The 144179-nt window shown below is 39.1% G+C and overlaps 1 protein-coding gene and 1 long non-coding RNA gene across 3 annotated transcripts in view; both read left to right on the forward strand.

The window, feature by feature from the left end:
* The first annotated feature begins 1908 nt into the window (after positions 1–1908).
* Positions 1909–100041, forward strand: LOC120532167. Of its 2 annotated transcripts, none has more exons than XR_005634231.1 (3): positions 1909–1982; positions 99122–99285; positions 99707–100041. It is a non-coding gene; the product is annotated as an uncharacterized LOC120532167 (long non-coding RNA). The 2 variants fall into 2 exon arrangements; XR_005634232.1 differs by lacking the exon at positions 1909–1982 and adding an exon at positions 56195–56294.
* A 40843-nt stretch (positions 100042–140884) lies between these two features.
* The window catches only part of dcaf12 (DDB1 and CUL4 associated factor 12), a 146224-nt gene continuing 142929 nt past the window's right edge, over positions 140885–144179 (forward strand). The window contains exon 1 of the mRNA XM_039759044.1: positions 140885–141228. Coding sequence (XP_039614978.1) covers positions 141172–141228 — 57 coding nt within the window. The 5' untranslated portion in view covers positions 140885–141171. The remainder of the gene's footprint in view (positions 141229–144179) is intronic.

The raw sequence follows: 144179 nt of genomic DNA on the forward strand, positions 1-144179 counted from the left end.
CAACAATAACTTGTCTTCTTCTTTTGGCAGTTCCCGTTAGGGGTTTCCACAGCGGATCATCCAAAATTGTTGTCTGCATATTGATTTGAGAAAATTTTACATTGTAAGCCCTTCCTGACTCAACCCTCTCCATTCATCCGGGCTTGGGACCAGCACAAAGAAACATACAGGTTTGTGCATCCCCTGTGGCTGGTAACAGTGGTTATTCATGAAATTTGCCTCTTCACTTATTATTCCAGTCTCTAACATTGCCTCTCCACCTATTGGGTTTTTCATTTGCTATTTACATGTTTGTTTGTTTGTTTTTTCCTAAAAACAACATGCAAAAATAACCCTTGTTTTTAAACACCGATTTTAGTTCATTACACAGACACAAAGAATCTCAAAAACAAGTGGTGCAAGAAGTGAGCATAGAGCTCAGGGAAATCAGGGTGTGTACTAATAAAAATTCTGGAGTCATTTAAAGATCTTGTTAGAAAATATACACGTGCAGTTGTTTGTTCATTTCACAAACGATCCATCACATCCTCATATTGCCTCACAGCAGGAAGGGCAACCATCTCAGTAAGTGGATAGGGAGTGGAGTAATCTGGCTACATGCCCATCTCAGTAAGTGGATAGGGAGTGGAGTAATCTGGCTGCATATCAACAAGATCAGGGAGTGGAAGGTCTGCAGTATCCAATCACAATGCTGCAGACTTCATTGGCCGTTAGAGCAGCCTACCACCAGCACCCTATGGTGTAAGTAGCTAGCATCTGAGAGGGTAGGCACTATCACCTGGCACATGACATGATTTGTGTTACAATGAATAGTATAACCATATACTGTGTTCCGGTGAGTAGGTGTGGATGAGAGCATAAGAGTGTTCTGCAATGAGCAGGCATCTATTCCATGACTGGTTCCATGCATCTTATGCAGCTTGTATATATAAATATATATATGCTCAAGTTCCATTCCTCTTTCCATACATTCATACCAATAACCTTCTACTCTGGACATTACAATTAAAACTTGATGAGAACAGTTACAGGCAACTTCCTATTGTGCAGAATAATCTTTCCTGAAATTGGTACTGTGCAATAGGAGCAGTGAAAGAGGAGCGATCAAGCAGAGGAGAGCTCTATTTAAATAAGAAGCTAGAATGATTGAAAGAGCTCTGTCAACCTCCAGATGTTACTGCAAATTGCAGACTGCTGTTGAGTGCAAAACCTCCTGGCTAACATCTTTTTTTTTTCATTTCGATGTTCAGTGATCCATCATTTTAAATCAAAGTTCCGCACTGAAAAAATAAGGTAAGAACTAAAAGTACAGCTGAGATGAAACCAATTCCACCCATGCTGGCTTTCCTAGATACATTTGTCATAAAATGAAAAAACTCAGCCACATGATGTGTGAAAGGAAAAAACTTGGCAGCCAAAGAGAAAGAGATAACATTACAAAATGTGTTCTGCGCATAACTGCCCTATCATGATAAAGGCATTTAATGTGTTTGCTGCATAATACATCAAAAACTGAGAGAGGGAGCATGTACATTTACATATACTTACTATTTTAATATAGACAGTGCTTTCTGATTTGTGCCTACATGGTGTGTAAATTTCAGTTTTTCTTATGTAAGTTCGCTAACGATGCAATCATTTTTTTAATTATTCAATTGTACAAAGACAATAAGTGACATTGTTTCTGTGCCAGTAACATGTGACTGGAAATTCAAGTGGTGTAGTAAAAAAACACAAATCTCAGAAAATATTGGTTTAATTGGTAGAGTACAAAGGCTAGCCACAGAGTGCATATGTAACATCTTAGCTTTTATAGCAGTGTGCTGTTAAAAATAGCTTAAGGTGATTTATGGAGGCAATAAACGTGTTAGCTTTCCAGATTGGAGATTATTTCTGGGACCTGTCTCTGTCTGCTTTATTTCCAAATGACAAGAACAAATAGTGGCATAGACACTCCTACAACAGTTTTATCTGAAATCAAAGTAAGTTTACTGCATGCTGAATATTTTAGTTAAAAAATCTCTAATTTCTATTAAAAATCAATTGCTAAGATTGTTGTTAAAGTGTTTCAAGATAAGCAATGTGTACACAGCTGAAAATGCGACATTAAAACAATGTGCTTGCTTCAGGATATTGCAAATCACTAATATTGCTGATCGTATTTGAACAAAGCATTTTATTGTCTTTCTTGAAGCCAGCATGTCTTTTAACAATATCTAGGATACAGTGGAGTGCCATAGTGAATTTTGTGCCTGCCTCACAGTTTTAGGAGCCTTACGTTCACATGTTAGGCCAGTCATTGATAAGTGTGAGTTTTGGTGGTGTTCAGTGTATCTTTGCAAGCATCCTCCAGATCTTCCTAGATGTGAATTTTAGGTTGCCTGCTGTAAACCAATAAACAGACGAGCACAGGTTTGAAGGTTGGGGTGTGCAAGGAATAGCCCTGTTTACTTGGAATTATGAGCCAAAACTTTAATAAAAAGCAATTGGCAATTACCATATACAATAACAAACTGAGTACAAACTGAGAAAATATTTTTCACTCTCTAAAGCTCGGATGTCAAATAAAATCTTTTCTGACATGAGTGTCGTTCCTATAGCACCTTTCCAAGAAGAGAAGGGGCTTGTAAAATGGGTTGAGCCTTACTAAGGCATCTTCCATTTGGAGATGCAGGGGAAATGAGAAGTTGGTTAGCGAGAGCGTTTCCGTTTGCGCTGGTGTGGAGGTGCTTACATTAACATAGTCTTGAAGGTTACTACTATGCACGCCTGTGTGACACTGGGTAGAATCTATTTGACTTATAGCACTAAGTGTGCCCTGCAGTAGCATAGTTCTTACCTTGCACTCATACTAGCACAATAGGCTCTACTGGCTCAAAATCTAGTAAAGGGTAAAAGGTACAGAAAATAACTTGATGAGTGATTTACAGCGAAATCTTATTATGAACAGTTTACTTTAACTTTGGTAAAAAAAACCAGGACAGCATCACTTTATAAAAATCTTCCTTGATGTTACACCTTTTATAAAGCTGCTTGCTATTGAACACACCTTCATGGTGTGGTTACTTAGCAACCTTAGTCGTCAAGCAGTCACATGATGGAAATAATTTCATAAAGGCAGCCCAGGGTCCAGTCATATTTTGCTTGTGTTGAAACTTTTTTTTTGTTTTTACTTCTCTTTTCAGCCTTTCTGATGCTTTGCCTTTATGGATTTTAAACTTGTGCTTTTTCATTCTGTAAGACTCATCTCTGCCTTATGAGTTAAAATACTGTTTTACCATTTAATTTGATTGCCAGGATTTCAAACCTTTTACTGACCATGGCTACCACACAGAGTGGCAACCTTATTTCTAGGTCCCTTTCTATGGAAGATATGACCAGAAGTGTTATGGTGTGAAATTTTGCATATATGTTGCTAAATATTTTGAATGTCTTTATTTGTAACTTATAACACTAATGCCTATCATTGATAAGAACAGCAATGGTTTGATGGCTAAGAACCTCCCATGACTCACTTTTAGGACTGAGTCTCTTTATAATTTTACAACAGTGTTGGGGGAAGTGCCTGAAACCAGTTTGGCAAATGATTCTCTGCAGGATTCTCTCAGTCAACCCCCAAAGGAAAGCCAGACTACCTAGCTGGCAAGTATCAGCTGAGCAAATGGTTGTGGGGGCAGGTGTGAAAGGTATCGTGTGCCCCATTGGTCTGAAGTATGGCTATTTGGGATTGGCCTGAATCAGAGGTCTAAGGGCTTGGACCAAGAATGCATACATTCGGTTACTTTACACCTCCCTATCTCTTTCTTACACCATACTGATAAAGGAGCATCTCACACACCATGAACTGAAAAGGACAACACAATGAACAGCACATCTCAGCAGCCATATTGAGACAGGCATGTGGCCTGTTCTGAAGAAAGCTGACCAAAAATGCTACCTTAACTAGAGAAATTTTAAGTAACAAACAAGTCTGTGTGCCGACTGAAACTACACATCAGCATTTATCAGGTTGTATGGTGGCCAGATTTCACTTGTTCTTTGCTTATTGTTATTATTTATGAATATTATCAATAATACATTATTTAAAGTTTGTTAACTTAACTTCTGCTTGACTTTTACTACACCTAATTGCCTGAGGTTATAAATGTAGAAGGGCAGGTGGGGAGAAGTTATTTACTACAATACCTTATAAATAGTTGTAAGTCTGTGAGCTTTGAGGCATTCTGACAAAGGCTACACATTAATAATACAAAAGGGCAAAGTAGAGTAATATATTACTCCACCAAGACAAAACAAGAAGTCAAAACTGATGTTCAATATTACTGTACATATTTACAAAAGGCTAATATTTACATACAAAGTAAAATCCTTTTATTTAATACACTATAGGCAACACTTACCTAACAAATAAAAAGAAGTATCAGATTGGTACTGATGATATTCTGCAGAAGATTAAAGTTTCACAACTTACATGAAAGAACTCAGTGTGGATCATGAAACACAATGCAGACCTTTACACCACCATAACCAGTCTGTACTGTTGACACATGACCATAATGGATCTTTTAACACACTGGTTTTTAACCATATCCTGGTCTTCTCTTCTACATGAATCCTAAAGAACTGGGATTCAATAGACCATTATTTTGTTGTTTATGTTCCATAAATCAATGCAAACTGTACTTATTTGTTTTTCACCTACAAGAGTGGTTGGATCATCAGCAGTCGTACATTATACATTGCAAGATACAATGGACTGTACATTCTGATATTATATTACATTACATTAGTTTATTTGGCTGATGCCTTTATCCAAGGCCTGATAATTCTCTTTTTGTACTAACTTAGGACCCCACTGTGAATTGACTGACTGGAACTTTGCACTAATCCTGCCAGTCTTCCAAAAATGGGATTACTGTTGGCTGGATGTTTTTTGGGTATTAGCCCAATCTTGATTGGTTTTTACCTGCCCATGGGAAAGTCATCTCATATAAAGGAGCACTGCTACAAGCCAGTGTCTTTCTTCGTGTCAGTCCCAAACCCGGATAAATGGGGAGTGTTACGTCAGGAAGGGTATCTGGTGTAAAATTTTGCCACATCAATATGCAGACAACAATACAGATTCCCATACTGGATCCATACCAGGAGAGTAGGAGAGTGAAAGTGAGGGTAGGAACTTTGAATTTTGGCAATATGACTGGTAAAGGGTGAAAGTTAGCCGATATGATGGAGAGAAGGAAGGTTGATATATTGTGGATGTAAGAGACGAGATGGAAAGGAACTAAGGTCAGGTGTATCAGAGTCGATTAGATTTTATGCCTTTATTAAATTATCACAACAGATTTACCATAAAACAGACTAATATGTGAACATTCAGTGTTGTTGCATCACAAATATAGTTTGGTAAATTTACACCATGCACTTGACTCATAATGTAAATAAGGAGAAAGTCATGTGCTGTCAATATCAGACATTTATTGTTTTGTGATTTCAAAGCAAAAACAACTGAAAATATTTAGAAGAACACGTTGGCCTGCTAAAAACTAAATTGCTGCCACAGGGATATTTCATTGAAAAAAAATGGTGCTATTCTTGAATAAAACTGGTTTCTTGTGACTAATTGTCTTCCATAAACTGGGAATTTGTACATTTTGATCAAATAAGATGTGTGTTTTTCAGTAGAGTAGGGCTCCAAGACATTTCCATGAACAAACTGTTTTGTCTATGTCTAAATAATACTATGCATTATTTAAAATGGTTATGAAACATACAGTATGGTAATCCTGTTTTATATATTTTTATTTTAACATGAAAATGAATATGCTATGGTGATTTTCTTTTTACTAGTGGATACAATAAAACCTAGAGGCTAAGGCAGTGGTCTGTAAACTTCTTCCATTGATTTACTGTTTAATTTTACATATTACAAGCAAATCAGTTTTACAGTTCATGCAGCTGAATTTATATGTCAGTTCTGAGATTAGTGTTAGCCAAGTAAATAAATAAATGTAAACTCAGTAAATTAATTTTTGACTGACCTTTGAACTCAACAATATATTGTTATTCTACCAGATATGCTAAAGTGTTCATCCTCTGTCTACCTGCGATGTTATTTATAAATTACAGTATATGTGTTGCTTGTACCAGATTCAGGATTTTTTTTTTCATGTTTGATTTAGGATATTTATCTCAAATTTTCTACAGGCTAATGTACATTAAGAAGTTCTCCATCAGTTCCTATATTGATAACATAGCATTATATAACATTCTTAAATCTCCTTCATTTAATTCAGGGTTACAGTGGGCTGCAGTCTGTCTCTGCCATGCTGGGCACAAGGCAGAAATAACAGCTGTGGAAGGGACACCGATCCATCATGGGGTTTCACATGGGGACAATTAAGATTCTGTAATTAACCTAATCTGCACATCTAGCTCAACAGATAGACTAAGTTCAATGGAGGCTAGTGCACTATGGAAGAGTAATTTCATTTATACTAACCATTTCTGACTATCTTCATGCTGTCTCTTATAATGAACAAGATACTTAGAAGCTGGATGTCCCTTTAAAGGGAGGGAAAAGGATGGTGGGGATGGCTGGGGTCATTAGGAGGAGTGCTGGGAATTCCAGAGGCTACTCTCGATCTTGGAGATGTTCTAGATTGTTAAGAATCGGTAAACCTTGGACATCTTGCTGAAAATATTTTATGTCTTGGATACATTTTTTTCTGTTCATTTGTTGTTGTTCTTAAAGCTTTACTTTCAAGGAACATGGCCATATGTGTTTTGGATTAATTCTTTAATTCTAAGTAATATTTTTGTTATTTTTATGTAATTTAAAGTTTGTCGCCCCAAAACTTTAGACTCTCAGCATTTTGATGGTGTGTTGCTAGGACGCACAGCACTGGTACAAACTAATGCCTCCCAAGAGGCACTGCATGTCGCGTCTCGAAGGCTTCACTGTAAAACAGCACAACGCTTCAGCTCTCAGCTCTAATACAGATTTAAACCTTGAACAGTGTTAGCTGTGAGTTTGCAGAGTTGGGTACCCTAGGTACCAAATCATAGCTTTCTGCTTCTCAATTCACTAAATAGCCTTAGTGTTTTGGTTCTGATAATATTCATGTAACAAATCCTGAATATTCTTGTTTTGCCTTGGCTTATATTTTAGCCCTTTGGATTTTATTTTTGATAACAATACTTTGGTATACTAGAAAACTATTTTTTTCAGTTTCTCAAACATCTTTGTTCACAATGGACCGTGTGCCAGCACACTAACTGAAGAGGATGGCTGGAATTTAAAAAGCAGGTAGAGCAGCTATGTGATGCAGACAAGTTACTTACAGTATTTGCAACTGCATTACATCAGAGGCTGGGACTTAAAACTTTGTTCTGTCAATCAATGGGTGAGCTTGGAATCTGGACGATTGCAGGACAAAAGTTCATTTGGCAGGAAGAAGAGAAGCCAGGTGTGTCAGAGAAATACATGGGAGGTGTTGGAAAGGAGTGGGTTGGGTTTAGTGCAGTAATGGAAGTTGAATAAGCCCCCAGGAGCACAGAATTTGTTTTCTCCTTGTGTTTGTATTTTGTGTTACAATTTCTGTTATATATCCTCACCATGTATTTATTTTTGTTTAAATAAATCTCTTTTTTTGCATATATAATGTATATTTTACTTGATACATGCATTGCTTTCTGAACTTTTTAATACTTTAATATATGTTTTGCTCAATTTTTAGCTTGCTTGATGTTCATAAAAAGCAGTGCCTACAGCAAATGTTAATATCCCATCACTTCTTTCACATTTTGTAATGTTGTAGTTTATGCTAAAATCATTCAAATTAAACCCAAGAAAAAACATTCAGTTCCACTGTTCCTTTTTTGTTTTTTACTTTTAAGCAGAAGTTAATAATACATGAACTGGTGCATACATTTATGACCGATTTTTCAATCAACGGGTGGGTAATTGCACCGTCACACTAATGGCAAGTGGAAATCACACTAATGACAAGTGGGGAAGGGGGTCCCCCATGAAGCTTCAAGCAGCGTGAATCACCAACATGAGAATGCAGGTCCCATGTGAAGTTCTGAGTGCCGCGAAACACCAACAGATGAATTACAAGTTCCCCCATGAAGCTTCCACTGCTGCAAGCCACAATCACACTAGCATTACCAATTGTGGAGGAGGATGCATGGCACAATAACAGCTTAAAGGCAGTTCAAAAGGGCTGTGCAGCACTCTGAGAAAACTGGCGTGAATGTGCACCTGTGCAGCTTAGAGGGAATACTGTATAGCTCAATACCCTAGAATGACAAAACACATAATTCTAGGATTTTTTGCAAATATATTACAAATACAAAATTGAAATACGACAATGACACAAGTATTCACAGTCTTCGCTTTAACACATTAAATTTGGCCAAGGTGCATCCCATTGTATTGTATTGAAACATCGTTGAGATGTTTCTGCAGCGTGTTTGAAGTCCACCTGTGGTCATTTTAGTTAATTGCACTTGATTAAGGACGGAAAGCACCTGTTTATAGAAGCTGACAATGTGTATCAGTGGTCGAAGAAATTGCCAGCAGAGATTAAAGACAGGATTATATTGAAGCACAAATCTGGTGAAGGCTACAAAAAAAGGGATTGAAAGTTCCCAAGAGAGCATTGTCCTCCATAATTCTTAAAAGGAGTAACTTTGGAATAACCTTTAACTCTAAGCAAAATAAGCAATCGGGAAAGAAAGGCGCTGGTAAGAGAAATGGCCGAGAACCCAATTTTGAGCTCCAGATGATGGGAAAAACTTCTAGAAGGGCAATCACCACAGCAACAAACTCCAGTAATCTGGGATTAATGGCAACGTGAACAGTTGAAGCACGTGCAAGCCCTCTTGCAGTTTGCAAAAATGAACCTAAAGAGCTTGTAGACTATGAAAAACAAGATTCTCTTCTCTGATTAAACCAAGGTTGAATTGTTTGGCATCAATTCAAAGCATCAAGTCTGGAGAAACCCAGGCACTGCTCATAACCTGTGCAATACCATTCCAAAGGTGAAGCATGTTGGTGGCAGCATCAGTTGTTTTTCAGCATCAGGATTGTTTTTCTGAGAGACTAGACATGGTTCAGGGAAATCTAAATAGAGATATCCTCAATGAAAACTAACTCCTGAGTGCTGTGGACCTCAGACCTGGCTGAAGGTTCACCTTTTTTAACTGGACAATGACCCTAAGCACAACGCAAAGACAACAAAGGAGTGGCTTAGGTTCAAAATGTTCTTGAGTGGCTCAGCCATAACCCAGACTTGAACCCAACAAAACATTACTAGACAGCCCAAAAAATAGCTGTCCTCTGATGGTAACAGAGCTTGAGATAATCTGCAGAGAAGAATGGGTGAAAATCTGCAAATCTGGATGTGTGAAGATTGTCATGCCATACCTAAGAAGACTCCAGGGTTGCAATTACTTAAAAATGGTCTGAGTAAAGGGTTTGAATATTTGTGTCAATGTGATATTTCAGTTTCTTATTTTCAATAAATTTGCAAAATTTATTTTGTTTTAATTTTTTCATTCTAGGGTATTGAGTGTTGCTTGATGAGGTAAAAATAAATGTAAACAGTTTTAGTGTACAGCTGCAACATAATAAAAATGTGAAAAGAGAAGAAGTCTGAACATTTTCTGAAGACACTGTACCTTGTTGTAGCAGCAGAATTTTCAAAGACGAAAATATCAGCTATCAGATCTACATTCCATCCATCTATCTCTTTCCTAACCTGCAATACCAGTTCAGGGCAAGAGCCCATAGCTACATAGAAAGAGCTGCATAGAAAGTCATTGCAGTCAATGATTTTTAAAAGCGTTCATGTCTGTGAACACACTTATGGTTAGTCTAATAGTTGGAGCATTGCTGTGGTCTGTGAACATAGCTGCTTTTTGTGGCAATTGATGCATTGTTTTATTGCTAATGTCAGTATTACAAACTTGTATGGCAGTGAATGCATTGTTGTTACAATCAGGGATACAATAGTAATGTTTAGAAATATCACTGAAGTTCAAAGATGCCAACATAATAATTATGTGTTTGCTGGGGCAATATCATGTGTAACAGATGTGTTGTGTATCTAAGCAAAAAGTAACACATATATCTACTTAATTGGTTAAGTATGTTGAAGGATGCTAAAAAATAAAGTGAACCTCTTAGGTAAGAATGAGCCTACCAACCTGTGAAGATAATCTTTACCATCTTAAAATAAAGAAGATGACTTTACTTCACTGCACTCAGTCCTATTCTCTGCTAATAAAATCTACTCCATCATAATCCATTTAAAGAAAAAAAACATTGAAATAATGATCTTTTTTCAAAAGGGCTACTTTCACTTGATTGTAAGCGAACAATATTAAAAGATAATCTAGCTACAATATGTATAGTTTACAGTATGAGTAGTATGTGTAGTTTACAGTATGTGTAGGTTTATTTTATTTTAGTTTAATATAGGAGTGGTCTTTTTCTCATCTAGAGGTGAGGAAAAGAGATATTATGCTGTTTTATAATAGCATACTATTTAAAAGAATTTGAATGCAAGGGAGCTAGCACCCCCTGTTGGATACAGAAGTAATGTGCTGCATGAGGCACATGTTTATCACATGACATGTAGACTCATGCCAATACGCATTTCTACAAGACCAGTTTAGTGTTGTCAATTAAGCAAACATACTTTTTTAATACTCAGAAAAGCACACAGTTATGGAGAGAACATGCAAATGCCTCACTGATGGTGCCTGGGCCAAATTCAGACCTAGGAATGAAACATCACTATTTTGTGCATCATCATGCTAACTAGCTATGGATCATTGCTTACAATATCTTCCAAATGCAAGAATAAATAAATGTTAATTTAAGAAGTATCAGCTTATATTGTCTGGTTTTTGAAAGAACCAGTAAAAAATATGAACTTGTGCTGAAAAACATTCTGGCTTCCCAAGATTAATGGATGTACGGTATATTTCAAAAAGGAGACTCAAGAAAGTGAAAGTGTTGGTGACCCCATATAATTCGAAAGAATCCACAAAATGCAGCACACAATAATTTGTGGAGCCATCTTTCCAGACATGACTTCAGAACAGAACTACAATGGTGCAGGTCAGCTCCATGCTACTGGGTCCCACTGGGAGCCTCTGGAACCTGCCACCACCAATAATGTTTCTGAGGGATGAGCTGAGCAAATGAGGACACCGCATAAAGTGAGGAGAAGTGCTCAGTGCTTTTAAAAGAATACAGAGATCCTTCGCTATATCGCACTTCAACTTTCGCGGCTTCACTTGATCGCGGATTTTATATGTAAGCATATCTAAATATCACAGATTTTTCACTGGTTCACAGATTTCTGCGGACAATGGGTCTTTTTAATTTATGGTACATGCTTCCTCAGTTGGTTTGCCCAGTTCATTTCATACAAGGGATGCTATTAGCGGATGGTTGAGAAGCTACCCAATCAAAATACGTATTATGTATTAAATAAAACTCCTCAATGATATACAATATGCTTCCTGCGCGGTGTTTCGCATACTTAAAAGCCCGAACAGCACCTATTGATTTTTGATTGTTTGTTTTTCTCTCTCTCTCTCTGACATTCTCTGCTCCTGACGGAGGGGGTGTGAGCACAGGGGCTGTTCGCACACTGGCCTAGAGGATATGGAGGCTCCTCTAAAAAATGCTGAAAGACTACCTTCACATTGCTCGCTTTCTTGCAGCTGCTTCGCATACTTAAAAGTCTGAACAGCACCTATTGATTTTTGATTCTTTGCTTTTCTCTCTCTGTCTCTAATTCTCTCTCTCTCTCTGACATTCTCTGCTCCTGACACACACTCCTTTGAAGAGGAAGATATGTTTGGATTTTTTTAATTGTGAGACGGAACTGTCATCTCTGTCTTGTCATGGAGCACAGTTTAAACTTTTGGAAAAGAGACAAAAGTTTGTTTGCAGTGTTTTAAAATCCCTGTCTCTACAATCTCCTGTGTTTCTGTGCAAATGTGTGACCCAAGTGTGACAATATAAAAATAACAATACAAAACGTATGGTTTTTACTTCGTGGATTTTCACCTTTCTCAGGGGGTTCTGGAATGTAACCCCTGCGATCGAGGAGGGATCACTGTACAGTCAAACAAAACGTGTCCCAAAAATTGTGCAGTATGAAATGTTCAATAAATAAATAAATATTCCATAAAAAGTAGTTGTCTCTGTGGAGGTTAAAATCCAAGCAAATAAATCTTCCTTTAAAAGACCTAGGTTAAAATCAACAGTGCAGAAAACTGTCCCTTGAGACACGTCTCCTGGTGCAGTCTATTAAAATCACAGTCTCCCCAGCTTATCCTTATGAACCATACAGCTGAGTAGACATCTACCTGACAGACACAGCCATCTTTCTCCTGCAGTCTACAGGTCTGTGTCCCTGCTTCTTCCATGACCACACAGGAGGACTCCCAATCCAGACCTAGGCTCAGGTCCTTCCCTCCCACGGAAGGAAAGCTGCCCCATCAGAGCCTCTGTTGCTGACTCTAGCTGCCTTCCCGGACTTACGCAAAGCCATACTGCTCCTGGTCACTCCTGCTCCCTTAAGTCGCTCAGCAAACCCCGTGTCAACTACCGCATGCTTTCCTCTTATGGCTCTCCTCCTCTTGGCTGTCTGCCTCTTCACTCCTGCACAGGCTCTTCCCTGTTTCCTGTCTGCTCCACATTCTCTCCTTTAACCTCCATTCTTTTGTCTTTCTCTTCTCTTTTCTTTTCTTCCAATCCCTTGTGCTCTCCTTTTATATGCTGGGGATCAGTTGCAGGTGCAATCATCTAATTACCACCACAAGCTGATAATGAGACAGACTGTCTGCCCATGCCAGCTGACAAGGCAATGCACAATCAGCTGACTGCTTCACACCAACCTGGAGACGAGCTGTTTTCTCTGCATATCGCTCGCACCTGCTCCACTCCCCAGTACGAATGTGTCCATTATTTATTTAAAACTGGTCTTTTATTCTGAGACGCAGACTCGCTATATCATAAGACCTAAGTACAAGATGACCAGTTCCCTGGTTATACAGTCACTTGGGAGGGTCCAGGAGAGCAGACATGGAAATGACGTCAGTGGTGAAGTGGATGTCAGTCTTCCAGTCTTCTCTTCTACAGAGGGAGAAATAGAAAAAGCATTAGACCAAAGCACCAACCCCTGGTTGGGTGGGTAATTACCATCACCAGAGCCATTAAACAGTCATCTCCCATGTGCATGTGCATGATTATATTTATATATATACACCATAAATATAAAGAAATTTTGACTTCAAATGTCAACATTTTTTATCTTTTATTTAATTAGTGTTATTATTGTGCTTATTGTTGAGAGCATCTTGACCAGCTGCATCACCATGTGGTATGGCAACACTACTGCTATGGAGCGTAAACGCCTGCAAAGAGTGGTAAAGACTGCTGAAAAGATCGCCAGGACCCCATTGCCTTCTCTGCAGAGCATCTACAACTGCAGAGTATGCAGGAGAACTGCCTCGATCCTCAGGGACCCCACCGACCCCCAACACGAACTGTTCACACTTCTACCCTTAGGCAGGAGGTATAGAAGTATGAAATGCAGGACTTCCAGGCTAAAGGACTCTTTCTTTCCCAAGGCCATTAGACTCCTAAATAACTGACTAAAATTTATAACCATGGTTCACCTCAGTCTATCTACCTCACACAACTGTATTTGACTTGTGCATCACACACCTACCTGCACAATTGCACTTTATACATCTATTCTGTTTTTATACTTTATGCTGCCTCTGTTACTTATTATCTGTCTGCTACTTATTATTTATGTTTATCTTTATACATTGGTTTTGTCATTTGGTGTGGACAGCAAAGAAAGAATTTCATTGTACAGGGAAACGTGTTTCCTTACTGTGCACATGACAATAAACTTTGAACTTGAACTTAAATCTGTTTGCTGCAAACGTCAAGTGCAGTCACTATGTACTAATACTATGAATAATATTTAAAAGGATATTAATTAGCACTAAAAATTGTGCTTGTACAAAAAAAGAAAACAGTCTTGTCCAGCACTACTGGAGCTTACCGTATAAGGAAATATATCCTGTAACAATATAATGTTAAGTCCTAAGTGTTTTTTTAGAAAAAGATTCATTGGTTAATGTATGCTGAATTGCTTGACTTTCGATGACAGAGATTTAATACAATCTGAATAACGAAATATGATGTGTGTAGGCAAAGAAAGAACCATTTCCGGACAATGCAAAGCTTTTTAATCTTCCCTCTTTCTAAGTGCCCCCTTGTGGTTTCCGTATGTAACAGATATACTGTCCTGAACATATCTATGGTAAGTTTTCTTTTTCACTTTGCTGAGAGTTTAATTGCTAACAGCTATAAATTACTGAAAAATAGAAAGTCAAAGCATGTAATACTTCAATCCTTGGATTTTGATTTAACAAGTTAAGTTGGGAAAAAGTTTTGTTGACTGACAAGGCTGTCTCAAGATAGCCAACAAGACAGATGTTTTTCATTATTTTCAAACTCAGTGAACCAAATGTGTATAATTTATGCATGCTTCTGTTCTTTCAAATGAGTTAGTGGGATGGGAATTCTAAATTAAATTTGTTTTATAAATTCCAGTATGCCTATAACCAAGAATTACTGATCAGGGCATTGTGACTAAAGTGGAGGAAATATAAGCTATTTTTTTTGAACCAATTAGAAAATTTTGATGAAAAAGGAAACTGAAGGTATGTGCATTTAAAACGTTAAGCTTTTGGTGGAGCTGTGTATTTTTTAATTTTTCATTACCCAGAATTCCAAAGAGCTGAGGCTTCTTAAATAATTGTACATTTATCTACACAATTAAGCACAAAAAAGAAAGGATAATCAAAGGCAGTCAAAGTCCTTAAATAGGTTTCAATCCATGTTTGTCTGACGGGAGGGTGAGCTACCAAGCCCATCTCTCAATTATGCTCCTTTTACTCCTCCCCTCTTCTCTTTCTTATGATTCTGCTCTTTCTTCCCCTCATCACTGAACCTTCACCCAAAATGTACTTGTGACAACAAAATCAATAATCTCTGTAAAGAAGTAAGGATCACTTTCAGGCCAAGTGCTGATGTCTGGAATGGCCTCCTTTCATACAAAGACATCAGGATAAAAATCCCTCTAATGCCCTTTGGCTTCAAGAGCATGTTACTAATTTTTCAGAAAAGTTTTTTTAATGTTATGAAGCACTATTTTTTAATAACAATCTTTAATGTTTAAATTATTATTTTGACAATTGCCTTCCATTGTCATATGAAACCTCAGACACATGGGCATCCACAGAAAATGTTGTCCACTCCTTTAGCCACAAAATGAAAAAAATGTTCACTGAGACCAAAATAACTAATAATAAAAAGAAGAAAAAAAAAGTTTATTTGGTTAATATTAAACTGCAATACTTCATTAGAAAATAATCCCAAATAATATTGACTTTTTTTTTAAAATGGCATTCTTTATAAAAAAACATTTTAGTTAGTAAAATTATCAACCGTAATAAAAATATAGGTGTTTGCGGGTCTGTCTGTGTATCCGTCCAGGTATTATGATTCTGTCATTGCAACAGATACTGCATCACAGACTTTAACACTGCTTTTACAACTCCCATACCAAATGGCATAAACAGAGATATACATAATTCATGGTGTACTACAAACGTTAACGCTGAGGTCTGCATTGATTACTTAGATTTAAAATTGTCTTAGACGTACTGCTAGTAGTATTCCAATGCACTGGTAAAGTCTAAAATTATGAAGTTGATTAGAGAAGACTATTATTTGTATGTGTAATCAATGTTCCTTGCACCCACTGTAGAACTGTGCTCTGGCTTTGACTCTGATTAACATCCAAAGCTTTGGCGTTGTGCTTCTTGATGAGCTTTATTGTGCAACCTGCCACAAGAACACATTAAGGCATCAACACTCAGCTCTATGGTCTATCAACATTTATTACACTTAGACTGAAATGTTAACAAGCAGAACACAAGAACATGAATTGTCGTGTTCCTTTGAAACATTTCTGCCTTAGAGCTCCATTCAATGAATACAGGCTGCATGATGCAACTTTACAACTTAATGCTAGTTTTCATGCTGCATTAACAGCATACTCATGCACTGTTCAATGTTTAATGAAAAACTACAAAATGTTATCAGAAAAAAAATCATATCAAAAATGCTAAACAAAACGCAAGAACATGAATTGCTGGGTTCTGTTCAGAGATTTCCTGTTAACAAAATAACATGTGGAAAGGCTGTTAAAAGGTGCTGTCAATGAGTACAGACATGAGCTCAAACTGATGACATCACGTAACCCACAGAACAGATTAAAGAAATGTAATGAAAACAAAGCAAGAGAACATACAACATAACAAATATGTTCTAAATGACTACAATGTCTATTTTACACACCTATTACACATGGTTCGATCTACCATCAGGGTGACTAGAATGCACATCCTAGAGGACCTGCTTACAAAGGAGCCTGTGCAAATGTGAGAGAAAAATGCCCAATAGAAGGAAAAATGCAAGTTTTCACAGACAGCACTGGCACTCACAGCAATCTGCTATTTTTTGTCTGAACTTATTCATAATGTTGACAGTTCATTCTTACTCTCAAGAATATTAGTCAGGTAAACACATCATGCACAGCCAAATAAATGTGAATCTAATGTACTTGTCCTCAGCCAAGCTTTCAAGCTTGTCATTTTGCTAAATGGCTTTTCTGCTACCGCAAGCTGCTACATGTAACCTTGCATCAATACTAACAGGTTGTTGAGTATAAAGTAAAATCAGCAAGTCCAATGTCTGATGTTTACGTCTGAAAATGTGATTGAAAACAATTGAAGACTGTAGTTATGCTTTCATTATTACCCAAATTAACTTGAGAAAATTCAGTTCCATTGGAGTGGGGCTTTTAGTGTACTATACTGTGACGCGGGCCACTGGCCAACTCTGTGTTATGAATCTGGCTTCAAAAAAAAAAATGCAAAAACCCACAGAACAAAAATTGCCCAAGGTACGCCAGACCCTGGAAAATGGGAGGCTTAAAGCCTGTCTAGGATTCAAAATGAAGGACATGCTTTTAAAGTTCAAAAAGCAAAAGACAGTCTTACATTTCTTAAAATATGTCTTACAAGAGGAACAGATACAAGTCCCACCAGAATCTTTCTAAAAGAGGATTTATTAACAAAAATTGCAAAAATCACAAAATACTCAAATAATTGTCCAAAAAAAGGCAAAAAGGATTTGCTTTAAAGGCAATCCACAACAAAAAAGTTCTAAATCATAATCCAACAGAGTAACCCAATACACAGAAGCAAAAAGATCAGAATAACCAGCACAGCTAATAAAACTCACCTTCAAATCACATTCAATGAACCATAAGGGACTACATATTGCATGAACCTTTATAGGGAGCAGTCTCTAACCACCCACAAAACAAAGTGAACATAAAAATATTGTTAAAAATAACAAAAACAGCAATACAGTAAATATATCACCTAAATCATAAATGAGCATAACAACAATATTACAGAAATAAACAAACTAAATAATTCAAAATGAAAAATGAATGAAAAATACAAAGAAAAGGTGTATAAGCTAAAACATAACACTGTTCTCGAATTGATGTTGTGCCCTTGGAAGTCAATTAAAGTATCTATCTATCTATCTGTTGACTGGGTTAATAAAATGTCCACAACTGTATGTACAGTCCAACAGGGAGGTTTCTAAATAATATAAAAAATGTAACATACTGATAACCTACTTGTTTAACACTTTATAGGCTCAATAGTGTTTATGTTTAGCTGCATCACCACAGCAGTTAACACAGCAACTTTATTTGCTTTAAGAAACCAATTACATTTCCTTCTACACTGGAGTGGGCATTAATTCCAACAGAGTAACCAAATACACAGAAGCAAAAAGATCAGAATAACCAGCACAGCTAATAAAACTCACCTTCAAATCACATTCAATGAACCATAAGGGACTACATATCGCATGAACCTTTATAGGGAGCAGTCTCTAACCTGTTATAATTAGGTGGCCCTATTTCTTGGGGAACCACCCACAAAACAAAGTGAACATAAAAATATTGTTAAAAATAACAAAAACAGCAATACAGTAAATATATCACCTAAATCATAAATGAGCATAACAACAATATTACAGAAGTAAACAAACTAAATAATTCAAAATGAAAAATGAATGAAAAATACAAAGAAAGGGTGCATAAGCTAAAACATAACACTGTTCTCGAATTGATGTTGTGCCCTTGGAAGTCAATTAAAGTATCTATCTATCTATCTATCTATCTATCTATCTATCTATCTATCTATCTATCTATCTATCTATCTATCTATCTATCTATCTATCTATCTATCTATTGACTGGGTTAATAAAATGTCCACAACTGTATGTACAGTCCAACAGGGAGGTTTCTAAATAATATAAAAAATGTAACATACTGATAACCTACTTGTTTAACACTTTATAGGCTCAATAATGTTTATGTTTAGCTGCATCACCACAGAAGTTAACACAGCAACTTTATTTGCTTTAAGAAACCAATTACATTTCCTTCTACACTGGAGTGGGCATTTATTGTGATATAAGTAAACATCCATCCATTATCCAACACGCCATATCCTAATTACAGGGTCATTGCGGTCTGCTGGAGCCAATCCCAGCCAACACAGGACGCAAGGCAGGAAACAAACCCTGGGCAGGGAGCCAGCCCACCACAGTATAAGTAAACATTTAAAACAAATAATGGAAAGTATTACACTTAGTAAAATAAAATAAAGTCAAACAGTTACCCAACAACTGAAAACCTAAACTGGATTTGGGTGGTAACAGTAGGGGATGTTGGAGGAGTAGAAATTCTTCTTGTCCATTTGGTTTGTAAACATTTTTCATTTAATAAAGAGGCAAAAATACTAACAAAAATCAAAAGTACAACACTATTAAGAAGCACCAGCACCAAATGCAGCTTCATGACCAGACTGGATGTGACGGGCTTGCATCTTTTCTGGACAATTGGGCAGTGTAAAGTTTCCGCTAGCATGTGAACACTTTTTTATTTTTTATTGGATGCAGAGTCAAATAACATTTTTGAAGAAAATGATAACAAATACCAAAGGATTGGTGGTTAAATAGTTAAGGCCCACAATGCAAGGTAAAAGTAGAAAATACAGCATGTACAATGACATTTAATATGCAAATCCTCCTATAAAATGGTAAAATAACAACAACAACAATAATAATAATAATAATACGATTAAAAACAATGAAAAATATACAATATGAAAGCATAAGTGGCTCAGGTTGTGAAATATTACAACTGTAATGCAAGTTTACAGTGAGATAATTGTACTTATAAGTACAAACAGTTCTACCAGGAGCACTTCGTTTAGAGTCCTTGGGATGAAAGTGTTTCTGAATGGTGAGGTCCCTACAGGAAGGGCTCTGAAGCGTTTGCCGAATGGGAGAAGTTCAAATAGATTGTGTGCATGGCTGAGGCAGCGTGCGCTATAAATGTTCTCCAGGGTAGATACTGTATCCCGATAATTCTATCTGCTCTTGACATAATCTGCTGTAGAACTTTCTGATCAGCTGCTGTACAGCTGTGATTCCACATTCAGATACAATGGGTTAAATAGTCTGAGTGGTGCACTGAGAGTAACAACATTAAAGCAGGTTTGGTATTTGGAATAGTTTGGCCATTCCGTGCACCATTATATTGGTACAGATTGATTACAATCAGATGCCTTAAACTAAAAAACGAAAGGCATTTAATTTCTGTGCATTTGATAAAGCCGTGTCAGGGATGTGAATCAAAAAATAAAGGGAAACTTTGTAGTCTTAAATAGAAGTAGTGCATTATTACATAAAATAGCTTTAACCTTAATTTCCAATTTGGCCAGGAGTTATTGCAATGAAGCCTATTGTTGTGTTGGCATTCAGTTGTGGGGGTGAAAAGGATGGATTAGAAATACCTTGTTCTCTTTCTCTCCTGGCCCACCCTCCAGCTTTGTCTTCCTACAGGAGGCTAGAGCACACTTAACGATGTCCCAGTCCTCTGACATACCTAGAGATAAAGCACATTCAAAAGAAAACAAGCCCCCCAGCAGCGGTGTAGAAGGATTAAAGTAGAGATATTTATTGACAATACAGTCCACTATATACTATAAACCTATAATATAATCTTAAACAGTCTTGAAAGAATAAACTCAGGGAATGATGTTAAACAGTACCCATGGAGAAGCAGTTAATGGATGATAGTCAAAAAGATATGTACTGTATAATAACAAAATCCATATGGACAAATTTACAAAAAACATCTAAATAACATTCAAAGGGGACTGTTTAACATCATACCCTTGGTTAATTGTATTAGGATTGTACTATCTGCCTAATTTGAGACCTTCCTTTTGAGTAAAGGATTTGTATAATAAAACATTTGCTTTACTGGACACAACAATGTGTATATAACACTGCCAGCCACAGGATTGCATGCTGCCCTACAGTTCATTAATTCTGTGTTTTTAATAGGAAAGCTCATGCTGAGAGTCTGTGCTCTGAATGCTGTCATTTCTGTTGGTGCATTTGGTCAGCATTCATCCAAGGGATGTTTCTTACATGTAGTCTCACAGGTCCCAGCTCTTTTTTTAACATGCAACATGGTCCTCTCAGTCATAAGTAACATGTTTCCACCTAAGAGTCTAGAGGTCTTGAGTCACCTTTCCTGTTTTCCATGGCATCACTGTTACAAGGTCAAATTGATTCTGTGGTACCTGTATTCGCTATTAGGATCTACATTATCCTACTCTGAGACATTCTTTCATTCACTTTCCAATCAAACTTATTTTGATACAAAAAGTCTCAGGGGCTGAAATCTATCCAGCAGAAGCACACAGAAGACAAGTGGACCCAGTCAAAATTCTAGTATATCAGACCATAAATTCATTTAAACACCCAAAGCCATAAAAGGCAGATTTTGAGCCACCAATCAACCTAACATGCTTATCTTTGATATATGGGAGGAACCTGGAGTATTTAGAGAAAATCCACACACTAAAGTTGAGAAAACATGCAGAGTCTGCACAAAGACTGACCTGAGGCTGACATTGAACTCAGGACTATGGAACTATTAGATAGTAATTGATATTCACTGTACCAGGTTGTCATTATTTCTAATTTTCCATGCATTTTTGAACCATAACAGAAATGAATAGTCATTTTTCTCCTAGGATGAAATTTGATTTGGAGCAAAGCTTCCAGTTCTTTTTGTATTCTTCTACTTACAAAGTGTGTAACATTTCTTTGAAATACATACATGTACATATAGAAAAATACATGCTGTCTATCGAAAGTGTGAAAATCACTAAAAACTAGAATGGACTAATGAACATAGATTTCATTTGATCAATGGGCACATTTGATAAATTCTTCTGCTCCATTTTCTCAAAGTGAGCAATTGTTTTATAGCCATTCTTTACTCAGTGTAATTTCTTTAGCAATGTGTAACAAATTACCACTTGAATAAACCACCAAGGATTACTTCCATCAGGCATACCCCATAAGACCTGATAAACTTAAGCTTCCTCATCTGAGAAATTGGCATCAAGAGAATTGTAATTATCTACTCCTAAACCACTCAACAGTCTCTGCAGGGAGAGAGAAAAAAAACGATTTCCAAAATAGACTGTTGGGGATTTGTGATTGCCTATATGAATTTGACTTTGGCTAGAACTGACTCAAATCAGAAAGATCCATTTATTTTTAATACACAAACCACAACTTTTAAAGTTAATGAAAAATGTTGGGAGATGAATGTCAATTAAATTCTAAATAAGAAATAACTGACAAGGCATTGTTTTTTCATTTTGCATTCAAACCAAAATTGTGATGCATCAGGATACTGTAGGATGCAATAGATATAATCAGTGACTAGTGTATCACTTTAATGTATGCTCTATGTAGTTATGTACACACATTTATGTTACTAATGGATTTAGCTTGCAAAAATATACTCAAAAATATACTTTCTATGGAACATGAGATATTATATGAGCTGCGAAACAAGGACACTTTAAAACATAAATATAAAGAAACAATCTGGAAAACAAGATTACAAGTGAAGGTCATGCCCAAAATCTTTCATTAGCCAAAAACCTGCTGGAATCTATTTGGGTACAGAGGTTCAGCTAGAGGAGAAGGAGTGAGTATGAAATTGTATCCTTTATCATGCAGATATTGTAAATAATATTTGAGTAGGATGATAACGAAAGGCAGCTACCAAACCCCACTACACCTATTGATTTCTCTTCATGGTGTAACATCTGACTGCCGTCTTGTTGTGTCCAGTCTTTGAACATGTCTCTCTGAAGCAAGCCACCACAACACAGGTGAAGAGTCAAAAAGCTCAGAGGCAGGTAAGAAACTTGTCCACATTCCTGTAGTACCAGAGACTCTTATTCTAATGATGATGATGATGATAATGATATACTACTTTTGATTACATCTGTTTGTAACTTGCAAGTCAGCTAAGATAAGTTCTGTTTTCTCTAATATTCTATTACCTGCTTTGAGGGGTGTGTGGGTGTTTGCTAGGCTAGCATTAAACTGCAAGGTGAAAATAGCTATTTTTCCAGATGGATATTAAAGGAGGAATATCAGTTAGTGTCTGTGACCACTTCATTATATGCAGCTGCTTATTGACAGAAATATAGCATGCTCTTCTAAATAACCAATGCAATGGCTGCAGTTAAATATGTATAGCGTGTAAACATGGTCAACAGGTTTAGTTGCTGGTGGATAAAACTTGTGACTTGAACTATGGAATGATTTTTTGCCACAGTTGCAGTCCTTTGTTTTCTCTGTAATCTATACAGTATATAGGGCCTATTTCTTTAGGAACACATTGAGACATGCTCCTGGGCCCCTTTAGAAGTAGGCTAATGAACCTTCAGTTGTCCCAAAAGAAGAGCTGGAAGACATCATCCATACTCAGTAAAGCAAACCTGCAAGGAAAGAGCAATTGGGATCACCAGAAAACTTGCCCAAGTCTACAGAACCATCAACCCTGTTCGACTGGTTTCCCTCCAAGCTTTGCGAAATCAGGCAAGTGATTCCACAGACAAGAACAGCATCTACTGCAGGGGAGAACAGAATGCTATACATTCAAAAACTAATCAGGAGTGGTGAAGCTGTTGAGGACCTTAATGAGAACTGCTTGGTCCATGAATTGCATTCCAATCAAGTGACAAAGAATAGTAGCAGTCTTCATTCCCAAAGAACAAGTCTTCTGAACAATCAGCCAGTTTAGGAGCATAGTAATGTTAAACATAGAGGGGAAAAATTTCACCTGTGTAAAAGAAAGGTGGATGACCACTTACATGATGCAGGAATGATTATATTGACACCAGCTGCCAAGGCTGTGTCACAGGCTTTCCAGGGTGCATGGAATTTGTGTCAATGATTTGGTAACAGATCTAGGCCACCAGAAGGGAAAAGAAAGACTTGCACTTCATCTACTTTGTACTTCTCCCAAACTGAAAATCAATACAGCTACCCATCTAATAACGGAGCACTTACGGCACACAAAGCTACACTAAACTGTAGCCAACCAAGCAGATATCAGTAGAGATATGGCAGGCCGTGCAGAAAAATACGTATACAGTATGTATGATGTAGAGTAGTGTGGTAAACAAAAAAATCAATTAGGAGGCAGTTCTCTTAGTGAAAACACTTTGTTAATGAGAAAGATCAGAATTAAAAAAATAAAACATACTGACATGTGAGGTTCTAACAGTACAATACTAGTAACAACTTTGCTGAATGCATGGCATGTCTGACATTAAAACAAACAGGTCACAGCAGTGGAAGACCGTGCTAAATTGAGCTACTGTAAGCTAAGGACACCAAAACTGGACACCTGAAGATTGTAAAAATGTTGTTTGATTTGACAAATATTGATGTCTGCTGTGACGTGCACATGTTAAGGTTAGAATTTGGCATGAAGACCAGGAATCCGCTGTAATTTGTGTCAATGGTACAGACACAATCAAGACTTTTTTTATGGTACACAATATGCCCCTTAATACCAATGAGTTTGATTTGAATGTCACAGCATACCTAAGCATTGTAAATGATTACTGTATATGCATTTCTCTCTGGCCAAAATCTACATTGTTTTCAAATGAACACCTTCAGAAGTCAAAAAGCAAACATCAACTAAAGCTGGTTCAACAATCATGACACAACGACAGTAAACTCCAGAGCTCCATACAGTCCCTATATCTCAGTTCAGCAGAGTACCTTTGACATGAGATGGAAAAGGAATGTTTCCGGAACCCTTTTTAGTTCATATCTTGATAAATTCAGTGGAATTGATGGAAAAAATTAGTCCAACCTGATACTCGATAGAAGTACTTAATAATGTATTACTGAGTATATGTTGTGGTGATCAGCAGAAGTTGTTAGATACAGTCAGAAAAGCACAGAATTTCAGAAGAAGCTGTGCTTGTGAAAAGAGGCCATTTTGTAAAAAAAATACATATATGTGCCTTAATTGTTATTAAACACACTCCAAAAAGGAGGTGTAGTTAGATGGTCCTATAAAAAGTCATTATCCCTCAGGAGATGAGGCCAAGCATTAACTGATGTGGAGGAAGAGTGGCCAGAAATTTAAAGATTACAAAGCATGTGCTTGGGCTTTTGACAGGTTGTCTAGCAGAGAAGTGCCATTAACTAGCGTTACATATGTGTTTCTGTGGATCACCCTCCTGACTCATCTTGGGTAAGCAGTTCCACCCCATGATGCTTTGTTATTGTGCCATCATGCACTGTTTTTGTTTAAAGTTTCAGTTTGTTATTAAATGGAGTGATCCTATTGAAAGCCCCAACATTTCTCCAGTCCAGTTGTTGTATCTCACATGACCACATTAGACAGGGATAATTGTTGTTGTGTTATCTCTCTATCATAAAAAAAAATGTTGGTGGAAGGGAGACCAGGGAGGCGAGACGTGATCTTCTCGGAAGACACTTAAGAGAGACTTGCAAGATGAAAGAGATTGGCTAAGGAGCGTCTCGCGGGGACCTTTAACATGAGAAATGGTGCCAAGAGATTGCAATTTGACATCCCGCGAGAGCCACTTTAACATCACACGAAACAAGCCAGTTAGACATTTAAAACAAGTTCACGGACATCTAAGCTAGCAGTTGTAGGAGTACTTTTGGCAGGCAGACATCATGTGCTCCCAGCTCTTAAAACAACGACAAGCGACAAGCAGAATACGCTGCCAGCAGGAGCAGCAGGAAGCCAGCTGATTAACCGACCACTTCTCCTTAGTATGCTTTCAGCCGACCCCCTTCACAACGCAAGCAGTGTTATATGTCTTGCGAAAAAGAGATTTAACCATGCCCAGGGCCAGAAATAAAGGAAGTATTGTTTTTACAAAAGTTTTAACGTAAAAGTGAAAATAATGCAAATGTATGTAACAATTCCCATGAAAATAATCTCTTTAAATTGTATATCCGCTAAACCAAGCCCGGGGGTGGGCAAGCGAAGCGAGGGGAGAGCCCTCTAGTGATCTAAAAGACAGATTGTGGGAGATCTCTATCTCATGTTTTAGCAATGTTCAGTTACTAGTGAAGGTGAACACTTCTGGTTGTCACTACGATTTGGAGACAGACAAGTTTTCAATAATAACAAACATAAGCTCACTGTAATAGCAAACTGATAAAATTAATTCAAAATATAAAAATAATACAAAATGGATATATGCTAGAATATACGGTTACGGGACAATAAAACATAAATCTGTGTTAACTTAGTCTTCTTTCTTCCTTTGTTTATTAATGGGGCACAAACATATTCATTTTATCTCCATTTTATAATTCTTGTCTAAAGAGATACCCAGGGAAACGATATTCATTTTTTGGGGACCAGCTTTTAAACATTTCTGTAAGATTTCTGGTCTTTAGGTGAATGACTGGATAAACCTTCTACTAGTTTATGCATTTCTCAGAATATGAGTCCTGTGTGTTGATTTTCTTCACAGCTTTCAGCTGTTTGCTTCACCCCCCACAGCTCCTCGGTGAGAGTGTGAGTATGTTTGTGTGTGTGTGTGTATGTCTGCCACACACTCATTGAAGCTACTACATTATTCTATGTCAACATCTTTTTTGAAGAAATAGGTGGTGTAAGTTGTAAATTTAGTTTTTCTATTAAATTTAGAAGGAGCTTATAAAAGCTAAAAGTTCACCCATCACACAAGTTAAGGCTTTCAATTTAAGTAACACAAATAACTAGAAAATAGTAATACCAATATGTTTACTGGCTTTACTGTCAATTTTAGAACCTAACACATGAAGCACTAATACTCATGTCTGTCTAATTACTGATGTCGCCTAGAATAGACTAGATTCTTTGTATTGGCATCTTCAACCTTCAGTATTAGAAATTTTCCAGAAATAGGAAGAAAACCATTAAAACTCCACACAACCAAAACATTTAATTAAAACAGGAAAAGGAGGACTGATCATTTATGTTAGGTAGAATGCCCAGAGGGTACTGGGCAGTCTCATGGTCTGGAACCCCTGCAGATTTTATTTTTTCTCCAGCTATCTGGAGTTTTATTGTTTTTTCTATCCTCCCTGGCCATTGGACCTTAATTTTATTCTATGTTAATGAGTTTTGTCTTATTTTAATTCTTACTTTGTCTTTTTTTCCCTCTTTTTCTTCATCATGCAAAGCACTTTGAGCTACATTGTTTGTATGAAAATGTGCTTGTGACGATGTGGGTTCTGGCTCCACACTCCCATTGCTGTTGGAAGCACTTGAACCCAACACCGTTGATAATGAAACCGAGTGAGCTAGTCAATGGAGGCAAATTACTGAGCAAGGGGAAGGTAGAAAGTGCAACAGTGCTTTTATTAAAAACCAACAAAAACAGTGTTCCAATAAATAGTGCAGTTCATTCAAAGAGTCAATAAATAATCCATAAAAGAACGTGGGAGTAAAACCAATAAATAGAAAAAAAAATCCTTAAAACCAGAGGTTAAAATCTTCTTTAGGAAGCAGTCTTAAAACAACAAACAAATCCGGTGCATCGTTTATTAGCGTTTGTTAGCGTCTCACCTGCTTATCCCGTTTGGGCCAAGCAGCAGGCAAGACGCTCTCTGCAGCTGCCCTCCTGAAACACACGCATGAGACTGGAGACCTCCCGATCCCTGGTTTCGGTATGGCACTCATCCCAGTCTCCGAGACTTGATTACCCCAATAGCCAGGACGCTCACATTGGGGACTCCACCACCAAGCCTCCCGACTTCCGCTGCCTTTCCACGGCCTTCTGCGGCTCGTCGCTTTCCTCTAGGCACTCCCGCTACCTGCTCACTCAGCGGGAGCAACCTCAACTCAAACGCCTGGGTGTCGGCCTAACACCCAGCTTCCTCGCAGCTGCCCACGGCTCGCCGATCGCGCTCACCACACTCACGCACCGCCTGCTTCCTTGCTCCCTGTAACCTCCGTCCTCTTTCCTTTCCTTTTTCTCTCCGATCGTTTCCTTCTTCCCCTCTCCATTTTTTTTCCCTCTCCACTTTTTTTACCACCGAACGTTTCTTTCTCCCCCCTCACACCGACTCGCGCTTCTTTTTAAAACGTGAGGGGCCATCACAGCTGTAGCATTAGCCACGGGAGCAATCACGAATGTGGGCAGTTCCTCACCTGTGCACACGGTGAGAAACGCCCACAATCACGACTACCGGCTGCTCGCATACAACGCCTCACGAAGCCGCCTCGGGTGCAGTGATTATTTATTTAAAATGAATGGCCTTTTCTCAACGAGCTGTGGACCAATATCACCACAGTGCTATATAAATAAATGCTGTTGTTGTTGAAAACAAAGGCAAAAACCTAAAATGTCTACATTTCAAAAATTAAGGAAAAGAACACTGAGATGATAAGACATTGTTTTGAGGATGTTAAAATATCTTCCCAAAATGCCATTAAGGATTTCAGTGGTGCTGTCTTTTTGTGAATGTTTTTGTTTTTGGCTCCTATCATGTTGCGAAGGTAGGATAGCCAGAGGTACATCATGCCGTCGTGTAAGCTGTTTACAGGTCAGCATCACGTAAAATAAACCAAAGTCTTTAGTTAGTTTCTAGAGCTCTGCATGTGTTTTTCTGACTTATATTCTTGGTTACTGTTCTGTAATCTTTTGGTTATGAACTCAGCCCTGTATTTTTGACAATATTTCATCTTCTGATCCCTTTTATTATGACTTTAGCTGCCTTTCCAGGACGTGGTAGAGCAGATCCAGAAAGAAAAAAAAAGTAAGATCCAAAATCCAAAAATCAATCCAGTAATTTAGATAACAAAAGTAAAAAGACCCAAAAACCTAGCCTGAAGGTCAAAAAAGTGAATTGTTGTAAATGTGTGTTAAGTTGTCGGATGGCCAACAGGTTTTGTCAATAGCCTTTAAGGGACTGAGATAAAACTTCTTTGGGGATTCTGCAAACAACAAAACCATAAAACACAGGTGGGTAGATTCAGTCCTGAAGGGCAGCAATGGTTGCAGGTTTTTGCTTCAACCCAGTTGCTTAATTAAAAAACAATGCTTGTCAATTATTTAATTTCATGGCTTGCTACTGCTTTAACTCTGCCTTGTCAAGTCATTCTCATATCCTAGATTTTTTTTCTTTCTAAGGATATCATTCAAATGATTTGAAGTCTAAAACACACAAGTTATTCTCAGTGCTTCACTGTTTTCTCTTCACTTTCCTTGCAAGTATTTAATTAAACCCAATAGTGCATGATAAATACACTCAGGTGTAAACTGAAACAAGCTAAATGGAGAAATGCTGATTTCTTTTGTCATTTGCATCTTATTGCTAATAAGGAGCAATTAAAAAGACTAAAATAAGCAGTAAGGGTTCAAAATCTTAATGAGTGAGACAACTAAAGTGAAGCAGAAGTGTTACTTGAGCAATAAGTGCTTCTTATTAAGCCTGCAGCCACTGAGGCCCTCCAGGACTGAATCTGCCTACTCCTACCATACAATAATCAACATCCTTTGATCAGACTGCATGTTCTGAACACTGTGATTAGGAGAAGCTGAATTATTGTTTTAAGTCCTACCAAGTTCTTCAGGGGCCTCATGTATAAGACCGTGCGTAGAAATCGCACTATAACATGGCGTAAGCACAAAAGCCGAAATGTGCTTACACACAGAAAAATCCAGATGCAGGAATCTGTGCGTACTCCAACTTCCACGTTCTTCCGCTACATAAATCCCGATCAGCGTGAAAACTAACGCTCGTGCACGCGCATTATGTAACGCCCCAAATCCTCCCAGAATTACGCCTATTTGAATATGCAAATCAATATAAATCGCCCTTAAGCGCAGCCTTCTGTGAAAAGACAATGGGAAAAGCACGGGGAAAATATAAGAATTTCAGCGAATACCAAGTGGAGGCAAAGGAAAAACATACTATTTGTTCAAATAAACCGTGGTATAATCAACAAAAGGAAGTTGATCGAGTGACATAGCGTGTTGGAGAAACTTGAAAGCTCACATTCACAAAATCGCACAGTGCCGGAAATAAAAAGAAGTCACATATCAAAGTTGCCGTGAAAAGAAGAGTTGTAAGCCCACTGTCTGAGTGTCATATGAAAGTTTATTAGGGTACAGAGAAAAAAGGCACGGTGGGGAAAAAGCACGAAATGTCAACTTCAATCTCGACATTTCCACTTTAATCACGTAGTTTATTTTGTCATTTAGTAGAACATTATAAACTTCATCTTAAAATCGTTTAATTAACCAGTTTCTCAAATCACATCGTAATTAAAGTAGCACGTTAAATGCTTTGTTTTGTATTTGATCTTCTACTGTATGTGCTCTATGTGTGTGAATCACTACTTGCTTCTTAAACTGGCTCTCTTCCTCCAACTGGACACAGAGTCCATTACATTCGTGATATTACAGCTCTCTGAATAACTAAAATACTGAGATGTATACGTGATGTCATTTTCATGATGATAGGAGTTAAAGCACGTTATTAAACATGTTTCACTTGATGAAATAATTTATTGCAGCAGTACTCAGGGCGGCTCTAGGCTTGTGGTGGCACTGGGCAGAGGAAGAATCGGTGGCTCCTTCGCGGCCAATGTCAGTAAGGTAGCTTATCACGGTGGATGGCCATGTCCGTTGCGACACTGCATAGCAGCCTCGTGCTCATGACAAGCATTTATCTTTTGCGAAATTTGTCGCTGCGTTTTTAGCTGTGTTGTTATTTTCTCTTTCTGTTTTATATTCAATATATATTGGCGTAGCCGTCCTGCAGTCAGTGCTTTTCTTTCCCCAAGTAACCGATCGCCACACAATCAGCTCTGTAATAGACGTTAAGCCATCTGTAAGCTTAGCGCCGATTCTTCAAAACGTTTAAAGAACATTGAAATATCTTCGTAGTACATGTTTAATTATTCTATCCTTCACGACACTCCCAGTGAAGAATATAGATTATTTAAATGAAGTTAAAGTTTTATGTGTATAATTTAACAAACATATTTTGCTGCATTTCACCTTAAAAATGATATCGTCATCATATGTAAATACTGCGCTTTATAAAGTGGCTCAGGTTGTGCGATATTATAACTGTAGTACAAGTTTACAGTGGGGTGATTGTACTTATAAGTACAAACCGTTCTACAAGGAGCAATTGATTGAGTGCATTTAAAGTTCTTGGGATTAAACTGTTTCTGAACCGCGAGGTCTGTACAGAAAAGGCTTTAAAACGTTTTGCAGTGGCTGAGACAGCGTGTCCTTAAAGCTGTATACCAATAATTCTCTTTCCGATCAGCTGCTGCTGTGATTCACACTCAGATACAGTGATATAAATACTCTGAGTCGTGCAGTGAGAGTAATATGGAAAAAGATGATCCGCTGTGGTAACTCCTAACGGGAGAAGCTGAAAGAAGATGAAGAAGAAGAAGAAGAAGGAGAAGTGAGAGTAACAACGCTAAAGCAGTTATGGTATTTGGAATACTATGGCTGTTCCCTGGACCATTATATTGTTACGAGTTAATTACAATCAGATGCATTACACTAATAAACAATATGCGGTTAGTTTCTGTGTATTTATAAAGCCGCGTCATGAAAATAATGAGTAATCACACAAGAACAGTACCATTGCTTTGACCCTGGGTGCCGCCAGTTTGCAAAACCGGCGGAGAACTTGCGTCGACAAGGCATGAGGTACCGTGGAAAAGTGCGTGGCTTTACGCCAAGTGTAGGTTTTATACATCGCGATTTGAACGTGGAAAAGTTCTTACGCAACATTTCTGTGCGCACGCACCGTTTATACATGAGGCCCCAGGTGAGCAGTCTAAGTACTCGGAGATTTACAATGTTTACTCATACACTGTATACTTCAAGTCAAATTTGAATTAGTTTACTTTAATGTGAACTATAAATTTAGTATAAGCACTCTCTTAGACAAAACAGAGTAACATTAAGATTATCAAATCCACATAACTTAATTCAATGTCACGGAGGGACAGAGTTTGTCTTGGTAGCACTAGGCACAAGGCAGAAAAAACCTTTCTATAAGAAAACAAGTTTATTGCATTCACCCACCCACCTACATGAAGCCCAATTTCCAATTAACCAAACCCGCATGTCTTTAGAGGTGTGAAAGGACAGCTAGAGTCCCCTGACCCCAGTTTGCTCTTTGAAAATGCCCAATGAAGCAGGCAGGAGGAAGCTCAGTGTTTTAACACGCTCACAGATAAACATGGACACCAGAGTGTTAGTGAGTAAATGTTACAAAGAGGAACTTGTGCTGTACTCCTTTTATACACTATCAATTACAAAACTGTTTCAAAGAATTAATTGTATCAGCAAAGCCCTTTACATTGGTTACATTTTGTTGTTAACAGGATATGGCAGGACAGAATTACCTAGTATGGTCCTAATTGATCAGGCCTACTAAGTTTACTGGCAGTCCATCAGCTCCACTGACCCACATGTACGTGACTTAAAATCTCATATTAAAGCACTTTGTTACAAAGTAGCTCATCAGTTGTTGCACAATCGATTTATTTCAGGAGAGGGCAGTTAACCACAAATTCCCTGTCAGCCTAGCAAGGCCTGTCAGCAGGAAACTCACAAGTGTCACAGCAAGCGTCCTAGAGAAAAAAAATACTTTTATGCTTTATTTCTTATATATTTTGAAGCCATGCTGGCTATTATCAAAATGTTAAATACGTTTGCTATTATTTTCAAGCTGCTTAGTTTTGCTACATTTTAAATCCATAAAATATAACATTTAGTACACACTTATTTTCTACAGTAAATTTAAATGTTCTTTGCTAATCTTGTCCAAATGTTTCTTTAATGGTCAAACTCAATTACAATGTAATATTCTTATATCTCATGAGGGTGTTATTATATTTCATATTCATTTATTAGTGTATACAGTGCATCCAGAAAGTATTCACAGCACATCACTTTTTCCACATTTTGTTATGTTACAGCCTTATTCCAAAATGGATTAAATTCATTTTTTTCCTTAGAATTCTACACACAACACCCCATAATGACATGTGAAAAAAGTTTACTTGAGGTTTTTCCAAATTTATTAAAAATAAAAAAATCTGAGAAATCACATGTACATAAGTATTCACAGCCTTTGCTCAATACTTTGTCGATGCACCTTTGGCAGCAATTACAGCCTCAAGTCTTTTTGAATATGATGCCACAAGCTTGGCACACCTATCCTTGGCCAGTTTTGCCCATTCCTCTTTGCAGTTCCTATCAAGCTCCATCAGGTTGGATGGGAAGCGTCGGTGCACAGCCATTTTAAGATCTCTCCAGAGATGTTCAATCGGATTCAACTGTGGGCTCTGGCTGGGCCACTCCAGGACATTCACAGAGTTGTCCTGAAGCCACTCCTTTGATATCTTGGCTGTGTGCTTAGAGTCGTTGTCCTGCTGAAAGAATAACCGTCGCCCCAGTCTGAGGTCAAGAGCGCTCTGGAGCAGGATTTCATCCAGGATGTCTCTGTACATTGCTTCAGTCATCTTTCCCTTTATCCTGACTAGTCTCCCAGTTCCTGCCACTGAAAAACATCCCCACAGCATGATGCTGCCACCACCATGCTTCACTGTAGGGATGGTATTGGCCTGGTGATGAGTGGTGCCTGGTTTCCTCCACATGTGACGCCTGGCATTCACACCAAAGAGTTCAATCTTTGTTTCATCAGACCAGAGAATTTTGTTTCTCATGGTCCGAGAGTCCTTCAGGTGCCTTTTGGCAAACTCCAGGCAGGCTGCCATGTGCCTTTTACTAAGGAGTGGCTTCCGTCTGGCCACTATACCATACAGGCCTGATTGGTGGATTGCTGCAGAGATGGTTGTCCTTCTGGAAGGTTCTCCTCTCTCCACAGAGGACATCTAGAGCTCTAACAGAGTGACCATTGGGTTTTTGGTTACCTCCCTGACTAAGGCCCTTCTCCCCCGATCACTCAGTTTAGATGGCTGGTCAGCTCTAGGAAGAGTCCTGGTGGTTTCGAATTTCTTCCACTTATGGATGATGGAGGCCACTGTGCTCATTGGGACCTTCAAAGCAGCAAAAATTTTTCTGTAACCTTCCCCAGATTTGTGTCTCGAGACAATTCCTTTGACTTCATGCTTGGTTTGTGCTCTGACATGAACTGTCAACTGTGGGACCTTATATAGACAGGTGTGTGCCTTTCCAAATCATGTCCAATCAACTGAATTTACCACAGGTGGACTCCAATTAAGCTGCAGAAACATCTCAAGGATGATCAGGGGAAACAGGATGCACCTGAGCTCAATTTTGAGCTTCATGGCAAAGGCTGTGAATACTTATATACATGTGCTTTCTCAATTTTTTTATTTTTAATAAATTTGCAAAAATCTCAAGTAAACTTTTTTCACGTTGTCATTATGGGGTGTTGTGTGTAGAATTCTGAGGAAAAAAATGAATTTAATCCATTTTGGAATAAGGCTGTAACATAACAAAATGTGGAAAAAGTGATGAGCTGAGAATACTTTCCGGATGCACTGTATGCTTAGCAGGACAGAAGATTCAGCACTAACTCAGGAAGTAATACAATTAATTCAACCTTTAGACTCTGCACCTTCGTCGCATTCTGGGTGCAGACCAAGCCAGGGTTCAAATTATTTTTCCACAGTATACCCCTAGGAATGTTCACAAAAAGCATGGTAGAATATGCAAACTCCACACAGAAAACATATGGATGGGGGATTTTAATCTAGAAAGCTGAATCTATAAGGTATCAATACTTTCTGGTGGATCACCTAATAAAATAAAGTAGTATGTGTATTTATTTATTCCCTTTCTCCAAACTGTAGCACATTGACAAACACACACAATCTGCTGTGTTTTTTTCTCAAACCTTTTTTCAAACCTTATGCAGAGTGAATGTTAAAGCACCCAATTAGAAAAATAAAAGATTGTTTAATAAAAAAGCTGTAGTTTATTTAAATTGTCAGCTGGCATTTCATTTCAATTTTATCACACCAATAAATAATGTGCTTACACTTATGCAAAGTCTAGCAATGCACTTTTGTCTAGAGAAAGAACTTTAGTTATAAAGGACACATTGTCTTCCTGTGTTCAGTGAAGTCATTCTGTTATGCAGTGATCAGTTTATTGTCACAAATGAACAGATGCTTTAATCAGAATCCTTTTAACTGTACATAACTTTAAATGTAAAAGCATCAGGCAGTGTGAGACAAGTATTTTTATGTAATGAGAACAGGTTAGAATTGTTAAACAGCATATTAATTATCACCATGTACTCATGCAAATGAATTTTAAGGATTAAAAGTGTTTGCATCAATTTTATCTGAAATTAAAAGTTCATGTTCAAATGAGTCATAACCAGGAATGGCAATTCTATTTGCTGCTCCAGAAGGTGTTCATTGTCTCACAAACAATTAACTTTTTATAACAGAATTGAATAATGAGCATGAGACCTTAAAAAATGGATTTCAAGTGCTATAAAATTAGACAAACTTGGTCTAATGTACCTTGAAGGAAAAGAACAAGCGCTGCCTGGTTCTTTTGATGCATGCACAAGTGCCTGCTTTTGTCCTTATCCATGTCGCTGATCTACAAGCTGTTGTATCTTACTTTTGGAGAAAAGCTTCCATGGTACAGTCCCACTGCCTGCAAACTGTTGTGTTTAGCACGATTCCAGTTAGGTACTGTTCAGCTAAGTGGTACTTGTTCTTAGAATTCTCTTTGGGTCTTTACTTCAAACAGCTTTATTTTTTGACTTTGCCTGTTCCTGACTTTTTATTTTGACCGATGGTGCGTCGTAACCGAAAACTCGTTTTTTAAAGGCTGCTCACTTCATTGTGTTTTAACCTCAGTTGTAAAGGAATGTTTTAATGATCCCATGGGATACCCCTCGCAAACAGTTTTACACGCTGCTTATGGCGATTCACCTCTGCGAGAAACATGCCTCTATTAACAGTCAACGTGTGGGAGGGGGGTGTGTACAAAGGGTAGGGGCGAAAGCGGTGGGGCGTATGAGTCGCACTTAGTGGCAATTCCACGGTTTGCAGCCCGAATGGGGTTCAACGGCTTACCCACGCCTAGACACACGCTCAATCTCATGCATAATTACTTATTGAATGGTAAACACTTCTGGAAAGACACGGTTGTCTAAAACAGGTTATGTGAGAATACAACAGTAAGTGAATGAAAAGATGGAACTCTGGAGAGAGCAAAATACAACACAATAGTGAACCCGCGGCATAACAAACGCCGCATAATTATTTATTGATGGTTGAACACTTCTGGAAAGACACAGGGACACCCCTCGCAAACTGTTCTACGCGCCACATACAGTGGTTCACATCTGCGACAAACAAACTGTTTTACACACCTCATACAGCGAATCACATCCGAGACATGATTTTTCCTAGATGGTCCTGTCGCGCCCACCCTCGTTCTCGAAGCATACACACCGCCTGGTCATGTGTCCGCTCGCAAGAGAATCTCACGGAGAGCCGCCCACCAGCTGCCTGTGTGTGTGCCTCTGTCTGTCTCTGGCGCGGCTTTCTCTTGTGCTGCCTCTGTGTGAACCGGTCAGGCACAGAGAAGGTCAGCTGCTGACAGAGTGTCTCGACTGTTGCAGGGCCTGCATTGGTGAAGCAGGTGAGACAGTAATGAAACAGAGGCACAGGGCTTATTGGTTTTTAAAGAATGATTCCTTCATTGTGCTTTAACCTCAGTTTTAAAGGATTGTTTGAAGGATCCCATTGGATACCCCTCGCAAACTGTTTCACACGCTGCATATGGCAAATCATCTCCGCGAGAAACATGCCTCTATGAACAGTCAACGTAGCTCGGAGGTACATGACATTAACCCGACCTGCACTGCATGTGGCCTCTACGACAGACGAACATAAATGACGGCATATTTTCTGTGTTGTCGCGTCCGAGTTGGTGGGCGAGGCCCTGCGAGTTGTCGTCGTATCCAATGGTCTTGGAGTTGGTCGTAGCTCCTTCCTGTGTGCGCCATAGGTGACTCACTTGTCGGTGGCTTAGTGAATCCATGCCCCTTCCGGCGTGCTTTTCATGGCTGTCTTGCCTTAGTGAATTATATATATAGATGGTGGTGTAGTGGGATCACAGTTCCTCTACTCACAGTTCCTCTACACTTGAAACCGGGACTAAGGAGTAGCAAACAGGAGAAAGTAAGTTGTGTCCTTATGTCTTTTCTATAGGTCCTCGAGCTTTCTCCCTAATTTCCAAAATATACACACATATAAATCTCTCCCTTACAGCATAAGTATATTTTGAAGATTGTCATTTAGCAAGTTCCTTGTAAGGAACTACACAGGTAATGATATATCGATGTTTGAAATACTGTACATTTAATGTGTGTTCCATGACTACAATGATCTGTGTAAATGTATGACGAAATGAGAAATGTTAGGTCTTCTGCACACAAAGCAAATGTATATGTTTATTATATTAAATATAACCACTTGAATTTGGTCTTGTCTGTTGCGATAGATGGACGTCTGAAGCGGAGATCCGCTAGCATGATGTTATTTTTCATATTACAGTAGGACCTCTGTTCACGACCATAATTCGTTTTATCTGAAATTAAAAGTTCATGTTCAAATGAGTCATAACCAGGAATGGCAATTCTATTTGCTGCTCCAGAAGGTGTTCATTGTCTCACAAACAATTAACTTTTTATAACAGAATTGAATAATGAGCATGAGACCTTAAAAAATGGATTTCAAGTGCTATAAAATTAGACAAACTTGGTCTAATGTACCTTGTCTGTTGCGATAGATGGACGTCTAAAGCGGAGATCCGCTAGCATGATGTTATTTTTCATATTACAGTAGGACCTCTGTTCACGACCATAATTCGTTCCAAAACTCTGGTCGTAAAACGATTTGATCGTGAATTGAAGCAACTTCCCCCATAGGACTGTATGTAAATACAATTAATCCGTTCCAAACCATACGAACTGTATGTAAATATATATATTTTTTAAGTTTTTAAGCACAAATATAGTTAATTAAACCATAGAATGCACAGCATAATAGTAAACTAAATGTAAAAACATTGAATAACACTGAGAAAACCTTGAACAACAGAGTAAACTAACACCGCAATAGTTTGCGCTATAGCGCTACCAACCACCGGCTAAAAGCACTTTTTAAATGAGTTTTAAGCACAGGGAAAAAAATTAACATTTGAAAAAATCCGTAATTTAATAAACCACCAAGAAAAATAACATTGTAACAATGCACGCTACGAACAGATCGCTAGAAACAGAAGTGAAAACAAAATCAAGCCCAGTGCATTCTTTAACTGCCTTCCTACCTTAATGCGTCCAGCTCTCTCTCGCACTGCCTGTGTGTCTGCATCTCGGGCTGCCCCTGTGTGTGTGTGTGTCGCAATCTCTTGCGCGCTGCTCTCTCTGGCCCTGTCTCTGTGTGTGTGTGTGAGTCTCTCTCGCACTGCCTGTGTGTGTGCGCACGTGCGCCTCTCTGCGCTGCCTATGTGTGTGTGCACACGCCTCTCTTGCGCTGCCTGTGTGTGTGTGTGTGTGTGTGTCGGGCTCTCTCGCTCTCTCTCTTGCTCGCTGGACAGGAAATGCACAGGGTGAGACTGAAGATGTACAAACCGAAAGAGAAACTGGCTTGTTCGTATACCGAGTGTGTGAGCGTGAACCGAGGCAAAAGTTTGGTAATACATGATATAGTGATAATATATATTTCTTAACTGGAACTGGCTAAAATATCAATTTTTTGGCACATAATTAATAAAATTTACATAGAAAATCAAGGTAGCTGGGCTGAGTAAAATATAAGTACTCAAATGTATATATGGGCTTTGGTGTGAAAGAATGTGCCATGTGGCAGAATGGTATCATGATCTGTGTTAGTCCATGCCAGGTGGTCTTATATTAAATATAGATAATAAATTGTTGGACTTATTCCAATGACTGAAAGCAGCAGCTACCCACTTGTGTGCCTGTCATTAAATTAAGTAGCATTTTCATTAAGAATCATTTGAGATGGTCTCTGCTGTGCTCATTATTAATGTCTGTATTTGGATAAAATTAAGAAATCAAACTCCACAGAAAAGGTGAATTAAAAAAAAAATAGGCAAGCATTGAAGATACAGAAAACATATAAATACAGTATATCTTACTTTCCTATTAGTGTAAATCTTAAACTACTGCACTTTTCTAAATGCAAAATTAAAGGAAAAAATAGGTGAGATAATTAAACAATAACATCAATTAAAGGCAACAATGACTGGCAGATTGAGAAACAGGCTGGAATAAAAACCTGCAGCTGCGTTAGAGTAATGGTTAGTACACTTAAATAGAATGCCATCCTCAGGGCCATGATCTTGTACCAAAATGAATGAATAAACTCCACTATATATTATGACACTACAACAGCCATTCTTAATAAACAGATGTCGTAGTTTCTCTTACAAAATTCAGTTCCTTATTTTTTGTAACTGTGCAGCAATAATGTGAGCTGTGTACATTATTAATAATAAAATAATAATACATTTTATTTATATAGTGCCTTTCCTATCCTGTATTTTAGAAGAGTTTGGGCTAATATTTAAAAGAAAGCATTAAAATGGCTCAGATTTCTCAGTCTCAGACAAGGAAATATAAGTGTACCTGATTAAAGTATAACTAACATAATCTGGAAGTAGATTCCAAATAGGTTCAAAATATGTTAATTATTATTTATTATATAAGGGTCCCAGAAGGAATTAAAGATGAGTTTGATTCATCCATCTATTCCTTCTTTGAAAATGCTTAACCAATTCACAGTTGTCTGAGACTAGAAATGAAGCTCTTTTTTCAGCTTTATTTACTTGTCATAAAGCAACTGCTGCCAGGATTGACTCTTCGCCACCATACAACAAAGAAAGCATTTTTAAGAGATGGTTGGATGGTTGGTTTTATACTTACACTAGCTAGGCTACCCATCTAAGACATGTTGAAATCTAAATAATCAACGTAGACCTCAGCTGTAACATTTGCAATGCACCATGTGATGCATATGTCTCTGTTATATGCCATTTGGTATGGAATTTGTAAAAGCAGTGTTAGTGATTGTGATGCACCATCTTTTAGAATGACAGTGACATAGCAACCAGAAGGCCACATGGACACTTCTTTCATTTATGGATGATATTTGTGGTATTACAGTATTAATACTGCTTTGATATTCTTATAAAATCCCGTAAAGGAAAAAGTGCCTGGATTGACAGTTAGATGGAAGTTCACTTTGATTTTCTTTTACTTTGAGGATGTTTTCCAGATGTTTTGAATTTTATTTCAAACCTAAAATGTACTTATGATCTATTTTAAACCATATCTGTGGGTAATAGGAGACAGTGTGATAATGGTGTCTCTTCATATCCAGAATAATGTTAAGGAGTCCATAAGTATAACAAAATGGACATTTATTCTCCTGTTTTATCCTACAATTTGTACACATTTATATTAAATTCACCCTAAAGTTGACCATATATATGAAAGAGTAGGTAAGCATAAGTGTGTCCTTTGATCAACTGCCATCCCATCCTGTTTAAATTAAAGTCAAGAACAGGTCCTTATTACAACTAATGATGTAATAAGAAGGCTTTGAAAGAGTATCATACGGACACTAATCTCGACATTCATTTTTATCAGTTCCCTGTCATTTTGTAACATAACTTTCTATTGTGCGAGGGAAGGATAGATTGCAAAACCCAAAAAGTGTGCAAGAAATATCAAAATCAGTACATGAAAGTAACAAAACTGGAGCCAGAAATTAATATCAGACTAAAAAAACTGGTCTGAAATGAACCATACATTACTTCCATATAAATTTCAATTTGCAGGAAATCGATCAATAGAAGATTTTACAATACAACCAATTATACAGTACAATAATATAATTTCAGGTAACTTACAGTAATATAATATTTATTGATATATGCATACAAATAAACCCATAGTAAAATGAACAGGAAATTATAATTCAAGTGAACAACTTCAGTAAGATTTAACTTGAAAATAAATATATTGGGTCAAAAGAAGTAACCACGCTGCAGAGATAGACAGAATATTACAGGGGGGAGCTTAATGCCTGGACCAAAAACAATAGACCTGGGGCCTGTAACAAGACAAACATGATGGAATTTGTTTGAAGAAGATAGGTCAGTTTTTTTGGAAGTTAAATTGTACATAAATCTTGATGTTCAAGCCAAATATGTCAGAAAGGACCTTTTCCATAGTGTATTATCTTTGCTAGAAAGTAGTCATCCAACAGCTCTACACAATGCAAAATAAGAATATTCTGATTTAATTGTAATTTTTAGACATGAAAATCAGTTTTAATTTCCCACAGAAAGACACAAAGACACACAAGCAGACACCATGCTCACATTACCCTCTTCTGGACCTTTTGCACATTATAGAATCAGAACTTAACTCAATAGTGAATTTTTGACCCTATCACCAAACATTAATTTACATGAAAGTAAAATTGTGTGTGTGTGAAATAACATCAAAATATGGCTACAGGATATTGAAAAATTGACCAGCATTTGCATTATGCTCAGCAACATTATTTTCAAATCAATTGTAAAGAACACAGGCAGCCAGTGTCATGATGCCAAGACCAATGATATATGCCAATATTATATATATACCGTATATCTTCTAGTAGTGGCCGGCTTCTTATTGACGCCCGTTTCCAATAAACGCTGGGTTTGAAGGGATGTCGCAACAAATAGATGCCGGTCTCTAATAGTAGCCGTTCTCCTGTAAGCGCCGATCTGTAGTAAACGCCGATCTCCAATGACTCACCGCCTTTATCGTACGCTAATCCTCTTTTCGTACCACCTGGGCTAACGCCCTCCTGCAGTGAATCATACGGTAAGTACCTTTTCGTGTCAAAAATGTTTTGTTGTCGGATGCTATCGAGGAAGCGAGAAAGTCAAAAAGAAATTTCTTTGTGTACATTTTGCCCTTTCGTCTCCACGTCAATCATAACCCCACAGGGAGGGCAGAGGTGGCGGGAAGAACATAAAAATGCCATCTTCGACACGTTAATCCTGATAAAACTGATTACTGCGTGACAACAAGCAATGAGAGTACCTGTATTGCCGTCACAAGAAGAGGAAGATGAAGAAGAACTCGCAAATAATGAAGCAATCATTACCTATTCAGAGGACGAGTAGATGGTAAGTACTGTACTTTATTGTATCTTATCCAGTCTCATGTCATAATGTATACATATATGCGTGAGTTTGGAGCTTATTGCATTTCCTTATGTTCCACAGGGGACTTGTCGGGCTGATGAGCGCTTTCGTGCGAAATTCGGACTGGTACAGGCCAGTGCTGATGGCATTATTGGCAAGAAAGTTGACATCTACAGTACCTGTTTTTCATGCTAACGGTATACCATACTGTATACTGCTTTAATAAGACCGTACTGTTGTACTGATAATTTCATTAAATCCTGAAATGTTCATCCGGTGTTGTTGCCTACATTATGTGACCATAAATACGGTACCATACCGTATTTTACTGCCAAATGAACCCCGTTTACTCATCACCATTCCGTCTGCGAGGCGAATAATAGCCGGTCTCCAACAGCCACCGGTCTCTTTTAAACGCTGGGCCGTCCGAATAATTTTTTGAATAAACGTCGGGGCTACTATTGGAAGATATACGGTATATATATATTGTCACAGATGACCGGGGACACTGCCCGGCCGGGACGCCTGGATAGTTCCCCAGTTGGACAATACTTTTCCTCGGCCACGAGAGGGCAGCCGCCCGGGACTATTTGGGGGTCACAGGGACAGAGCTGGGACACCCTGCATGAGATGACGTGGCCTCCGCCAGGGGGTGCCCGGTCAGTGAGAGAAGCCTGGATGGCAGCACTTCCGCCACACCAGGAAGTGCTGCCGGAAATAATTCTGAGGACACCCGGAGTGCTTCCAGGTGCTTTCCTGACACTTCCACCACACCAGGAAGTGACGTCAAGGGGAGCACCAGGGGCTCATCCGGGTCATTAATAAAAGGGGCTGCTTCCAGACAATGAGCCAGAGTTGGGAGGAAGGAGATGAAGCTTGTGAGGAGGAGAAAGAAAGAAAGAAAGAAAGAAAGAAAGAAAGAAAGAAAGAAAGAAAGAAAGAAAGAAAGAAGAAGAAAAGAAAGGAGAGGGTTGGTCATTGAAGGCATTGTGGTGCAGTGAAAAAGAAAATAAAGAAGTGTGTTTTGGACATCCTGGTGTCGTTCTGTCTGTGTCTGGGGTTACGCTTTCCACTATATATATATATATTAAAGGAACACTTTTTAATCAGAGTATAGCATAAAGTCAATGAAACTTATGGGATATTAATCTGGTCAGTTAAGTAGCAGAGGGGGTTGTTAATCAGTTTCAGCTGCTGTGGTGTTAATGAAATTAACAACAGATGCACTAGAGGGGCGACAATGAGATGACCCCCAAAACAGGAATGGTTTAACAGGTGGAGGCCACTGACATTTTTCCCTCCTCATATTTTCTGACTGTTTCTTCACTAGTTTTGCATTTGGCTACAGTCAGTGTCACTACTGGTAGCACGAGGTGATACCTGGACCCTACAGAGGTTGCACAGGTAGTCCAACTTCTCCAGGATGGCACATCAATACGTGTCATTGCCAGAAGGTTTGCTGTGTCTCCCTGCACAGTCTCAAGGGCATGGAGGAGATTCTAGGAGAAAAGCAGTTACTCTAGGATAGCTGGAGAGGGCCATAGAGGGTCCATAACCCATCAGCAGGACCAGTATCTGCTCCTTTGGGCAAGGAGGAACAGGATGAACACTGCCAGAGCCCTACAAAATGACCTCCAGCAGGCCACTGGTGTGAATGTCTCTGACCAAACAATCAGAAACAGACTTCATGAAGGTTGCCTGAGGGCCCAAATGTCTACTGCGCCCTGTGCTCACTGCACAGCACCGGGGAGCTCGATTGGCATTTGCCATAGAATACCAGAATTGGCAGGTCCACCACTGGCGTCCTGTGCTTTTCACAGATGAGAGCAGGTTCACCCTAGGTATATGTGAAAGACATGAAAGGGTCAGGAGAAGCCGTGGAGAATATTATGCTGCCTGTAACATCGTTTAGCATGACTGGTTTGGTGGTGGGTCAGTGATGATCTTGGAGGCATATCCATGGAGCGACTCACAGACCTCTACAGGCTAGACAACGGCATCTTGACTGCCATTAGGTATCAGGATGAAATCCTTGGACCCATTGTCAGACCCTACGCTGGTGCAGTAGGTCCTGGTTTTCTCCTAATGCACGACAATGCCCGGCCTCATGTGGCAAGAGTATGCAGGCAGTACCTGGAGGATGAAGGAATTGAAACAATTGAATGGCCTTCACGATCCCCTGACTTAAACCCAATAGAACATCTGTGGGACATTATGTTCCGGTCCATTAGGCGCCGCCATATTGCTCCTTAGACTATACAACAGCTCAGGGATGCCCTCATACAGATCTGGGAGGAAATGCCACAAGACACCATCCGTCGTCTCATTAGGAGCATGCCCCGACGTTGTCAAGCATGCATACAAGCTCGTGGGGGCCAAACAAGATACTGAAAAGCATTTTGAGTAGCAGAAATTAAGTTTTTGAAAAAATGGACTAGCCTGCCACATCTTCATTTCACTCTGATTTTAGGGTGTCTACACAATTGAGCCCTCTGTAGGCAGAAAACTTTTATTTCCATTAAAAGACTTGGCATCCTTTTGTTCCTAAGACATTGCCCTGTCATTATTTGTATAGATATCCAACTTCATATTGAGATCTGATGTATCTAATGTGTTTCTTTAAAGTGTTCCTTTAATTTTTGTGAGCAGTATATATATATATATATATATATATATATATATATATATATATATATATATATATATATATATATATATATATATATATATCAATGAGATTTTCGTTTTTTAATCAAGATCCTTTCTACTGCATTTTGGAGAAATTGCCATTTTTAGGTAATCTCAACAGCTGAAGTCAAAAGCGTGTATTAACTTCGTAAAATCTTGCCATAAGTGTAACTTGTACAATGTTTCTTAAATCAAACAACACAGTCCTAGTCATATGTTTATGGTATGATTAGAAGTTTAGCTCTGAATCTACAATGATAACTAGATTGCTTACTTATATATAAACTAGATAATCAAATTTATTTCTAAAACAGAAAATTATTAAAAGTTCTGTTTTTTCTTTGTTAAATGTAAGGAAATTATTACTCGTCTATTCTGTGATGCTAGCAATGCACTAGATTAGAGGATTTCTAGCCTCCGGATAATCTGGTCCAATCAATAAATAAATCTATGTGTTGTCTGCATGACTGTGATCTACATAGTTGCAGAAGTTGTGACAGGTGTAGCTAGGCTTCAAGAAGATGGAAGGATGAATGACTTTTCATTAAAACCCATCAATTTAGTTTAAATAAGGTATAAGTGCTGGGTTTGTGAGGTAGTGGTCAGAGACACAGGCACAGAAGTCATTTGAATTTCTTCTGTGGAGGTTTTCTATTTTGTAGCCATACTGTCTCTTTCCAAATGTACCAACCCCAAATTCCTGTCCTTCCCATGCCTTTCTCCCCACTTCTCCCCATAACCAGTTACAGTACAGAATACATCTCCACTACAATAAAGCTATCTGCAGGCACAGAGCACAAATTCTTGAAAACTTTCATATAACATAAACATATCAGCTTACAAATTGTTAATAACATTCAAAACCATTTAAAATTAGCTTACCAATATATATACAGTACATATCAAAGTCAATGTATATGTGTGTGTATGTATGTATGTTCCAGTATCACTTCTGAATGGCTGGAGCGATTTTCATGAAAAATGAAGGAAGAAACAAAACAAATTAGAAATAGATAAGTATAAGAATAAATAAATGGCAAACCAAAAATAGTATATAAGAATAAATCATCAGACACTTAATATATAGATATACACATTGTGAGGTTTTTGTGATAATAGTATAGGCAATAAACTCAAATATATTATGAGTAAGAAAAAATAAGACTATGAAAAACCATCTTTAAGAACAATAGTTAGTCATTTTCTAACATGTTTAGTCCTGAACAGGGTCACAGAGGGTTCTGGAGCCTATCCCAGCCAGCATAGGGCACAAGGCAGAAACAAACCAGTGCATTGCAGGGTGAACACACACATCAACCACACACTAGGGCCAATTTAATATCACCAATCCATCTAACTTGCATGTCTTTGGACTTTGGGAAGAAACTGGAGCTCCTGAATTAAACCCATGCAGACACAGGGAGTACATTAAAACTCCATGAATGGAAAACCCAGGATGCAAATTCTGGTTTCCATACTGCGAGGAAGCAGTGCCTCTGTAAGTACAATAGTTTTTAGAAAATAACAGATTAGATTTGTCTCCAGCATATCCTTGGCTGACTGTCTGATGAGGTGGTTTCTCCATTTATCTTCCTCCTAAGTACCACCACTCCCACTCACCTTCCATCTCATTTTTCAGCCTCTCTCTCCCTCTTATGAAGTGCAGCTTAAGAGGGGAAACTTTTAAACCCCACCTTGGGATAACTTGTGGTCTGGAAGTACTCTAGTAAAGCTTGATTGCATACCTGAGCTTTGCACAGCTTCAAAAAAATCAATTCTCTTAGATAGCTCCAAGGCTAGCTGTGCTATTATATTGGTAGTCCAGTCCCATTGTTCTCAGTCGAGGACTGGGTGCTGCCTCCTGATAAGAAAACAGGAAAAACTTTTATTAAAACAGACAATTAAATCCAACATAGTTCATCAATCTCGACTTACTTAACTACTGCAAAATATTGTTGAGATTTGGACATCACTAAACTACTACTATCAACCACACTGCTGCAACCTGTTGACTTAAAATTGTAGGCCTAGAATTTGCAACCAATTCTTATAAGAAAGGGCAGAGTAGGCTCTTTTTTTCTTGGAAAACTGCATTGATTTAATTTGTGCAATGACATCTGTCACATCTTCTACAACTGTGAAATTACTACACTGTGGTGTTCTGGGCTGGTAACATCACTTCAGGAGAGGCCCATCAAATAAATAAGATAATTAAAAGGATAGACTCATTTATGGGATGCACTCTGGACCCCCAGGGGATAGTAGCAAATGAGAGAATTAAAACAAAACAGAGTGTCATTATGAACAATGCAGCTCGTCCTCTCTGTGACACACTAACACTGAGGACTAGAATTATTCAGAAGAAGTGTGTCAAGAAATGCTGCTGGGGCTTCTATGTACCAATAGCAATGTGTTTGCATAATGCCTCACTGTGACTGTGACTACCAAGTCAAAAGTTTTCTTTCTTTTTTAATTTTCTTCATTTCAGTATTTCTGGTGTGTGTTCAGACTACAATGTTTGTGTGTGTATATATACTCAGCAAAAAAAGAAATGTTCCTTTTTCAGGACTGTGTATTTCAACAATAATGTTTTAAAAATCCAAATAACTTTACAGATCTTCATTGTAAAGGGTTTAAACAATGTTTTCCATGCATGTTCAATTAACCATAATCAATTAATTAACATGCACCTGTGGAATGGTCGTTAAGACCTTAACAGCTTACAGAAAGTAGGCGTTTAAGGTCACAGTTCTCAAAACGGGACACTGAAGAGACTTGTCTACCGACTGTGAAAAACACCCAAAGAAAGATGCCCAGGGTCCCTGCTCATCTGCGTGAACGTGCATTAGGCATGCTGCAGGGAGGCATGAGGACTGCTGATGTGGCTAGGGCAATAAATTGCCATGTCCGCACTGTGAGGCGCCTAAGACAGCGCTACAGGGAGACAGGAAGGACAGCTGATCATCCTCGCAGTGGAAGACCACGTGTAACAACACCTGCACAGGATCGGTAAATCCGAATATCACACCTGCGTGAAGGTACAGGATGGCCACAACATCTGCCCGAGTCACACCAGGAACACACAATCCCTCCATCAGTGCTCAGACTGTCCGCAATAGGCTGAGAGAGGCTGGACTGAGGGCTTGTAGGCCTGTTGTAAGGCAGGTCCTTACCAGACATCACCAGCAACAACGCCGCCTATGGGCACAAACCCACCTTCGCTGGACCAGACAGGAGTGGCAAAAAGTGCTCTTCACTGATGAGTCACGGTTTTGTCTCACCAGGGGTGATGGACGGATTCGTGTTTATCGTCGAAGGAATTGAGCACGTCTGGGACCTGTTGGATCGCAGGGTGAGGGCTAGGGCCATTCCCCCCAGAAATGTCCAGGAACTTGCAGGTGCCTTGGTGGAAGAGTGGGGTAACATCTTACAGCAAGAACTGACAAATCTGGTCCAGTCCATGAGGAGGAGATGCACTGTAGTACTTCAAGCAGCTGGTGGCCACACCAGATACTGACTGGTACTTTTGATTTTGAGCCTCCCTTCATTTAGGGACACATTGTGAAACATTTTTAGTTTATGTCTTATGGTGTTGACTCTTTTACTGTTCATACAAATATTTACACATTAAGTTTACTGAAAGTAAAACAGTTGAAAGTCAGAGGACGTTTCTTTTTTGCTGAGTATATATTTATTTATCTATCGATGTATTTATTTATTTGAAGAGCTTCTGTAAAAAGCCAAATTTCCCCCTGGGGACAAATAAAGTGCTATCTATCTATCTATGCACAAAGGTTACTGAGAAATGAATCCATGCATTTATTTGTAATATTATTAACTATTGTAATGTATTTTTCACAGACTGTTAATACTGATCTATAGGCATCTTTTGGCTAATTCAAAGTAAGGCTGCAGAATCATTACAAGAAATAAAAAATAGAGCCACATAACTCCTGTTCTTAAGTCTTTTCACTGGCTTATATGCAATATGTTGAACAACAATTACTAACTCTTCCCTATTCTGTTTCTCTTCTTCATATTCTGCTGTAGCAATTGGTGCTACTGTTATACTGCCAAACTGTTTTATTGCCCATGGAAAAGACCAGGAATACTTGAAAATATTAAATGATTCTGTTGTCTTATTAGACTGCCCTGCACGGTCGTATATAAAAATGTAGGACAACCAGAAGGGGTAGGTGGCCGGTGGGTATGGTTTACAGGAATGTGTCTTTGTCTGACTTTGTTTATGATTTTGCATTATAACCAACTGTGGAATCAGAGTTTTATTTTCTCCTAGAGCACTGCTGACTGGAATTTTTGTTTTCCTTTCCTCCATTGTCAACTAGTCATATCTGAACAATACTATTATTGGACATTCATTGTTAGAATCAAATTAGTTGATTTGTTTTTGTGTTTAAACCTATATGCATTGTAACAACCCCTCAAGGGCATGACAAAGGAATGAACACATACATGCACTGAAGTTTAAAGACCACTTGGGCTTTTTATTTACAGCTGGAACTATTTACAAGACAATTATTTATGAGCAAGACAGATGCTGTGCTTTCGGTAATGGTACTGTAGCCCCAGAACACACAATTACCCTATGAATTCCACTAGTGTTTTTGTTCTCGAAGACAGAGTTCAACATACTTGTTGTGGTAAAACAGCACACTATCCAGTACTTGAATTAATGGCCTGAGGTATCCTAATTGGCAGTCCCAAATGTTATGACAGCTCCTCCGGCACTCAATTGACAATGCTGCTAACTCCACAGCTTTTTTCAGCTTTCTGGTCCCAGTTGTGGGTGACACATCCTCTTAATCAGGGCAGACAACTCCAGTATCAACAAGTAAAGCAACAACTGTTTGAGTCTCCAGTCTATTTTATACCCTCTGGGTGTGGTGCCACCCACAGACCTCTCAGCAGCAGGTTTGAGAGAATGCATTGAGGGGAAGGGGGTCCCCCTTTTGACAATCAGGCCTGATGGTTCAAATATGATCATCGGACCACAAACCACTGCAACCCACTACCAATATAAATAATGCCATCTTGTGACCCACTGGCAGCAGTCCCCAGTGGTTGAGAAACACTGCCACAGAGAAATTTTATCAGACTCATGTCAGTCCATTACAGCCCCATTCTTTGATTACATTACAGCCAACCATTGCATTTCCAGATTCTATTATCCCCTGGTGAATGTGTTTGCCCACAGTGCGTAGACAGATGTATTCTTTCTTCTGAGAACATTTTTCATAGTAGCATTTTAGTTTTACTTCTGATAGATTATATATGCATTGAAATATCATATTCCTCATGGATTTGCAATCATAATTATTCTATACGTTTCCCAATTTTCTTCTTCGGGTTTTCTGTGGTGGTGTTTTGTGCTACCATCACCTGTACAACATACAGTGCACCTACTTATGATGTTGAATGAAAGCGGATACCCCAACTGTCCAGCAACTCTTGTAATATGACGCTTGCTCTTTGTGTTTTTATTTTTTTCTGTCCTCCTGGGTCATGTGATCATCACATTAGACTGACCCTTAGAGACTTAAATGGGAATCTACATATAAGGACTGCACTTTTACTATTATGTTGTGATGTGTGAGTCACTGTCTTACACCCCAAAACATGAGGCTGAGTCTCAGTACTTTAGCAAAACCAGCTTTATTCAACTTGAAACATGAACAGTAGGGTTATTTATTGCAGAGGGAACTGCCATTCTCCTATACACAGACACAGCAAACAGACATAGGTCAGTGGCCACGTTATACTGTTCCTTGCATTTATAATGTCCCTTGCATCACCCATTGGCAACAGGTGCTTATAGCATGATCACGATTGACTCCCGATTGTTTCTACGGTGGCGCTATGTTGCTGTGCTGTGCCTTGGCAACAGACAAGCAGTCCTACACAGATCTGGGAGTCATGCTTCGGCATGTTGCCCTGTTGGGGGGAGTTCAGAAACCTCAAAATGTGTATATCTATCTTATATTAATTGTGTGATGATTTACTCTTAGCTACTATTTTTGGTATGTTATTTATTCATTCTTATACTTTTCTAATTTGTTTTGTTTTTTCACTGCAATTTTTTCTTTGGCATCTTGAAAAGCATGTTGCATTACATCATTTGCATGAAAATGTGCTACAGAAATAAATGCTGTTGTAGCTGCCGCTGTTGTTGTTCTGACGGCTAGTCTACCTGTTTCTTCATCAACCAGTGTTTTCCCCTGTCCAGGAACCCTTTGGTGCCATTTCTGCATCTCATTATGTAAGAGACACTTTCTTATTACTAACAATAGCCAAACACAGATTTTATTCTATACAAATTTGTCAAAAGTAACTAAAAAAGTTTCTGTGATATTTCAAGTAAGATGTATACTTTTTCAATGCTTTATTTCACTAGATTGTACTGCCATCATCTGGTTATTTTTAGAAATGACAGCAAACATGGTTTTCTTTGCCAAAAACACAACCACAAACAACCATCTAAATTCAGATACTATGAACACGACTGAGTCATGGATGAATCGATGATATCAGCATAATATATTTTAATGTTAGAAACAGAATCAGGTGACATTAAAATTATTTGCTTGAAAATCAGATATATGAATATGGTTAAAATATGTATTCACTTTGTTTTCACAAATGCTGTTATCTTTTAGGAGTCTTTACAGTTTTACCAATTCCTTACTATATGTATGATAAATGGAACAGATTGATACTATTATTGCACCTCTTTTTAATGGCTCATCATTAAGATTCTTAATTACAGTAAGACTTTTCAAATGCTACAGCCCTAGTTCTAGCATAATCAGGAAACATAAAAAGGTGTGCATTGAGAGACACACATCTGGTTTTACAATTTCTCGATATTCTTACTTTTAACATAATAAAATTTCATATGACTTTAAAACCAGTATTTTAGTTACTGTACTGTATACAAAGTCATCCATCTTTTCCTGAATTTTGTAAACAATGTCACCATATTGACTTGACTTGACAATATTCTCTCTAAAAATAATTTATAATATGGTAAAAAGCAGTCAGAGATACATGTCATAAAGAGCTGAGAAATCAAATGTTGAAAATAATGTGGTAGTGCAGGACCAACCGTTGCTCCCTCAAAGATCCAGATTTCTAGGGTGGACACATTTTTCCTACATCTACATTGGTTTTCTTCCCACATCCCAAATTTGTCAAATTTAGACTACTTGGTGACTCCAAAACAGCCCAATATGAGTGAGTGTAGGTGTCTACTTGTATGAGGCAGTCCATCCAACGGGGTTCCTGTCCTGCCCCAATTCTATTGAGCTTGGCCCTGGACCCAACAAACTTGAACTAAATAAGCAGTTTAAAAAATGGATAGATGGACTGCCATTGATTGTACTAACATTCCTGATTGGGAGTTCAAGAAATAATAGGTAATATTTTAGAAGAAAAATTAATAATTTAAAAATTTAAAAATACAATTTGAAAAATTGTGTATTTTTTACCGTAAGTGAATTTGAAATACATAGTTGATTGTGGCAAATGGTAACATGTTAACCTTGATTACTGAGAATGCAGTGTTGGTGGTCTTCTACCCATTCAAAGCACTACTGTGGATAAGCTTTTCCAACTTTCTGGCTATTACTCTCATAACTCTGCAACAAACATTTGCTCATAGCAGGTTTTGTTGATTTGTATTCTTATTATTCTAGCGGAGTATGTTGGTGTTTCAAAAAGAAATTTCAAAGGTCCACACAGGGAAACAAGGTTCAAAGACGCAGATCTTTACTTTCAAGGCTGTCTGAAAAAAGCTATAGTGACTGTCATGTCAGCTGTAAAGCTAGACAGTGCAGAATCAGTTCTTATACATACCTGACAGAGAAATTTTGAAGAAGAGAAAGGTAGTGAATTATGGATGAATTTTTAAAGATGTAAATGTTTTGATCTTCATTAAAAATGAACTGTTACTTAATTTGTTGAATTTCAGCTGCTCTCAATAAATCCATAAAGTTATCATAATTTGTGAATCAGCATTTAACTGGCATGTGCTGCCAGGGGCAAAAGTGCCTCCAGGGTTGCAAAGAAAAGTGGAATGTCTCTCAGTATAAATACACAGACGTGAGTGAGAGTCACCATGGCTGCAGAAGAGGTCCTGCTTATGTGGGAGTGCAGGAGCCATTGGTCTATGCAAAATCAATTCAATTCAATATCCCTGTGCAGTAGAGGGTGGGCTATTCAACAACTAATAGAGATAACAAACTCTCTGTTAGAACAGATGTGGTGAAAGGTTAAACAAAATGAGACCTTTTATTGGCTAACTAGAAAGAGTACAATATGCAAGTGTTTGAGGCATCTCAAGCCCCTTTTTCAGGCAGATGTTAGAACAGAAAGAGAGAAAGTGAGAGGTTAGAGAAGAAAAGTGTGGAGATTCTGGCCAACAGGTGGAAACTCAGTAGCAAACATAGTATTAATTTTATTTAATCGAAAACACAACACAGCTTAAGGCTATCTTACATTAGGCAACTTTTCCAGTGATTTTCAGTCACATAGTCTTAGTTAGTTGGAGGCAGTCAGAGGCAGTGTGCTCTCATGAAGCAGGTTGCCTAATGTGACATAACCGACAACCGAGACCAACTAGTCTGTGGCTCACTCCATTTAAATCAAATAGGTTTGATTTTGTGTTTAATCTTAGGAGTGGGATCTATCTGCATTAGAACTGACAACCAGTGAATGCTCATCTGGAAGTACAATACATAGACTGTAGCTACAAGGCATTAGCAAAGCAGGTATTTTGAACCTTGCAAGTAGAAAAGAGAGTCTCATTTTTCTAATATTACATGTTTTATGTACAAAAACAGAAAGAAAACAAGAAAAGACAACAGAGATTGCGGCTGAATTTGCCATAAGTGTTAACCTGTTAACTCTTCATACTGCACCAGCACATCATTGGCTGTTAATAAAAGGGACAAGCCCTGAACCATTTTCTGTTAGGTCATGTGGCTTAACCACTTGCCCACATACCACATACCAACTACTACAAACCACTCCCTTACTTAGCTGATTTTCTACTCTACCTCCTTCACCCTTAATCCTGGCCCCTATCTCCAGTCAGTTAGTCCTTGCCACAAATCACTTCCTGGTGTGAGAGAATTATTTAACACTAGAATTACCAAATCCTACGAAAAAACTTGTAAATCTGGACCACGTTAAATCCCTTCACACCTCTCTGTCAGCGTCTTTTGTCTTGTAAACGTGCCGATCAAGACAAGCAGCAAGCAGTCTACTATCCCATCCCCCAACTGCCGCAGAATGGGCACAAAGCTCTCCCAGTTCTCATTTTGAGTAGTAAGCTGCTCCTATTATTGATATTGTATAATAAAAACATACATTTGATTTGTGTCTGTAACAGCCAGTGTAAATTTATAATACTTGTAAAAGTTAGTGGTTTTTTTTTTACTTTTATCCCAAACAATACCCCCCACACACACAAACCCCCACAAGGGATCTGACTCTGTTAGTTTTTATTTGAAACTGGGAATAACTGTAGATGTGAGTGGTGTTTTGATGTAACTAGTAATCTGATGAGGATGGATATATATATATATATATATATATATATATATATATATATATATATATATATAGATAGATAGATAGATAGATAGATAGATAGATAGATAGATAGATAGATAGATAGATAGATATGAACTCACCCAAACAATGAATTAAAAAAAAGAAAGTTTTTAAATTGGCAAAGACTCATTCTGTAAAACTATGATTATACAAGTCAAAGTTTATTATATTTATACATTATTATATCTTTACACGTTTTGCACACATATTTAATAACTGTAATAAACTGCACCAAGAATGTTTACAAAATCATTCAAAAAATGTGTATGTGAATGTAAATATATCTGCACAAATTGACACTCATGAATAATGTTTTTAGAAAGTTAAAAAATAAACGCAAATCGCAAAGCGTCTGTGTGCCAACTCGAACAAGCTTCTGCAGAATACATTAATTGACAAGAGGCTGGCCCACCCTTTCCAAGTTTTGGTAGACGACATGATCCGTGATTCACCAATTCTTGGTAGCTGACTGAGCCGTCATTGGCCAATTCTTGGTAGTCAAAACAGGTTGTGAATGGTCAATTCTTGGTAGCTGATAAGGGCTGCGATTGGCCCGAGCTTTCAATTCTTGGTCGAATCTTGGTAGCGTAAAGCAATCTAATTGGTTCTCGCTACCAAGAATTACCTCAACTCATGGCTGCTCGGAGCGGAAGCTGTTGCATCATCCTTGAAACTTTTGTAAAAGTGTTTGTTTGATCTTTGGACTTCAGGTTTCACTCATTACAGAGTTTATGTCTACATTTTGTCATTTATTGCTAAAAAATAAAAAAAAAACTTTTCTGTTTTAACAATGTGATTGTTAAACAACAATTTAATCCTGTTACTCTGTATGTTCAATTCATCATAATAACTATTCATGGTGGCTCTAAAATCGGTACTGACACCTACTCTCTTTTCTGTTTCTTTTTCCGGTTTCTTTGTGGTGGTGGCCTGCGCCACCTCCACCTACTCAAAGCTTCATGATGCTCCAACAATGATGGATGGATTAAAAGGAAGAAGTCTACGTGACCATCATCATCATCAAGCTCTTCCGTGAGAATCCTAAATCCAAAGAGGACTGTTTCATTTATATTAGGTAGAATGCCCAGAGGGGACTGGGCGGTCTTATGGTCTGGAATCCTACAGATTTTATTTTTTCTCCAGCCGTCTGGAGTTTTTTTGTTTTTTCTGTCCCCCCTGGCCATTGAACCTTACCCTTATTCGATGTTAATGTTGATTTATTTTGTTTTATAATTGTGTCTTTCATTTTTCTATTCTTTAATATGTAAAGCACTTTGAGCTACTGTTTGTATGAAAATGTGCTATATAAATAAATGTTGTTGTTGTTGTTGATGTGTTTAAACAGTTTATTGTAGAAACAGAACACACAAATATGGCAATTGGTGCCACGGCCCACCTGCCAAGTTGTTTGCCTGCCTATGGTAAAGTCATCCCTGATGGAGGATCACAGGAATAGGGGTCCTTTCATCGGAGCAACGTTTCAGCTGTGGCATGGCCAAATGGGGAGGCAGCTTGATGGATGAGGTCTCCAGGACTCTAAAAATATCCAAACCTAATTATGTCATATCATCTACTGTTAAACCGTACTTCTAAAATTTTTATTATTGTGCTGTATTAAGGAATTGTTCTGTTCTGTGTATTGTGTTGTATTGACCCCCTTCTTTTGACACCCACTGCACGCCCAACCTACCTGGAAAGGGGTCTCTCTTTGAACTGCCTTTCCGAGGTTTCTTCCATTTTCCCTACAAGGTTTTTATTGGGAGTTTTTCCTTGTCTTCTCAGAGAGTCAAGGCTGGGGGGCTGTCAAAAGGCAGGGCCTGTTTAAGCCCATTGCGGCACTTCCTGTGTGATTTTGGGCTATACAAAAATAAACTGTATTGTATTGTATTGCACATGAAATGCATGTGTTCCAAATAACGCTCTATTACTTCCATTCTAAAACTCCAGCACTTCACTCCTAGATAATCAAGGCTGGAACTGGGAGAACTTTGTGCTCATTCTGTGGGGGGATGGAATAGCAGGCTGCTTGCTGCTTGTCTTGATTGGCACATTTTCAAGACAAAAGACCCTGACAGAAAGGTGTGAAGGCATTTAAGGTAGGTCGGATTTACAAGTTTTTTCGTAGGCTTTGGTAATTCTAGTGTTAAAGGTAACATAGCAGTCATCTTAAAGAAATAGCATAAAAGGTTAATAAACACCAGAAATCTGTAGAGGCATATCAGGAAATCAGGTAAAGGTCAAGTGAACAACAGAGACAAATGTGTAATACACAAATTGTACTGAAAGATGCTAAAGAGATGACGAAGAAGGCAGAAGATTTCCTGTGAACAACCAGAATAGACAGTTGTTACATACACAGAAATTTCAAGGGTTGTCGCTCAAACCAAAGGGTATAAAAAGAATAAGAACATAATAAAATTGACTTTTATTTTATATACCTGTAGCTGATTTGTATGTAAACTAATGAACCAACCAGAGTAAATGAGTTCATTGATTGACACGGTTATATAAATTCAGTTGCTTATAAAATAGACCTATACCCTTAATATTTTGATCATTCTGACCATGCTGTAACAGACTGCTGTGATACAGTAGATGTTTCCTGTAAGCCATTTGCCGAGGAGTAATTAAATAATGAAATGAACAGCTTTTCTCCTGCCTGATTACTAACTCAAAAGGTTTTATCAGACTTGTCCTGTTAGAGGATACATTTCTTTCTTTAATTGAGATATTTATATCTATCACACTAAATGTAAGTTTTTTAAGCTTGGTGGTCAAAAGAAACTTTAAACTCTATGTTGGAGTCATCTATACTAAGGCTCTTCTTCTGCTACACAAACAGTACACAAAGTTAAAAGGGCCGGCTGATCCCCAGTGGGTTCTGTCCTGACGATGTGAAAGGGGCAACAGCCTCCCCTTTAAAGTTAACTCCTTAATTTACTGGTTGGCTAAAAAGGATAATCTTTTAGACATTACCTTTAAAATAGTAACATGGTTGCCATTCTTTTATATTATTTTAAATTCTCTGAACCCATTGGCAGGGGGGATGTTCAACCTCCATTTGACATTTTTTTAGCTTTTGTCTGCTAATGAGACAGTCAAGCACTGTTAATGCAACTTGACCAATATACCCAGTAGCCTTCTCCGAATAACAGCTTTGTCTCACTGATACCATCACATGATGCTTGCTGCCACACTACCTGCATTAGTGTGTCTCTCTCTCTGTAACATCAGGCCTCCTCATTAAAAAATAATAGCCTGATGTTGTATCAAGACCAAGGACTAGTGAATCAGTGAGAAGGCCAACACAAAATGAAAGTTTTCAAATATTTAAAAAATGTGCAGATTTTAGAATCACCTTCTTAAAAATATTAATTCAATGAATAATGAATAATCATGCAAAAACTTTAGTGCATAATTAATACATGAATTAAAACAAGTATAACATTAATGTTGTCCACTCTTTTAAAGGCAGGGGTTCAAAAAAACAGGAGATTTTCCAAGGAGCTCTTCCATCCATATTATATCAAAGCTGCTATCTCATTCATTCTAATAAGTCATTCCCACTTTTAGCACTCCAGAATTTTAGAGGTTTATTCACTGCTGACAAACTTTGCTAAACTGATCAAGTTGCAGGCATTTACAACCAACCCAAAGCTCCAACCTTTCATACACCTTGTTGTTCCCCTGGAGCTGCTCTGACCTGATCTTTCAAGAGCTGTCCTACTCTCTGTGGCCTCCAACACATCTTTATACCAGTTAATTTATCACAGGACAGTGAAAAATAGGTCATCTGTTATGTTTCAGCCAGGTGTCTGCCCCTGGCTGGGGTTCAAATTCATGTTTTACATCTGTTTTTGATTCTTTTATTTATGTTAATGTTACTTTTGTTAATTATGTGCATTGTTCTTTGTTTTTGATTTTGCTTATGTATTTATGCTGTCTGTGTTACGTTACATGTGCTTTGTGGGTGGTCCCTCAAGAGGAAGGGCCAATCACCACGTATAAATCCAGAGGGTCTCCCACAGTTCCTGGTGGCTTATTTTGAATGTGCTTAGGGATGGTGAGTTCTTGTTCTTTTGGTTATTTTCTTGTACTGTTGTGATTGCCTGGATTTTTGAACCTTTACTCTGTTTTTGACTATGACTTAGATTGTTTTGGGATTTTGTTTGCTTGGGATTTCTTTATTGCCTTAGTTAATTCCTTTATGTCTTTGTGTTCGACAGAGCTTCATGTTATGTCTGAACATTTTCATTAAGAATGATATTTTTATATTATAAAGTCTCTACAAGGCCATTTTTTGTATCCAGCTGGGAGTTTGACAGTAAATCCCCCCAGGGGGCCATTTTTGGAAGTGGCTTTTGGGATTTACTTGCTTTGGGACTCCCTGTTCACAACATCATCCAGGACCTTGCCAAGTGAACAAGCCTCTCTATGAATTTGTCATGTGTACATGCTTCTGTTAGCACCTGGGACACCCCCACTGCTTATGCATCTCCACAATGTGAAGCTGTTTGAGATGTCAATCCGCACAACAATGCCAAGTACACCTTTGAACCACCCAACTAAAGCAGCAAAGCTCACCACCACTACTCACATAGAAAGACCTTGTAAATGTTTTTGTCTTCCTTTTACAATAGTCAATTCCTTTCATTATGATGCTAAAATAGTACAATAAAAGCATGTTTGCATCACACTCTCTATATCTCTCTCATAGGGTCATGGTAAGTCATATTTCTGTTCTGTGCCCCGTTTTTCCTTATTGGCCACCCCTTGCCAAAAATGCAACCCATTTACTCCATGTATGGTAAACCATTCAAGTAGAGAAAAAAAGTCAGTATCCCTAATACTTATGTTAAATTTAAACTTTTATAACCATTTTCAGGTATTAATTTTGAATAAGCTACTGGAATATGCAGGTATTTATTTATCTTCTACTAAAAATCTTGCTGTTGTGTATTTTTCTCTTCCTATGGAAGCATTTCTCAAAATGTCATTGCCACCCATCCCTGCTTGTATAAGCACTGTCCTTTAGCTTTCTACCATGACCCGTCTTTCTGTGATTTTACATTGTGTATTTCTTGAACATGTCTCATTTCAGTCTATATTTGCAGAAGTTTCAACTTTCACAGCAACCACTTCAGACTGAAATGCTCCTTGACACTCCTGTGTAGCCTGGTGTCAAGTTGTCAGGAGTGCTGTTTCCCTCGGCGAGTGCCTGCTTGTCATCTTGTATGTGTTTCAGGATAGTCATGCCTCAGTGAATTCTTCTCAACCTAAAAAATCAAAGAGTTCTTACAAAAGAGTTGTAGGTTGAGTAGGGCGAACATGCAGAAGAAGAATTAAAAGGTGCCACATTCTATTGAAGAGCTCAGTGCCAGTTTACCTTCAAATTCTTTACAAGTCTGACCCTTTTCATATTGAAGAAGCACATCCAGCAGACCCCCGTGACCCTGTAGTTAGGATATAGCGGGTTGGATAATGGATGGATGGATATTGTTGGTTTGCCAAAGACAAAACTGTGCAATTTAAAATATTGTGCAAGAATAGTATGAAACATCTCTTACCAAAAAAAAAAACTCCAAAGTGAAGCTTCTTTGCTATATAAAGCTAGTCATCTTATGGAAAAGAGCCTGCAATAATCCTGAAAACTGTTTCAATAAATAAGATATGGCAACGAAATAATTATCTGGAAAAAAGAAACATTTGCCCTATATCACACATTTATTTGTTAGTTTTCTGAAATATTTTATTTTATACTAGAAGCAGGATTTTGCCTCCAGCTCAAGATTCTTTGCTTTTTGTTAAATCTTTTATTTGTTTATATCCTATTTAGCAAATATAATTAATTGTTTTTGCTTTTTATTTTATGTATGGATGAATATTATTTTGTTCCTTGATACTATTATATTTTTCAGTTATGCTTTTTCTTTTTAATTCATTATAATATTTGTGCTTTGCCAGTAGAACTTCACAGGTAGAACACCATCCTCCTTAGAATTTGTGAGAACCTTAAGTTTTGAACACTGTTATACTTTGCCAGAGTTCCTTCCCTAGCTGGGTTTCAAATGCAATTTTTATGTATTTTGTGTTTATTTTTTATTCTTGTGTTAATATTGTTGATCATTAGTTTCTCTTTTGTTTGTGTGTTCCAAAGGCCACACTTTCTTTATTCCTCGTTGCTGCCTTCTATGCAGTGTGCTTCAGGATGAGAATTCATCAGTTGTCAGCTCTCTTACACAGAGAGGCAGCCCTTATGATTAAAGACAAAATCAAACCTGTCTGATTTTATTGGAGCAAGTCAGACTAGTTAGAATGAGTCACTGGGCATGTCACATTAGGCGACCGGCTTCATGGGAGCATGCAACAGACTGCTTCTGACTCACTATGATAATATAAATGAAGTCTACAACTGTGGAAAAGTTGTCTAATGTGACATAGCCTTAAGACTTTTGAATTGCCGCACTCCATATCCTTCTTCCTTCTGACAACATTTGGAAAGGATAATGGGCCTAAGCATCAAGAGCATCTCAGTTAACTGCTACGATCATCTCTGACTTTCTGATGAAGTTTCCTAACATTGACTGTATGTGGAAAGATTCTTTAATTCAGTACAAGCCAAGTATAAAATTATTTGTGTGGTGATTAGTTTTTGTTGTTGCCATTTTTCTTTTGAAATAGGATAGACAAATACTTATATATAAAAATTCCAGACTTAAGTTTTGCATTTTGGAGCATCACTTGCTTTCTGTGGACCAGATGACCACCAGCTTCATTCTTTTCTTTTGGCCTCAAGTGCTGGATTTTCATCTGTAGGCAGTGAATAAAGGAAGAAGTTGCTTTAGTGTGAGCCCAAAAAAGGTAAATACAAGCCTAGATAAACAGAATGTCAAACTGCATCACTATACAGAGAAACAAATAAGATTTAAAAACTTACAAAAGTCAACCTACCTGCAGCTGACCTTCTTCACTTGGCTGGTCTGATGGCCTCCCGATCCTGGTCTTTGTTTAGCCATCTGCCAGACCGAGACTTGGCTTCCCCCAATGGCCAGGATGCTCACGCTGGGATTCCACTCCAAATCTCCGACTCCCACTGCCTTCGCTGCGGTGAGCCAACCTTCTCCTGGTCACTCCTGCTCCCCACCAGTGCTCAGCAGGAGCAACCATGACTGTTGGACCCCGGGTTTCGGCCAAACCAAACACCCTGCTAGGGCTCTTCTCTCGCAGCTGCCTGCAAATATCTGTGAGTAAGCGCTCTCTCTCCCTCTCTCGCACACACCGGCTTCCTCGCTTTCAGCTGCCTTCTTCCTTAAACTCCATTCCTTTTTTCTCCCCAACACTTGCTCTCCAATTATATAAAACATCGACATGGTTGAGGTGTGGCGATTGGCAGCTTTTAGCATCAGTTACAGATGCGGACGACTCCTCACCTGTGCACTTAAGTGAGGACTGCCCGCAATCACAAAGCGCCCAGGAACCACTCTGGCTACACTACCACGCCCCCTCTTTAAGCCGCGAGTGCAGCGATTATCTATTTAAATAAACTGGCCTTTTCAGTCTCAGCTGTGGATCCACTACACCACACTCCCATATATATTAAAATCATAAACCTTGAATATGAAAATGGAACACTGCATAAAAACAGCAAATAAAAACAAACAACAAGAACAAACAGACACATACTTATACATAAAAATTCCAGACTTATTGAGTTTTGCATTTAGGAACTTGGTTTCTGTGGACCAGATGACCACCAGCTTTGTTCATTTTTATTGGCCTCAAGCTTTGGATTTTCATCTGTAGGGAGTGAATAAAGGAAGAAGTTGCTTTAGTGTGGGCCCAAAAAAGATAAATACAAGATTACACAAGCAGAATGGCAAATTTCATCACTACAGTGATCCCACGCCTATCGCGGAAGTTACATTCCAGACCCATCAGCGATAGATGAAAATCCATGATATAGAAAGACGATATAAATAAACATTTTTTTAAGCCTTAAAATACCCCTCCCACACGCTTTAAACATATATAAACTTGTTCAAACACACTTTATCTATACTAATAAAAGGCAAAGCCCTCACTCACTCACTCACTCACTCACTCACTGACTCATCACTAATTCTCCAACTTCCCGTGTGGGTGGAAGGCTGAAATTTGGCAGGTTCATTCCTTACAGCTTCCTTACAAAAGTTGGGCAGGTTTTATATCGAAATTCTACGCGTAATGGTCATAACTGGAAGCAGTTTTTCTCCATTTACTGTAATGGAGATGAGCTTCAACGCCGTGGGGGCGGAGTTTCGTGTGACATCATCACGCCTCCCACGTAATCACGCAGTACATAGAAAACCAGGAAGACCTCAAAAAAGCTCTGAAGAAAACATGCATTATATAATTGAGAAGGCAGCAAAACAATAAGAAGCGAGCGAGTGACATATACAACCATATTCATGAGTTCTGCAACTTCGGAAACAAAGCATGATGTAAACCTACACTTTAAATTAAGTTCATAGACAGGCTGCCGCTGGCGTTTCTAATTTAGTGCCTGCCCATATAAGGCCATCCGTCAGCGGCAATCCAATAGCAAACTGCCACGGGTAAATATTCACGGGTGAAGGACTGTGCTTATGGAGAGGAAGATGAGATGGTCAGGGTGGTGTTTGACACAAACTCAGCGAAACTGCGAGAGAAAGTTTTAAGTGCCAGGACTAAGGTAACATTAAATACAGCTATGGACATAGCACGAGATGGCACCAGCACAGCTGGGAACCTTCGATGCATGTATACCGAGCGGCTCACGTGAACTGGCGCAGTGCACAGATAAAAGGCAACAGTTCCAAAGAGCTGAACAAAACCGAATTACACAATTGAAAAGGCAGCAAAAATATGAAGCGTCTGATAAGCATATTCATAAATCCAGCTACTGCGGAAACAAAGCACACGGTGGAAAAAGTCAATGTCCCGCTAAAGGAAGACAGTGTAAAAAACCCGTGCATGCAGTGTGTCAGGTCTCAGATAAAGAAGAAGACGAGCTGTTTATTGATGCAGTAAGAAACGAATCGATGAATGAAACCTGTCATCTTTACAACGATTGACAAACACGGAATGTAACTTGAACAAAACACATCCTACAAATACGAACCTGATTGAAAGAAATAATGATAATCAAATCCTTGATGACAGCAACACTCAGTAACACTCACAAAACAAATACTGTATATTGACAGTCATGTTACGTTTTTTTAAAATGTTCCCTTTTCTTTTTCTAGCTTTTTTAACACACTACTTCTCCGCTGCGATACGCGGGTATATATATATGTATACATACTCGAATAATGGATACTTTATTCGCCATCAATGATTGTTTTGGTAAAGCCATACTCAGTGTATTCATTAGATGAACGGTAAAAAAGTAAGAGCGAGGAGGATGACTCATTGAGGCATGCAGGCTGTAGTGCGCGTCAACTCTATCTGAATTGCGCGATCACATTTGAAAAAATATATCTATTTAAGTTCTATTTAGTCCATATGTGTCAAACTCAAGGGCTGCGGGCCACATCTGGCCCGGCGTATAATTATATCCGGCCCGCAAGATCATTTTATATACTGTATTATTGTTATTAATGGCCCAGGTATATGAAGCGCTGGTAACACAATAAACTACAGATCCCATAATGCAGCGCTTCAGCTGCCTTGCCGAACACTTACCGCATTAATCAAGTCTACCTTATGATGCTGCAAGTTATTGCGGCTAGAGTTATTGCGCACTGAGTTTGCACGCTGCTTTGGTGACTTTGAAGAACAAAAAAAGTCCGTCTACATGTGGCTCGAACCTTGTGCATGTTTGGTAGCACATATCTGTGTGAGAAGCTCTTCTCAGTGATAAAGACTAACAAAACAGCACACAGGAGTCGCCTCACTGATGAGCATCTGCAATCCATCCTGAAAATCTCCACAACACAGAACCTCACACCAAACAGAAACGAACTTGTGGCCAAAAAAAGATGCCATGCGTCCAGCTCTAAAATGACATATGAGCAAAGACAACTTAATGATTTGATTTGTTATTGCACGTAAGAGCGGAGTCAACTGTTTTAACAAACAGCGTATTGCACTGATACTGAAATAGCTGTGTGTGTATATATGTAGATATGTATGTATATGTATATATATGTTTATATATATGTGTGTGTATGTATGTATATATATATGTATTTGTGTGTATATATGTGTGTGTATGTATGTATGTGTGTGTATATATATATATATATATATATATATATATATATATATATATATATATATATATATATATGACAACAACACTCATCACTCACAACAGTGACAAAACAATTACATTGACAATCAGGTTACGTTATTTTCAAAATGTTTCCTTTTCTTTTTCATTGCTTCTTTAACACACTACTTCTCCGCTGCGAAGCGCGGGGTATTTTGCTAGTAAATACATATGATATGTGGATGTCTGGCTAAGGATATGAGTAACATCTCTTTATTATAAAAAAATAAATCTTGGCAGGGAGACCAGGGAGATTGAGGCTTGATCTTCTCAGAAGACAATTTGACATTCCGGAACAGACATTTTAACGTCATGCTATACAAAGCAGTGAGACAGAAGGATAGCTGCTGTACAGGCTTTTAAATGATCGACGCGCAGAATGACAAGGAGAACAGGCACCTTGGCAGAAGCAGCACAAAGCCAGTACCTGATCCATCCGCTTCCCCTTAGCGTGCATTCAGCTCCCCCACTTCATAACGTGATTGAGAGAGACGCAAAGTGGCAGGAGCGCAGAGCGTCTCCAGGGGGGTTGAGCGAAGCGATCAAGACCTGATCATCTTGGAGAGACACTTTGACGACATGCAAGACTAGACATTACAACCTTAGGAAGCAAAACCTGTGAAACAGTGACTTTTGCATGTCACGCCCTACTTACAAACAATTTAAAACAAGTTCACTGACATCTAACCTAGCAGTTGTTGGAATGCTTTTGACAGAAAAATGACAAGCAGAATACTGCAGCAAGCCAGCAGATGATCTGAGCGCTTCTCCTTAGCATGCACAGCAAATCAGAACGATAGTGGCAGGGACGCAAAGTGGCAAAAGGACAGATGCTGTACAGACTCTTAAGTGGTTGATGCAAATCGTGACAAGCAGAACACACAGCAGCAAGACAGCAGCTGAACCGATTGCATCTCTTTACCATGTGTTCAGATCCCCCTTCACAACGCAAGCAGCGTTATAAGTCGCACAAGAAAGATTTAACCACTCCTGGGGCAGGAAATATAGAACAAATATTGTTTTTACAAAAGTTTTAAAGTAAAAATGAAAATAATGCATATGTAACAATTCCCATGAAAATAACAATCTCTTTAAATTGTTTATCCGGTAAACCAAATCTGGGGGTGGGCAAGCAAAGCGAGCAGGGGGCAGAGCCCCCTAGTAATAATAATATTAATAAATCTAGCAGGAGCGGGACAGCTGAACCGCGATATAGCAGGGGATCACTGTATATAGAGAAACAAATAAGATCTAAAAAGTTACAAAATACAGGGTGAGCCAAAAGAAGTACTGCATTTCAAATGTTTATTCTACAAAAACGCTACAGGATAAAATAAATTTCATTATGACATTCTTTGATTATGACACAAGAAAGGGTATACAAAATAGATTTTTTTTCACTATGTTTTAAAAATGTTGTCTATAAGGTGGTGGCCATCAGTAGCGATACACTCTTCAAGACAATTTCTGAACGCTCGCATAACTTGTTCTGCCATTTCAAGGGGAATAGCAGTGATTTTATGGTGAACAGCATCCTTGAGGGCTTCAAGGTTTTGAGGTTGGTGTGTGCATACCTTCGACTTGAGATAGCTCTACAAGAACAAATCGCATGGAGAGAGATCAGGCGAACATAAAGGCCACCTGACAGCGCCATGCAGCTTCCCCAGAAACATCTCCTGCTAAACATGCATGGATCTCAGCGCCATATGAGCTATTGCTGCATCCTGCTGAAACCAGGTATCCACTACATCCATTTCTTCCAGTGGGGGTGCAAAACGTTTTCTAGCATTTGAATGTAATGTTCTGAAGTGATGGTGACTATTGCTCCCCCCTCCACAGAAAAGTAAGGGCCTACAATGCCAAATTCTGCAATGGCACACCAAACCGTAATGTCAATCACTCTTCAGGGGTCTCTGATGAAGTTCATGAGAGTTGGTTTCAACCCAATAGTGAATGTTTTGCTTATTTGCGCTCTAATTCAAATGGAAATGTGCTTCGTAGCTGCACATGATGATGGCATCTTGATGAATGGTTTGCAGAATGTTATTATTAGGGTAAAATCGTTTGAAGAAAACAGTGTAGATACAAGAATTTGGGAAGCCATAGGAGGAAAGATGTGTTTAACTTGGAATGAGAGCAGAAAGGGCAGCTTGAACATAATAAAGTATGTATATTTTTCTATTGACAACAGAATGTAAAACCTGGTCTGGTTAGTCTTATAATGAGGTTGTATGTCAAAAGAGCAAATGTTTCCTTTTAAACATGCCTTCACAAGGCCATCTCCATCCATATTCTTCTGGCTGCTATGTCCTATTATTTAAGTGAAATGGACAAGGCTTTACTAGCACCCCTAATTATTTATTGATAGAAACTTGATGGATTTAAAAAAAAAATTTAAAAATCACATTTAGGAGCAAATCTTTGTATTGCAAGGTCTTAATATGCCAGACCTATCATGGCAGGTTCAGTACAATGAAGGAGCCAACCTCAATAGAATTTTATAATTATTAGAACAAAGAAGACAGTATAATAAAGTTTTTTGTAATTTTTGTACCATTTTAAAATATTGTAGTACTGCACTGTGCTTGTAAGTACCCATACAATAGATTTTTGCCAATTTCTTTTATCAATTTCATTTATTTAAAAATGTTCATATTATTTCATGCTGTACACCTCAGATTATTTCTAGATACTTTAATGCACAAAATAAAGTACTCAGTTGATTTATTTAACAAGGCACTTTCAATTAAAAATAACATACATGCAAGTCTGAAGGTCCATTATTTTATATAAACAATAATATAAAAAAAGGTTGCTTGAAATTTTTAGTTTATATTTGTGTGGTTGTAGCACCCTCTGCTGTTCTATAACTATAAAGTTTAAAATACAGTAGTGCCATTCTATACTGCTAATCATCAAATAATAAACCATCATGAAAAAATGATGGTAGCTTGAAATCACATGCTTATTAAATATAATAACATTTAATCACAATTACTTTTAAACATAAATGCTTTAATTAAAGCATTAGTTAGTATACTTGAAGAACCCACAACATAACAATTTTAAGTTCTAAATTTCACTGTCTTTTTTTTTTACTGTCATTTAAAATACAAAGTACTTTAAGACATCACCAGTTGTGGACCAACACTGACATATTTGTTGTGTTTAAGACTTGAAAAATCACATCATTGGAGCAACTGACATCTTTCTGACATTTACAGAATTCTGCTGAAATCTAGATATCCTTCTCCACTGATGCAGAAACACTTAATCTGTTCTCAGATGCATTACTATAATCCACCATTCATTGCCATTCCAAATTGTGGCGTCAACCTGTAACAACAACTTACAAAATCTCCTAGTAAAGTTCTGGCAAATGTAATTAATCCCATAAAACTGATTTGAATTACTGCTTGATATCGTGTAACAAAAAGGTTAAAAGGGCAATGAAGGATCTTTATAAAGTAAAAAGATCTATTTTCAGAGAAAGCTGTTTTAAGCTGTGAAGCTTCGAAGAGCACAAAAGGCAAAGCCCGAAAAGGCAAACAAGTTCCAATCAAAAATTCAGAATATGAAACCAGAAACAGACCATTAGGTAAAAAATCCAGAAATATAAAAAGCACAAGAAAAATCACAAATCCAAGTAACTGACCACACTATGAGCACATTAGATAAAGAGACTGTGGGTTGTCCCCACCTTTATAAAACTGAGGGCAGTTCCTTGACAGTGATGGGCAGATTGTCACGCCTCTTGGGGGACCACCCACAGAACACATGGCACATACCAAGAGATGCTTAGTAAACAACCAATAATGCTAACATAAAAAATGAACAAATTACAATGCAAGTTGTGGACTATTAATGAAATAGCAAACTAATAAAGTATACATAGAAAGCAAATTGGTATGTGTTAGACTGTAAATGAAATGATAAAAGCATTTTGAAATGCGTTCCCACGTCTTTTTGGTGCCGAGGTGACCCCCCCAAAACATGACTGTGAGCAATTTTTAAAACCTTCTCCCTATGCTGACTTGGTACTACCAGTTGCTCAATATGTGCATCGACCCATACAATCAGAAATCACCCGATACAGAAAACCAACCTTAAGTAAAAAATATGGTGTTTTAAAATTCGGGTCCTCTCTCTTCATATATAAAGAGTCATTTGTGATGTAGGCTCATCTGAATACAAAATCCAATTTGTTATTGGCTCATTGTAGGCGAGCAAACTCTGCCTGGTTGGTAGTCTCTGCTTCCTCCATGTCTGATGCAGAATCGCACTCACATCCCACTGCTGTTTCATTTTCGTCCAGGTCTGTATCAAGTATATTGTCTGTGGAGGCTGTTGGTGCGTGCAACGATGCGAAAAAGTTTGTCAGCTGTCCTGGGTCATCACTTGAGGATTCGTTCCCCAGCTCACTGGACAACTCCAGTTCAATTTCAAACCCGTTTCCTTGACTGATGTTGTTTGCAGTGAGCCCCTCTCTATACACGGGGGTGTAGGCGCTCTGCAGGTGGCCAAGACCTGTGGGAAGAGGGCATTCCTTTTTCCTATTAGGAGTGGCCAGGATGAGGTGTCTGATATGGCAGTTCAAACCTTAAACTTCTTTGTTAGTTTACTCAAGGGCATTGCTCCTTCAGAGAAGCGGGGCACAAACTATTGAAAATATCCCACTAACCATAAGAAAGTTTCAACCTGCTTTTTGGTTTGCATCCAGGGCCAAAGCAATATAGAAGTGACTTTAGAGCGCTGTGGTCAAATAGTCCCTATCCCCAGGATGTAACATTAGTATTTGGCCTCCATTACTCTAAAACAACATTTTTCAGATTTATCCACAATCCAGCTTTGCAAAGTGCAAGAAGGACTTTTTCAACATGCTGTGTGTGTTCCTCCCACATGCCAGCATAGATGACCATGTCATCCAGATAGGCAGCACTGTAGGAATTGTGAGGCTGTAGCACTTTACCCACCAAACATTGAAAAGTGCCTGGTGCCCTATGCAATCCAAATGGGAGGACACGGTATTACCAGTGCCCATTAGGGGTGCTAAACGCTGTCTTTTCCTTCACAGACATCAATAATTGTGCTTTCTTGAGTCACTCGAGGAGCTCATTCACTTGTGCCAACGAGTAGTCATCATATTGGGAGAATTCATTAAGCTGACAGAAATCACTGCAAAATAATATAGTACAACAATTTTTGAATATCCCAAAATCACACAAGGAGTGCTGCAATTGGCTTTAACAGGCCCTGCCTTTTGACAGCACCCTAACCTTGAGTCTCTAAGAAGACAAGGAAAAACTCCCAATAAAACCTTTGTAGGAAAAAAAACAAATGACCAGTTAGGCTGGGTATGCAGTGGGTGTGAAAAAAAGGGGTTAAATACAATACAATACACAGAAGAGAACACAGGTAATCCACAATACAATAGTGCAATAGTAATATTAAAAGTACAGAGCAGAATTCAACAGTAGATGATATCACATAATAGGATTCAGATTTGTTCAGAGTCCTGGAGCTGCCTCCCCCTATTGGCCATTCAACAGCTGAGTCAGTGCTGGGCCAGCCAATCCGATGAAAGGACCCCTCTACCATCAGAGATGATTTTTCTCTAGGTTGACAAAACAACTTGGCAGTAAGGTTGTGACACCAAGTGTCACATTTGAGTACTGAGAAGAGAAGAATAGGTGAGGGTTAGTAACAAATTCTATTATCATATTACTTATGTTTTGGTGCTAATGACTAACAACAGAGATGCAGTCTGTACAGTTAATCAGCAGCTTTAGTCAGGATATGCTAAACTGAAGTAGTGTGTCTTCAGCCGGGATTTGAAAGCTGAGAGTGAAGGGGCATCTCTTATAGAAGCAGGCAGACCATTCCACAATTTAGGGGCCCTGTAAGTAAAAGCATGACCTCCCTCCGTTATTTTATTAATTTTTGGAATCATAAGCAGACTGTAATGCCCTACAAGGAAAGAAAACATGCCAGACAGCATTTTCTCAATGCAGGTGAACACTACTGACTTTATTATTGAATGTGCTAAAACAATATACATAACTTGCTTCTCCAGTCATCACCCCACCTCCTCCCACACTGCAGTGCACGTGAATTGTGTCTTTATAGAGGCACAGTGTTTCCAGCCACTACAAAGGCCCTACCAGAATTCACATGTATGGGCAACGCTAACTTTGTTGGGGCATGCACTATGCGCCCTTTCCGAGTATGGGTAGGCAGGGTTTTGACCGGACCCGGAGAATTAACATCTGCAAGTCTATCTAGAGAGACTGAATCAGAAATTGCCAAATTTTCTAAACAAACCGAGTCAATCCAATTTTCAGTTTGCCTAATCGCTATCAGGTTCCTAACGTGTTTCTCCAATTCGTATATTTTCCTAACCAACTGTAAAAAAAATTAGGCACTTTTGGCAGGTGAAGCTGTCTGTATTGTTGGCCGGACAACATGAATTGTACATGCTGCAGGACATACAACATATAAACTTGCCCTCGATGGGCAGAGAACAGATGGAACTTACATTTAGCACTGAGATTGTCTTTCTCCTTTTCTGTAGTAGCTTTGGGGATTTCCCACGTTCAGCTGAAAGACTAGGAAACCATTGGCTTTAAGCTTTCACCACCTGCTGGGAAATTGACTTTGATATCTCACTGTTGGTTAATTTCCATCGTTGGATGTCAGCTTTACTCTGGTTGCACTATCCTGAGGATTTTATTCGTTTTTGGCCTTTTTTTTTCCTTCTTGGAGTTTGTAAAAATATGTGCATGTGTGAGACACCGCTGCTCTGTACTTCCGCTCACAGTTGCTCTGTAGTGTTTTCACTAACCTCCTTAATAACTCGAGGGTATATATATTTTGGCCCTGATGATTTGTTTGATTTCATGCTGAGGACAGGGGCAGGTGAAGATGCATTAACATGCTTTGTTGGCCCTTTTGCAGTTCACATTCACCGTCATCAACTTCTGAACCAAACCTTTTTTCATTGCTGTTTTGACTGAACTGTACGTTGCTGTAGGTTAACTGAAAAAATGCATCAAGCTAAAGGCTGATAGTCATTTGTGTTAATGGTTTTATAGGGTATGTAGGGATCATTTTGTTGAATGCGTATTTTGTGATATTTGTCATGAACTGTATTTTATTAACAACAGTTGAAACATTAATTAGCTTTCTGATATTTTTTTAATCAAGGGGTTTCTTGTAGTCGGGTGGAAAGTACAGGTTATGTTGAGAGTGTTGCCCTTTTCTGATCCTTTTACCTCAGTCTTGGTAGGTAGAGACGTGTAACAGGTCACCCTTCATAAGCAGTAGGTTACATACAGATTGGCTTCCTGTACTAAAACAATTTTATCTAAAAATTATAAAAACGGATCACACCCTGGCAATTACAAAAACCCTACAATTGCTGGACATCAGTTACAATAAAGAACCACAACATCTGACCTGCTCAACCTTTGAGATGATGTAACATTATGTGACATCTAGTCGTGGGGTTTGTCGAATTTGTTGGCCGTAGTCGCTGATCTTGTTGCCAGGCCATGTCAAAATAAATAATTGCATTAACCAACTTCTTTAATTCAGTACAAGCCAAGTATAAAATTATTGGTGTGGTGATTAGTTTTTGTTGTTGCCATTTTTCTTTTGAGATAGGACTTTAAGCAGAACAACCTTTCTACTGTGAATTTCCCAGCACTGAATCAGATCTATTGATTGAGCTATCACTCCCTGCTGGATACACAATGCTTTACAGGTAGTAAATAGGTAGGTAGTGAATAAAGGAAAATGTTGTTTTAGTGTGGGCCCAAAAAAGGTAAATACAAGCTGAATCAAACAGAATGGCAAATTTCATTACTATATAGAGAAACAAATATGATCTAAAAAGTTACAAAATACAGGGTGAGCCAAAAAGAAGTCCTTCATTTCAAACATTTATTCTACAAAAACATATACATTTCATTACAACACAAGAAAGGGTATCCAAAATAGATTTTTTTCACTGTGTTATAAGAATGATGTCTTCAAGGTGGTAGCCATCATTATTGATACACTCTTCAAGACAATTTCTCAACGCTCACATGACTCGTTCGGCCATTTCAAGGGGAATAGCAGAGATTATGTGGTAAATAGCGTCCTTGAGGGCTCCAAGGTTTTGAGGTTAATGTGTGCATATTTTCAACTTGAAATAACTATACAAGAACAAATTGTACGGAGCGAGATCAGGTGAACATAAAGACCACCTGACATCGCAGCGCAGCTTCCCCAGAAACATCTCCTACTAAACTAACAGATCTCAGTGCCATTGCTCCCCCCCTCCTCAAAAATGTAAGAGCCTGCAATGCAAATATTCTGCAATGGCACACCAAACTGTAATGTCAATCACTGTGCAGGGGTCTCTGATGAAATTCACGAGGGTTGGTTTCAGCCCAATAGCAGAACAGTTTGCAGAATGTTCAACCACAACTCTCTACGACTCTCCCAGTCTCTCTCAGTGAGTTTCTGCACTACCTTCATTTTGTATGGATGCAGATTAAGGTCCTCATGCAAAATTCTCCTCAAAGATGTGTTGGAAATGCCTAAGGCAGAAGCATGTTTGCATGCTGAGCATCTAGGAGACTGAAAATTGATGCCCTTTAAGTTTGGATGTTTTCAGGCTTTCGAACAGTGTAAAGGTGGCCTGGAGATTTTCTGTTCAATGTAGTATCCGTCTGTCTGAATTTAGCCACCCACTGAAGAATTGGTTTCTGATTTGGGATGTCACCATTAGGAGGAATGCTGAAGAGTGTTTGGAAGGCATGTTGTGTAGTGATGATAGATTTGTTGTTTTTGAAAAACGCTTCAACCGTGAAAGCACAGTGCGCACCAGACTCAAGGCATGTTGTTGACTGAAAACTACAAAGGATTGCCTATTAAAGGACCCCCTCCCCTACCCATTTGGCTGCCTCTACCTCACGCAATGACCTTGAGAAATATGGCATTTCATTTTGGCACACCCTGTATTTAAGCACACACAATTAAGCTGTTTATTACTGGAAAGCATTGGGAAGTTCATTAATCAAAAACGGTCTCATCCGTTGCGAGAGATGGACGTCTGAAGCGGAGCTCTGTTAACAGCGGTGTTATTTTTTTATATTATCATCTTATTATCCTGAGATATCCTGTATTTATCCAACCTGAAGGTACTACTACAGTATATGCAAGCATATGTAAACATGGCCAACAAGAAAGGGGCTCAGAAAGAAATGAAAACTAAAGCTACATCCAAGCTCATACTGACAAGTCCAAGTTCAGAATCAAGGTACAGCCTTTCAGAGACTGACCTGGATCAGATGGACGAAAGCTAAGATTCCTTGGGACCACAGTCCGCTACATCGTCTCCAGCTGACAGCGAAATGGGGAGCGAATGTACGAGTGCAAGTGATGCAGGTCACGATAGCTCGCCAATTGGAGAAAATCATCTGAAACTGGAAAAGGCCTTGCAGTCCGCGCTTTCAACTACTCCAGGTGAGCAGGGAACACCGGCTGTAATAAAGCCCACCGCCTCACCTACGGTGCATGAAAGCAGAAATGACCTGTCTGAACTGAAGGTGATGTTCGCTGAGCTCAAGCAAGCTCAAGCAGAGCTCAAGCAAGAGATAAAGAAAGATATAAGGAAAAGCAAGAAGGCAAATGAAAAGGCAAGTGAGAAGGCAAATGAGAAGCTGCGACTGGAGCTGCAGCAGGGTAATAAAGACTTGGAGAAACACACATATTCGCTTTGAGGCAGTCTTTAAACATATGCAGGGTAAAATTGAAGAGCACATTCAGGAAACTATGTCTAAACAGAGCACACTTGCCGACCACCTGGAGGATGTCAAGGAGACATTCACAACTAGGATTAAAACAAAAATCTAGCTGCCACTGCTGAAGGAAAAGCAACAGCTGTCAACTCCAAATGCAAAAAACTCGGAGACAGACTTGCTGCTCTGGAAGTTGAAAGCAGAAGGAATAATATTAGAATCGAGGGTCTACCTGAGAATCGTGAAAGTCCAAACCCAGTGAAATTCGCAGCTGAACTATTCTGTAAAATAATTGGAGAGGACTTTAAATCAGATTCTGAGATAGCAATGGCTTATCGCATACGCGGATCAAATACTGTTAGACCTAGGTCTTTTATTATCCGCTTCAAGAGATTATTATTTAAGATAGAGGTGATGGCACTCCTCAGACACAAGCAAGAGATTATATATGAAAATAACCACATTCATATTTTCCCTGATTTCTCTCCCACAACAGCTGTTAAACGTGCAGCCTTCTATAACATTAAACAGCAGTTACGGCAAGCCAATATCAAATACAACCTCTTGTATCCTGCCAAACTGAAAGTGAATGTTCAAGGCCAATTCTATGTCTTCACCAGCAACGAAAAAGCAGAAAAGGAATTAAGAAAGCTGATCCCGACACTATTCTAAAACACAATAGTGAGTCGTAGCCTGTTATGACATGGCAAGGATATACAGTATAACCTACTGTCTGATCTATTTGTAAAGATACAGGTATTATAATTATCCATCCTTTTTATTACTCAGACGCTATCTATTTATGTTTTAATTACAGTTATAGACGTGTGTTTATTTTTTATTTATACTTTTTTATTTTTTGCCCCCAATACCCTAAAGGAGACTGTTTAACATCATACCCTTGATTTATTGTTATTGTTATTATTGCATCAAGACCTACTATGCTTATTCTGGACCACTTTCTAACACCATTCCCCGGGTTTATTATCTTATTACTTTAAGAATGCTGAAGAATATATTTTAAGTTTATAGTTTGTTAATGATTATATTTTAGGCAAATAGTATTTAAACTATATTGCCAATAGATATCTCTATTTTCTAATCCTAAAACTCCGCTGCATGAGGGCTTGTTTTGCTTTGGACGTGCTCTGTCTCTAGGTATGTCAGAGGACCGGGACTGCGTGAAGTGAGGTCCAGCCTCATATGGGGAGGCAAAATGGGAGGGTGGGGGGATAAGGGGAGAGAAAGAGAGCAGGCTATATCTATATCTAATCTATCCTTTTAATCTTTATAATTATAACTACCAACGTAACAATAGGCTGCATGGCAATAACTCTTGGGGAAATAGGAAATTAAGTTAAAGCTGTCTCACTTCCAGTTAAGACTATAAAATGACATCAAAAATTCAGAATCAATGTCTCCATGATGGGACAGTTAACTTTGTGAGCTGGAATGTTAAAGGCCTGAATCACGAATTAAAGAGAAAGAAAGTATTCTCTCACCTAACAGGTTTAAATGCTAAAATAGTATTTTTACAGGAGACCCACTTACTAAGCAAGGATCAGTTTCGGCTGCAAAAGGACTGGACTGGCCAAATGTTCCATTCTAGCTTTACAAAGAAAACTAGAGGTGTGGGAATTCTCATACATAGAACAGTCTCATTTGTAGCATCAGATGTAGTATTGGATCCTGAAGGGAGATATGTGATGGTCATGGGCAACTTATCTAACTGTAAAATGATTTTGATAAATGCTTATGCACCTAATGTTGATAATAAGGAATTTATACAAAATTTATTTGCATCCATTCCCAATGTGAACACTCATAAAATTATAATGGCTGGGGACTTTAATTGTGTTTTAAATCCACTCTTAGATAGGACTTCTATCACAGGGGGGACGATATCTAACACTGCAAAGATAATTACAAAGTTTATAACTGATCACAACTTATCAGACCCTGGAGGTTTTTAAACCCAAACTCAAGAACATATTCTTTCTACTCACCAGTACATCATTGCTACTCAAGAATTGATTATTTCTTTATAGATAATAATTTCTTGCCTACATTAAATCTTGCAAATACATGCTATTGTTATTTCTGACCATGCACCTCTGATCTTGGAGCTAAAGTCACTATGCCCCACACACTCACTTCGCAGATGGCATCTATTAGCAGACGAGAATTGTACAGAATTTATATCCAAACAAATCAGTTTCTTCCTAGAGACAAATACATCCTCAGAGATTTCTGCAGGAATACTCTGGGAAACTCTTAAGGCCTTCTTAAGAGGACAGATTATTTCATATCTTTCCCACAGAAATAAATTAGAAACCAAGAAAGTATCAGAGCTAAAAGCGAAATTACTAGAATAGATGAAGAACATGCCAGGCTTCCAAGCGAGGCTCTACATAGGAAAAGGCAGGCTCTGCATTCAGAACTAAACCTCTTGACAACTAAAGAAACTGAACAACTAATTTATAAATCCAGACATCATTACTATGAACATGGAGAGAAAGCTAATAAGCTTTTAGCTCAACAAATTCACAAGCAAGAAGTTCAGCGCAATCCCAGTAATCACCAACACGAACGGAGACAAAATCATCGACCAAAAAATATAATGCACACATTTAGAGACTACTATAAATCCTTATATTCTACTGAGTTTAAAGAAGACAGCACACAATCTAATGCATTTCTGGATACATTACAGATACCACAAATAGATACTTTTAGTGCGGAGGAACTGATAAACCTCTGGCTTATCAGAATTACTAGATGCTATAAAGTCACTTCAAGCGGAAAGCAGCAGGCCCTGATGGCTACCCTGCAGAATTTTATAAGAAATTCTCAGCTCAGCTAGCTCCCCTCCTATTAGCAACATTTACAGAAGCCAGAGACAATCAAACTCTTCCTCAAACTTTTCGCCAAGCATTAATCACGTTTTTCCTAAACAAAATAAGGACTTATTACAATGTGCATCATACAGACCAATTTCACTTTGAATAATGACGTTATGATACTCTCAAAAATCATAGCTAGAAGGATGGAGAAAGTGCTTACTTCGGTAATATCACAAGATCAAACTGGATTTATCAAAGGGTCGACACTTATCTTCCAATTTTCGATGCCTGTTTAATGTAATATACTCACCAACAAAGTCAAACACCCCAGAAATATTATTATCATTGGATGCAGAAAAAGCATTTGACATGATTGAATGGAAATACCTTTTACTACATTGGAGAAATTTGGGTTTGGCCCAACATTTGTGCATGGATCAAACTACTGTATACCAATCCAGAAGCTTCAGTTTGTATCAACAACATTTGTTCAGACTACTTTAAACTAGAACGAGGTACCAGACAAGGATGCCCCTTGTCACCGCTGCTATTTGCAATCGCCATTGAACCACTGGCAATACACTGTCGAAATGCTGATCAGATAAAGGGGATTATCAGAGAAGGACTGGAACAGAAAATTTCTCTATATGCAGATGATATGGTACTGTATATATCAGACCCACAAAATTCTGTGCCTGCAGTCTTAACAGCACTCACAGAATTTCAAAAGATCTCTGGTCTCAGAATTAATCTGAATAAAAGTGTACTCTTTCCAGTGAATTCTCAAGCATATAATATTAGATTAGACACCCTACCTTTTATCATTGCAGAACAGTTTAAATACCTAGGGTAAACATCACAAGTAAACATAAAGCTCTTTATCAACAAAATTTTGCCGTCTGCATGGAAAAAATTAAGCAAGACTTGCATAGATGGTCAACCCTTCATCTCACTCTAGCTGGAAGAATTAACACTGTTAAGATGAATATTCTTCCTAAGCTCCTTTTTATTTCAAAACATTCCAATATACATCAATAAATAATTTTTAAGCTATTATATTCAACAATAACCTCATTTATTTGGAACTCAAAACATCCACGTATCCAAAAGCGACCCTACAAAGACAAAAGGCAGAAAGTGGCATGGCTCTACCTAACTTCCAGTTTTATTACTGGGCAGCAAACATACAAGCTATAAAACCTGGACACAAATAGATGAACATACACAGGCCTGGTCCGCAATAGAAGTAAAATCCTGCAGTACTTCTTTATATTCCCTGCTTTGTGCCCCAATAAATGCAAGTTATCGGCAATATACTAATAACCCAATTGTGCTTCACTCACTCAGAATATGGAACCAATGTAGAAAGCATTTTAAGATGGAGAAGCTTTTATCTGTGGCACCTCTGCAAGAGAACCACCTCTTTCAACCTTCGCAAACATATGCAGTTTTTAATATCTGGAAAAATTTGGGATTAACTTGCTTAGAGATCTTTATATAGACAACATCTTTGCATCCTATGAACAATTACATTCCAAATTTAACATTCCAGCTACACATTTCTTTCACTATCTTCAAATTAGGAACTTTGTTAAACAGAACCTGCCCGATTTTCCTCATCTTGCACCCTCATCCATGCTGGAAAAAATATTGCTCAATTTCAAGGACTTAGACACCATCTCTGCAATATATAAAATTATTTTACAGTCCCTCCCTTTCAAAGATCCAAGAGGACACTGGGAAAAAGATCTCTTAATCAATATATCAGAAAAGGAGTGTAAAATAGCAATGCAGAGAATTCACTCGAGCTCAAAATTATATATCGAGCACATCTGTCTCGCCTAAAACTCTCCAAAATGTTTCCAGGGCAGGATCCAACCTGCAAACGCTGCCATCAAGTCCCAGCCACACTGGGTCACATGTTTTGGTCCTGCACTAAATTAACATCATTCTGGACCAAAATTTTTAATTACTTTTCAGACAGCCTTGGTGTCACAATCACTCCTAACCCATTAACAGCCGTGTTTTGGGTTCTTCCAGATGGGTTTAAAGCGGAGAAGGACAAACAAACTGATTGCATCCACTACACTTTCAGCACGTAGACTTAATTTTGCTAAACTGGAAGAATCCTAACTCTCCTCTTTTAAATCAGTATGAAACCGATGTTTTATACAATCTGAAATTGGAAAAAATCAAATACTCAGTTAGAGGATCTGTACAGATTTTTTTCAAAACATGGCACGATCTAATCAATAATATTTTAGAATAAGCTTTTAAACACCGAGGAAGCAATTATTTCCGGATTTCTTTTTCTTCTCCATTTATCTCTATTGCTTATCAAACTCATCAATTTAGGTATGTTTACAAGCCTTAAGTTTTACCCCATTGGTCATGCTCTTTCTCTCAGGCGTGGAGGTTGACTTGTTCTCAATCCTACTTTTTGTAAAAATTGATTGATTACAATAAAATTAGTTAAAAAAAAAAGTAGCGCAGTTTCTGCAGTTAAGAATCACATTCTTTGCCAATAACAAATGTTATAAAATGCTTCAAGTACCCTTAATACAAAATTTAAGACTACATTTTAAAATAAGCAAATGAGGCAGTCACATGCTGAGTATTTATATGAAATGGGAAAAAAAATAAAAGGTTATTTCACGTCTGAATATAAAAAGCAGTGCTTCAGCAGTACAGCCTTCTTCTGGTGTGGAAAGGAAAAACAGTTTACATATATAGGAGGGGAAGGAGCGAAAAAAACCAGGGGACACAAAAACAAAACCATGAAAAGCAGCCATTAGAGAAGTTGAAGAAAGAACAACCCTAACAATTCAATAAGCAATATTTGACAGCAAAAAGTCAGAAAAAAACAAAAGCAGCAGGAACCAATGTATATTGGAAGTTTACACACCCTTACTGAAATTTCAAACTTATGTCATGTAATGGCTGAAAGGCAGATCATATTAGATGAATCAGAGTTTGCGTTGCAGTGAGCTAAATGAAATCATGTAAATGTTTAGGAACCAAGGTTATTATTGTTTTTGTTTTTTTTATATTAGTTTTTACTTCTATATTTTTTCTGACCTACAGGGAAATTCCATTTAGTTTTAGTTTTCCTTCATTGCACAATTTATAGTTTTAATTTACTTTTTATTTCACAAAGACATTTCCCTTTTACTTTTATATCTATTAGCTTCAGTTTTAGTAATTATAGTATGGTTAAAGAGTTACTATGGAGTCTAGTTTTGTGTCACAATCAAACAGAACTTGTTCACTTAACGGGTTTGGAGATAAAACAAGTTTAATGTTTGTGGAAGATTACTACACTATGTGGTTTACTATCTTGTTTTGCTGTTTGATAAAAACATGCATAATCAAAAACAGATACTGAATATGAACAATTTTATAATTTTTAAAATATTATATATGTCATTTCTGCTGAACAAATGTGACCAACACTACCTTCCTACTACACCACCCCAAGTACAGAGACACACCACTGAATGTAGGGCTAAGTAAAAAATGATTATAGGAAGAAGATACACACATTTACTGTAACAAAAAAACCCTATATACGTAATATTGCACTGCAGTGCTTCCCACCCAACACAAATCACTGCACAAAACACTTAAATACATACTGTACACTACTCATACAAAAATTTGAGAAAGAGTAAAAAAAAATAATAATGTATTTAAAGTCCTTTAAATGTTCTCTGTACAGAATGATTATCTCAGTGGGGAATGAGACGCCAAACCATACCTCCTATTCCGGGAAACATACAGATCAATAGTCCCTTGTGCTGGTCTGTCAGGTCCTCTCCCAAATACCTTCACCAGAAAGGAAAAATAATTTGTCCTGAAATGAACCCGGGTTCACCTGACGTTTTCCATGCGGTGTCAATTTCTTTATCTCTTGCCTTTTCCTTTGATGGCGTCCACTTGTCTCTTGGCTCTGCGCTTCTCCTCTCCTTTTTCCCACCACCCATTTACATTTCCATGTTGGCTTCTCCCCGTACAATCTGTTGGGCCCTCCAAGCCAGGTGTTCCCCCCACCATGTACAATTGGCCAGCCTTACAAATTAAGCCATTCCACTAATAACAGGAATGGGGAAAGGTACAAACTCACAGTGACACACGCATATTTCAGACGACTGTTACAAGGTTTTTTTTTACACTAAATGTCTATAGCTCACAACATATTCTGCTCCAAGACAATATGCTTATGATTAATGCCTTAGATATTGCATTCAAAATCTCCTATACTGGGCTTTGTTATTTTCTACCTGCCATTCTGATCTCTGGTTCTATCTCAGGCACATACCATTTATAGAACAAGATGATCCGCTATAGCAACCCCTAATAGAAGCTGCCGAAAAAACAAGATTTGGTAACACTTTATATTGTGTCTATAATTACACTGTAACTACTATGTAATTACCTTTATAAGTACAGTGTAATACAAAGTAACGCTATAGTTACTCAGTTTTAATTGTTATTCCAGTTTATATTATTACAATGTAACGATTTATCACTTATCCAAAAACAACTATACTTACATAGTTACATTGTATCTGTACTTTCAAAATGTAATTAAAACATCAGGGTATGTAACTACAACTATTTAACAGATGTTCTGTGGTCTGGGCAATTGTAATGGAGAATTGCAGTGATAACTGCATAGGTGTGATGATATTTCAAGATCTTTTTAAAATGATTTTTTTGCAAAATGGTTAATGCTTTTTCCTAACGGATCCATTATCCTGAGATGAAATTCTGGCTGGAGATGTGTTTAAAATGTGTATGCTCTACCCATGTCTCCCTATGTCTTCTTCATGGGTTTTACTGCCACATCCCAAGGTATGTAGGTTGGTTTACATGGCCACATGTGTGAGAGCATGAGTGCTGCTACGTTTGTCAGTGGGCCTTGCAATGGGATGGCTCCCCATCCTGGGCTGTTTCCTGCCTTGTGCCTGGAGATGCTTGGAAAGGCTCTGCAACTTTGTGTACCTTGATTGAATGATGCAAGTTTGGCAGTATTATGTTAGGGATGGGTATAATAATAGCCCAAAAAATTCAAGCATAAATAGTGGAACACAACTACAAGAATGTGACAAATGCTTGTTTAAACAAAACATGTCAAGGAGGTGCCCCTCTAGATTTTGCATTTTTCAGCAATAAGCTCATCTTTTGGAAGCGATTGTCCAAGCAGGATCAGTACCCATAATATAATTGCTCCCAGTCTTTTGCCAGGATTACAGTGGAAAGGTATGTTAAGGTCCATAAGTAATCACCAGCCATCTGATTTATGAATTTGTTACTTCTTAAGATGCCATTAACAAAGCACACAATCCAAAAGGGCCAGAACCTTACATACCATTGGAGTGGCCATCATTTCTCATGGACTTCTCAGAAACCTCACCAATTTATGTAACAGTTACTAATGTCATGACATTTTATAGCAGTGGTCAGAACGAACTACACACTCTGGTGGAATGAGTGGTGGAAAACTACTCACATGTTTAAATTACCAGTAATCGTTCATGATGCACTTAGTAACAAAAGATATTACGGGACATATAATGAATGCCTTCCTGTGCGGTAGTTACATATGTTAGGATGCACTAAGCAAAGGATTACTTAGGGGTTTTTGGAGATGGCTGCAACATATTTGCAAGCAAATAAATGTCTGCTCTTTTCATCTTGATTTTCAACTATTTTTGTTTAGTTATCTCAAATGTTGATGATACACATCCAGTTGAATTCATTTTTCCAAAAGCTGGTAATCATAAAAAGTCTACAAGCAGAGAGGCTCCAAACATAAAAAGGTTTTAGCACATTGCCAGTGTTTAAACTCAAAAGGGACATCAAGATTGCTGACAATCAGGCACTGCACAGCATAAACAGGAAATGTTGGATTGCAAGAGGATTCAAGTACTCTGTAGTTATGCAATACTCAGAAGGGACTTGGAGACTGGGAAGTAAATGTCAGCATGTTGTGCTTATACATTACTTACCTACGAACTGCCTACTTGTAAAATGCAACTCCCCTGAGAACAGAATGTACTTATCATGCATTTAGCCTGTGCTTACACAGGAATTGCTTACTTGATGTAAAGTGTACTCTTAGGAACAGAATGTACTTAACATGTCATAAATGTGTACTTACACAGAATGAAGCTACCATGTTTTTATTCAATAACTAGGCAAGAATAACCTGTAAAGAAGTATCTTTCATCTTGGTTAAATCTTGAATGTATATTTTCACTTTCTTGTCCTCATGCATTTTATTTTAACCTAACAATCAGATGAGAAACAATATGCTGTATAAAAAAAATACATAAAAAATAAACACAAATATATTTTTTAATATTTTTATTGTCTACTAAATATAGAACTGCAATCAAATTTTATTAATAATAAATAAGTTAATTATACTACCACATTGAGACACTATTATCCATATAATTAACTTATTATTAACAACTACAGAAATTAAATGTAAATGTTTTCAGGATTTAATGCAAAAATGTTTATAAATACTACATACTGGGCTACATTTTCAATATTTTATATTATACCTCCATATGTTCAGCCAAGCCATATTTTATAATACAGTATGGGAATGTTTGCCCTAAATCCTAAAATGGATGCATGGATAACACAATAATTATTGTCCGGTTGACTATAATAAGCATTTTTTATTTACACAGTATAAACTGACTGAATGTTATATAAAAGCTGTGAAAGAATCTCTTTCTGGTTTTTATTTCCTAACCAGTAAGTCCATTCAATGAATGCAAGGTGTTCCTTTAACAGATTTGCAGTACCCCTTGGCCTCCACACTTTATCGTTTACCATGCTCTCTAAATATGTTGAGTGTGACATCCTGTCTGTGGATCAACAAAGTTTTCCTTGTGATTGACAGAATAATGTCTGTACCCCTGACATAAGCACACCATTATCACTAAGGACCGATGACCCTCTTCTGATATGTCTACAGATGATTGGAATTAATGTGTTCTGAAAATGGCAAAAAAAAACATTCTCAGAATAGGACGTCGATGATTCCTGTTTATTTCTAGCATGCTAAGGACCCAACCTTTTCTCATCCATATCGACCACAATCGTACTAAGGAACAAAGGATAATCAGTTTAACATTCAAATAGATACTTCTATTAGGCCAAATATATTGTGCTTCTGAACTTGGTGTTCTCTAAAATGATATTAAAATTACAAAATTAACATTACTATAGTTGATAAATAAAAATAAGCTTTACAGCTTACAAGTTAAGTTGGGGAGCATGCACTGGTACAGTGTGTTGCCACACCCATTACACATTGAAACAGCTCGGGATCCCGGTTGGCAACCCCCCAGGCAGACACGCGGTCCAGTCCTGCCCTCCAGAAATAACCCTCTATCTGCCACAGTCAGGTGTTACGTGGGCGACCCCTTGGCCTAGTCCAGCCACTTGGGTTCCCAACAATGAAGATCTTATGAGCCGGATCACCCTTGGGGAAACATGCCACATGGCCGTAGTGACATAACTGACGCTCTCTCACAATGCAGATAATGTGCCTCATTCGGGACTCCATGAGCAACCGCTCATTAGACACAAAGTCAAAACAATGGTACCCAAGGATTTTCCAGAGAGACACAGTACCAAAGGAGTCCAGTCTTCATCTCAGGTCACTGGCTCCTTTCTAGTGACCTCATGACCCCCCATGCTCTCCCAATCCGTCTACTGACTTCACAAGAAGAGTCACAAGAGACATGAATGTCACTGCCAAGGTAAGTACACCTCCCTACAAGGTCAACATTCTCTCTGCAAACAGCCACACTGCTGATGGCTGTGCCCAATAGGTCATTAAAGGCCTGGATCTTGGTTTTTATCCAGGACACTCACAAGCCCAGACACTCAGACTCCTCACTCAGTCTCTCGAGTGCCCTGATCACAGCCTCCATTGACTTTATGAAGATCACAGCGTCATCAGCAAAGTCAAGATCCGTGAATCTTTCTTCACCAACAGATGCCCCACAGCCGCTGGACCCCATGACCTTGCCCAACACCCAGTCCATACAAGCATTGAAGAGAGTAGGAGCAAGAACACACCCCTGACGAACCCCAGAATCAACTGGGAAAAACGCAGAGGTCCTGCCTCCACTCTGCACAGCACAGTACCAGTGTACAGGCCAGCCATCATATCCAGCAACCTGGAGGGGATCCTGTGAACCCTCAGGATGTCCCACAGGGCAGTTTGATCAACTGAGTCAAACGCTTTGTGAAAATCGACAAAGGCTGCAAAGAAACTCTGCCGATATTTGTGTTTGCGCTCTATGAGAACCCTCAGTGCCAGGATGCAGTCGATGGTAAACTTCTTAGCTGTAAAGCCAGACTGTTCCAGTCGCTGGTAGGTGAGCAAGTGATCACGGATCCTATTTGAGAAAGACCCTAGCAAGGACCTTACCTGGCACCAAGAGCAGTGTTATCCCCCTGCAGCTGCTGCAATCCAGGCGATCACCCTTCCCTTTCCAGATAGGGACGACAAGTCCCGTTTTCCAGTCAGTTGGGATGATGCCAGTCTCCCAAATGGAAGCAAAGACTTCTTACAATGCTAGGAGGACAGCCTTACCACCAGCCTGGAGACGTTCACCCCAGATACCACAGATCCCTGCAGCCTTCCCGCCGCTTCAGCTGGTTCACCACCTGTGCTATCTAAGTGAGATTGGGTGGTTCACAGCTAATTAAAGGATCAGCCTCAAGAACCGTGAACCCAGAGATATCCAACGTCCTATCCAGAGGATCAGCTTTGAACAACTGCTCAAAGTAGCCAGCCCAGGAGATCACAACTGCAGTGTCCTCCGTAAGGCTCTCCGAACAGATATAGATGTGCGTAATGTTTCAATTCCTCTGTAAGCAGGGTGTGGGTCACTAGACCAAAGATGGTGTGTCACTTGCTCACAGATTCCTATGACAAATGACTCTTTATCTGCCCTCAGAGCCCTCGCAGCCGTCCTTCTCAGTTCCCGGTACAGACCAGAGTTCCCATTGAGCTGTGCGATGCGACTCCTCTCAATGATATCTAGGGTGCCCTGCGAGATGAAACACCTTCTTCTGGGAACACTGGTAACACCAACACAACCCTCAGCAACCTTCAGGGTCTTGTCACAGAAAGTTTCCCATATCACATTAGGATCGGCATTCGTACCCAAATCTGCAAGTTCCTCACACAAAATGCGTTCAGACCCATTAGAAACAGCCTGGTCTTAGATTAGAAATACATGTGTTTGGCAAGTTGTGAACAAAATTACTGGATGACTTGACATGTGAAATATCAGACATGAGTAACATGAGATGTTTTTCCCCGTAGACATTTTCAAAATTGTTTGCTAATGTACAGAGTTGGTCACCATTGGGTCTCCTTTTAACAGAAATTTTGTTATGTCTGCTCTCCACAAAAACATAAGATTAAAATATTTTCTTCACCATCACTACAAACTACATGAGGTATCTAACATAAAAAGTATCAATTTAGGTGCAGTATTCCTTTAATGTGTAAGGCAATCATAAGCCCCTATAGGTAAAATTAAGCTCTAGATGGACTTCAATAGTAATGTCAATATGAATTAAAACAATTTCACCTACTGTATGTTAACTGAAAAATCAAAAAAGGTTTTTTAGGAAATGTAAAAGAATTTATTTATGCACAAAAGTATATGCAATTATACTTTATGTAAAAAAAAAAATACATTTCTTATCACAACCACCCTTTCACCCCTGTACATTGGAAAGGGATCTCATTTTCACAGCAGGTGCAATTATCCTATAAAACCCATAGGAGTTACATACAGTATGTGCACCATTTTTCATGGGAGATTAAAACTCATCTAATGTATTTTAAAAACTTGTAGGAAACAGTCTGTGGCATTCTTCATTACAAAATGAACACCAGGCAGTTAAAATTGTGCACAGTTTCTTTAATAAGCCTATCAGACAGTCTTTTATGTCCTTACTCATCCGCTGGTGGGGGCCCTCATTTCCTCAGTGGAGCCTTTGCCATAGAAACGTGTACCACCTGAATTCTGCATACAACATAAACGCTAAACAGTAAAAATAGTTGAGCTTGTATTTGGACAATTTTATATCACTTTCATGTCTACTGTGCTGGTCTGTACCTTCCACTGAAGGTAAACTCAATTCTAAAGCTGGAGCAGAGCTGTTCAAATGTGGGCCCCTGTCTGTTGCTTTTAAAATGAACCCTGGAATTGCAAAATTGTGCAAAATCCCTTTTAAAAGTTCACAGGCACCCTTTAGCACTGTTTACCATTCTATTGTGACCCTCTATTCTGTCTGCTGGCAGAGATACTAATTTTCATGGCTGGAGCTAATTTTTAGAATTCTATTTCTGTTCTGAAAAATTACGCTAAAATATTGAACATTTTTAATTTAAAAAACGTTCCAGCGCTTACACTGTCTTTTTTTTAACTATGTCTATGAAAATCACTGTGAGTAGCCAGAAAAATACTATATGAATGTAAGATATTATTATTATTATTATTTAGGTTTTTTAAAATCCAAATAAACCTGATAGGACTTCTTCCAAGATATGTGCCACTCTAAGGTACCAACAAAGTCAAACTGATTAGGAAATTTTGTGATTACTTGGTTTAAAGTATATTAAGCAAAAAATAACTTTTCATCATCCTCTCATTTCTAATTTGGCATTTCAGGATACAGTATATAATACAAATATACATTTAAATTGTAACCGCTGACAATTATTTACCCATGTGCTTGCATTTTCCATAGAACAGCTTCAATAAGTTGTCACACACGTGCGACTAGGAGTGAGCTGAATGGACCAAGTGGAGGTGATTACCCGCTGGGCCAGGGGGTGGCGGGATGCTCTAAACCTGTTTCTGTTAATTCTGCAGATCAAATACGGGAAAACCTGCCTGATTCAACGTCACTTCCGGCTCCGGCTCCAAGACTGAGATCACTTCCGGTTCCGGGACTGACATCACTTCCAGTTCCGGCTCCCAGATTGAAGTCACTTCCGGGCTACGGACTATAAATCCGCCATATTGCCAAAATGAGTCAGTTCATTTTGGGAACTCAAACCAACAACATCGATTGTGCTCTAAAAGATCCTTTTGCAGCTAGGAACAATATACGGGTGGCTGCCCCAAACCTTCTTTTAGTGTGTTGAGACTCATCATTTCACAAAGTGTACAAAGTAGGTAATAAAACACAGAAATTCTGACATTAGCATGACTGTTGAAGGATCTACTGGTGTGAGTTTTCCAGGTCAGAAACCCATATGCTTTTGTTATATTCAGGTTAGAATTCTTCATAACAGCAGGTGGAAATGCTTCAGGTTTAACTTGCCAAGATCCCTTCCCTCTTTCAATTGTTCCAATCTAATTAAATTACTCAAATTATCATCTTAAACTGCAATTATGACTTGAGGACTTGGAAAGCCCTGTGTGTTAATAAAGTCTAAGAATAAACTCACTGTATAAACTCCTATTTTAGGATCCAAGATTTTTGTGTTTATCAAAATTAAGACAATCTAAAAACTTGAATAAAGCTCTGCACCACAATAAGAAGCATTATTTATAAACCAGATTTAAAAATATGCAAAGCAAGACAAATGTAATGAATTTTCAGATTTAACAAACTTAGTAGTAGTTTTACTTAGTTTTTCTTTTCTTTCTATTTCTCTGTCCACATCCACTCCACCTGGCAAGCTTTGTCCTCTACCTCCCGACTCTGGCTCCTGGAGAGTGTCAGCTGTTTCCTTTTACAGGGGACCAGGGGAGATCATGCCCAGAATAGGTTCTTTCCCCAGTCCTTCCATTATATTGGCATTCTGGCCGGGTCTTTGTCTGCCCATCACACCATGATGCCTATTACAAAAACAAACAAGATAATGCCAAGCCTTGAAAAAGAAAATAGAAGTCCTAAAATTGTATAAAATTATTGTAATATAAATTATCACCATGATTGCTTAGCAAACTAAATTAACCAATTAATTTCATTATTTTAACTTAGTTTTTCAGGTTGTACACTTTTTTGAGGCTGCTTGTCAGTTTAAAATCATTGACATTGCATCTGTACATTTATTTTAATTAAAAAATTATATTCTACTAACACACACATAACATCTAAGTTCCTCTAGTTCAACTTCCTTTTCAACAATCGTTTTCACCAGCTTCTCATTTTCTTGTGTTAACACTGGTGTTATTATCAGGAGATTCACTTTTGTAGGAGCTAATCAACTGCCAGGTAAAAGGAAATCTTTCTCTTCCTCCGAGCTTTTTTCTGAAAACCTTTTGAAGATTTGTGTTTTTTTCTTAAAGCAAGAATCCACAAAACCTACAAAAAAATTCATGATCCCGGGCCACCTTAAATTAATTTGTTTTGTAAATGAAAGCAGCCTGCTATCCCATGTGAACGAAACCCAGGCACTGACAGGCAGACATGTTGTTTTCCACCACCACACGTTTATTCACAACTATTTACAATATTTACAAGTGCTCACAACCCCAAAGTCCTGGCCAACACACAATGCCTTTCTTCGGGCCACCTCTACTTTCTCTTCTACTGCCTTGTCCTGCCTCCACCCACATTGAATGAAGGGAGGCGGCCCCTTTTATCCACACCCGGATGTGTTCCAGGTGCTCCCCGGCAATCACCCGCCGACACGCCCCTGTGTGGCGGAAGTGCCGGCTGTACTCCCAGAAGCTCTCCGGGTGTCCCTTCTTCTCTTCCCCCCAGAACTTCCTGGTGTGGTGAAAGTGCTGAGGCCCAGGGTTCCCAAGGCATTGGGGCGCCCCCTGGTGGTGACCACGGGCCCCTACAGGGTTGGACTTCCAAGCCCTCTACCCGTGGCCCCCAAAGCAACCAGGGTGGTGGCCCCCATGTGATCCATGGTGGGCGTAGACCCTCTTCCGGTCCCTCAAGGCGTCCCGGCCGGGTCGTCGCCCCTGGCATCCCTGACACCCATTTAAAATCACAGACAGAGCTGAATCTGTCTCAAAATTCTCAGAGCTCAGGTCTCTTTATCTGGAAGTGAGGTGCCTGGTGTTGTATAGGGCAAATAATACAGTACACCCCAAAAATTACGTTCGTACAGCATCCGCGAATTGTGAAAAACCGCGAATTATGGATGTGGTTAAAAAAATGCCTACTTTTATAGTTTTAACTGTAAATATGCCCACAAAACACTTTAATTTCAACCTCAGCTTAATACATTATCCATCCGTTATCCAGCCCGCTACAGTAATCCCTCACTATATTGCACTTCGACTTTCGCGGCTTCACTCTATCGCAGATTTTATATGTAAGCATATCTAAATATATAACGTGGATTTTTCGCTGCTTTGCGGGTTTCTGCTGACAATGGGTCTTTTTACTTCTGGTACATGCTTCCTCAGTTGGTTTGCCCAGTTGATTTCATACAAGGGACGTTATTGGCAGATGGCTGAGAAGCTACCCAATTAGAGCATGATGTTAAGTTCCTTTGTGCTGATTGGCTCAGTGACGGACTGCCAAATTTGATTCCGCTGCGTTAACCAGGAAGTCTTGTCTTGCTTATTCAGCATCAGAGTGTTTCGCTGTGTAAAGAGTTAACTTTTGTGCTCTTTTGTGTTTATCTTTGTGCATAGTCAAGCCCTTTGTTATGGCTCCAAAATGATCTGCTCCTGCTACTGCTTCAGAGGCCGTGCCAAAACGCCAACAGGAGATGCTAACGATTGCCGAAAAGGTAAATGTTTTGGCTATGTTGAAGGAAGGGAACAGCTACACCGCTGTAGGACACCATTACGGCATCAATGAGTCCACGATTCTTTTTATTTAAAAAGGAGGAAAAGAATATAAGATCTATGGCCGCAGTGTCTTTTAACCAGGGCGCAAAACGAATTGTAAGTGCACGTAATAAGGCGGTTGTCCGGATAGAATCTGCTTTAGGGATTTGGATTGAAGACTGCTGGAAGAAAAACAATGGCGGTGCTACACAATCGCCTGAAGAGGTTCCTTTAGAAGAGCAGTAACACTCTCCTTTGTTGTGCAGTAAAATTAAACTCATTGTTAATCAAAACTGTTAATTTTCTACATACAGTCCTTAGTACATGTACGTATGTTTAGTGTCACTGTACACACATTTTACTGTATACAATTTTTCTTGCATTGTACGTATTTATTGCTGGTGGCCTGTCTATCATAATGGCTGTAACATATGTGATATTGGAGGCGCTCGGTATTTTTAAAATAATATTTAGATTTTACTGTATATAAACAGTGTGTTTAAATACATAATTTCAACGAATCTTATATCTAAGAGAATACAAAGGGTTTATGCTGAATAACTGCACCACAATTATGTCACTCAGTAAGGAAAGCCTGACTACACCACCTAGTGAAATTATAGGCACTAGGACCCTTGCAACAAAAGACGTTTTCATCCATCCATCCATTATCCCACCTGCTACAGTATATCCTAAGTACAGGGTCACTGGGGTCTGCTGGAGCCAATCCCAACCAACACAGGGAGCAAGACAGGAAACAATCCCAGGGCAGGGTGCCAGCCCACCACAGGGCGAAGATGTTTTCATCACCCTATTATTTCCCTTTTCTTATTTTAGTTCGAATTCTTGGACCCAAACACAGGCACAAGCAACAACATTTCAATGGCCAATCAAAACCCTCTTGTACAACAAAGTTATGACATTAAAATAATTAAAAACCCTTAAATAAAACTCCTTTTTTCCTACACTTTTGGTTAAAAGAGTAGTACCCGAGAATATTCAGTCTCCCCACAGTCTTTAGCCTGATCCACCTGAAGACCCCCTCCAACATTCCCTCTGCTCAAAAGTTCGAAGCATCTAAACACCCAAATCACAGCCACTAGTACCCGATCATATAAGGTGCCAATTAGCCACTATCCATGACTCAGACAACAGGATTTTAATACTTAACTTATACCAGGCAGCTTCATCATCCTCTGGAAAACAAATATACGTTGCTGGCTCCACTGTAGCCACTGCCATTTCTAAAACAGCGGGAACCATTTCCTTTCTTGTCTCCTGTCTATTCTCGTTCTTTTGTGCCTATTGTCAAAATCAGTCCAGAAACCTTCCATTGTTCTTCTGCCTCCTAGAGTCCCTTTTTTTCCTTTGTTAGCACACCCATCAATCTAATTCCCACTCAATTAAATACAATTACAATTAAACAAGTGCTCAATCAAAAAAAAGAAACACACCACAAAGTGCAATCTACCTCCTCACAATAAAGCCTACTTTAAAAATTGAAAAGAAACCCTCTGTGCATTAAAATACTGTGTCAACTTCATGACAACTTTCCAGCCCAGTTTTACATTACCAAGGTATTGCAAATGAGTTCTATTTTTTCTGACAGAAAATGATGTGTTGTGATAAGTGGTCTGTGGCACAGATGTAACTTTAAATAAATAATCGTGCCCCCGTGTGTGCAGGTTCCTAATTGGGTGGGGATGGGCGTAGGCATGATTCATTATGGGGCTGAATGAGGTACTCTTCTGATCACGGTGCATACATGTGCTGTAGCAGGTGGATTGGTCGGGCACCACAATTGACCCTCAGATGGAGCAGCATCTCACACCCACACCTAATTTGGTGGGTTAGATGAAAGGAGCCTTTCCAGAACAGGAAAACAAGGCCCAACAGAGAAGAGGGGAGATTAATATAACAGAGAAAGAAAGGCAGGAGCGGGAGTAAGCCACTGTAAGAGAGAAGCCAGCGGATAAGAAAGCACCCCTACGGGTAGCTAGGAGGGAGCTGAGAGCAAGTAGAAGGACCAACCATCACATTGGGAGTGTACTCTCGCTGGGTGGAGCCATCAAGACAGCAGCAGTGGGAATACAACACCTTTTCTTCAGGTGGAGCCATGATCGGCAGTGGTGGGTGTGGAGCAGAGCAGGGACTAGCGGCTCCCTGTGGAATGCTGTAAAGTTGGTGTCGGAAACACAACCAGGAATGAAAAGGTGTCTGCGCTTGCTGGTCAATGTCTGTCTGGGCTGTAAGATCGAAATAGGATAAGCTGGAGAGACGTCAGTTTTAAAGGGAAGCACTGTGGACTGAGAATTTTTAAAGAGACTCCTGCATTGTTTTAACCTCATTTCTAATGAGTTATTTCTTTAATGGATTTTAAACTCCACTTGCACCGCGTTTTTTTAAAAAGGGTTTGTTTTATCTTGGTAGAGTAATATATGTATTGCTCTACTTTCCCCTATTGTATTATTAATATGTAGCCTTAGAATGCCTAATCTCACAGACTTACCACTGTTTATAAGGTATTATTGTATATAACTTATCCCCACCTTCCCTTCTATATCTATAACCTCAGGCAATTAGATGTAGTAAAAAGACAAGCAGGAGTTAAGTTACACATAAAATAATGTATTACTGATAATATTCATAAATAATAACAAAATGCAAAGTACATTTGAATATTGGCAACCATACAACCTGATAAAATGGTGATGTGTAATTCAGGTGGCACACAGACTTGCAGTTACTTAAAATGTCTCTAGTTAAGGCATCGTTGGTGCTCAGCTTTCAGCCACATGTCTGTTCAATATGGCTGCTGAGCTGTGCTCTTCATTGTGTTGTCTTCATCATCACAGGTTAGCAAGAGAGATGCTTCTTCATCATATGTGGGTCAGTCAGAGAGAGAGAGAATGTGGTTGAGCAAGTACATTTATAGATGTTCTCTCCAATTCCTAGAACCAATAGGACATCATGGTACTTGAAGGCCTCTGAGACAAGCCAATTCCAAACAGCCATATCTCAGACCAATGGGAGAAATAGTACATTTAACACCTCAACCCCCCCAAGACCATATGCTAAGCTAACCTGTCTTTGTGTGGGGGATCAAACTGGTTTAAGACACATCCCCCCAAATCCTGTCATAAAATTACAAAGAGACAGTCGTAAAAAGTGGGATTGAGGAAGGCAAACACGAATACCTCTCACCACTTGGTTTGCCTAAATTATAAATAAAGACATACAAAACATTCATCAAGTTATATGTAAAATCTCACATCACAACAGGGTTATTTACTTATTGAAAACTTTTTTTGCATTGCACTCTGGACGTGGTTTTGATGGATTTTAATAAAAGCACTGGAGCATTTTTGCACTTTCCATTTGCTTTGTGTGGTGTCCTCATTTGCTTGGGTCATCCCTTGGCCACATTACTCACAGTCGTGGGTGTTAGGGGCTTCTGGAATGACCTTGTAGTGTGGAGCTGCCCCGCACCATCACATGTGTTGACCGTCAGAGCCAGTGTTGGAAAATTGCTTTACAGGTATGGTGAGTTCATCTGTAATCTCGAATCATCAAAACGACCCCAATGCCCCCACTTGAAAATGAGGCGTGGCAGACAAAAGTGTCTTGCTCCAGCTTGCAAGGTCTAAAACACCAACTTTCCCTATTCCTTGAAGCAGTTATATGCAAATTTTTGCAAATTGTTTTCGGGTGATCACAACGGACTGGTAGCAGCAAATACATAAATGATCATTTAAATGGCTTTGGCACTTTTTTCAATAAAACATTTGATTTTGTTTGATTCACTGGTCTTATGATTTTGTTTAATTATTCATTAGAATATGTTGATCTACTCAACAAATTTGAGAGCAGGCTGCAGGAAGACTATCTCTCTACTCTCTGTGTGCATATATATGTATTTTTAATAATACTAAGTTTTAATAACTACAGAGATAGTAAATTCACTTGAATCCTCCAGAGCTGCTTTTGAGGAAATGCTAAAACAGTAATTAGCTGGACATTTATACTGGCTGCCCTAGAAGAAACACTAAGCACTCTTTAGGTAAAATTAAGTCATTTTTTAATTAGTAGTGATTTAGCCATTATGTCCTAAACCTTTCCTCATAATTATTATGTTTCTGCTTCTAGGCTGCCTTATGGTCTTTGGTAGTTAACATAAGACATTAAGTGTTACTATCTTACATGTCATCTTTTATTAAGTTTGCAAGTACTGCTAAGTACATGAAAAGCGAACCTCGTGTCAAGGAGGTATTGAGTGAGGAAGCATTACTCAGAAGATGCAGAAATCAAATAGTTTATCTTGAGAAGCTGCTGGATGAGGTTTATATTAGTAACATTTAGTAATTGTTGAATGTTTTGATTATAAAGGAGAATGAGGTATAGTGTTTAAATCTACTAAATCACACATCCAAGGACATTAGGTTTTAATTCCAGCTCAGATACATTCCATTTCAGCTTTGCATATCTTTATCATGTGGGACTGTATGTGTAAGTATTGTCTCCAGATAATGCTGCTTTCTCTAACTTGATAAACCTGTGAGAATAAATGTTGATATTTGTGTGAGTTTACCCTGTGACCCTTGTGTCTGGGTATGTCAATGTCCTTGCATTTTAAAAATGAGTCAATAAATGGTTCTGTGATGCGTTTAGAGTTTAGGATGATAAGATTTATTACATTTCATTCTTTCACCTAAATGTTACTATTGCTGTAAATTTGTTTTACAATGTTTGTCCAATAGATATCTCCTAAGACTTGTTTGCATGCAACGGAGAAAGAACATCTTACCATTCTTTTACAAGATAAGGAACTTCAAAGGGAGCAAGAGGATAGGATTAAAAATATTGATCAAAATATTTATTAACTCCTCACGTTTTTTAGCCAAGAACTTTAGGTACATGGGGCAAGCAAGATATTCTTTTAATTTTCTTTGGAATGTTGACAGTATAAAACAATATTTTAATTATTGCTAATATTTAATTGTCTGTTTTAAATATGATTTCTTCAGTAATGTTCATGTGTCTGATACAGATTCCAAAAAAGAGAAGAGTTGCCTGGGCCCCAGGAAGATTATTTCAGAGCTTGCAGTCAAGCAAAAAATGTAGTAGTTTGATACATATTATTTCAGCAATCTGTTAAAAAGAAATTTGTATCTACAGCCTTACCAGAGTTTGATTTCTGTAAGTAAATTTTGTACAGTTCTAATAAATTAAATATTGGTAATATTTACTATGCCATTGTAGTTTGTTTGTTAGTTTATTTTTATTGGGTGTCACACACGTGTGCATGGCAGGCAGCTAAAGGGCTCGATTGAGGGTAATTCCACACCAGACCAGGGGGTGTGGAGTGCAGTAACCCTTGTCGCTACCCGATCTGCGGTGCCTACCCGATTTGCGCGCGCATGCACACGCATGCGCAGAGCTTTACTATTACGACCCTATTCGATCTGCGTTTTTTTACTTTGCGACATGAGTCCCCATCCGATTTGTCTCGCGCACGTGCTCTCTGCTTAATTAAAATTAATTTCACAACGCTGCCCGATTTGTTCTGCGCATGTCGAATGTTTTATGACACACGTCATTAGTCAGGTTTGACTTATACAGTGGAACCTTGGTTCACGAACGTCCCGGTTCACGTACAACTCGGTTCATGACCAAAAAACAATCACAAGAGAGAAAACACCTGAAGGAAAACACTTCATGCCAGAACTCGACTCATGCAAGGTTAGTTTTCTTGGTGGTTTTTGTATTACAGATTTTTCAAAAGTTAATTTTTCAGTTCATAACACGATTTGTTGCAATGTTACTTTTATCTTTTTTCAAATGTTCCTTTTTTCCGCTGTGCTTAAAACTCATTTTAAAAACAGTGTTTACAGTGATTAGGCTTTAAGTTTAATAGCATGATCTCCTGCAATCTTTCTTTTTTGGTTGCTTGCGAGTTGGTGTTTGCATGCACTGCACTTCGGATTTGTTTTAATGTTCGTTTTTCTGCTGTGCTTAAAACTCATTTTAAAAAAAATGCTGCGCGAGCACGTGCTACAGAAAGATTAGAGAGCGTGAGCGAGCAAGCGCAGAGAGAGAGGGGGCAGCTGACAGGGAAGGGATGGGGGGGGAGGATAGGGTGTGTGTGTGTGTGTGTGCGCGCGCACGCGCTACAGAGAGTGAGCGTCAGCCAGCCTGCTCCTGTAGCTGAGAGAGGGAGGGAGCACGAGCGAGCCAGCTCCTATAGCTGAGCAGGGAGCCTGGGTGTTTTGTGTCAGTGTTATTCAATGTTTTTACATTTGTTTACTATTACACTGTGCATTCTATGGTGTAATTAACTATATTTGTGCTTAATCTTTACATATATTTACATATTTACATACAGTTTGTACTGTCTGGAACGGATTAATTGTATTTACATACAATCCTATGGGGGAAACTGCTTCGGTTCACGACCAACTCGGTTTACGACCAAAGTTCTGGAACGAATTATGGTCGTGAACCGAGGTTCCACTGTACTTGCGAATCATTTTTGAGTTGTCGTTTAACTCCGTCTGTAAGTGGACTTGTTACTGGAAAAGATGGCAACTTTTGAATTTTATAACGTCATGGAAGATGTGTCACCTGAAAAATTTAACTCCAGTCGAATGAAGAGGGAGCGAAATGAAATGCGACGTGTGTTTGTGAACTTTATAATGGCCATCTACAGCTTTTTGTAAGTACATCACTTTTAGCTAAACCACTTCATAATCTCGTGGTTTAATTGTAAAAATCACAGCATTTTCCGTGTTTTGGTTAATGGATTAATAGATGTATGTCATTTATTTCGTAACACACTATTAGCATTTGGTGATGTGTTTCTTTTAACATTTGTCCACATTTTTTATATTAAAGAGCGAACGGCGTAGTAATAAAAAAAAACAATGTATTCGTGGTGTCGAAGTAGGAATAGAATTAAGAGAGCACGTCTGACACTCGACGGGTGTAAAGTGTGTCCTCCAAAGCCATCTTTTTTTTATTATGTTGATATCAGATTACATCAATGCAATAGTTTTTCCATAATAACGTTAACAAATTATAATGATTAAGGCTAAATTTCATACAAGAGTAGCAACAACTAAGTTATTACAAGAAAGCAGGATGCGGATAATAGCATTACACATTGTTAATGGATTTCTTTAACCTTATTTAGTAGAAAAAAATTCCATGGTTGAAAACAGGCAATTTTAAAATTTATATCCAAAGCCATCAGAGAAGTGTGGTGTGCGTCTGATGTGGCACAGTGTCAGGCTGGGCACCTGCTGTTGTCACGTGTTATAAGCTTATAGAAGTTCACATACATACATTTAACTGAATATAATGGAGGAGCCTTGCTCCTTAGAGATAACTTATTTCTTATTGCTGCAGTTAGAAAAACAATGCCCCTTTATTGTATTTTTTCTCTTGATCCTATAGGATGCCTGGTGATAACCAGCCTTCCATGTGGCTAAACAGATGCCAGTGTACCCTGTGGAGGATTGCCGGCTTTCCATGCCGGTCCACACCCCCAGGCTGCCAGGAGGAGCTCTCCCGACAGCAGGATCATGCCCCGAGGTCCAGCAGGGCATTATGGACCTTGCAGTATTTTTACACAACCCTGCTGGATACCTTGGGGGCCACCAGGAGTCGCTGTGGGGGGGCTTATGGGCTCTTTTATGCCCTATGACCCGGGAGTACGTCATGATCACGTGACAGGAACGAACAACGTGCTCCCGGGTTAAAGAAACGGACTGATTGCCCTGACCCGGAAGGAGTAAGGAACCATGGACTGTCGGGACAGGAATACCTCCGGGTCAGAGGCTATAAAAGGACGGTGCCTCAGTCCAGACACTGAGCTGTGCTGGGAGGTGGAGGAGCAAAGTGTCTGGGCGAGGAGGAGAGGTTATTGTATTCATTATTGATAGTTTATTGTATGAGTAGTGTGGAGGGTGCTTGGTGCACATTTGTGATAGAAGAAAATAAAGAGTCTTGGACTTTTACCCGGTGTCTGGAGTTATACCTGAGGGTTCTATTGTTCTATTCTATTGTGATGGTTTACTTTGGTAATAATTGATCTACAGGTGAACCAAGAAAGGAGACAGAATAAGAAGTAAGAGTACACTTTATTAATGTTTAAACTCCCTGAGTGAATATCTACTGTGTTTATGTTTTTAACAGTTACGGTGCAGTAGAAGAGTCCGGTCGTGTTATGGGGCAGCAGTCAAAGAAGGGAGGAGAGATGTGTGCCATGTTGAAGTAGTGGCTGGCTCTCCTGACACTTCTAGAATCCTCCCTCTCAATCTCTGGTCTGATCTTCTGTGCCTTTGCCAATTGATCACGAGGTATTGGCCTTTTTGTCTTGGTCTCATTAAACTGGCTGTCTGTCTCACTTAGAATTGATTTTAAGGTTCTATTAAATAATTAGAAGGCTTTGAGTATTTTAGACCCTGCCTGTTTTTTCGAGTGTCTGCTCCCAATATTTCTTTTCTCAAACGTTACTTTGCTTTTTATTCCAATATCAACCATAAAAACCAGCAGCTTTCTGTACTTGTACAACAAAATCTGGAGTGCTTTGCCAATAGAGGACTGCCAGGCTACAAATGTCAAGCATTTCAAAAAACTTCAACAAGCCCACTTTTCTAATTTGGCTTTTTCTTAGTTACTTGCATTGGTTGTAAGAGATTAGAAATGGTACAGCGTACACTTTATAAGCTCTGTACTGGGCATTAACCTCTGCTGTGTTTCTCTGTTGTCTTTTTCAAGTTTTTTGCAATGGTGGCCCCCCTGCGTCTCCACCGTCTGTTAAATCAACTCCAACTGCCTGTGACAGAAGAAAAGTTCACAAGACATCCTGAAATGGAAGTGTGATTGGAGTGAGACGGCCACAATTATGTATGCTGGGATGTGCAGAGGGGGCTGTGTGGGCTTTGGCTTGGGACCCCCAGAGGTTTATTATCTCCAGTGTCCTTGAAGGCTGCAAGCTTGTCTTTGTCCCCAGCAATTTGACCAGGCAGTGTATTTATTACAAAGGACAAGGCCCCATCCATTTGCTTCTCATTTACTTTTATAATACCTTCAGTTTTCTTTGTAACTGTATATTTTTGTAGAGCAATTTGAGCTGCACTTGTAAGCAAAGGTGATATAAAAAATATTATTAGTAAACAAATGTTAAGGGACAGATCAGGACAAATGTCAGTTTAAATAGAACACATTTTTATGGAATATTACTGGATAATAGCTCTTTGACTCTGAGTAGCATCTTGTTCATAAAGCTAAAATAGCATTTTTCCTTTTTTGACAAATTTAGTAATTAACTTTTATTGTGTTCAAAACCTTGGCTATTTTTTTTTTAAACACTAAGGTAAAAATCTGTAAATATATTTGTGTTCTCCTTCCCTAATAATTTTTAACACCTCTCCTTGTTGGCCATTTTCATTATAGTTGTGTTCTAGTTAAATGCATTTACCATTTATACATTTTTATGATTACTGAATTTTCTACTCATAATATATACATATAAATATGGGTGTGTATATATGTTTTTTTTTTGAGAAACATTGTTCACAGATCTTTCACTTTTATTTTTAAAAATACCATTTATTTCTTCAATAAAAAAATATGAATAAGTGTATTGTATTTCCTTTTTCAAAGTTATAAAAATGAACTGGCTCTGTGTCAATATGGGTGAATAAAACAATTCACACGAGATGAGGAGTCTGCACACAAAGAGCGCTGTGTTATGTTGATTAAACTTGTAAGAAAGAATATCGCTGTCCACATGGTGTTCATCATAAACTGAACTACTTCATGCTGTTTAAATTCTGCTCAGTTAGTGGAGAATATTTTATTTTACAGCTGTTAAATTTAGTTCAGTTTTATTATATTAATAGGTAAGTTGGTTTCTCAGCGGGTTTTACAGAGACACCTTGAAATAACATTAAAAACACATCATTAAGAACAAATGAATTACAAATATGAACTATAGCAGCAAGCACTTACTGTAAAAAATAAAAGATCAAATAGATTGATTCAAGTCATAACAGAGCACTTCCTTAATTTAAATCTGTGGATATAAAGTTAAACTTCTCTGTAAGATTAATAGCCATTGGAATAAATGAGGATTTTAACCGGTGGCTTTATGCTCTTCATTTCTTTAGCATCTGACCTGATTGCACAACTCAGAACGAATTAAAGAATTTAACAAGTGGACAGTCACAGTTAATACTAAGGGGGACAGTCAGCACAATGCCATGCAACACAGTGTTAATTCTTTTCTTTTTTTTGAAAAAGGATCATGTATCCAACCAGTTTTATAGAAATATATTAGGTTTTGCAAAATGGCAATTTTATTAATAATAATTGACGTCTAAGGATATTTTTAAACAAACACAATTTGCTCATAATAGGGAAATTGCAACAATAGATCAAAACGGAAAAGAAACTTTATATGATTTATTACGTGAGTGGGAAAATAAAAACACTACATACTTTATATAAATATATATATATATATATATATATATATATATATATATATATATATATATATATATATATATATATATATATATATATATATATATATTGTGGTTCCCGGCCGGGACGCTTTGGAGGACCAGAGGAGGGCGAGTGCCTCCTCGAGACCGAGTGGGGGCGTCCGTCCTGGTTATGCAGGGGGCCTCGGGTACAGGGCTTGGAAGCCCAGCCCTGTAGGGACCCGTGGCCACCGCCAAGCGGCGCCCCAGGGCCTAATTATTCTGGGAGCCCGGCACTTCCGCCATACCAGGAAGTGCCGGGGAAGATGACCGGGGAGACACGGACGGCTTCCGGGTGCGCAGCCGGCACTTCTGCCACACAGGGGTGTGGCCACCGTTAAGTGCCGGGAAGCAGCTGGAGCCCATCCGGCTCCCCATAAAAGGGGCCGCCTCCCTCCAGTCAGCGGTGGAAGTCGGGAGGCAGAAAGGCTGAACTGGAGAGAGAGAGGACGGGAGGCAGCCAGGAAGGCAAAAGGACTGTGTGGCCTGTACTTGGGGAATCGGTGCTGAAGGCACTGGGGTTTCGTGAGTGCACGTGACTTTTATATGTATGTAAATAGTGTAAATAAACAGTGTGTGGGTGCAAAAATGTTGTCCGTCTGTCTGTGCCGGGGCCAGCGTTCACTATATATATATATATATAGTACCTGCTAAATAATACAAAGAGTACACAGCGTGTGTTTCGCCGTAATTGGGGCTCATCAGGTGTGCACACCTAAGCTTCTTCTTACGGCGATCGAACATTGGTCATCAACGTTATGCCACAAAGGCTGCTTCGTTTATTTTGCAGGATGAATATTTTTATTATGGTCAACTAATATGGAACTAAAATGAATAAACCGTAATGTCAAGTTGTACTGCATGCACAGTTCTGATCAGGTCGTGCCGTAAAGTGGATTTTTTTGTTTTTAATGTTTTTTTCATTAAGCGCATGCGGTGTGTGTCACTACCTGGTTCCCGTTGCCGGCCCAATCTGCGTGCGCGTGCGTATTGAAAGGCTACATCATCACACACTTTACGGTGCTGCCCAATCTGTTTAACGCATGCGCGAACACTTTACGGCATGTTAGGCTTTCAATACGCCTGCGCGCGCAAATCGGGCAGGCACGCAGATCAGGTAGCGACAACCCTTTCTCTCTTTCCTCTACAGACTAATTGCAGGAAATTCCGTCTGGCCCCAATGACATCACTTCTGGTTCTGGACCTGATGACATCACTTTTCAGTTCCAACTCTGCTAACCTCACTTCCTTTCCCTGACCATAAAACTGACATTATGTTTCCTGCAAATCAGTTCTGTTTTGAACTCAGTGTGACCACGATTGCTCATATGTTTTGTAATTTGAACCCAACTTACATTATGTGGAGCGGCTACCCCAAACCTTTTTGCTGTGTTTCTCTGTTCTTTTGACGTTAAAGAAGAAACCTTTCGAATTCAAATGTAAAAGTAATATGTCATAATATAAGTAAAAACAGTATACAATTAGAATGGTTTCAGATTTTGCAAACATGCCAGACTGCCTGTTGACGTTTACAGTGAATATGGGAATACAAATGTAATTCTGTACTGTGATTTCATCAGTTAAGTCAACAGAGTTTGATTTAGAAGTTTATTTGTCACACTTTGGATAATAGAATCAATGAGAGAAATTGCTGTAATGTCACAGTACAGAGGAGCAAAAATATTAATTCATCTGTGATTCATGATATTTCTGTGTTTGATACGTTGAGCACGTAAGTATATTCTTACATTTTTTCTATTACCATTGATCTGAATATTGAATAATCTTTCAAAAATGTATACTGTAGTTTCTTAAAAAAAATATTTTAAAGAATTTGATGATAATTGGAAAGCTGTATGAAAATGTTCAGTGATTCTTAACTGGTATTTTGTAAGTGATTTAAAAAGATAACCTGCAATTTGTCACCCATTTACATTTTTTTACACAATATTTCCAAAAAACTAATGTTAATATTTTATCCTAAGAATTTCAGTAAGTAATCAGTTGGTTTATTCCTCTTGTAGCTTTATAATTTTAATTCACAGACAAAAATGAAAATGGGAAATTTCTTTTCATTAGGGGCTGGAAGTGACTTGTGTACAATCGATGATACCGTCCATTATTGTAAAGATACACGCCTGCAAACAACCACATGCATCAAAAAAGGCAGCAGGGGTAAAGATACTTTTTTAGAGAAAACGAACAGCATTGAGCTTAATAACCATTTGACTGTGCAAACAAGAACAAGGATGAGTTTCTTGTTCAAGTCTCAAATTTTGTCTGCCCAGCTGTGTTCAGGCAGCTTGGCTCCAAGAAGTGACTGAAGAGCTTAATAACTTCCATTGCGACAGCACTCGAACATTAAACCTTTATGTTAAAAACAGATAGCAGCAGAGTTTAGTGTCTGCTTCCACTTATCTTATTCAAGTATTTTTACCATATTAGCCCAGTTAACTGTATTCTTCTGTACATTTGTCAAGTTTCAGACCTTTTTTATAATTTTGTTTCTGAGTCAATTTAAATTAGACCATGGTAGATTGTTTTATAAACTACAAATATTTGAAGGTAATTTTGTAAAAAAATGTTTTGCATAACCATTAAAAGTGTAATGGTTATCCTAATCATTAATTATAAGGAAATCCAAAGATAAGATTGAAAAACATGGTTGTGTGGAAGAAAATTATGAATACAGTCGAGTTAATGCCCCGATTTAAGCAATAAAACACAAGCAGGAGAAAGCGTCAATCGTTATTCTTTATCTAAATCTCTGAAGAGGCAAAAAGCATCATATCAGTGTTTTTACAAAGAAAAAAGTGCCCTCTACACTATATTTATACAATCCATTGATTAGGTCACTATTCTTTAAAAGGAACTCATTACAAATTCCAAAAACGTTTAACATGATTGGTTACACCTAGTTGCTCATGGGACATGGCAAATGCTGATACCTTAGATGACCATAATTTGATTGATAGTCCTGTTTGCTTAGGATGTACATGACATTTTAAATGTACTATTTTTATTCTTATTTTAGGAGATGTGTGAATTTCACCACGTACACCCTGTTTCTCATGGTTTGAAATAAAAAACAATGGCCTATACATATACATATTATGCTCCAGTTGGGTACAAAAAACAGGAAACTTACAGTGCATCCAGAAAGTATTCACAGCGCATCACTTTTTCCACATTTTGTTATGTTACAGCCTTATTCCAAAATGGATTAAATTCATTTTTTTTCCTCAGAATTCTACACACAACACCCCATAATGACAACGTGAAAAAAGTTTCCTTGAGGTTTTTGCAAATTTATTAAAAATAAAAAAACTGAGAAATCACATTTACATAAGTATTCACAGCCTTTGCCATAAAGCTCCAAATTGAGCTCAGGTGCATCCTGTTTCCTCTGATCATCCTTTAGATGTTTCTGCTGCTTCATTGGAGTCCACTTGTGGTAAATTCAGTTGATTGGACATGATTTGGAAAGGCACACACCTGTCTATATGAGGTCCCACAGTTGACAGTTCATGTCAGAGCACAAACCAAGCATAAAGTCAAAGGAATTGTCTGTAGACCTCTGAGAGGATTGTCTCGAGGCACAAATCTGGGGAAGGTTACAGAAAAATTTCTGCTGCTTTGAAGGTCCCAATGAGCACAGTGGCCTCCATCATCCGTAAGCGGAAGAAGTTCGAAACCACCAGGACTCTTCCTAGAGCTGGTCGGCCATCTAAACTGAGCAATCGGGGGAGAAGGGCCTTAGTCGGGGAGGTGACCAAGAACCCAATGGTCACTCTGTCAGAGCTCCAGAGGTCCTCTGTGGAGAGAGGAGAACCTTCCAGAAGGACAACCATCTCTGCAGCAATCCACCAATCAGGCCTGTATGGTAGAGTGGCCAGACGGAAGGCACACCTTAGTAAAAGGCACATGGCAGCCTGCCTGGAGTTTGCCAAAAGGCACCTGAAGGACTCTCAGACCATGAGAAACAAAATTCTCTGGTCTGATGAGACAAATATTGAACTCTTTGGTGTGAATGCCAGGCGTCACGTTTGGAGGAAACCAGGCACCATCTCTACAGTGAAGCATGGTGGTGGCAGCATCATGCTGTGGGGATGTTTTTCAGTGGCAGGAACTGGGAGACTAGTCAGGATAAAGGGAAAGATGACTGCAGCAATGTACGGAGACATCCTGGATGAAAACCTGCTCCAGAGCACTCTTGACCTCAGACTGGGGCGACGGTTCATCTTTCAGCAGGACAACGACCCTAAGCACACAGCCAAGATATCAAATGAGTGGCTTCAGGACAACTCCGTGAATGTCCTTGAGTGGCCCAGCCAGAGCCCACACTTGAAATCTGATTGAACATCTCTGGAGAGATCTTAAAATGGCTGTGCACCAACGCTTCCCATCCAACCTGATGGAGCTTGAGAGGTGCTGCAAAGAGGAATGGGCAAAACTGGCCAAGGATAGGTGTGCCATGCTTGTGGCATCATATTCAGAAAGACCAGAGGCTGTAATTGCTGCCAAAGGTGCATCGACAAAGTATTGAGCAAAGGCTGTGAATACTTATGTACATGTGATTTCTCAGTTTTTTTTATTTTTAATAAATTTGCAAAAACCTCAAGTAAACTTTTTTCACGTTGTCATTATGGGATGTTGTGTGTAGAATTCTGAGGAAAGAAATGGATTTAATCTATTTTGGAATAAGGCTGTAAAATAACAAAATGTGGAAAAAGTGATGCGCTGTGAATACTTTCCGGATGCACTGTATATACAGTATATGTGTATATATATATATATATATATATATATATATATATATACACACAATACATATATACATTGTCACAAAACGACCATCAAACTTTGAGAAGGTTTGGGGCAGCCACCCATATACTTGTTCTCAGCTGCAAAACTGATTCATTAACAAAGACATGTTCATTCAGCTGAGTCCAAATCAGAACTGATTTTCTGGAGACAAGATGGCAGCTTTGCAGGCCAGTATAGGAAGTGATGTCATCAATACCGAAACCAGGAGTGATGTCATTGGCTGCCCCAGAGCTGGGTGGGATTTCCCTAGAATGGTCTGCAAAAGATTGAGAGGGAAAATTAGTGCACTTCGCCACCCCCTGGTCTGGCATGGAATCACATGTATTCAAGACCTTTAGTTGTCTCCTAAACACATGTGTGTGATAGGGCCCCCCTCAACCCAGACCCGTCAGGTCAGGCATTCTGCACCGAGAGGTCATGAATGCGGGAGAGAGCATCGGCGTTGGCGTGGAGAGAACCCTTCCGATGAATGAGCGAGAACTTATAAGGTTGTAAATCAAGAAACCACCTTGTGACTTGAGGGTTAGTCTCCTTATGCAGGGCCATCCACTGTAAAAGTGCATGGTCTGTGACAAGGGTAAACTACTGACCCAAGAGGTAGTACCTCAACTGTGTAATCACCCACTTAATCGTAAGAGCCTCTCTTTCCACCACCACATACCTGGTCTCCCGTTCCAGCAGTTTCCGGCTCAGGAACATGATGAGGTTTTCAGCACAATCGACGCTTTGGCTCAGCACTGTACCTAGGCCTGAGTCTGAAGCGTCCGTCTGGAGGATAAAAGGCAGTGAAAAGTCAGGTTCCTTTAAAATAGGTCACCAAAGGCTGCCTCAGGTGTCTCAGGCAAACCCAAGTGTTAGGAGCCCTCTTCTTTGTTAAATTAGTCAAGGGCATGGCTCTCTCCGAAAAGCGTGGTACAAACTGGTGGTAGTACCTTGCCAAGCTGAGAAATGCCTGGACCTGCTACTTAGTTTTCGGACAGGGACATGTCAAAATGGCATCTGTTTTAGAGCACTGCTGCTTCACAGTACCACAACCCACCAGGTAGCCCAAATATTTGGCTTCTTCCAAACAAAGAAACATTTTTTTGGATTGATTCGAAGACCGGCTTCACCCAGTGTCCGTAATACCACTCGGGCGTGCTGTAGGTGTTCCTTTCAGGTGCTGGAAAAGATAACGACGTCATCCAGGTAGGCAGCATTATACGTGTTATGGGGGCGGAGCACTTTGTCCACCAGATGCTGGAAAGTTGCAGGAGCCCCATGTAACCCGAATGGAAGGACACGATACTGCCAGTGCCCACTAGGGGTGCTAAATGCAGTTTTAACCTTTGCAGAATCCGTTAAAGGAACCTGCCAGTACCCTTTGGTCATGTCAAGTGTGGTCAGATATTCAGCTTGTCCAAGCCTCTCAAGGAGATCGTCCACACAAATTGTGAGACCTGATTAAGCCGACGGAAGTCATTGCAAAACCTCCAACTCCCATCAGGCTTTGAAACCAAGACAATTGGGCTGGACCATGGACTATGACTCTCCTCTATGACTCCTAAATCCAGCATGCGCTTGATTTCCAGTTCCACTTCAGCCTTCTTTGCCTCAGGAAGACGATAGGGGCGTTCTCGAACTATGACCCCGGGCTCAGTGATAATATCATTGGCAACCAGAGAGGTCCTTCCAGGTTTTTCATCTACCACCTCTGGGACGGACAAGATAACTGCTTCGAGCTCTCGCCTCTGTCGGGTATTTAAATTAGACCCAAAGTTAAGGGTGTTAACCTGAGCAAAGAAGGAGCGGGGCTGGCCGGAGGTGGGATCAGGGTCCCTTTCCTTCCACGGTTTCAGCAGATTCACGTGATATATCCGCTCACTCGGTCTACGATTGGGTTGTTTCACCAAATAGTCGACAAGTCCTTTTCTCTCCTTAACTTCGTATGGTCCTTGCCAGTGGGCAAGTAGTTTAGAGTGGGAGGTGGGAACCAACACCATGACTCGATCCCCAGGTTGAAACTCCCGAAGTGTCGTGCCACGGTCATAATAGTGGGCCTGTGCTGCTTGCGCCTCCTCCATGTGACTTTTTAATATGGGCCGAATCTTTTCAAATCTATCGCGTAATTGAGCAATATACTCCAAAATATTAGTCGAGGGAATAACCTCTCCCTCCCAACCTTCCCTTAAAATGTCCAATATGCCCCGGGGTTGTCGTCAATATAATAACTCAAAGGGTGAGAACCCCGTTGAGGTTTGAGGGACTTCCCTGTAGGCAAAGAGTAACAGGAGAGGAGTTGATCCCAATTCATCCCATCCCCACTGACCACCTTGCGAAGCATCTGTTTGAGAGTTAGATTAAATCTCTCTATTACACCGTCGGTTTGAGGATGATACACAGTAGTTTTGAAGTGCTTTATTTTGAGAAACTTGGCCGTTTCCCTGAACGTTTCTGAGGTAAACTGCGCTCGTTTGTCCGTAAGGACTTCTTTAGGAACACCAACTCGTGCAAAGACTCCCATTAGTTCCTGTGCGATTGGTTTAGAATTAGCTGAGCGCAACAGAACAGCTTCTGGATATCAGGTTGCATAATCCACGAGGACTAATATATATTTATGTCCTTGGGCCAAGGGTTCCAGGGGTCCCACTATGTCGACCCCTATTCTTTCAAATGGGACATCAATTAAGGGAAGGGGAACAAGAGGAGCACGGTCCCTCCTAGGAATTTGTCACAAATGACATTCCAGACATGAAATACAGAAGCGGCGAACCTCCTCGTTAATTCCCGGCCAATAGAAACGGAGCTTAATATGCTCTAGAGTATTTTCGGTGCCCAGGTGGCCTCCTAGGAGGTGGGTGTGCGCTAACTCACAAACTTGCCGCCGGAAAGTTCGTGGGATTAGCAACAGCTTCTGTACCGCCCCTCGTGCTCACTAACCTGATATAATAAATCATTTTTTATAACAAATTGGGGTCCTTGTGGCATGGGTTGATTGGTGCATTGGCCATTGACTAGGACAACTGCATTTTTAACAAATTTAACGGAATCATCATTCCATTGTTCCTTTTTAAATGAGGTCGTGTTTGTCTAAATTGGAAGCTCGGATCTGAGAAAGGGTCTGGTCTGACCTCAAGGGGCGTAAAGTCATCCCATTCTGGCGAGATGCGGACAGATGACGTAGTGGCCCGCAACGATCCAGGAAGTTCCCCATCCTCCTCTTGGTCTCCCATATCTCTCTCCACCGACTGAGTACACAGTGTGGAGACAACTTGAGACGGTGGATTCCCGTCTGTAACTACGCCCATTTTTGGATTAGGAGAGATCAGTACTTCACTGCTTTTAATATCAGACCAGTCTCGCCTGAGAATCACAGTGCATGATGGATTTGGGAGGACCGCTACGATGATTCTTTTAAGTGATCCTCCGGGCAGATTTGTAGGAGCGGATATCTCCGTGCACACAGGTAATTCTGGTCTTTGTTATTAACAACTGTTGCAGTAGTCCGTATTGGCAATCAACAATAGAAATGTTGCTGCTGGAATCAAAGAGAGCTTTTACTTTGAACCCGTTTACTATTACCTCTCCCGTATGAGCCATTAACAAGGGGTTTGAAAGTGCACACAATCTACCCCTCTCTCTCCATTTACATTCCGCCTTGCTCCCGAGCGAGGGCCGTGCCCACGGACTCGGGGACTCCGGTCCAAACTCCAGTTAATGCCAAGAGGTCAGATTAAGAGGGACATAATCTCCGCTTAAGGACCGTTCTGCTCTCCAAAATTACAAGGCTGTCATAGATGTTTCAATGAGCTCAATGAGCTCGTTTACATTAGAAAATTCTCCCCAGACCGGCTGGGTAAAATTTTCTGGCAGGCTATTTATTAATAAAAAGCAGGCCACTTTCTTGATTAATTAGAAGGTGGTGCATTCAGTTGGCCTTAACACAACCTGCCACCTCTTCCCAGAGAGTATCAAGCTGCTCTTGGGTAGACCGCTTAGGGTCAAATCTCCTTTTGTATTTTTCTCACCTGCTGGTCTGGGGAATCCCCACTTTGTTCTGGGGCCTTAGCCCTGGTGGGGAGGAAAGCTCTCACCTCAGAGAAAGCATAATAAGTCCCCATCAGTTCTCCCAATTTAATCTAGGTGGCCCGGAACTAGACAAAAGGAGCGAGTCTGCACTGGTTCTTTCTGAAATCCAAGACGCAATCTCCATCTGACAGCTCGGCCCAGGTACTCTCCCACCTGGACATGATTCAGGTCCAGTCCCGTTCTCTTCTGGGTTTTCTCCATCCTGCCGACTACACCACTGTCGCAAAAACGACCATTAAACATTGAGAAGGTTTGGGGCAGCCACCCGTATGATTTGTTCTCTGCTGCAAAACTGATTCATTAACAAAGACATGTTCATTCAACTGAGTCCAAAACAGAACTGATTTTCTGAAGACAAGATGGTGGCTTTAAAGGCCAGTATAGGAATTGATGTCATCAATACCGGAACAGGAATTTATGTCATTGACTGCCCCAGAGTTGGGCGGGATTTCTCTAGAATGGTTTGCAAAAGATTGAGAGGGAAAATTAGTGCACTTCACCACCCCCTGGTCTGGCATGCAATCACATGTATTCAAGCCTTTTAGTTGTCTCCTAAACACACGTGTGTGACAACATATATACTGTGGGATATGGAATGCCTTTTATCTCGACCAATACCCCCAGGCTGCCAGGTGGAGCCCTGCAAGCAACATACTGTAGAGGTGCCCCGAGTTCCAGCAGAGCATCATGGACAATGGAGTTTTTCATCACAGCCCTGCTGGATACCATGGGGACCTCCATGGGACACTGTAGGAAGACACAAAGACTTTGGTTTAACCTATAACCCGGAAGTACATCTTAGTCAAGGTGACAGAGGGAATGACAAGCTTCCAGGGTGAAGAAAAGGACTTTTTATCTGACTCGGAAGTGAAGTGATTCCGGGTCAGGGAATATAAAAGGACCATGGGAACTCCCAGACAGCGAGCTGAGCTGGGTGGAAGGGTGGCAACGCGTCTGGGAGTGGAGGATTGTATTGATTAGTTATTGTGTATTGTTTAATGAGAATTGTGGAGAGGAGGGTGCTTTGTGCACTGTGCAATATTAATAAAGTAAACATTTGGACTTTTACCCATTGTATGACGTCTTGGTCAAGGGTTCAAGGCAGCGATAGTGCCCCCTAACTGTCACAATACACATTGTAATAAAGGCGCTATATAGCACCCGAACTGGCACAGACTACGCAGAGGCACATTTCAGATCAACATAGTTTTTATTTTTCTCTTCAGCCATGGGGCACACCTTCCCTGTGTCCCACAGGCCCAACACAGTCCCAAAGCACTTTACCAACTCACAAACACTTTTTGTCTTCACCTTGGCACCACCACTCCTCCCAGGTAACCTCGTCCTCTTCCTCCCGATTCTGGCTAATGAGTGGTGGATATCCTTTTATAGCCCATCCGGAAGTGCTCCAGGTGCTTGATCACCTGTGGCTAATTGCACTTCTGGACGGGGCTGTAGAGGTGTCCACAAAGGCTCTGGGATCCAGGCAGCTCCCCCTGGAGGCCACCCCAGATCCCCACAGGGTTGTGGAGAACTCCATCTCCCATGGAGCCCTGCAGGAAACTGAGACACCCCCATCAGCCAGGGAGGCTGCCACCAAGCGTCCCGGGGGAGGTAATGAGGAGCCCATGCCTGCTCCACCGGAACATATGCAGCAGGGGCGTCCCGGCCGGGCATGAGAATCGGCCATCCATTACAACATATACATATATACTGTACATATACACATATACTGTACATATATATCCATATAAATATATATATGTGTGTATATACATACATTGTTTTCAGAATTCGTGGCATCGAGAAAGGGCATTAGCGTTGGCTTGCAGTACACCACGGCGATAAACGACCAAATATTTAAAAGGCTGTAGATCTAAAAACCACCTCATGACGCGTGGATTGGACACCCTACGCAAGGCCATCCACTGTAATGGAGCATGGTCTGTGGCAAGATTGAATTCACCTCCCAAGAGGTAATATCTCAGCTGAGTAATCACCCATTTAATAGCCAAAGCTTCCTGCTCCACTACCGCATACCTGGTTTCACAATCCAGCAGTTTCCGGCTCAGGTACATAATGGGGTGTTCAACTCCACCTCTTTGGCTCAGCACAGCTCCAAGACCTGTGTCCGAAGCGTCCATCTGGAGGATAAAAAGCATTGAAAAGTCAGGCGCTTTCAATATAGGAGCTGACGTAAGGGCCATTTTCAGGTCACTGAATGCAGCCCTGATGTCTCATCCCATACCATGTGATTAGGTCTCCCCTTCTTTGTGAGGTTTGTCAAGGTTGTTGCTCTCTCACAAAAATGGGGTACAAATTGGCGATAGTAACCCGCTAAGCTGAGAAAGGCCTGAATCTGCTTCTTGTTTATCGGACGGGGCCAATTCAAAATGGCATTAATTTTAGAGCACTGTGGCCTCACCATACCCCGGCCTACTAGATAGCCTAAATATTTGGCTTTGACCAACCCAAAGTAGCATTTCTTCGGATTATTACGAATTATTATTTGCTAGTGACTGCAATACAGCTCGAACCTGCTGTAAGTGTTCCTCCTATGTGTTGGAATAGATGACAACGTCATCCAAGTAGGCAGCACTATATGAATTATGAGGACGGAGCACTCTGTCCACCAGACGTTGGAATGTTGCAGGTGCCTCATGTAATCCAAATGGGAGAACACAATACTGCCAGTGCCCACTAGGGGTGCTAAACGCTGTCTTTTCCTTAGCGGAGTCCGTTAAGGGAACCTGCCAGTACCCCTTAGTCATATCTAAAGTATTCAAGAATTTAGCGTTACCTAGCCATTCGAGGAGGTCGTCCACTCGCGGCATCAGATAGGCATTGAATTGGGAGACTTGGTTAAGCCAACGGAAGTCATTGCAGAACCTCCAACTTCCATCAGGCTTACTGAACATGATAATAGGACTGGACCAGGGACTATAACTTTCCTCAATCACACCAAGGTCCAGCATGCGTCTGATCTCCAGCTCCACTTCAGCCTTTTTTTCCTCGGGAATTCTGTATGGGTGTTCTTGGACTAAAACTCCAGGTTTCGTCACAATGTCATGCGCAATCAGGAAGGTCCGTCCTGGATTTTCACTTATCACCTCAGTGACATACAAGATAACTACTTCAAGCTCCTGTTGTTGTTGGCGAGTCAGATTATCTCTGAAATTAAGGTTTCATTTATGAGCAAAGAGAGAGCGAGGTTGTCCGTAGGAGGGCTCGAGATCCCTGTCCTTCCATGATTTCAGCAGACTGACATGATAAATCCACTCGCTGGGATGACGATTTGGTTGTTTCATCAAATAATCGACCAGTCCCTTCCTCTCTTTAATTTCATAGGGGCCTTGCCAATGAGCCAGTAATTTAGAATGTGAGGTAGGAACTAAAACCATGACTCAATCTCCCAGGTGGAAATCCTGAAGAGATGTACCACGGTTAAAGCATCGGACCTGGGGCCTCATGTATAAACGGTGCGTACGCACAGAAATGTTGCGTAAGAACTTTTCCACGTTCAAATCGCGATGTAAAAAACCTACACTTTGCGTAAAGCCACGCACTTTTCCACGGTACCTCATGCCTTGTCGTACGCAAGTTCTCCGCTCGGTTTTACAAACTGGCGGCACCCAGCGTCAAAGCAGTGCTACTGTTCTTGTGTGATTACTCATTATTTTCATGACGCGGCTTTATAAATACACCGAAACTAACCGCATATTGTTTATTAGTGTAATGCATCTGATTGTAATTAACTCGTAACAATATAATGGTCCTGGGAACAGCCATAGTATTCCAAATACCATAACTGCTTTAGCGTTGTTACTCTCACTTCTTCTTCTTCTTCTTCTTTCAGCTCCTCCCGTTAGGAGTTGCCACAGCGGATCATCTTTTTCCATATTTCTCTCACTGCACGACTCGGAGTATTTATATCACTGTATCTGAGTGTGAATCACAGCAGCAGCTGATCGGAAAGAGAATTATCGGTATACAGCTTTAAGGACACGCTGTCTCAGCCACTGCAAAACGTTTTAAAGCCTTTCCTGTACAGACCTCGCGGTTCAGAAACAGTTTAATCCCAAGAACTTTAAATGCACTCAATCAATTGCTCCTTGTAGAACGGTTTGTACTTATAAGTACAATCACCCCACTGTAAACTTGCACTACAGTTATAATATCTCACAACCTGGGCCACTTTATAAAGCGTGTATTTACATATGATGACAATATCATTTTTAAGGTGAAATGCAGCAAAATATGTTTGTTAAATTATACACATAAAACTTTAACTTCATTTAAATAATATATATTCTTCACTGGGAGTGTCGTGAAGGATAGAATAATTAAACATGTACTACGAAGATATTTCAATGTTCTTTAAACATTTTGAAGAATCGGCGCTAAGCTTACAGATGGCTTAACGTCTATTACAGAGCTGATTGTATGGCGATTGGTTACTTGGGGAAAGAAAAGCAAGGACTGCAGTGACGGCTACACCAATATATATTGAATATAAAACAGAAAGAGAAAATAACAACACAGCTAAAAACTCAGCGACAAATTTCGACAAAAGATAAATGCTTGTCATAAGCACGAGGCTCATGAAACACATGTTTAATAATGTGCTTTAGCTCCTATCATCATGAAAATGACATCACGTATACATCTCAGTATTTTAGTTATTCAGAGAGCTGTAATATCACAAATGTAATGGACTCTGTGTCCAGTTGGAGGAAGAGAGCCAGTTTAAGAAGCAAGTAGTGATTCACACACATAGATCACATACGAGTAGAAGATCAATTACAAAACAAAGCATTTAACGTGCTACTTTAATTACGATGTGATTTGAGAAACTGGTTAATTAAGCGATTTTAAGATGAAGTTTATAATCTACTAAATGACAAAATAAACTACGTGATTAAAGTGGAAATGTCGAGATTGAAGTGGACATTTCGTGCTTTTTCCCCACCGTGTGGCTTTTTTCTCTGTACCCTAATAAGCTTTCATATGACACTCAGACAGTGGGCTTACAACACGGCTTTCCACGGCGACTTTGATATGTGACTTCTTGTTTATTTCCGGCACTGTGCGATTTTGTGGATGTGAGCGTTCATGTTTCTCCAACACGCTATGCCACTCGATCAACTTCCTTTTGTTGATTATACCAAGGCTTATTTGAACAAATAGTATGTTTTTCCTTTGCCTCCACTTGGTATTCGCTGAAATTCTTATGTTTCCCCCCGTGCTTTTCCCATTGTCTTTTCACAGAAGGCTGCGCTTAAGGGCGATTTATATTGATTTGCATATTCAAATAGGCGTAATTCTGGGAGGATTTGGGGCGTTATATAATGCGCTGCACGAAGCGTTAGTTTTCACGCTGATCGGGATTTATGTAGCGGAAGAACGTGGAAGTTGGAGTACGCACAGATTCCTGCATCTGGATTTTTCTGTGCGTAAGCACATTTCGGCTTTTGTGCTTACGCCATGTTATAGTGCGAGTTCTACGCACGGCGTTATACATGAGGCCCTTGGGCTGTTTGAGCCTTTTCAATATGTGTTTGCAATATAGATTTGATCTTTTCAAATCTATCACGTAATTGTGCGATATACTCCAATATATTTAGAGGGCCTCTTCCTCCCAGCCTTCTTTCAAAATGTCTAATATGCCCAGGTATTGTCGTCCATATAGTAATGCAAAAGGTAAGAGCCCCATGGAGACTTGTGGGACTTCTCGATATGCAAAAAGGACGAGGGGAAGGAACTGATCCCAGTTCCTTCCCTCCTCTTTGACTATCTTATGTAACATTTGTTTGAGAGTTTGATTGAACCTCTCTACAAGACCGTCGGTTTGAGGATGATATGATATACTGAGGTTTTTAAATGTTTATTTTAAGTAGCTTGGCAGTCTCCCTGAACATCTGCAAGATAAAAGGCATCCCTTGATCCATCAGGATTTTTTTTTAGTGATGCCAACACTTGCAAACACCCCTACTAATTCCTGTGTGATAGCTTTTGAAGTAGCTGAGTGCAGTAGAACAGCTTCGGGAAACCGGGTAGCATAATCTACCAGGACCATTATATTTTTATGACCTCTGGCTGAGGGTTCTAGGGGTCCTACTATGTCGACCCCAATATGCTCAAAAGGGACATCTATTAAGGGTAATGGAACTAGAGGAACACAGTCCCTCCTAGGAATCTGTCTCAATTGACACTCCGGACAGGATGTACAAAAGCAGCAGACCTCCTCATTAATTCTGGGTCAAAAGAATCTGAGCTTAATCCGCTCAAGTTTTTTTTCGGGTCCCAAATGGGATCCTAGGAGATGGGTATGTGCTAGTTCACAGACTTGTTGCTGGTAAGTCTGTGGTACTAACAACAGTGACCTCATTTCCCCCTCATGGTCAGCTACAGATCATTATTTAAACACAAAGTGAGGACTTATTAGAACGACTGCATTCTGTGCAAAATTAAGGGAGTCGTCGTTTCACTGCTCCCTTTTAAATGAAGACGGGATCTGCCTAAATTGAAACTGCAGGCGTGTGAGAGGATCAGATTCGACCTCAAGGGGCAGGGTTTCATCCCGAGTCGATTATGTAATCTATTTATTTATGTTCATTTATTTTATTTCTATTCATGTTATTTATGTTATGTCAGCTTATTGTCTGGGATGAATGCACTATGGCACACAGAGGAGGTGTTGAGGTTTTAGACAGGACCCTCCAAGGCATCTGAAACATCAACAAACTTATGGGAGGCTTGACAGTGTTGCTGGCTGGAGACTTCCGGCAAACCCTACCAGTCGTGCCCAGAGGAACACGCGCTGACGAAGTTAAAGCATGTCTGAAGTCTTCATACCTATGGCCACAAATCAGTGTTGTTACCTTAAGAATAAACATGAGGGCTCATTTGAAAGGTGACAAAAAAGCCAGGGAGTTCTCTTCTCTTCTGATGAGTATAGGTGATGGCACCTTCATTCAAGGAAGTTGTAAAATAAATATTTCTACAAATCTCTGTCTCCTCGTGAATACCTTACAAAGCCTTTCTCAAAATGTTTACCCCAATCTACGAAATCGCCATGAAAACGGTTGAGGGAGAGAGCTATCCTGTCAACAGGAAATGCCTCGACTACGACTTGTGACAGAGGGCGCTATCGCTCCCTTGAACCCTTGTCCAAGACTCCAGACACCAGGAAAATGTCCTAAAGTTCACTTTATTAATCTTCCACAGTGCACCAAGCACCCTCTCCTTTACTATACTCATAAACGAAACAATAATCAATCACAAATACAATCCTCCACTCCCAGACATGTTGCCATCCTTCCACTCAGCTCAGCTTGCTGTCTGGGAGCTCCCACAGTCCTTTTATACTCCCTGACCCGGAAGTGTTCCCAAGCCCCAGTCCATGTGATTCTTTATCACTTCCGGGTCAGGTACAAGTCCTTTTCTTCACCCCGGAAGTACGTCACTTCTGTCGTCGCTCCTCCTATGACGCACTTCCGGGTTATAGGGCACATATGACTCTTCGGTCCTCCCTGCAGCTCCCTCTTGCGGCCCCTGTGGTATCCAGCAGGGCTGTGTATAAAAACTACATTGTCCACGACTCCATGCTTGTCTTCGGGGCACCTCCATACTGCAGGGAGGGCGGCCTGGGGGTATTGGGGGTAACACACACTATAAACCACATTTAACTTCAAGAACTACCTTCACAACTGAAAACATATCAGTCTGTGGATTCAGTTGTAGAAGTGGAAGACGCGGTGCACTATTCGGTAGAGTTTCTCCACACTCTGAATCCTCCAGGCACTCCTGAGCATAATCTAATTTTGAAGGTTGGGGCACCAATAATGTTACTGAGAAACTTATAGCCACCGAAACTTTGTAATGGCACGAGACTTCAGGCCACGTGCCTGCAAAAGAACCTAATTGAGGCAACTATTTTTACTGGCAGTGGCTCAGGGGAGAGAGTTTCTATTCCTCGCATCCCCGTTATACCCTCTGATCTCCCATTTCAATTCAATTTTCAGTAAGGCTCTGCTTCTCAATGACAATTAATAAGTCTCAGGGACAGACCCTACAAAAGGTTGGCATTGATTTTAGGCAAGATTGCTTTTCACATAGCCAACTGTACGTTGCATGCTCAAGAGTAAGCTCAGTGCACAGCTTGGTCACCGGAGGGCCGAACTGACAATGTGATATACAAAGAGGTCCTTAACAAATAATTACAGTAGAGTCTCGCTTATCCGACATAAATGGACCAGCAGAACATCGGATAAGTAAAAATGTCGGATAATGGGAGGTGTTAAGAAAAAGCCTATTAAACGTCAAACTATATTATAATTTTACACATTATAAACCTCGGTTCACGAACGTCTGTGATCACATACAAATCGGGTTATGACAAAAAAGTTTGCCAAACTTTTGTATCTGTTCACGACCACACACTAGGTTTACGAATGAGCCAGTTTCCCTTTCGGTTTGTGCACGCCGATGATTTCCGCACGTGTTCAGTCTCTCCCTGTGCATTCCCTGTGCAGCAAGAGAGAGAGAGTGCGAGAGAGACACAGACAGACAGACACACACGTGCGCGAGAAAGAGACACACACGCACGCACGCATGCACGCGAGAGAGAGAGAGAGAGACACATGTAGGAGAGAAAGAGAGACATACACACGCATGCACGCACGCGCGTGAGAGAGACACACACAGGCGCACACACACGAGAGAGACAGAGGTGCACGCACACAGGCGCGAGAGAGACACAGCCGCGCACACGTGCGAGAGAGACACAGGCGCACACACGCGCACACGAGAGTTTATTTTTCTTCTTAATAAAAATTTTAAGGCAGTACTTCGCCGGGTATTTTGCTAGTTGTTAATAATTTTCTTGCCATTGCACTGACATTTAGTAAACGTGTCAACAACTAGTAATAATTACGTTTTATTTAAATACAAAGATTGATATATTTAGAAACGCAACAAAAGAACAAATAAGAGGAATGCTGATGAATATCTATTATATTAAAAAAAAGTTTTCCGCGATGTTCAACCTTGAACACGGCTCTCCACCCCGTTCACCTAGTCACTACTCCACTGCGCACATCCTCTTTCCGTACCACTCCGTGACACTCTCAGTGCTACTAACCCGCCCTTCAACACAGTCGGTTGTAAATGGCAAGCAAATCATCTATTTAACAACATTGAATTTTGGATCAAATAAAAAAGAGTGGCAAGAGCTGATAATAAACATCAAGAAAATGAACAAAAAACAGCTACATATAATAAAAATCAAGACCAAAGAAAATCGTACAATAAATGAAAAAGAGTAAAATATCCCGAACAATATGCGAACAGAAATGCAAAAAAAGAAACGTTTATAGAATGTAAGTTAGAGAATAACGTAATTCATAATATTGTTTTGATGAGGCGTCAATGTCATTTAATTTTTTATTTACCTTTTATTACGTTTTACTTTTTTACTTCTACTTTTACTTTTTATAACATTTTATTATTCGTTGGTATTTAAAATAGACAGTTGTAGTGAATTACTCAAGTAACTTATTTTCTATCTATAATAACTAAGCACCAAAACGTCTTCCACCCGCGCCAAGCATACTCAAATATATACCATCTCTTTAAATACAATCGCTTTCTCTGAGGAGCGCCCCGATGCCCTTCGAGCAGCTCAGCAAGGTAGCGTGCGCCCTATGCCCGTCCCCGCCAGTTGGCAAGCAAAGTGAGCTTGTGTCGGGATCCCCTAGTTTTAGAAAAAAAAAAAAGTAAAACTGTAAGTGAGCGATGACACACACACCTCTCTCCCAATATTTTACAATAAAATATGTGGAGGATTGTTACATATTTTCGTTTATATGACGTTTGCTATACAGAAAGTGTATATGTATAATGAATCTATTAAAATCTATAATATTGTACTTAAATCCATCCACCCATTTCCAAACCCTGAGCTGGGTAGTGGTGAAGTTGGAACCTATTCCAGAAGGCCGCCAGTGCATCGCAAGGTGAAAACATGCCCACACTCAATTTAGCAGCACCAATTCCTCTAACATTTGTGTTTTTGGACTGGGGAAGGAAAGTGGACTGGACAGGCAAACTCCCCATGGGGACCACCTAAGAGGTTAACCCCCATCTCCTTATTGCTAGGTAGCAGCACAACCACTGCGCCACCATGCACTGTACTTTGTTAAATATAATTAAATTACTAATAATTTATTGTATCCTGTAAGGAATCCTTATGCTATTGTATATGCTTTTGTGATCTAAGAATTTATGCAAAAATTAGGAAAAGATTTTCAATTAATTGGTTTTGGTAAGACAGCTCTGGTAGATTAAGCAGTCCTTTTTTATTTCCTGGTGCACAGTATTACATGAAAGACCGAGAAAGACACAAATACAGACCAATGCAGGTTGAAGGGATAACATATTACTCCAATTTAAAAAAAACAGACAAGAGGATAAAAATTAAAAGAACTGGTAAAGGGAACAAAACAACAATTACTGTGCCAAAAAGTATTCACCACCCTGGAAGTTTTCACATTTTATTATTGTGTGTCATTGAATCACAGTGGATTTAATTTTGCTTTTTTGACATTGATCAACAGGAAAAGAGTCTTTAATGTCAAAGTGAAAATCTCTGCAAAGATTACAAATATAAATCACAAAATAATTGATCACATAGCCTTTCACCCACTGCAAATCAGTATTTACCAGATGCACCTTTGGCTGCAATTACAGCCTTGAGTCTGTGTACACAGGTCTCTAACAGCTTTACACAACAGGCACTGAATTTTCCCCATTATTTTTTCCAAAGCTGTTCAAATTTTTGTCAGGTTCCATGGGGCTCATTAATGAACAGTCTTTTTCAAGTCCAGCCACAAATTCTCACCTGGATTGAGATCTGGACTCTGAGTTGGCCGCTCCACAACATTGTTTTTTTAAAGCCATTCACGTGTAGCTTTAGCTTTATGTCTTGATGGAAAATAAACCTCCCAAGCAAAGCTTTCATGCAGACTGCAAGTTAGGTGAACTATAGGAAATAATAAGCTTTTCCCCAGCCTTCTGCTTCCGTAACACACTGACCTCTTCACCAGGTGAGCTTTTGCTTCTACTTCACTTCCAATTCCAAGCTTTCCTGATTGAGCAGGCACAGAGGCTCTCTTAATGGTACCACCTGGGGTACTTCCTTTTATATATTTTTTTTATATATTTTTGTTTCTATTTTAAATAATTGTATTTTATAATGGTTTTCTTGTTATCCATTTGGCTTTGATCACATGTTTGAATTGCTGACACGTGACTGGACATACACAATGTAATCGGGGTGTTCTTTCTGGGATGTTTCTACCTATGCAGATTAGGCAGCTACCTCCCTTACCCTCACATTGCACAATGTAGCTGCACTCAGGTAAACCATAGAAGAGAAAGCTGACAAACTCATGAAGGCAGGAGATGTAGACTTCCAACCAGTGGCAGTTTGTATTGTGGGTTTAAATATTTAAAAAAACTCTACTTAATTAGGTAATGTAAAGTAATCATGAAATAAATGTGTTTATTTGCACAATGTGCTTGGTGTCACCGCATGTTAACATCCTTTAAAAATTCATATTGTTTTGTATTTTTTTTTGCCTTTCACATCTATTTATTATATAGTGCCTTTCATATCTGTCTATCTGGTCATTCCACATGCTCTCAAGGTCCACATCATAGTGTCAATGCACATCGTCACCTGTCCAGTAAAACACCCATACAACAAATCCAGGCTAAAATGTATTATTCCCTTTCTACCATGCTGCCCAATCTGTTGCCAGTTTTCACATTTCTATTATGCTCCAAAATTTCAATCCTGACATCCACATCCCATTATTCTTCCAATAACTTGCCCTATCAATATGGAAAGGAACAGATGCACCTGCCGCCCAAATTTTATACTACACCTGTCTCTAAATTGCCAAATCCTCTGCGAACTTGCCTAGTTCCCCATTCTGCCAAAACCACATGTGACGATGCAGGTTCAGCTTCATGCTCCCATCGACTGTTTGGGAGCCCTTGAACCCAACACCGTAGATAGTTATAACCGAGATGAGCCAGACAGTGAGGCAACAATATAGCAAGGGGATGATGTAAATGTGCAAAAGTGTTTTTATTAAATCAAAACAATACAATGTCCAAATCAAAGTATTCAACATAAAGTGCAGTGCCTTCTACAAAGTCTTCATTAAATAAACAATCCATAAAAACAGTGAAATTGTAGAGGTTAAAATCATTAGAAACAAAAAACAATCTTTTAAAAACGAGGTTAAAACGCAATGCAGGAAGCAAACTTCTAAAAACCAATTACAAGCCTGGTGCCTCTTTTAAACTAGCGTCTCACCTACTTCTCCCATTTGTGCCCTGCAGCAGGAGAGACGCTCTCTCTGCAGCTGTCCTTTCATTCCTCAACACAGGTCTGAAGGCCTCCCGATCCTGGCTTCGGTCAGGCACTCACCCCAGGCCCGAGACTTGGAATCCTTGACATCCAAGATGCTCACACCAAGGAGTTCTCCACCAAACCTCCCGACTCTTGCTGCCGTCCCAGCCTTACACGGCCAGTTGCCAATAACTGATCACTCCCACTACTCGTTCACTCAGCGGGAGCGACCACTACGACACCTCCCAGGTGTCGGCCTAACACCCCAGCTTCCTATACAGCTGCCTTTGAGCGTTCTCTCTCTCTCACTCTCTCCAGTCTCTTTCTTTTTCCTTTTTCTCTTTTTGATTTTTTTCCCCCCTTAGCCGACTCGCGCTTCTTTATATTAAGGGGGGACATAGTAGCTGCAGCACATTATCAGCATTAGGAACAATCACGGATGTGGGCAGTTCCTCACCTGTTCACTTAGGTGAGAAACACCCACACCGCAGACTGCCCCGAGATCCGCTACAGCCACCACGCCCCCTCACTAAGCCGTGAGCGTGGTGATTATTTATTTTTTAAAAAACTGGCCTTTGCTGAGAGAGCTGTGGACCCACAACACCACATTGAACCCCCATAAGACTTCAGTTGCACGGGAAGGCTCCACACCACTGCCAACCCTGTGCAACTGGAGCCCAGGTCCACAGCTCGGCTACTCTGCACTGCACTAAAACAATAAAAGCACTAAAACAAATAACCCCACAATAAAACCAACCCAAGCCCCCCCTTCATAAAATCAGGACATTGAAAGAATAAGAAATTTAAAGGACAAATAAAACCAGCAATAAATAAATGTCCATAAAAAGCTCCTTTAAAAATGTCCTCCTACAGCTTGGGTCCGTGGGTTCTCTAAAAATGTCTGGCACCAATCCCGCTTGCTGCTGAGTCTTCTCTTCTGTCCCCACTGCTAGCTCATCCCACTGATGCCACCAAATGTGACGGTGTTGGGTTCAAGGGCTCCCAAACAGCAGATGGGAGCATGAAGCTGAAACCACATCGTCACACCATACCATAATGTCAACACCCCCACCTTCGTAATCTTACAATAACGTGGACTTCTGTCTGTCCTATAACATATCCCTAGCATAAATCCAATCCAAATCTTATTCTGCCTCTGCTAACAGAGTTCCCAGTCCTTGACCATTTCAACTGTATTCCATATATCTACATCATACAATCACCAGTCCTCTGGTTTTCCCAAGTCTTGCCTCCCAGTTTATCATTTACCACAAGAGTCATTTCCACAATAATTGTATTCTACACCTACTGCCAGTCTGTCAAGTCCTATGCAAGCTTGCCTGGCTTACCTCACCTGGGCACAAATTCACATTGTAAGATCCACAGACCACCACATCTTAAAGCATAACTTGCTCCCACAACCTGTCTTGTAATACTCCTACAGGATAAGTCCAACTTAAATGTTATTCTGCCTTTAAAATCAGGATGACTATATTTCCTTGAACATAAATTTTGCCCTCCTTTCCTTCAGGCCTGAAAATTTCTCTGTTACTTTCTTATTAAACTGAGTCATTTCACTAAGCCTGACAAAAAATGTAGCCGCACTCTACCATCTGGAGTAGTGTTTCACAACCTTTTTTCTGTAGTGGCACACTTTTTGTGACGAAAATCATTCCAAGGCACACCAGTATTTTACTATCCACAAACACATATATCTCATCTATTATTCTGGACAGGATATGTTCATTTTTGGTTACCTCTTCATTATGCCTTCTAATGCTGATCCTGTAGCCTTCATGAAGCTGTTCAGCAATATTAAGCCTGACAAAAAAATGTAGCCTCATGCTATCCCCTAGATGACTGCAGTTACTTTTATGCCGCTTGCATTTTTTCAGAATATGTTTTAGCTCCCATAACCCTGTCATTGTCCACAATGCTTTGGAACCAACACTTTGAAACAGGGAAAGCAAAAGAAGGCATTACTTACACTACACTCAGTTACCCAAATCCATTTGTCATAGCAAGAGCTGGAAAAAGTCAATGTGTAAGCTCATCCTTGATTTCTTAAGTCAGGTTGGTCCAGTCCAAGCTCCTTCATCTTATTTTTTTCTTCAAGCAAATGATTTATGAAGGGGTGTTTCATTAAAGAAATTAATACATTTTCTTTAACTTCTGAAGTTCTACTTGCAATCAAAATTGAGCTTGCAGGTGTGAACTGTGCACCATTGAGGTCAACATGACATTGAGCATTGATGATTGTTCAAACACATTAGATTAAAAAAACCTAAAACAATACTAATTTGCTGGCAAAAAATGTGGAAGTGTCTGAAAGCAACAGATTAAATGGCAGCCTCAGGTCACCTGCTTGCCAAAAGATCAAAACCTTACATAGACTCTCATTTGGCCGATGTCTTTCACCTTTTTTTATTCACACAGAAATGAAACAAATACAAATCAGAAACAATTTTTAATTAATGTTGACATGCACTGACACCATGCGCGTTGTGCAAATAAATTTATTTCATGGTTATTTCACATTACCTAATTAATTTAACTGCATTTTTTCATCACTTTGGGGTTTGGGGCTAGCACCCCAATGCCACACGTTACAAACCACCACTTCTCTGTGTGCTGTAGTGTCTGGGGCATATCCTGTGGAAAGCCTAGTACATTTTTCTCTAATTTTCTTGACAAAATGCATCTTAAAGATTTTGAACAATTATTCAAAAAAACTCTACTTAATTAGGCAATATAAAATTATTGAAATTGTCTGTAGTAGTAATTTGAGATTTATCTCTCATAAACACCATCAGCCTAAGCTTCCGATCAATGGGGGTTGGGGGCACACCTGAAATGCAAGGATGGGCTTGGTGTGTTAAAGTCCTAAAAACCAATATGTAACAGCATACCTACAACAACTCTGGAGCATTAAATAATGCCACCTCTGGCAAGAGATAATTTTGCTGCCAGTTGACGCAACCCCTATATATCCTAGGTAGAGGCATGAGATGATATACTTAATTCACACCATTTTTGGATTGCCATTTAAAAATGTATTCCTATATTTTTTGTGATCCTTTTTTTATTTGTAATCAAAGAATCAACAATTAACAGCCAAAATAACAAAAGATAACCTGTAATGTAACATTAAAACGTGAAATTAACACCCCAAAACTGAATTATTTCTGTAATATATACTGTATATACTAATAATTAAGAGATAGATGTTAGGTTATTCAACCAAGTTGAGAATAAAAATCACATTATTTTTTGTATTCTGTAGTAATCCAGCAGGCTCTTCCACACAACAACCCCCCACCTTCCACGGCCCTCCCTCAGCATTCTGCATCTGTCCTCTGTCATATTTGTTTTGTTGAAAAACCAGTAACGTTGATTAAATCTGTAACCCTACAAGATGATATTAATATTCCTTCCTCCGATCATAAGGCAAAAATGTGAGTTTCTGTTTAAATTATTACCAATAATGGCATACTGCACAATGACACGCAGTGAATACACTTGACTTGACCATACTGCACACCCGTACGCATCCGCCACACGTCCACCCTGCTGCCCGCAGCTAAGAGTTGATTCTACAATAAAATAAAATTCAAATTAAAAAAAGTAATAATTCCCAAACTCTTTGCTTTTAATATAAAGCTGTAGTGCAGAGTTTCAGCGTAGTATATGTGTACAAAATTTCAGCCTACAGGTTATTTGATTTTTGACCTTGACCTTCCTAGGTTGATCTTTGATGTTGGAGGTCAATCATCACCCTAAAAGCGAACTGTAGAGGTCACATAGTATATGTGTACCAAATTTCACATCAATAGGTCAAACGGTTTGCAAGCTAAAGGTGATTTAAAATCCTGGACAGACAAATGTATTATTACATTATTTTTGGAACCTAGTTCAATAAAAGGGAAGTTCCATTAATGACATTAATTTATTGTTACAAAATTAATGAAAGAATAAACTTTTGACCTCTTAGTAAAAGAAAAAAAAACAGTTATACTTTTTTGTATTGAACAATGTTTGAAATGTTCCAGCTTACATGGAGACCTTCATCCTCCATTTCCTGTCTTGAATTGTGTTTTCTTAATTTTTTTCTTCACTACAATTGTAATATTGATAAATTTCAAGTGGAGTTATTAAACTTTCAAAACTTTTCTTAATTTTTAATTTTAATGCATAATTGTTCTCTCTGTGAATATTACAGGAGCAACACATATATAAAAATAAATGAGTGTTTTGGTAAATGGTTGTGAAATTATATAACTTGAGTGAGTAAGGTGTTTAATACTTAAATGATTCTATATTTTTTATACTTTTGGTATCTTGGTGGTGGCAGGGTGGTGGAACAATGGCGACACTTCTGGCTCGCATTAAGGAGACCAGGTTTGTGTTTCAGGTCCTCCCTGCATGGAGTTTGCATGTTCTCCCCTTCTCTGTGTAGGTTTTCTCCATTTGCTACAGTTTCATCCCATAGTCCAAAGACATGCAAGTTAGGTGAATTGGTGTTGCTAAAAACTGGCCCTAGTGTGTGGCTGGTGTGTGTGTGTGTGTGTGAGTGTCCACTCTACAATGGAATGGCACCCTGTCCAGGGCTTGTTCATGCCTTGTACCCTATGCTGGCTGGGATAGGCTCCACTACCCCCATGACCCTGTTCAGGACTAAACAGGCTAGACCAGGGGTTCTCATTGTTGGTCCTGGGAGCCCACTGTTGCTTTAGGTTTTTGCTTCAACCAGATTCATAATCAGTGACATCTAATAACACTGATCTCAGTTAATTAGCTGGTATTTTTTTCTCTTATTCTACATTAATAAAGCACAGAGGCATTTGTAAGACATTTAGAAATATTTCTGTTTTTGCTATAGATTTAAATGTTTGTCACTTTTGTTGCTTTCATTATATTTTACCCTTCTCTGTGCTGTTTGCTCCCTTCATTGTATCTTAATAATGACAATTAAAAATGAGTAGAGCAGACACCCAGGCAAACAACACTGAACTGTGAAAAGGCTGCAACTACTTTAGCGTCAGACCCAAAAATTAGAAAACAATAGATTAATTAAACAATTAGAACACCTGGAAAAACAGAATGAACATCAAGATGAAAATTTTGTTAAAAAGAAAAAAAATACATTATTCCCATATACCTGCTTAGTACATTTTACTATATATATATATATTGTGAAGGATGGCCGGCCATTTATCCCGGCCAATACCCCCAAGCCGCCAGGTGGAGCCCTCCTTGCAGCATGGAGGTCCCCAGAAGACCAGCAGGGCATCATGGACAATGGAGTTTTTATGCAAAGCCCTGCTGGATGCCGTGGGGGCCACAGGAGTGAGCTGCACGGAGGACCAAGGGCTTCTTCGTGCCCTGTGACCAGGAGGTTCGTCATAGGAAGAGCAACGTACTTCCGGGTTGAAGAAAAGGACTATTTACCCTGACCCGGAAGGAATAAGGACTTGTGGACTGTTGGGCAGAAACACCTCCGGGTCAGGGAAGTATTTAAAGGACTATGGGAACTCCAAGACAATGTGGTGGAGAGTGTGCTTTGTGCACTGTGGAAGAAAAATAAAGTCAACATTTGGACTTTTACCTGGTGTCTGGAGTCGTGGACAGGGGTTCAAGGGAGAGCGCCCCTATCGTTCACAGTGGCGTAGCCGGCAGGATACTCTAGCGTCTATTGCAGAGGACCTGAATAAAATATTTCTCTGGGTAACGAACCCCGAGAAGACTACGGAATCAGGAATCACCACAGCATCGCCAGAACCTGAAAATTCCGAGTCCAAAATGGGGAAGAAGAAGGGCAAGCAGAGCAATATCGCCAGCGGGAGTGACCTGTGTGTAATGGCCGACGCTCGGGAGGAGTTAAGGAGCGGCCTTTCAAGTCCGGAGAAACCTCCAGGAAGCAACGATCACTCTAAGGTACGTGCCGGGAACGACATTACAAATCCTTTTATTGTTACTCACTTTGTCCCGTGCATGTATCTTGGAGATGATCACCTGGAGGCTCCGAGGGAAAAAGGAGACTACCCCGGAGACAACGGCCCGCTCCTGTCGGAACCTGAGCACAGGGGAAAAGACTTCCGCATGATGGCAGCCAACGAGGGACACGGCAGCAAACCCGGTGCATTCTGGGAAGGAGGAGCTCCGCGTCCCGCTGTTTGCGCCTTCGAGCCCGAAGGAACGGACTTGGTCTTTCCGAAGGTGAAGGGGGAGGCGAGCGAGGCATCGCTCAACCCACAAGAAGGTAAGGAGGGTCGGGAAGTAGCTGATCGGGATGTCGCTAAAGTAATAAAGACAGACCGCAGTTCGCCGAAGAAGGCAACTCGACCCTCTGAGAACTCCAAGTCCCAGAAGCCTCCGCGAGACCCGTCAGAGCACGTGCCTGAAGCGGGCGTGCTCATTGGCTCCCGGCCGGCAGAGAAGACAGACAAGGAAGTAAGTCTTATGCCGGTCGAAATAAATAATGACTTGCGGGAACTCGAACGCTTAATCGAGCCCGTAGCAAGTTTCTTACAGGTCCTGACGACCATTGAAAAGATCGTCGGGGAGTTGGGAGCTGCAGCCAGAGAGCCGTTGGAGAAGGTGAGGGCCTACGTGCGGCGATTTGCTGGGGAGCCTCCCGTAATGTTTAATGCGGCGATACAGGTAGGCGAGACCCGTATCGTACATAATAGAGGGACCCGGTGTGAACCGGGCCCGCATTTATTAAGTAGCGGGTGCCAATACACGGCGTGCCCTACAAGAGAGGCCGGTACGTTAACCGAGTGGTCAGCGGAAGGGCTAATCGATCCGGGGCAGCTAGACAGTGCTGATTCCCGGAGCGAGACGGCCCTTAAGACGCCGCCACCGGTAATTTGTAAATCAAGAGGGGTGCAGACAGTAAAGGGACTCTCTTCTTGTAATAGAGAGACCCAGACTGTATATAAGCCCCAGATTAAACAGGAGGGCTCTAAGATTAAACCGAGGTCTTCTGACAAGAAAGGAATAGAGACAGAAATAGAGAAAGCACCGCTAGAGGAGGCAGGGGTTTCTCTCCCAGCAAGACAAGGGGCGGACCTAACATTTCCTAATTGTTTTCAGTCCCGCAGGGGGAGAATACCAGGAGGACAGAGGAAGTGTTACGGGTGCCGAAGGTTGGGCCATATTTGGCGGAACTGTCCTTAGAGAGAGGGGGACAAGATGTCGGTTTGGAATAATATTCCCCCTAGGTTCTCCAGGGACCAAGATGGTCGAATTAATCAAGGCTCAACCAGAACGTCTTCTTGGAGGAAGACTTCCCTCTCGGGGCAGGCCCCTCCAAATAATAATTCGTCGCTGGGGGGGAATACTGTGAAGGATGGCCGGCCATTTATCCCGGCCAATACCCCCAAGCCGCCAGGTGGAGCCCTCCTTGCAGCATGGAGGTCCCCAGAAGACCAGCAGGGCATCATGGACAATGGAGTTTTTATGCAAAGCCCTGCTGGATGCCGTGGGGGCCACAGGAGGGAGCTGCAGGGAGGACCGAGGGCTTCTTCGTGCCCTGTGACCCGGAGGTTCGTCATAGGAAGAGCGACGGACTTCCGGGTTGAAGAAAAGGACTATTTACCCTGACCCGGAAGGAATAAGGACTTGTGGACTGTTGGGCAGAAACACCTCCGGGTCAGGGAGTATAAAAGGACTATGGGAACTCCCAGACAATGAGCTGAGCTAGGAGGAAGGCTGGCAACGCGTCTGGGAGCTGGAGGATTGGTTATTTGTTATTGTGATTTATATGAGTATTGTGGTGGAAAGTGTGCTTTGTGCACTGTGGAAGAAAAATAAAGTCAACATTTGGACTTTTACCTGGAGTCGTGGACAGGGGTTCAAGGGAGCGAGAGCGCCCCCTATCGTTCACAATATATATATATATATATATATATATATATATATATATATATATATATATATATATATATATTATTATTTTTTTTTTTAACAAACTTAGTTTTCTCATTTCTATATTGTTCCCAAAACATAGAATCTGGGCAATAACAGTTCACTTAATTCGCCTAGGATTCCAATGAAGAACAGAAGCTGGTTGGAACAAAAACCTGCAGCCACAGGGGGTCCCCAGGAGTGACGTTGAGAATCCCTAGGCTAGACAATGAATGAATGAATGAATGAATGAATGAATGGTATCTTGGTTATTCCTAAATTTATTATTTATTATTATTATATGAAACTTAACCCAGGATTAAAATATCTTTAAAAGTTTTGGTTAGGGTGCCTCCATTCAGATGTAAGAAATAAGAGTTGATATTTACATTTATTTTGGCTCTCTTTCAACTAGATATGGTCCTTACTTGATATCCTTTTGTACTAAAAAAGATTCTAGATGTATTTGTCACATATAGTCAAGACAGGTATAACATATAGCGAAGTGTAACTGTTTAAAAAGGACAAAAGACTGGGACCTAAACTTAAGTATGTGCTTATCAAAAAAGTGAGGCAAATCTCTTAAATTACTTCATATATATTATAAAATGTTTTTCTAAAGAAATTCATTTATTTTGGAATTTAACTAACATATTGATTCAGATTTTAAACTTTACTTTAAAAATGTTTTGATTGGGTGGATGCAATAATTACAAATCTGATAAATGGAAGTATAATTTTTTGTAAATAAGATTAATATTATTACTTCATCAGTCATACTGCCTGCTCAGCATCCATCTCTTTCCGTAATGTGTCTTGCTGTCTTTCATCACTCTGAGCCTGTATCATTATCTCTGTTGTCTGATTTGGTGCAACTCCTGCATCCTATGAATTGCCCCCTAAACAGTGTCCCCACTCGATTACTTAAGGAGGTTTCTGATTCTATCAGACCAAGTATTCTTCTATATATATATATATATATATATATATATATATATATATATATATATAAAATCCAACATCTGTTTGTCTGTACATCTGTCCACTTTTCACAAAAGAACTGCTTAATGAATTTAGATTGGGTTTTCTTCTATAATTTGCTTGAACATTATGGTTGATTTTGCAACTTCACTCCTCATGCTAAGTATCATAGTTTGCGTACAAGATGATTTATTCATGTGATTCCGAGACAGAGGCTGCAGGCCGAGGGGAGGGGGAAGCGTGATGTCAGGAGTGGGGAGCTAGACGGGGCCCTCCTCACTAATGTGCCAGCCTCTGCTTGAATTGCTCTACCTCTGGCCACGTTTTGGAGCGGACCTTGCCTCCACTTAGCTAGAGATAACTGTTTATTTATTGATTTTTAAAGTTTGCCATGTTTCACCATTTGCGGGCAGAGCCAATGGAGATAGCTACAACCTTAATAAATACTGGTTTGATTTCTCGTTGAGTTCAAGTTCAGTTTACTAATAATACTAGGGTGAAATTAAATAATTGTCTGTATTAAAACTGTCTTATGTGCATGTTACCAAGAATTTAAATAATTTATTCTCTGCGGAAAGAAGCTATTGCACAATCTGGCTGTTCTTGATTTTATGGAGCAATATCTCTTACCAGATGGCAAGAAGTTCCATGAGAGGTGTGAGAGGAATCTCTCACAATGTAGAGGGCTTTTTTCTTGCATTTGTCCATAAAAATGTCCTCAATGGAGTGGAGAGAGACCCCTATAATCCTCTCAGCTATCCTCATCACATGTTGCAAAATCTTCCCATCAGACACACTGCAGTTTCCAAATGAAGATGTGATGGAGTTCATCAGGATATTCTCAATAGTTCTCTCAATGGAAGGAGGGATTCTCACTCTCTTTAGCCTCCTAAGGAATTGTAACCACTGCTGAGCTTTCTTGTCCTGGTGCGTTTTATTCAGAGTCCAGGAGAGATCTCAGTGATGTAAAGGCCCAAGAATTGTGTGCTGCTCACCCTCTCCACAGGAAAGCCACTGATAGGCAGTGTTTTGCAGCAGTTTGTGAAGTTCTGGGGTGTTAAATTGTATTTTGAACCATGCAGCAGTCTTGAATTATATTTTATTTGAGCCCACAATTGTATTAGCTTATAACTGCTTTAGCACATGTTTGCTTATTTCTACATTTTGCCTTAACTTATTCAATGACATATGAAAATAATGCAGCAGCAATGCTAAGACTCTTGTTTCTTTCAGTGGTTAGTACTAGCTAGTTACTTTCAAAATTAGATTTCCTGTTATTTTTTAAGATCATTTTGTTCCTACAAAGAAATGACACTTGTTAAGAGATTCATGGTGATGTATAAGCGAACTTCTAAAAGTAGTCTACTCAATGTAACGAGCACATACCCACATCTTAAGAGCTGTAGCAGGACCCTAGCAGGACATGGGACAGTTGTGTGTGTCTAGCAATAAACTCATGCTTCAGAATGATCAATGTTTAAAGTGTTTAATTTATTTTATTTAGTTAAATTCTTACTGAATCCCTTCATCAGCCTTTGTTATGAAGTTCACAATCAATTTTTTTGTCTTATTAAAATTAAGGGACAGATTGATGTCCCCACACCATCTCACTAAATGTTCCACCTCTGCTCTGCATGATGTTTCATCTTCATTATTTAAGAGACCCACTACTGTTGTATCATCAGTAAACTTAATGAGCTGATTTGGCATTACAGTCATGTGTTAGCAGAGTAAAGAGCAATGGACTGAGCATGTTGCCCTAAGGTGCCCCCATGTTCAGTATGATGGAACGCAGTGTCTTAGTGCTAACACATACTGCCTGTTGTCTTTCTGACAAGAAGTCCAAGATCCAGTTACAAAGTGAGGTGTTCAATTACAGCAGATAAAGTTTCTCTATTAGCTGCTTCAGGATTATTGTATTAAAGGCTGAACTGAAGTCGATAATAAAATCTTGATATAGCTGTTTTTCTCCAGGTGGAATACAATGGCGTGTAGGCCAAGTGTGATCACATTATCTGAGGACCGATTGGTGAGGACCGATTGGTACAATATGCCAAACTGTAAGTGGTCCAGTGAAGGTGGGAGGCTAGCTTTAATGTAACCCATGACTAGCACTTCATTATGAAAGAGGTTAGTGCTACAGGCCTGTATTTATTGAGTCAGGTTACAGTTGTTTATTTAGGCACAGGGACTATGATGGTAGGCTTACAATTGTGTAGGTAAAACAGTCTGTTGGAGAGAGATGTTGAAGATATCTGTAAAAACACCTGCTAACTCAGCAGCACAGTCTTGTAACATCCAAACAGGTATGTTATCAGGTCCTGCAGCTTTATGTGGCTTGATGCTATTTCTCAAGTTAGTTGTACATAGTCTATGCAGTTTCTCACCATCTGGGGGGATGGTTTCTTCCCTGGTGTATGATTTATTGCCTCAAGCCTGCCATAGAACTCATTCAGCCAGTCAGGGAGGGAGTTATTGGTGACCTCAGCCTCTGGTGTTATTTTGTAGTTCATTATGGCCTGAATCCCTGCCACATGCGCCTTGTGTCCTGCTGCCTTGAAACATGCCGTGGTGTAGCCATTTACTATAAAAAAATCTGAACCCCTCTAATCTTTCAAATTACACACCAATTTCCAAACTGCCCTTTTTCTCTAAAGTCTTGGAAGAAGTTGTCCTTGTTCAATTTCAAAAATTTCTGGACAAAAATAGTATTTTGGAAAAATTCAGTTACTCATTCAGATCTTGTTACAGCACTGAAACAGTCTTATTAAATATTGGTTTACAATGACCTCTTCCTAACTACTGACACTAAAATTCTACCATTCTGCTACTGCTAGATCTTGCCTCAGATTTTAATACTATTGCTCATGTAATTCTTATATCCTGCCTTGAACAGTATAAGTAGGCATCCAAGGTAATGCCCTTAAATGGTTTATATCTTGTCTAAGCAATCAGAGGTTTTCTATTCACTTGGGTGAGTTCAAATCCTCTTTAGAACAACCTCCCTTCCTTGTGGGGTGTTATACTACATTTTTCTTTATGTCACTATATCTGGACAATACTGTTATGAGTTTTATTCACATGTGCATGTTAAATTTGGCACACAGGGGCTCAGCAGTTAGAATTGCTAGCCAAGCATTGGATTAGATAGCCAAAAACAACTGGAGGATTGTATAGTCAGCTTAAACACAGAATAGGGTATTTCTGTCCTCTGTCAGCACAAAATCTTCTTTCCTTATTGGGAGAATGAGAACCGGCATGTAAGCACTATGATATTTCTGTATTTTGTGGTGGAGGAGTTCAGCCCTTGTTTGGAGACAGAAAGGACCGGCAAGTTGAAGAAGAACAGTATAAAAGGCTTGGACAGCAGCCAGACCCTTCGAGGCTGTGTCGACAAAGTTCGAAAAACCTCCCAGCGTGGGGACGAGAAATGGCAGCCTGTGTTGATCCAGATTCCCACCTGGATAAAAAGTCTGTCCATTTGCCTCCCGTCTGTAACCGCGTTGACCGTCAGTAAATGTAAGCTAAAAGATATTTTTTCTCATGTGATTCTTGTACCGTCGTAATCACAATGGGAGGGTTATCGCCTTTTCTGGTATATTACAATATTGTTTAGTTACTTAATATGTCGCAATTTCAAAAGAACACATTTCCAAGAGAGCTAATGCCTCTTCAAGAAACATGGGGTACCACAGGGTTCCATCCTTGGACCAGTTCTACTTTTGATATATACAGTACAGGCCAAAAGTTTGGACACACCTCCTCATTCAATGTGTTTTCTTTATTTTCATGATCATTTACATTGGTAGATTCTCACTGAAGGCATCAAAACTATGAATGAACACATGTGGAGTTATGTACTTAACAAAAAAAGGTGAAATAACTGAAAAAATATTTTATATTCTAGTTTCTTCAAAATAGCCACCCTTTGCTCTGATTACTGCTTTGCACACTCTTGGCATTCTCTCGATGAGCTTCAACAGGTAGTCACCTGAAATTGTTTTCACTTCACAGGTGTGCCTTATCAGGGTTATTTAGTGGAATTTCTTGCTTTATCAATGGGGTTGGGACCAGCAGTTGTGTTGTGCAGAAGTCAGGTTAGTTGGACGATCATTTATTTTTCAACAGGACAACGACCCCAAACACACCTTTAGGCTGTGTAAGGGCTATTTGACCAAGAAGGAGAGTGATGGAGTGCTGTAAATGGTCATGAAAATAAAGAAAACACATTGAATGAGGAGGTGTGTCCAAACTTTTGGCCTGTACTGTATGTTTACAGTATTTTACATTTTCTTACAAGACACATTACATTTTTCTTTTTTCTCTCTGTTATCTAAAAACAAAAGCATATCTTCCATATCTGAAAAAAGGAAAATAAAGGGATTAAGGACATATTCCCTCTCCTCTTCTTCTGGAAATTCAGAAAGCAAATCAAATTTTGAAGGGCCTCCTTTATGTTGTCTTTCTCCATTGACAGTAATGAAAGGAGTGAGACTTGTCCCTTGAAAACGCATTTATTCTCAGCACGCCACTTCTCTGCCTTCATTAACCGCTGAAGGAATCTGTAATGGCTGTAAAATTTTTTAAGAAACAAAAAGAAAAATCTTTAAATGGTCATCATAAAGCTTATAGCATGTCCCTCCTCATTTACATGGAATGTAAAAAAAGGAAAAAGAACATGCTTTTTAGCCTTGTAGGTTTAGACTCCTACTGGTTAATGATTAATAGTATGCAACTGAAACAAGCAAGCCTTTTCATACATTTTATTTACTATAAAGCATTTCAAGCCAGCATCAACAAAATATAATTCAGGTTTCTTATGGAAATTTATAAAACGATGTATTTGTACCTGCTCATCCGCCCCCTGTTCTGGATGTTGGAGAAGGAAAGGCTGATATTTCTTCTAAAAGAAAAGATTTGAAAACTGCCTTAAATCAGTGCTATGGAATAGCAAGACATTTTTTTTCATTTCAGATGTAGTGCAAGTCTTCACACATCTTCTGTCTTTCTATTAATGGCTCAATAGAGTCTAAACCTGAAAGCAGAAAAAAATAATATTTACATAAAGAAACGTAACAAAATGAGTCAAAACAACACACACACACAAATAACACTGTTCAAGCTGTGCATCATTAGTGTACCTTCTAATTTTTTGTTATGCTCTTGGCCATCATTTAGAAAGGCTTTAGCCTGCTCAGTCCAATGTGAGCATTTCCTTCAGTGATTTCAAAAAGAAGCATTAAGTTTATAATGGTAAACATTTTGATTAATTTTCTTTGATTTACAACATGGCTAAACATATTTGCCACATTACCACAGAACTGAAATTTTAAGTTCTCAAGCGACATTATACACCACCACTTCCTCAAAGCTGGCATGTCATTCTAAAGAGGATTGAGCAGAATCAAGCTGTTAAAAGGAGTTTAATGTTACAAAAATATTTATGCAAACATTTCAAACACGCATTTAAAATATGTGGATTTTTAAAGGTAGGTGTTTCTGAAACATCAAAACCACTAGGGACAATAATTATAATAAAAGAAATGTAACTCAATACAAACACCCTACACAGTTTGTAGAAGGTGCCAAAAATAAGAACCCAAAACCAGATATTATCCTCCACAAATGCAACAATGAAAGAAGAGTGAACTAAAGTTAAGACATACCTTGAAAAAAAACTGAAGGGGGCCTAAATGATGGCATACAGTGCATTCTATAGAGAAACTACAAAATGGTCATTTGGAAGCTTGGACACAACATTAAATACAGATATACACAAAAATATAGTTATAATATGAAATGGTCATACCATCAGCATGAAAATTCCCACAGTCATGGACATTCATCTGATTTGGAAGGCCCTTAAAAATGTACAATAATCAAAGTAAAATATTAAATACTGAAATACAGTACATTGTTGACAATTACTTCTAAACAATGACAGAAATTTAATGGCCACTTGTGACACATCCTGTATTGCATCTGTAGGTAGTAAAACCTACCAACCAATATAAAATGTAGGATTAGCTCATCTTTTGAAATTTTGTTTGAAAAGTTCTAATTTAAAAATCTAACAGTCAGTATTCTTTGCAAGTAAAGTAGCCTAGCATCATTTTTTTTTTTAATAAAACACACTTGCATACACTACTGGCATAATTACCTGCATACTTTACAACATGGGCATCATGGCTCTGAAGGTGAGGCAGCAGGATGCTGTAGTCTCCTGTTTTTTGCAAAGAGGGCACTTATACACTTAATATCACACTTATATGTGATATTTAATCAAAATTGGTTTTATATTCTCTGCATATACGGAGAAATGTGGTTGTGGAAGTCAAGACAAAAATAATATGTAAAACTAATTTGGCAGAAAGCGTGATCATGCTTTTATAAATATACAGTATAGCTAACTTAACTATAGAAAAATCAAGTTAAATAAGATATGTAACATTGCAGATATGCAATAACATCACATAAATAAGTGAAATAATAAGACATAACTATTAAAAAGAAATAATAAAATGGAGGTGGGGGGGGATTCATTAAAATGATATGTTTAAAAATATATCTAGCCAATGTCAGTAATGTTGATAAACACAAAACACTTGAGTTTATTGTATCTTTAATACTCCTCAGCAAAAATGCCTTAGAAGGAGTATTCTTCAAAATCAGTCTGTTACAGCATGGTCAGAATGATCAAAGAAACAAAGAATACAGGTTCATTTAATAAACTATTGAATTTACATACAATGTCAATCAATGCATACATTTTACTCTGGTTAGTTCATTGGATTACTGGAATACACCCAAATGACTTATATAAAATAAAAGTCTGTTATATTATATTCTGTTTCCTTTTACACCTTTGAGTTCAGCTAGCACCATTGAAATTTCTGTGTATATAACAACTGTTCATTGTGGTTGTTTTACAGGACACCTGCTAATTTCTTAATCATCTCTTAGTCATCTTTCAGTACATTTTTTTTTTGCTCACTTGACCTTTATCTGGTTTCCTGATATGCCCTCAAAGGTGTCTGACATTTATTAACCCTTTATACTATTTCTTTAAGATGAATGCTTTGCTCCCCTAAAATTATTCTTCCACAGTCTGTACCTGATTCTGCTATGCCATTTTTCCATATTGGAAAATGTATTCAGTTCCTTCTCTTCTCCTTCTGTTTCTATGGACTGTGGGAGGCTGGGGGAATGGAAGACCAAGTTTTAAAACTGTAGTTGAACCCTTCTCATTTAGCCTAAAAAGGATGTTCTGTTTTTGGATATATGGCATCCTGTAACACTCTTGAACAATAATTACAAGATATTGGCCTCTATATTCCCTAAAATATTTAAATGTGGGATAAATTACCTTGTTGATGAATGTCAGTCAGATTTCCTTAAAGATAATCATACATCTAATATCCATTTGATTTTAGACTTCATTGAATATAATGAATTGTTTTCTGGTGCCCCAATAATTATATTTTTCGATTTTCAAAAGGTATTTGACACAATAAAACATGCATTTATCTGGGAAACACTAACATATTTTAAACTAAATTCTTTTTTTTTTTTTTTGTAAAAGCAGTTATGACACTTTATAAGGGAAGTAATAGCTTGATTAAACTTTCTCATGGAAATTTCCCACAATTTGAAATTTACAGAGGGATTCAACAAGGTTGTCCCTTATCCCCCCTGCTTTTCCTTCTTACCTCTCATATTTTTAGCTTGTTAGTCACTCAACGTGAACTTAAATATTTTAAACTCAATAAAAGAGAAATAAAGATCTTACAACTGGCAGATGACACTGTTTTTTTTTTTTTTTTGTTTAGATGCCAATGAAGAGCATAAAGCACTTGATGTTATTAAAAGTTTTTCAAGAGTGTCAGGGATGAAATTAAATATCAACAAACGGTAACTACTGGTATTGAAACAAAGTGATCAATTTAAAATCTGGGAAATTCTTGTTAAACACAATTACTTACTTGGGAATTAAAATGAACTAAAACTCAGGTGAAAACACTGTGTTAAACCTTAACCCAGTTGTTGATTCTGTTAAGAAAAAACTTAATTCATGGCTGGCTAGACACCTGACTGTTCAAGGAGGAGTCCTATTATGATATCCTATTCTGTTATTCAAAAAGTAACAAATAATGTAACTATGTAATACAACTTTGCATATTACTTGCAAAACACTTTATCCATTAAATGAGAGTTAGTAACAGTCTTCCAAGCTACGATTTATTTATTGATTATCTTAATTTGTTCATATACTCTATCATTATCACAAATATTAAAAATAGTAAACCAATTAAAACATTACATTTGTATGACAATATTCCCCTTGCATATGTTATTCTTTGAATATTTTGTATTATATATATTTTGTTATATGTATTGTAATAATATAATGTATAAATAGTAAAAAAAAAACTAAACAAAAAAACCTCAATGTCGGTAAAGGCCATATACATATATAGATAGACGCCGCATTCACTGTGTTGCCCAGTAGACACGATACGTCAGCGTGTCCGCCCTATTGCGAGTGTCAAAAATGCCATTTAAAGTAATACAGGTAGATGTGGAAACCGGGTTTTCTGCTGAAAAAACAATAACGTTTAAAACAGTATCGTTTACATACAACAGATTTTGGAGATTCGTTTAAATGCAATTATTTATATCCATTTATACACTAATAATGGCAATTATTAAATAATAATAATTATTATTATTATTATTATTAAATAATTACTCCCATATAAGTAACATTTCTCGCACTGCCTTCTTCCATCTCCGAAACATTTCTAGACTTCGCCCTGTTCTTACGCAACACAGTACTGAAGTATTGGTTAATGCCCAAGTCACCTCACGTATAGATTACTGTAATGCTAATCCATCTGGCATCCCACAAAAACTTATCCATCGCTTACAACTTCTTCAGAATTCTGCTGCCAGGATAATAACCTGTTCTAAATCCACTGAACATATTACACATATTTTCTCTCAACTTCACTGGCTCCCTGTTAACTACGGAATACAATACAAAATACTGGTCTTATCATTTAAAGACACTTTAGCCTACACAGCAGTGCCACTAGCAATATGGCGGCTACGTTGACGTACGATGTTGCTGGTCATGCGGCGTCTAGTAATTCTATGTCTAGAGACATAGTCTAAAGACGACTGTCGGGGACGCGCACGCAGAGAGGTGCATGGGGTGGACGTTGCCTTCGGAGGCGCGCCCGTATGTTGTTGTTTGTTACTAGTTGTGACGCGCATGAGGGGTGGGCGAGCGTCGTAAACTGTTTGCTTGTAAAATTAAAACGATAAAAAAGGAGTACAAAAAGAATTTTGTCAAAATAAAGTTAACGGAACCATCTAAACGACGTCATTGTTAGGCCTAATCGATCCACTGTATATGCTACAGTACTTCGTAAAGGATACCCTTCTACCTTCATCCATGTGGGCTTTGGACCTGTGTGTGTCGGACTATGGCGAGAAAAACAGTTAGCAGGAAAAGAAAGGCGGCGGATCTTGGAGAGCAGCAGGTAACTGGCCGATAGTGTACGATTATTAATTTACGTATAATAGAATCGCGGCCTGTGCGTCTGTCATTTGCCTTTACCCTGGCCCTTCCAGAGCGGCGGGGGCCTGCGGTATGGCTAGAAGAACCTGGACTAGGTGGACGATTGGTGACAAGATAAACTACACACTTTTGGTTGTCTGTTAACTGACGTTTCACTGAAGACCTTCGATATCATTTGATGTTTGTTTTCAGCACTGCTTACCTTCTACCACCTTTTGAAGTGTACTGTTGTTACTGGGCAAATTTTTAGAATTTCTTGATTGTGCGAATCAAATGCTTACCTGCATACTTCTGTAGTTATACCATGACCCTTTTAAAACAATGCTAGCCTTTGAATTTTTAAGTCCGGGACAGTTTCATTATAACGTGAAATGGCATGTTATCATGTAAATGTGTGATAAATGTATTACACGGTGTATTTGTTATTTGGACAGGAATAATTGCTATTCAAGTTAAGTACTCCTTATTTTCAGTGTCTTTACAACTTTGAATGTTCTGCTTTGACTAAACACTGTTTTACTTAGTTTCCTCATAAGTTATTAAAGCCTAACACATGAAATCCACTGCAGTTAAATATGGCCCTTAGGTTTTTTTTGAGAAATACTTATTGCAAAACATTTAACCTTCTAAATTTTGAAGTGTAAGGAAGAGTTATATTAATTCTTGAATAACGTTTATATGAATACGCTTAATATACATTGTGCTTTATTTTTTTAAATTTGTTCTTTTTATGTTTAATTTTCCACATATACAATACACCTTGTAAAAAAGAACAAAAGCACAAGAGAAAATGGTCCAGGGCAGCTGAAGGCAAACCCCATCTACTTAAAAGTACGCAAAAGGAATAAAATGAAACGCGTGGTTCCCCTCTACTTTGAGACGTTATGTAAATCGATCGATCTGCATAAGAAGGCGTTGTTTTGTCTTAAATTATGCTCTAGGAGGAAGAGGCGGGTCCAGGTGGGCTCACCCCGGAAATGACATAAGGTAACGTGTCAATGTTACTTTCTGCAGGAGGGGAAGGAGTAGAGAGATCGTTATTGCACAGTGCCCCTTCATGTCTCGGCGGTAAATTACAATCAGGCAAGCTTTTACGTTGTACCCCAGGCACGCAAGTGACGTCATGATACCCCGGCTTTTCACCATACAATTAAGCATGCATTTGAAACAGGCAAAAGTTTCTGTTTTCAGTCATTATGTTAGCCACCATTCCTAATTACTAACCTAACTACAATGTTCATCTGAATTGCACATCCCTGTGGCATGTGCAATGGTGTGCCACCTCATTTAAATTCCCTGCTATAGTACTAAATCATAGCTATACCCATGACATCGCTCAATAAAATTTGGGGCATCCTATAGCAACAGTAGAGAGCACTACTCATCAAAAAAGCAGAAAATGAGAAATACAGGTATCGAAGCAGAGTAATGCAAGCAGTCGGTGTGTTATGTAAAATTCCCTTCCTCCAAAATCATCTTTAGAAATAATTGTTAAAAAAGGCTTAATGTTTGTTTATGTCAGGCCATTCTGACACTACATTTTAGGGTATTTGCTCTACATTAGTCTTTAATCCTATTATTTCTCATAAGAGGACATTTTAATGCATGTTTGTCACATACGTTTATTGCCACTGTTGGTTGGAAGTAATACGAGGAATTAATCTTTGATCAGCATCTCAGATCACATGTTGCTTCTTTTGGTTAGTGATTAATGTTTTAACACCAAATGAGAATGTTTTTAATGGTTTTACAGTTGTTGTAATAAAGTAAAATTCCTTTACATGGTTTGATTTTAACTAGCAGTGTATATCAGTCCACTTTGGTTGCATTGTTATTTCTTATTGGATTAAGAAAGCAGTATTGAAAAATCATGAATTTTACTTAGTGATACATTTGCATTCATCCTTCTATTGTTCTTAACCCACCCATCAATTGCCAGGCTCACTTGATTGAAGAGTCTAGCCTGGCAGCATGTAGTGCAAAGGAGGACTTGATGGGGTGCTGTTACATAAATTGGCACATTTAACATTCACAAACACTAGGTGTTATGTAATTTTATGAATGGATCATAATAATGCTCGGGATATTTTTATTTTATAAATTATTATTGAGAACTGTATCATTATTGGCACATGTTGCATGAAATCTAACTTACATTTGCAAGTGAGGATTATATAAACCTTAAAATATTGAAATCATGGTGAAAGCTCATGATTGTCAATGTAATTGTTTTGTCACTGTTGTGAGTGATGAGTGTTGCTGTCATATATACACACACACACACATACATAAACATATATATATATATATATATATACATATCCATACATATACACATACATATATATATATATATACACACACACATATATACACATACATCCACATATATATATATTGGGGTGCGAGCAACTGTTGCTGGGGGTGGCAGAATCCATCAAGGAAGAAAAATGAGAAACATTATTTGTACAAAATCTTAATTTATTTATCCATTCCTAAATAATTAAATGGGCAGGCTATTTTGTATGAGTACAATACGCTGTTTGTTAAAACGGATGACTCCCGCTCTTACATGCAAGTCTGCGTGGATATTATGAACTATCGTATCTGTTCAAGTTCTATTTAAATTTTAAATACAAGGAATTTTTATTTAGTCGACAGAAATATCTTTGGTAGGAATGTAAGTTAAATGTATGCATCATTGCATACATTTTTCTTCACTATACAAATGTAAAGAGTAAATTCGCCTTACATTCCAACCAAAGATATTTGTGTCGACTAAATAGAACTTGAAAAGATATATTTTTTCGAATGTGATCGCGCAATTCAGATCGAGTTGATGCACACTACATGGAGCCCGCGTGCTATTGTGGTTTCACCTGCATACCTCAATAAGTCACCTTACCCTCGCTC

Source organism: Polypterus senegalus, chromosome 7, assembly GCF_016835505.1.
Source record: "Polypterus senegalus isolate Bchr_013 chromosome 7, ASM1683550v1, whole genome shotgun sequence".
Classification (NCBI taxonomy): Eukaryota; Metazoa; Chordata; class Cladistia; order Polypteriformes; family Polypteridae; genus Polypterus; species Polypterus senegalus.